At 48.3% G+C, this 132,264-nt stretch overlaps 2 protein-coding genes and 1 long non-coding RNA gene across 6 annotated transcripts; 1 reads left to right on the top strand and 2 right to left on the bottom strand.

Annotated features, from left to right (window-relative positions):
• Window positions 1-32,386: 32,386 nt before the first annotated feature.
• Window positions 32,387-75,113, bottom strand: FAM120B (family with sequence similarity 120 member B). 4 transcript variants are annotated; one of them, XM_084777083.1, is made up of 11 exons: window positions 74,543-75,109; window positions 68,512-69,821; window positions 65,139-65,319; window positions 63,339-63,440; window positions 56,846-57,018; window positions 52,855-52,947; window positions 45,709-45,915; window positions 44,029-44,137; window positions 41,915-42,007; window positions 34,487-34,537; window positions 32,387-33,735 (listed from the first exon to the last, which is right to left on the bottom strand). In XM_084777083.1, exons 2-10 carry the CDS (start codon window positions 69,802-69,804, stop codon window positions 34,497-34,499), a joined length of 2,292 nt encoding a protein of 763 aa, XP_084633209.1. In that variant the 5' UTR covers window positions 69,805-69,821; window positions 74,543-75,109; the 3' UTR covers window positions 32,387-33,735; window positions 34,487-34,496. The 4 variants fall into 4 exon arrangements, with proteins under 4 accessions (XP_084633209.1, XP_084633210.1, XP_084633211.1 ...); XM_084777084.1 differs by lacking the exon at window positions 74,543-75,109 and adding an exon at window positions 74,307-74,532; XM_084777085.1 differs by lacking the exon at window positions 41,915-42,007.
• Window positions 75,114-85,077: 9,964 nt separating this feature from the next.
• Window positions 85,078-92,079, bottom strand: LOC311593291. Its single transcript, XR_014777651.1, has 2 exons — window positions 91,772-92,079; window positions 85,078-85,404 (listed from the first exon to the last, which is right to left on the bottom strand). It is a non-coding gene; the product is annotated as an uncharacterized lncRNA (long non-coding RNA).
• Window positions 92,080-92,135: 56 nt separating this feature from the next.
• On the top strand, window positions 92,136-101,105 carry DLL1 (delta like canonical Notch ligand 1). The gene is made up of 11 exons (XM_084774521.1): window positions 92,136-93,070; window positions 93,297-93,590; window positions 94,303-94,363; window positions 94,592-94,849; window positions 96,675-96,735; window positions 97,508-97,638; window positions 97,760-97,929; window positions 98,047-98,263; window positions 99,299-100,097; window positions 100,213-100,330; window positions 100,429-101,105. Exons 1-11 carry the CDS (start codon window positions 93,017-93,019, stop codon window positions 100,432-100,434), a joined length of 2,169 nt encoding a protein of 722 aa, XP_084630647.1. The 5' UTR covers window positions 92,136-93,016; the 3' UTR covers window positions 100,435-101,105.
• Window positions 101,106-132,264: the final 31,159 nt, after the last annotated feature.

Below are 132,264 nucleotides of genomic sequence, written 5' to 3'. Positions count from 1 at the left end.
TTGAGTTTAATCCCCGAGCACTGCAGAAAAAGACCTAAATTTAAATAATTTTCTTGTTGACTAAAATTGTTATGCACCTGTGTGTGTTGGCATCCATGTGGAGGACAAGATAACTTACAGACCTCAGTTCTCTTCTACCTGGTGGGCCCTGGGGTGTCACAACTGCATTGCCAAGCTTGGCAGCAAGCATCCTCTGAGCCATCTTGCTGACTCAGGTGCGCGCCATCACTGCTTGACTAAGGTGGACTGTGGTGGTAGACCTCACCAGCTACACGTTACCTCGAGTGTGGTGCTGTTTACTATGTTGGCAGGTGATATTATTTGTTAAAGAGTTCAAGTCTTTTTAAAAAGGGGAGACCATGCTGTGTCGGTGTTTTTGACAGTTAAAATGATGTGTATGCATCATCTGGCTTTAATAAAAAGCCAGACAAATAAATGTCCTTGCAATTAAACCTTCCCAAAAAGTTCAAATTACCAAAAACTGGTAACCATCAAGATTCTGTGACCACGCCTGCCCTGTGTCTTACAGGCTTTGGAACACAACAGATTTTGGTGTTTGTGTGTGTTAGGGCTCTTGAATAGACAAAAGAGAAAGGCCTTGTCAGAGGAGTTGACATAGAACTGGGGCCACAACAGCACACTCCACACTTACATTCTATAGAGTAGTTCAGGCTCTGCTGAACAGGACCACCAGAGAGAATACTGTTAGTTTCTGAGATAGCTTCACCCTGTAAGCCAGGCTAACCTTGAACTTAACAGTGGTCCTCCTGCTTCCGGCTCACAAAGCACTATAACAAGTGTGACCTCAGAGACCTGGCTGAGAACCTGAGTTCTGGTGACCATGGGAGAATTTGTTCTGCCCCTGGAAAGATGACAAGTTGCCTCTATTCTCATTTCTCTTTATTTTATTTATGTCTGTCGTCTCTCTGCCCACTTACCTAGCTATCTACTTAATTATTTTGAGACAAGATCTCTTCTATTCCATGTTGGCATCAAACTTGCTATATAGTTGAGGATGACCTAGCTTCTGTTCCCACCTCTACCTTTTAAGTGCTGGAATTGAAGCTGTTTACCACCGCACTGTTTTTGCTGCGCTGTGACTATGCCCAAGGTTTGTGCATCCCAAGTGTCATGACTAATCTTGGTTGTCAACTTGACTGCATTTGCAAGTTGCTGGGTGTTACCTGACCCACCAAGCCACAAAGTGGACATGAGCAAACAGCAGCAGAAGGAAACCAAAACTAAAATTAGGATGTGGGATTAGAGATGACTCAACACTTAACATTATCAGCTCTTCTAGAAGACCCAAGTTCAGTTCTTATCACCCACATGGCGTCTCTTGACTGTCCCTAATTCCAGACCCAGGGCATCTACAACCTTCTGGGATCTGTGGGCGGCAGGCATGCATGTGGTATATGGGCGCACATATAGGCAAAACACCCATAAAAGTAAAAAATGGGTTATTTTTAAAATTAATTGGTGTACATGCACACATAGTCTCACATGGCGTAGTGCAAACGCGGAGGTCAGAAGCCAGCGTATCAGTTATCTCCTTCCACTGAATGACCCCTGGGCACGGAACCTGGGGAGTGTTCCGTAGCAATTTCCCCTCTTCTTCAAACATTCCATCCTGCAGATAGGTGCTTTAAGACAAAGGAAACAACTTCAAGCACCTTCAGAAGTCCCTGAAGCTGACTAGATTCACCAGGCTCCTCCCTCCCTGGTTGATCTATAAAGATTGTTGAGACTTCCTCGCAGACAAGCCAAACTGCAAGAAGACCTTGAGACTAGACCTGGAAGAAGCAGAAGCCAGCAGATCTTCCTTGAAGAGATTTAGACCAACTGAGGCTCCTAGAAAGGACACTCTTCCCACCTGTCCAGTGGTCTGAGTTTCCAGCTTCTGTGAGCTATCATCTGTGCTGGGGTGGACTTTGGTGACACAGCTGCCTATGAGTCATTTCTGCTGCTGTAAGTGATCCCTCACTCATACTCCTGTAAATATCCTCAAAACTAACTGGTTCCCAGGTTGGTGTTGTCCATACTTTGGTCAGTTGTGGGCTTCCTATCTAGTGTGAATAGACATGCATACTGCCTCTCCCCAGGAAAAGCATGTCACATGACAAGTGCTCAGCACCTTTACCCACTGTTTTCTTGTTTTGTTTTGTTTTTTCTGTTTTATGGACTATTCTTCACTTGGTTGACTGTTTTCCTTGTTGTACAGAAGCTTTTTTATTTTCTCAAGCTCCTGTTTGCTAATTGTTAGCCTTATTTCCTGTGCTACTGCAGCCCTATTCCTAACATTCTTACCTATGCCTATGTGATGACAGTGCTCTCAACTTTAAAAAATATGTTATTTTTATTTTATGTTTAAGACTGTCTGGCCTGCATGTGTGTCTGTGCATCAGGCCCTCTAGAACTTTAGTTACACATACTGTGAGACCCTCTGTGCTCTGGAGTGGCTCCCTGGAGCTTGTGAATGATCTGTAGAAAATATTTCTTCCGTAAAAGTGAAGTATTTAGAACTTATATGGAATGCAGGCTAAGGCATTTGGTATTTGGTAACACAGCTGATTTGAACCATGGGCTCCATTGTGACCTCAAACTGACTCCTGCCCTGACTCCTGCTTTGAGATGCGCTACAAAGACAGCTGAAGTCTGGCAAGGTGTGGGGACTAATGCTCACTCTTTCATGGATGCCAGGCTCCATGCCACTTTCCTAGAGGCCACCAGATGGCGCTGTGGATTTACCTCTGATGCCCCCCCAGTTTGCTGCTAGCATTCCCCCCCCTCCACCCAAATTGAGTTTAGTTTCTGTGGTAGGCAGAAAATAGAAGAACTTGAGCCCAGTGGTGAATATTGTTCTTTCTTAGAAAAAAAACATTTTGTGGGTGCTTTTAATCTCAGTTTATAGGACAGAGGACGATAAACTTAACAAAACCGGTGGTAACTGTGTGCTTGGTCTGGAAGGAGAGAGAAGACAGAGAAGGAAGAGGGAGAACGGGCTTGACTTAGCCACAGAATCAAACCCTGCACTTACTTGGAGCTACATGCTTTCTTTTAAAATGGGTGTTGCTGTGTATACAGCCCTTGCTGGCCGGGAACTCGCTATATATACAAATTTCAAACTCTCAGATATCTTCCTGCCTCTGCCTCCCAAGCTCTGGGATAGAAGGCATGCATCTTCATGCCCAGTGACTTATTTTTATTTTAATTATTTCAAAGCAATAGGTAAATCCAGTTTTCTTCTACATTCTCAACTTCTCATACTGGCATTGTAGCTGCTGTTTAGAATAGATTGTCGAGCATCAGCTGTCACTCCTGGCAAGCACACCTCTCATCTGTGCTGCTCTTTCTCGTTCTTCAGCTCATTCAGAATATTAGGGACACGGAGCTACACACGCCAAACACCGGCCAGGTCTGCCCGCCAACTGTACCAGCCTGTTCTCTCTGCCCTTAGGAGTACAACTTTCATGGTCCCGGGAATTTTTCTCAAACCATGGCAAAGCCTACACAGGACTCGCAGCATTTGCACCTGGATTCCAAGCAGGGCTCAAAAGTTTTAAACATTCCCTGGAAATCGTACTTTCTCTGTAAAACTCCTCAGTAAGAATGCTTCCTGTTCGCAGAGATTCTGCAGGGACCAGCGTGACGCAGAGGAAGGAGGGAACAGGTACAGGGGCTGAGCAGGGTTGTGACTTAGCCATGTGATCACAACAGCCCTTCGAGGCTCTGGAGAGCTTGTAAACAGCACGGCTGTTGACGCAGTTTCTACCCTATTTTGTTAAGAATGTGTTTGTGCGTATATACATATACATAAAGCACCTCTCTGTGGTCCCTCTCTCTTTGTCTGTAATGCAACTGAGAAAGTATCAATGGTAATTACCATATTTAACTTACGAGATGTGAAAAGACTGAGTGGTCCTCATGGGTTAGTGCCGCCTTTTCCAAAACACATAGTGTGTTTTCCATCTCACTTGACTAGGTAGAATTACACCCTGGCTATTGTTTTCATTTGGAAATTAAGCATATCAGAAGGGTGTGACGGTGTGTCAAGGTGACAAGAGGCGTACCTGTGATGGCTAACCTTGCTAGTCAACACAACTGCCATCAGAATCAACTAAAACCCAAGCAGCCAGGCACCCCTGTCAGGGGCTGTCCTGGCTGGATCATTTGAGGGGGGAAGACCCGCCCTAAACCTGGGCAGTACCTTCCGGTGGCAGTGCACTTTAAACGGATGTGCAAGAAGCAAGCTTTTGCTTTTCCCATGTTTGCCCTCACTCTCACTGGAAGCCCCATCTACCCCGAGGCACTGCTTAACACAGGTTAGAACCCACTTCTCTGTATATACACACGGGCTTGATATACTGACCTAATGTTGGGTGATTTTACAATTCTATGGTCCACGTATAACTTATTTTTAAATTTTAGAAGTCCATAAATAATTGTAAGCATACACACATGCACACGCACACATGCATGCACACATGCACACACACACGCATACACACACATATGTACATTCTTTCTATGAGTAACAGTGGGAAATGGCTGAGTACTTCATATTCAGGACAGAGAATACTGTGCAGCCATTTGAGGTAGGGGCTCTGAGTGCCTTAAACAACATGACAGAGTATTAAGGCACAAGAGGAATGAAAATATTCAAAACTGTAAAGAAGAAGCACAGATCTGTGAAAACAAATATGTTAATAGAGAAAACCACTCAAATTAACAGAGTGGCCTATAATATTGGATGATTTTTCCGTTTTATAGGCATTGTATGAGAGGCCTTCATTCATTTTTTAATTTTAGTGCAGAAGTTCATAAATTTAGAATTCCATACTTAATAGCTCAAACTTTGCATGATTCCAAAAGAATCAACCAGATTTTGTAAAATATTAATAATCATTGTAGCTACTGCCTATAAATCAGATTGAAAAATACAGCTGGCACTTGGCTTGAATTGATAGGAGATGTGGCTTAAAGAATATTCCAATTTAACCAGTATATAACCTCCATTAGATAGGCCATGTCTGGTCTAAACTGGGACGCTTAAGGGCTGAGCAACACTATCTCATCTTTATCACTAAAATGCCCAGTGTACTTGATTAAATCATCACTAAGCACAAGCCACTCTTCCTTTGAATTTCTCTAAATCTTTATTTGTTTACTGCTGTTTTTATCATGGAACATATAAGATACATGCAAAGGACATAGAGAGGCCAGCACAGTAGACCAGGCACCTCTGCCCATGTCGCTAAGGGTTCGAGGCCAGCACAGCAGACCGGGCACCTCTGCCCGTGTCGCTGAGGGTTCGCGGCCACTCTTGCCTCTACGGCACTCCCACCAGATCATTTTGAAACAAGGCCAGAATGCCAGTAATTTTATCTTGTAAAGATTTTAGTGCCTCCAAAAGGTCATGCCTATGTTTTATGATAACATCACAGTGTCATAATCACACCTTCAGTCTTAACTATGATCCCTAAGTACCAAATACCCCAAGTTCATTGATTGTTTCCTAAGTGTCTGTTAACAGTCTGTTCTGATTTGAGGCCCCCCACTTCCTCGGGCATTTACTCACTTGAAATTTACTTATCAGAGAAATAAGGTGGTTTTGTTGCAAAGCCTTCAGGCTCTGGCTATCACCAATTGCATTCTTGTAGTTTTTGTTCCTCTTTCCTATAAATGAGTAGATTTAGAGCCTTGATTACATTTATTCAGTTTTTTCCCACCAACTGAACAATTTAAATTTATGTAAATGTTATTGCTTAGAAGCAGTTTAGACCTGTTTGTACTATTTAAACAATAATGTACCGGGTGACGATCTTTAAAACAAAATTATTTTATGTGTATTTGCCTAATTGTATTTGTATGTGCATTTTATGTGCATTTTCCCTACACGCGTGCCTGGTGCCCACAGAAGTAAGAAGAGGCCATCAGATCCCCTGGACCTGGAGTTATAAGTGGTTGCGTTCCACCAAGCGGGCGCTAAGAACCTAACCTGGGACCCGAGTCCTCAGCAAGAGCAGCAGGAGATCTTAACCCCCAGCAATCTCTCCAGCCCCAAGAGGTCTTTTTTCTTAATTAAAAATCAAAATTCCATAAGTATTTTTTCATTATCTTTACCCCCTAATTTCTCCCAGATCCTCCTCACTGCCCTATTTACTAAACTTTTGTCTGTCTCTCTGTCTCTCCATTTCTCTTTCAAAAAACAAACAAAAAACCCCAACAAAATAGATATTATTATTATTATTATTATTATTATTATTATTATTATTATTATTATTTTCAAGACAGGGTTTTCCTTTGTATCCTTGGCTATCCTGAAACTCGTTCTGTAGACTAGGCTGGCCTTGAACTCAGAAATCTGCCTACCTCTGCCTCTGCTAGGATTAAAGGTGTGTGCCAACACTACCTGGCCAGAAATCTTGTTTTTAAAAAAGATTTATTTATTATTTATACAGCATTTGCCTGCATGTGTGCCTGCAGGCCAGAAGAGGGCACCAGATCTCATTATAGATGATTGTGAGCCACTATGTGGTTGCTGGGAATTGAACTCAGGACCACTGGAAGAGTAGCCAATGCTCTTAACTGCCCCCTCCCCTTTTTTAAATATCAGAGTATCATTTTGTTTTGTTTTGTTTGTTTGTCTTATGTCAATAAATTGATCCTCCTGCCTCTGTCTCCCCTAGTGCTGGGACTAAAGGCATGTACCACTACTCCCAGCTTGAACTGCAGTTTCTAAGCTCTGGTCACGTTCTCTCACAGGGTCTTCCCGTCTGTCTGGAGGGTGGTCACCAACCTCTAAGAGGAAGTTTTGGCTTTTACTTTTATTTTTTTTACCATGTCATCTTTCCTCACTCTGTGTTAATCTAAATGTCACTTATGTTCTCAATAACAAGTTTTCCATACTTGGTTATGATTGTTAGGGTTTTTCTTTTTTTAAGATAATTTTTTGTCATTTTAGGTTTTTTGCTTATATATTTATTTGGTGGAGGGTGAGTGTGCCGTGGCACATGAGGAGATCAGCAGACAACTGTGGGAGCTGGCCCTCTCTTTCCACCACATGTGCCCTAAGCATCAAACTTGGGCCATGAGGCTTGTCGGCCCCTGTCTTACCTACTAAGCCATCCACGCAGCCAGCTCTGTTTTTGTGATTTTTTAAGCTATGTGCTGATGTGCCAGAGGAGGATAGAAGAGCATTGGACCCCTTGGAGCTCAAGTCACAAGCAGTTGTCACCCATTGGACGTGGGTGCTGGGAACCAGCCTTGGGTGCTCTGCGTGCGGGAAGTCTCTGCTCTTAACCGCAAAGCCGGTTCTTGGCAGTGGCGGTTTGCTTTGTCAACTTGACACGACGTACAGTCACTGGAGACGCGGGTCTTAGGAGATGTAGCTCAGTGAGGTCTTTGGGTGTGCCTGTGGGAGTTACTTGATTGCCTTAGATGATATGTCAGGACCATGCTGAGTGTAGATAGTGCTGGGACTGCGTAAGAGCAGCAGACGCTGCCGTGCCTTCAGCACGCATGCAACCATCTCTCGCTGCTCCTTTGAAAAATTATTTTTTAGATTTATTTATTTGTTTTGTGGGCCAGGGGCCTTGTGTGGAAGTCAGAGAACTTAACAGGAACAGATCTTCTCCTTCTACCACGGGAGTCCCTGGGGGTGGGACTAAGATGGTTCATTTTGGCTTGTCAGCAAGTGCTATCCCCTCTCTCTGCTCGTGACTGTGGAGGCGATGTGACAGCTGCCTTTAACTTCCTGCCACTTGAACTTCTCCAAAATAATGGACTGTACCCAGGAGTCTAATAACCGTCTCCCTGCTCCTGTGATTCCTTCCACAGTTCAGTTCTGTTTAGCAGACTGTCTGCTAGTGAGTTCTTGCTTCATTCTGAGGGACCGCTGTTAAGTGCACCGCCCACAGTCTCATCACTACCTCTCCCCTTATCTTTATTACCCTGGGACTATTTCTGGAGCGAGACGGCAACAGCTGTAGGCTGCATTTAACTCACACAGCTGAGGCTCACAAAGTTCACCTCGTGCGCACGGTCTTCCCCGGTCCCAATAGCAGCCGCAGGGTCAAAGTGACATCAGCATCTCTGGTAGGCTCAGGTGGTCCAGATTCCTTTTTTAGAAACTTAAGATTTAAGCTCTGTGTAGTGGAGACTCTTGCCCACCTGTTACCAGGCTAGCTCCTTGCCAGAGGCTCAGATCCATGATGAAATGTCACATCGAGTCGGCACCCAGCACGAGCCAGTAGCTTGTCCCGGGACGTGAAGCCTAGATGAAGCCGAGAAAGCACAGCCACGTTGGGCTGAGGAACTTGTAAGGGACCCAGGTGTTGATCATGTATCAGACTGGAACACAGCAAGCAAAGGCAACGCCCAGGAAGGCTGACGTCCACTTCTGTGGCTGGCCATCTTGGCTAGGACTGTGATCACCATGGCTCTGGCGCAGACGGGGCTCTGATGTCCACCTCTGCTGGCCTGGTAGAGAGAGCATTGTGTTTCTCCAGGCCATGCATACTGTTAAGCGTAGATCACACGACCCAGGACTGGTCACATTCCCTTTCTTCCTGTTCTAACTCCACCACTGTGTATTGTTGTCCAAATAGACTCAGATTCTATGGCCATAGGATCTAGAATCTAACACACATAGGACTGGACACCAATCTTCTACCTGCAAGAGTTCATTTAGCTCCCTGCCTGTGAGGAACAGTGGACCCAAAGTGAAACACAGGAGAGGCTCTCTTGGGGCCTAATATGCAGCAGGATTTTTTTGTGAATCAGTTGTTCCTACAAGGCCTCACACACCATGTCAGCCTTCTGGAGACACCACAGCCCACTTGTGCCCCATCTGCCTGCAACTCAGAGTCACATCCAAATGCTGGTGTCACCATGGTTCTTTATGAAGCCTTGACATCTCCCTCTCCCTTCTGTTTCTGTCCTGACCACCCCTCCCCCAGGCCCCACGACTACTGTATAACACTGTCCTTAGAAGACTAGGCTGGCTCCACTCCACGGCTACTGCCTTTGCTCAATAATTATTTGTTTAAATAATTAAGTTTGATACAGTGGCTCACCCCACGATCCCAGTGCACAAGTCTCCTCATGAATCTGAGGCCACTCTAGGCTATAGAAAGATGATGTCTTAATAACAATAAAATAATACAAATTAACTAATTTACTTTTGTGTATGACTTAAACTAAGACTGATCATTACAGAATGTCTGATTCTTGAAGAACGCTTTTAAATATACTACAGGACTGGGTTGGGCAAACTGACTTTGGGCAGTGTGTTGGCTAGTTTTATACAAACTTGAAACAGGCTGAAGTTATCAGAAGGAACCTCAATTAAGAAAATACCTCCATAAGACTGGGCTGTAGGCAAGCATGTAAGGCATTTTCTTAATTAGTAATCAACAGGGGAAGGTTCAGTGTACAGGAATATTAATTCAGAACATGGCTGCTCTGGCAAGAGATCACATCCAAAGATCTTCTAGGTCTGTGTGATCCAGTTGGAATACAAACACACCTTCAATCCAGGAGACAGAGGCAAAAGCAGATCTGAGTTCAAGGCCAGCCTGGTATAGAGCAAGTATCAGGTAAAGAAAAGCTTAGGTCCAGGAGTGGTGGTGCATGCCTTTAATCCCAAACAATGAAGGTAAAGTTAATTTGTAGAAAGAAGCACCCATGTTGGAAAGTGATGTCTAATTGATTGGCAGAAAAGGTGACAAATCAGAGAAGATTTGACAGAATAGGATATGCCCAACTCTCAGGAGGAGAGAGAGGAAAGGGAAGCCACTTAAGAGGCAGTTTTCCAGAGAGAGGAGGCAGTTTTACCAGGACAGTAATAGAGAGATGGGTTGCAGAGAGAGAGAGAGAGAGAGAGAGAGAGAGAGAGAGAGAGAGAGAGAGAGAGAGACAGAGAGACTCAGGTGAAGATGGAACCAGCTAGAAAATGAGAAGAAGCCAGAAGATTAGAGCAGATTGCTGAGTTAGTTGAGACCAAGCAGAACAATTCTGGGAGAGAAGCCAGATTAATTAAATCAGCTGGGAGAAGAGTTTGAGGCAGAACAGCTGAGTTGAACCAGCCAGCCCAGAGCTCAGAAAGAACAAGCAAGGGTGAGCTTATTAAACAGTAAGTCTCAGAGGCTGAAAACATTCTAGGCCTAGGTGAGAGTGTAGGAAGGCCAGGAGCTTCCAAGACTAGGCCTAGGTTAGTGGAAGGAGACAGTGAGCCTCGGAGACAACAACTGAGTCAGGAGAATAAATGTTACTTTTATAGCTCAGCCCATGTAGGTGGTGCCATCTCTGGGCTGGCTGGTTCTATAGGAAAGCAGGCTGAGCAAGGCATGGAGAGCAAGCCAGTAACCAGCACCCTCCATGGCCTCTGCATCCAGGTTCCTGCCCTGTTTGAGTTCCTGTCCTGACTTCCTTTGATGATGGACAGCAATATGTAAGTGTAAGCCAAATAAATATTTTTCTCCCGAGTTGCTTTGGTCATAGTATTTTAGCACAGCAATAGAAACCCTAATTAAGACAGGCAGGGTGCTGTTCCTAATCACCCCATACTCTGTACAGGCCCCCATAAGGCGGACCCCAGAGAGGTGGATATACAATGCCCAAATAACGCATTATTAGGCACTTCTCCTGGACCAGCCCCATATCTGATTCTGTGAAACTTCAGCCATCAGCCCAGACAGCCTACTGCCAGATGGTAACCTAGCAGAGCCTCTCCAGGACAGAGCCAAGCCAGGGTCTTCGGACCACAGTGATCAGAGGTGGGCACAGCAGGGTATGAGTCCATGATGTTGCAGTGGGTGCAGGTGAGGTCCTCTGACACCGTCCTCCATGACAGGAGATGCAGTCCAGGTCCTAGCCTGGCCAGGCCTCTCCAGCTCCAGCCTGCAGGATCTTACAGCTCACTTGGTCCAGGCAGGAGCTGGCGATGTGGAAGCAGTTGTAATCACAGTGATGGCCCGAGCAGCGTCAGCTCCCGCCTCAGGCAGGGCTTTGACTCTGGCTGCTGCTGCTGCTTCTTCAGTTTCTATGGTTGCTGTGCCCTTCACTCCTGAGCCAGGAGCCTCTGGCCTCTGTGCCAGGGTCCTCTTAGAGAGGAGCTAGTCCAAAATTCCTGAATGGGACTGATTTGTTCTATTGTGTCAGACGGGAAGATGGACTGTACAGCAGCATTTTTTTTTTTTTTTGTTCCATATGAAATCGGCTATGCTGGGGCCTGGGTTGTCACCTCGCACAGGTTAGTGTGGGCCCAGTCCTACAGCTCAGGGACTTCAGCACAAGCGGCTGCACTTCTGGGTGAACTCAAGATACTTTTCTGGGGGAAGGGCAAAGCCGTCGCTGTGTACACGGAGGTATGCATTTACCACAGCACATGTCCATCAGGCTCCACTAGAGCCCTTATGGCTGCCAAGAGGGGAAGCCATTGTCTACTTCAAAGGGCATCAAAAAGGGACACTCTCAGAAGCCCAAGGGAACAGGCGAACAGACGTGGCCACCCAGAAGGTGGCCCGGGACCAGTGGAGCCTCTTCTGATCTTGCTTACCCTGCCTGAACCTGAATTGTTACACACACACACAAAAAGAGAAGGAGGGAGGGAAGGAGGGAGAGAGGGAGGGAGGGAGAGAGGGAGGGAGAGAGAGAGAGAGGGAGGGAGGAAGAGAGGGAGGGAGAGAGGGAGAGGGGGGAGAGAGAGAGAGAGAGAGAGAGAGAGAGAACACCAAGTAGACAAAAAAGAGAAGCTGTCAAGCAGCAGGCAAATGGGTGGTGGTTCTTGCAGGAAAAGAAGCCTGTTTCCCTCCGTTATTGGAAGACAGATGGTAACCAAACTCCACCACGCCACCCAGCTGGGGGCAATTAAAAATGCTGAGTTACTCAGGCTCAGACAATCCAGATTCTTTTTTTTAAATCCTAGATTGTGCTGCTCCTGTCCCTGAGGTCTGAGAATGGCCCCGTGCTTCACAGCCAAAGTCTCCCTAAATCTGGCAAAGATCTTAAATGTTGATTGGAAACTACATTGCACCTAAATGCCACAAAGCTCAGGACAGGTAAATAAATATGTCCTTGACACCAGCAAAATTGGATCAGCCTTCTACCTTTTGCCCTCCTAAGGGCCAGGGTACCCCATATCGACCAGTCCCTCCTCAGGCCCTGCACAGTTCTGGAGGACTACACATCAGATGGTTTGAGAGGCTTCCCCCTGGCCTGTGTCTGAGCCTGCACACAAGTTCCAGCCTGGCCACCTTGTAGGGGTCAAAAGGATCCCAACCCAGGGCTTAGAGCCATCATGGGAAGGCCTGTACCCTGTGGTCCTCACCACCCCTACAACAACGAAGGTTGCCAGTGTCACCCTGTGGTCCTCACCACCCCTACAACAACGAAGGTTGCCAGTGTCACCCTGTGGAGTGTCAACTGCACTGCCAAAGGACACTACGGAAGATAAAGGCAAATGGGTTGTCATCAAGTTCTCCAGCCCTCCAAAGATGAAACTGGCATGGACCCTATAATTTTGCTTGTCCCAATTAGTCTTATTTGTCTTGCCATGGGAAAGGCCCCAAGTCTCCATAAGCCAGGACCTCAGGTATAAAATTTAAGAAAGGCAGAAACTGAGGACCTCATGGCCAACCTAAGACCCAACCCACCATCCAGGTAGATGTCTGTAAAACATCCAGGGGCCAGAGGGAGATAGTTCACTACCTCCTGAGAAGGAGCATGCCCCTGGGGCTGTGAATCCAGCAGTGGAGAAGGGGCTCCCATCTATAGGAATGTATTCTGCCTGCCCAGATGACAGGCCCCGCAAGCTGCAAGAAGCCAGGTGAATACTGCTGTGCTCAGTGGGGTTGTGAAACTGATTCATCTAGGGGGCACAACGATCTCTTCATAATCCTAAAATTGTTTGCACTAGAGGGAGACCCAGTCCTTTGTGCATGTAATCCCACTGGTGTTCATCTATAATGGAGAAGAGGACAGGGCCCACCTAACTTGAGACTCTGAGCTTCCCGGAGAGCTGCAGGCTGCCCTACTGTCAGTCACCTGTTGGTGGGGGGCAGGTATGCGGGGGGTGGGGGCTCTGTTGCATTTGGAACTTAAGTCTGAAGCCTTAGTTGTGGGGGATAAAAACCTTTAGGGAACTCCGTGTTCAAGTAGACACAGACTGGGGCCATAGAGAAAGGCCTGCGTCTCACCTGGAAGCAGTTGCCTTGTTCTTCAGATTGAAGAGAGTTCTCCTCATTAGAGAAGGGGGCTCTGTATGGCACTAGGGAAAAAGTATTGCTTCTATGTCGACCAACTTGGGCTAATTTTTAAAAAAGTTTAGCCATGGCAAAACAAACAAACAAAAAACGTGAGGGAGGGAGGGAGGGAGAGAGAGAGAGAGAGAGAGAGAGAGAGAGAGAGAGAGAGAGAGAGAGAGAGAGAAGAATCAACAACTGCTACCAATCTTTGCTCTCCTGGTCCCCTGGGTAACTACTTTCCTCATGGTCATGGCTGGGCCACTAATCCTTTTGTTCCTGGCTCCCACTAAAGGACCCTGTTTGCTCAACTCCCTACTGAGCTATGAGACAGCACAGCCTCTCGCCCCTCAATGGATCCATGATGTCACTCGTGCTCATTAGGCCCAGTGGGAAATGTCATAAGCCTCCAGACATTAGCACAACTGACACTGTGGTGGAAGGTGTAATCCGGGCCTTGGGACTTAGCACACAAGGAGCAACACCTGCCGAAATACAAAGACTTAGGCATCATCCACCCAAGCCTATAGTTCTGGGAAAGTCCCTAAATGTAGTAACTTGCTTTTTGTCCCTATAGTTCTTTTCCTGGCTGACTGTTCTTGCTAACTGAGGCGTGCTGACCCAGGATGTGGTTTTTGTGCTTAAAGGCGCATCATGAGAAAGGCCCAGGAGTGCACTTGGGTCCTGAACACCCGGTGTAGTTGCTGACCAGCTGATAAAGACTTTCTGTTGGCTTGAAGCTACGTCGGTCTGAGTGGTCTTCTCAGGTACACACACCACAACATTCTTTCCCAGTGTGCCAGGGACTCTACATGTCTGGTTATTTATTTAATAAGTGAATAAAAATGAAGACATGAAAGTGGCTATAGTAGGTGCAGAATTGTGGATTTAATGAATGTGTCTGAGTGCACACCAAGGAAGAGATGAACAGCAGAGCGCTCCGCAGAGGACACTGCAGAGCAAGAGCTGGAATGGGGACATGGCACCTACCCTGTGCTGTTCCTGTCGTAGCACCTGTTCTACTGCTGTGAAGAGACACCATGACCAAGGCAGCTCTTATAGGAGAAAGCATTTAATTGGGTTTGCTTACAGTTTCAGAGCTTTAGTCCGTTATCACCATGGGGGCATATGGCCACATGCAGGCAGACATGGTCCTGGAGAAGAAGATGAGAGTTCTCTATCCAGGTCTGCAGGCAGCAGGAAGAGGGGACACCTCCCCAGTGACACACTTCCTCCACAAGGCCACACCTCCTAGTCCTATAAAACAGTGCCACTCCTTTGTAGACAAGACTTCAAGTATAGGAGCCTACGGGAGCCGTTCCTATTCAAACCACCACACCCTCCAACAGTGCCTGCTGTGTGTGGGCGGCTGAGGGCTACTTTCTATAGCTTGGTGGGAGGCAAGGAGTAGGGCCTCAGACTGTACCCCAAAAGTCAGGAAGCTGACAGATATTGCAAGTGCAAGGCAGAGGTCTGGGGTTTGTGGTTTTGACTGGTCATTCAATAGATGCTCCTAATCTACTGAAGAAGCCGGGCTCCGACAGAGAGCTTCGTGGTACATGTGGGTTGAGAGGTGCCTTGGGGCAGATTTGTGGGATGAAGTGATTCCAAATAAATGCAAGATACCCAACCTATCCTCTGGGTCCACACCCTTGACTGATGTCCTCACCTTCCTGTCTTTCCCACCGAGTGGAAGCAAAGCAGCTACAATGGTGTGGGGCCACACGGGGTTGGGGGGATATCACCCAGGTTTACAACTCTAGATCAGAGAGTTCCATGAGCATCTATAGCTAGCTCCGGTTTCTGTTTTCCTGGACACCACTGTGTCCCCTCTGAGGCTTCCATCACCCTCTTGTAGGGGACACACCCTTCCTCTCATAGACAGACTAGACATCAGAGCTGCAAGTGTAGTTGACAGGCAGAAAGGAGGCTGGGATAAAACCTGGGCCAAGTGAACCCAGCACCTAGCTGAAGGGCAACCCAAGGCTCCTTCAGGAAATGGGAAAGAGGCACAAGACTTCCTGCAGAACGTGAATCCCTTTGTTCCTGGAGGACAGTGGTGACTACGCCATGACTATGGTGTTCCTGGACACAATGTGGTAGAATTACATGTTGGGAAGTCTGCACTGTGCACACAGTCCCTGACACAGGCTTCACACAACTCTTTTGAGGTAAGCTTGTCATTTATTAACCTTTAAACTAAGTCGATGGAGCCTGAAACTCACCCTTTCACGCCTTGCTTTCAGATGGCGGCGGCACTCGTCTGCAGTGGTAAAGAGCTGCTCTGAAAAGGAGCCGCATGGCTTCCCACATCAGGGAAGGCTGTGTGTGCTCACCAGCCTTTTATCTGGAAAGGGCAAGATCAGGCTATTCAGATACACGGTAGGTCTTGCCTGGAGCTGATGAGTGACCTGCACTTGCCTCACCTTTGACCCAGCAAAAGTGTCCCTGAGGAGGAAGTTTTCCCACTCTGTGAGCAATGGCAGTTTAATGACATCAAAGACAGCAGTGAGCTACAGTGGCTCAGATCATAACTCTTGAGTAGGAGCCTCCAGGCAAGTGAGTCTTGCTGTTTTCTAAACACCAGAGAGAAAGGGAACCAACGGTGGATTATGTGGCACCATAGGCTCTGTTTTTCGTTTACTAAGGGTCAGCTAGCAGTGGCTTCAACACCTATTATGTGGGATTTCCACAGTCCTGCCAAGTTTCAGAGTCCAGTAGGTAGACAGGAAATGTGGAGATGACATAGCAAGATACCAGCCGGGCATCTTAAACCACAAGAATTTATTCTCTCCCAGATACAGAGGTTGGAAGTCTGTGAGGATGTCATCCCAGCCTGACTCTGGGGGAAGTTCCCTCTGCTTTCATGTTTCCTTGGCTCTTCTGGGAGGGTATTTATGCAAACAGGTCGCTTTCCCTCCTACAAGCTAGTAGTCTTGGACTGGTCCACAGTCAGGGGACCTACAGGCCTTTGTCTCAGGTCAGAAGGGTGAAGAAGAAACCAGCCATATTGAAAGCTCACCATCTTCATTGTCTAGTCGTGGATCCTTTCCCTATCTGTCAGCCTATCAGAGAACCTAACTCCACCCATCAGCACTGTCAGCCTATCAGGGAACCTGGCTCCGCCCATCAGCACTGTCAGCCTATCAGGGAACCTGACTCCGCCCATCAGCACTGTCAGCCTATCAGGGAACCTGGCTCCGCCCATCAGCACTGTCAGCCTATCAGAGAACCTAACTTACCCCATCAATACTGCTTATCAGATGTGGGGTTCAGGCCTTGATACCTGGAAGCTACCTGAAAGCTACTTCATCAAGAAAAGTCTATTTAAAAGTCAAAGAAGAGAAGGATAGCAGGCTACCAAGAAGAGACTTGATACCCTATCAGCATATACAGGGGGAGGAGGTCCCCCTCAGTCACAGACATAGGGGAGGGGAGTAGGGGGGAAGTGGGAGGGAGGGAGGAATGGGAGGATACAAGGGATGGGCTAACAATTGAGATGTAATATGAATAAATTAATTTTTAAAAAGTCAAAGAAGAAGTTTCCTTAACCAAGACAAAGAGTTGTAGGCTGAACTAAGACCAAGTTACTTGGAATCATTACCTTAAAACAGTATTCCAAATTAGTACAAATAGCTGGCAATACATCATTTTAAAAGGTTCAGGTAAATTATAGAAGGGCAATAAATAAACCACAGGATTTAGGTCATTACTCAGTAAGAGGATTTATGAGAAGGTGCAGTGGCAGACCCTGGGGGCCAGATATCTGCTGCTGGCCTCTGGCCCATCTCAGAGACAATCAGAGTTAACACTTGTACCTCACAGCTACTTGCTCAAATGGCTGTTCACGCAACTCTACGAGAGAACTTCTGGAGGACTGGCTGGCTGAGGAAGTCCATGCTGTCCACCCCAGCTCCTGAACTAGGTTTTCCACAGATGGACTTCCTCCCACAGTCTCCTCTCCACTACTTATTGTGCTGGCTTTCTCTGGTAAGAAAGCACGTCAACTGCAGACACAAGGTCTGCTAGGGCTGTGGCTGGGAAAACGTGCAGAGGGGAACACTGTGTGTGACCTCTAAGACTCCCACACCCCACCAGGGCCACTTTGTGGAAAACAAGATTCCGGGAAATTAGCTGCCCTGAACCATCTAAAAGCGGGAAGAAGCCCTTAGCTTTCATCTTGTCAGCCACCTGGTGGTGGCTAGCCAGCAGTTCTCCCTTCCTTGCCCCCTTCTGCCGCCTCAGCCACACAACCCTTCACAGCTGGGCAGCTGTGAGGTTCTTAGGGCTGTGTGAGAACAGGGCTAGCTTTGATCTCATCCACAGGACCATCTGTAAGAAGAGGGAAAGAAAGGGGCAGGGCAGCGCTACTTCTCGGGCAAGTGTGAATGGCTTAATTTGATCAAACCCTTGAGTTTACAAAGGCGCTTGAAGTGCTGGTGGGTCCCTGGGCCCTTCTTGGAAGTAAGAGTTGGGTAGGGCAGCCTAACAGCTCTGTGCAGGAGAGGGTGGACAGGAGCAAGAGTTCTTGCGGATGCTTCCTGCAGAAATGTCTCCCTCCCTGCAGGCTCGCCCTGGGTTCTGGATGCCTGCAGAATGTCTGAGGACCTTCAGCGTCCGTTGTGACTCCCTATTACTCTTTGGCAGGCCTGTACAGACATGTTTCTGGCTTTCTTTGCAGCACACAAACCAGACAGTGTTAGACATTTCGCTGTGCCTGAGCATCCAGGAAGACAGGGAGGGCTCTTGTGGAGGGCTCATCACCCGGGTGGTGGTTGCTCATCTGGGTCCTTCTGCAGGGGACATTTGAAGGATTTCGCAAGTGGTGGTGGGGGAAATGTATCCTGCCTCCCGTGTTGAGAAGCATGTTCTTCTATCGGAGCAAACACAGTGTCTGCACAGATCATCCCCGGGGGTGGGGGGGACACTTGCTCCACATTTTAATACCACTCCCCATGTGCTTAGCTTCCCCACAAAGCGTAGGGCTCTCTCCGGGCAACATGCTCTCTGGTCTGGCTGAAGAGCAGACAATACAGAGTATATGCAGCCTTCTGTCCCTGCCCATCACGCACTGCTGGGTTACGTCAGAGAAGACCTTCCCCGCTAACACAAGGGCCATGAGGTAATCTAGGCCACAGACCCTACACAGCCCTTCCCACCCACAGCAGCTACACAGCCCTTCCCACCCACAGCACCTACACAGCCCTTCACACCCACAGCTACACAGCCCTTCCCACCCACAGCTACACAGCCCTTCCCATCCACAGCTACACAGCCCTTCCCATCCACAGCTACACAGCCCTTCCCATCCACAGCACCTACACAGCCCTTCCCACCCACAGCTACACAGCCCTTCCCACCCACAGCACCTACACAGCCCTTTCCACCCACAGCAGCTACACAGCCCTTCCCACCCACAGCAGCTACACAGCCCTTCCCACCCACAGCTACACAGCCCTTCCCACCCACAGCACCTACACAGCCCTTTCCACCCACAGCAGCTACACAGCCCTTCCCACCCACAGCACCTACACAGCCCTTCCCACCCACAGCAGCTATTTCTTTTCTACTTCACTCACTCCTATCTCAAGGGCGACCTTGGCTCCAGGGGCCACCACAACAAACTCAGGCCCCAAGTCGCTGCTGCTTAAGGAAGTTCCAGCCTATCCAGAATTTACTTCAATATGAGATGATGGGAAAAAAGCCATTGCCCTCCGGACCTGAGTGGCCACGTGCCTGCCCACTTTCTCTGCCTTGCAGACACACAACCAACCAAGGATCACACTTGACCCACATCTTCATCAGTTTTTATTAGAGCCATAAAATCTTTCTTAAAAGAGTTCCAGGTACAGCCCACTCTCCAAATCCACATAACCACCTGGTCCAGGGTGACAAGGCCCTGGTAGAGCCATGTTCCTTCCCTCCAGTCTCATTAAGCCTCAGTGAAACCCTGGAGGTGACTGTCCCCAGAAATTACGGGAGAACTGGTCTGCTTCTTTTTTTTTTTTTTTAAGTTTTTAAAAGTTTTTTTTTGAGACAGAGTTTCTCTGTGTAACAGCCCTGGCTGTCCTAGACTCACTTTGTAAACCAGGCTGGCCTTAAATTCATAGAGATCCACCTGCCTCTGCCTCCCGAGTGCCGGTCACAGTGCCGATGGGAAACAGGCCTGAGACTTTGCTACATATTCCTTACCTCCCTCTGTGGAAAGGTTTTTACCACATAGGTAACATAATATTAACCTCTGCATGCTTTTACACATTTAGAAAAGCATCTAAAAGACCTACAATGTACCTAAAGGTGTGGGGATGGGAGATCCGTCTACACAAAGTCCAAGAGCCAAACACAGCTGTAAAATTTTTGGGTATATTATAGGCTGAAAAGGCATATGTGATACAAAGTTATTGCAAATATGCTACAGCAGCCCTATGCCTGCAAATGTAAAAGAACTTCAGATATTTATGAGGATCTTGGGGTATGGGTGGGTGCATTTTCATACTACAAGTTGCCCAAGCTGCCGGTCCTCTGTATAACTTGATAAGCGGGGTGTCACGTAAGATTGAAATAAAAGGTCAGAGGCTTTAGAGCAGGCTGAGACCCTGATAGAAGAGGCTGAACAGCCAAGTGCCCCGTTCCCCCAGTGTTCCCTAGTGTAAGAAGTCACTGTGGTGAAAACACCCTGAACAAACAGTTTCAATAGGATTTTTGTTTAAGTCATAGCAAAGGGAAGAAAGAGCCTCAGCATACAGTGCAATACCTCTATTTTATTATGATTAAATTAATTTTGGGTGGTAAGATGGCTGAGTACCTGTAAGACACGCGACACCAAGGCCAATGACTGACTCAGTTCCCAGAATCAGAAGGCGAGATATGACAAAATTGTCCTCTGACCTCCACATGGACACTGTAGTAGGCAAGGCACACACACACACACACACACACACTCATGTACACATGCACACAACTGCATCAAAATTTTAAAGTAAAAAATATTTTAAATAAAATAATTTTCAAATTTTGTAAGAAAAGTAAGACAAAATAGGCATCAAATGCAAAAAAGAAATACTAAATGTTATAAATGAGATGTTTAATAAAGAAGAGTAAAGGAAATGCTTTTAAAAAGAAAATGTTTAGATGACAATTTTGTCCTAACGATTGTTTCAAAATGGAAATAAAAAGAAGTGAGGCCAAAACCAGAAAGTATAACCCCATTACAGAAGATCTAAGTAAATTATAAAAAACTAATTATCAAAGATAAAACTTAAGAAAGGCAGTTTGCACATGATCATGCTTACTATACTTAAAGATCATTGCTTTGTGGAGCTTGTCTTGAAATGCCTTTCTGAAGTGAAGCCATCGGATTGGTTTTTTTGTTTTTGTTTTTGTTTTGTTTTTGTGTTTTTTTCAAGACAGGGTTTTTCTGTGTAGCCTTGGCTGTCCTGGACTTGCTTTGTAGACCAGGCTGGCCTCGAACTCACAGCAATCCACCTGCCTCTGCCTCCCAAGTGCTGGGATTAAAGGTGTGTGCCACCTTTCCCATGTTTTTTGTCCCACGGTTTCATAGAGACACTGGTCTACCAACTACACTGAGGCTCAGCAGGGAGAGTATTTACCATGGCGGATCCTTCTCCTACACTGCTGCTGGGGCACTTGGGTGGGTAGACCAGAAGTCTTTCTTGGGCTTTTCCCTTAACTTGGAATCACCAGGTTCCAACAGCTCTTCTCTACCTAGCCCTGGACCTGAACCCAGGAGAGCAGGATACGTTAGGAGTGGACTCCTTTATAGCCTGAATTTAACACCTGCCTTTCTTGCAACGCCCCCCTTCCCCATATTTTGCCTCTCTCCACCATTATTCTATTTTGGACCCCTTCTCTAGCACAGGAAGCCAAGAAACCCGTCAAAGAGCAGTCTCAGAACTTGAGCAAGTCTCCAAACTACCCCAGCCGAAACACCCCGCTGCCATCTGCTGGCCCCACTTGAGTCTTGACTCAGAAAATCTGTGTAGTCAGGATCTGAAGCCCCGGGCCAGAGAGGCAGGAAGACAATAGTGATGTTCTTTATGGACCATCGCAGCCGAGCCCATCCTGTTTCCTCCCTGAAAAGGTTTCTTCCTCTTTTGTTTGTTTGTTTTTGTTTCTTGAGACAGGGTTTCTCTGGGAATCCTGGAATTCACTGTGTTGACCAGGCTGGTCTCAAACTCAGACAGGCAGAGATCTGCCTGCCTCTGCCTCCCAAGCGCTAGGATTTAAGGTGTGCGCCACACTGTCTGGATGGTTTCTCTCTTTTGTAACGAGCCCAGCTTCACTGTCCTCTCTCCCTTGTCCTTCACAGTGTCTATGCTGTTTATACAGATGCTGCCACTTGGGCCCAGACAGCGACACCACCCAGCTTGTGAGAATTAAACAGCACTGAGGGTGTGGCCAAAGGACATGGGGTCAGGGAAGGGATGGCCCCTGCTCCTAAGCGTGAGGATAGCTAAGGGAGGTGGTGTGAAAGAGAAAACACTTCAAAGCCAGCAGCAGCACTCTGACACTGTAAGACATCTCCCCACCCCTTCATCACCAGGCCACTGCTACCCAGGCGTTAGAGCTGTTTCTGTTGCACCAAGGCAGGCTGAGATGCCTCCCAGGTAACACCTCTGTAAAAGTCTCTGGCTGACCTGGGACCCCTTCCTTTCTCAGGGTGTCTTAGTCTTTGGAACATTCATGGGAACAATATGTTTGCCAAGAGATAAGGGTCAGAAAGAGGTGGAACTAGGTAGAAATGGACCTATGGTCCTCTTCTCTTTGACCTATACCTAGCCTTGTCTTTTACCTATAAAAGCCATGTGCACAGCCGGGTGTCAGAGGCAGGCGAATCGCTGTGAATTTGAGGCCAGCCTGGTCTACAAAGCGAGGCCAGGACAGCCAAAGCTACACAGAGAAATTATGTCTCGAATATTCAAAAAATAAAAAAAATAAAAATAAAAGCCATGTGCACTTGTAGAAAATCCAAACAATAAGAGTGGAAGAAAGGTGGGCCGCTGCCTATCATCTGGGCAGACTCTGTTTATCAGCTCCCTCTCCTTGTTCACCTGCAGCTCACTTAGCGCTCTGCCCGCACTCGTTTATGAATCGTGAGATCCGCATCCTTTCATGTGCCATGCATAACCTGCTTTCTACTCTGTTTGCAACAAACGGCTTCAGCTGCACGTGTAGAGTGTACAGAAGGCGGAGTGTAGGCAGCCCGTCAGAATTACACGGAGGTAGCAGCTTTCCCTGCTGTGTTTGCATGAGGCACTGTGATGCGCGGCTAGGAGAGCCATCTAAATTAATACGTGTGGAACCCTGTGTCACTTTGCCACAGGAAGCAGACTCATAGCCATAGTGGATGTCCTGACACTAGATGTGAGGGACTCGGTGCAAAAGGTGTGGCCAACGGGACAGGAGCTATAGCAGAGAGCGCAGTTTGGGCCTGGAAAATTCCAGTGGTAAGAACGCACTGGCCTCTAATGGGTTCTTTCACTGACGCAGCTCCACCCCCAAGGCATGCAGGACGGCCTCAGCAGAGGCCCTGGCTGTCTGTGCTCACTCTAGGATCCTTCAGGTGGCTGTGCTTATGTCTCTTGCTAGGCCTAGGCTGTGAGGAAGTGACCAGCACCCCCACACACCCACACCCACACCCCACCCCGAGCTCCAGCTTAATTCTTTCAAGGGCGAAGCTTGTCTGCCAGAAGTTTCAAGACATGCAAGGATGTGTGGGTAGACACTTGGCTGGGCCTCCGCATTCACATGCCCACCAGGCTCCAGCCAGCTTGGAAGAGGCAGGCAGATCTGGCCTAGACCTCTACGCATCTTGTCCTCAGTGTCTTCATCAAGGCTTGAGTAAATTGCTCATAGTGACACGCACTGACTGGCTGCAGAGAACGCTGGCCTTCTGCCCTGACCCGGGGCCAGCTTCCGGATTCCATGGGTTCATACTTTTGCCACATCAGGCCACTTGAAGCATGAAAAACTTTCCCTAGGTACCCTAATACTATTCAAGAACCTTAACACGCATTCTTTTAAAATAAAATTTGTAGTCAGGCATGGCGGCGCACGCCTTTAATCCCAGCCCTCGGGAGGCAGAGGCAGGCGGATTGATGTGAGTTCGAGGTTAGCCTGGTCTACAAAGTGAGTCCAGAACAGCCAAGGCTACACAGGGAAACCCTGTCTCGAAAAACCAAAAATAAATAAATAAATACATAAATAAAATTTGTGTACATGTGCCTGCAAAGGTCAGAAGAGAACACCAGGTCCTCCAGAGTTGAAGTTACACGCAGTGGAGAGCCACCCAATGTTGGCACTGGGAACTGAACTTGGGTCCTCTAGGAGAAGGAAACTCTACTAACGGCCAGTACATCTTTCCAGCCTCTCAACATCTGGTCCTGTGACAGCGGCACTTGCTCAACACTCCCTTTTTGTTCCTCACTGTCTCAGGTCTCATGGAAGCAGCTGTATGACTCAGGAGGCAGCTTGTATTCTTGGCACCGCCCTCATCTTACGGGAACTCCCTTCTCTCCAGGCCCTCGCCTTCTGAGCTCAGGAAGGTACGAGAAGCACTGACAGTCAGGAGCACAATGCATCTCTGATGGAGAAGCACAGATGCTTGGAGGGATAAAGTACACAGAAATTGTTGCCATTAGGTCAATTGCTCATAAGCACACAGTGGGGCCTCAGGGGCCATTAGGTCAATTGCTCATAAGCACACAGTGGGCCTCAGGGAGAGCCTCCCGGCTCAGGGCCCCTGCCCAGTTACATCACTCTGCTCGTACCAGACTAAATATGGCCAGGGCCTTCCTTCTATGGCCCCCAACCAAGTACTACTCCTTCTTGGGCCACGCTGAAGAACAGGGGACGCACGCGTGTTCAAGGCTTTAGTGTGGTGTCCCCCTGTCAGCATGTCTTGGAAGTGGGGACTGCACTTTCTCCCAAACACCTTTCTCTGAGATCCATGAAAGGAGTGGAGTAAGATCACCAACACTCACGGCAGAGCTGCTTACAGAGCTCTCAGGGGTTGACTGTTCTGGAGGCGAGGTGTCCTTTACCCTTCTGCTTTCTCCTGACCAGCAGCTCCTTACAGCAACAAACATGGGAGCCAGCACTTGAGCTTTGGGGTCAGGGAGACGAACTGGAAGCTCAGAGGCTTCTCTGCTCAGCAGCCTGGAACATGTGCCTGGGAACTGGCAGCCAGTGCCATGTGTGGATGGGTGGACCAGGAGTGATGCCCAGCTACAAGACCACAGGTGCCTGGGCCTGGACTCTGGGGAGTTCCCGTTTTCAAGCGTTTATAGCAGCGCCTTCATGAATAACCACACACGTTCTTTCACATGTTCAAAGTTCTGTCAGAATCACTCCACTGAGGTAGAACTTGTGGGGAAATTCTCTGTGTGTCTCTGATTCTGATGGACACGGACAAATTTTGTTTCCTTGGGAAAGGGTGAAGTGCAGGCCAGAACCAGCTTGACTCTGTGCTCCACAAATCCAGCCTTCGTGGGGCACACAGTGGCTCTGTGTGGGGTTAGGCGCCATTTCACAGGTGTATCTTGCACTTCTTCCACAAACTGTTGGACTCCTTTCCTTTTTTGCATTATGTAGAAATATTTTTAAATTTGTTGAATAATGTTTATGATTGTAGCCTGTGGTTGTATTATATTTAGACCACTATGGTCGTGTGTAACAAAATGTCTCCCATGTACCTTTACCTGGCCCCACAGAATCCATGGTCCTTAAATCTATGATCTGCTTAGAAACTGCAAAGCTGGCTAAGCTGTCACATGTCCCATCTATCTCTGTGGGTCCCTTAGGAACACTTCGGAAGTCCGGTTTACGGATCTCCAGCGTGTCTTCCCAGTCACATGTCTTGTCTTTTTAAGATTAACAGGCCTTCCATTCTGGGGCCAGGAGATTACTGACTTTTCTATTCTAAATTTTACACCTGGCCAGTCTTCTCATGTTTTTGTACAGCTGCCTCCCTGGAATTACCAGATATACAGTGAAATAATCTTCAAATAATCCTCACCTTCCCCCCTTTCCAACCTTTGTGCTTTCGTCATGTGTGGCTTGGTTCTTCTCCCCAACAAGAGCATACACAGTGTCCCCTTCACTTGACAGCACTTCCTGTTCATCGTTAGTGGTTTAAAAGAGACAGGATGGACTGGGAATTTCACCTGTTTTCAGGGTCTAAGTGATGCAGTTTGCCAAAGCCTCATGAAGGGTTTTACATGGCGATCGAAACACTGGCTTTTAGAAGTTGCCTTTTTGCTCATCTCCTGGGTAGAAATGCCATGCTAGCTCTGTATGGAAACTTGAGGCATTTCGTCTGTGTCAGCAACAGCAGGAGCGCAGTCAGAGGAGAGGGCAACATGCCATTTCCCAGGCTTCATACTGCCAGTCTGGACACAGCTATCTGTCTGTCTGTCTGTCTATCTATCTATCTATCTATCTATTATCTATCTATCTATCTTTCAAAAAAAATACAGAGTCAAATGCAACCCAGGCTAGCCTCAAACTTGCTATATAGCCAAGTACGACCCTGAACTTCTTACCCTCCTGTCCCGGCCTTTTATGGGCACCCACAGAAATAAAAGTGTATATGAATTTGTCTCAAGCTGGGCATGGTGGCACATGCCTTTAATCCCAGTACTCAGGGAGGCAGGTGCAGGCGGATTGTTGAATCTGGGGTCAGCCTAGTCTACAAAGCAAGTCCAGGACAGCCAAGACTATAGAGAAACCCTGTCTTGAAAAAAATAAAAAACTAAAAATAAAAAAAAAAACCACATTTATCAAGATTCTGGAAGTTGCGATCATAACAAGCGTGTCGGGAGGGCGTCAAGAGTGTGGGGGTTTGGGCAGTGAGGGGATGATGCCATTCCAAGACATGGCTTCTCCTTGTTCCAAATGGAAGCAGACAGGGATGTTGGCTCCCCAGGAACATATGGAGACACTGTTCCTTTGCCAGTGACAAAGAGTCAACGGAGGCCCCAAGCAGAGCTTGGACAGCCTGTGGCCTCGGTTTTGTGGGAAGCTGGGCACTTAGGCCACAGCTGTCTAGCCTGTCCTTCTGATGAGGGTGCCAACACATTTTGCTCATTGTACTGAAACACAAAAGTGGTCCGTGTGGTCACAGCTCCTTTTTAAACTGGCCTCAGTGTACTTCAATGCACCCCAAGACTCTGCACGCTGGCCAGTTTGCCATCAGTCTGTGCAATGAAATACACTTGAAGTCAAAACAGACTTGAGACTTTGTGACTCTCGATCCCCAAATTTCTAGTAAGGAAAGAACAGAGCCTATTCTGACCCTGAGCTGATGCTAAGGTGGCTGTCATGCTGGCTGCAACGTGCAGGGGGCAGCTGGCTTCTTATAAGATGTGGTTCCAATTTCCTGACTCTTGCCCTCTGGGACCATGGCAGAGCACCCCCGCCGCCCCCCCCCCCCCCACCACCCAAACTAAGAAGAGATGCTTCCCAGGACTGACTGTTGTTAATAACAGCTTGTTTGTCCCCCTCATGCCGGCTCCAACAGGGTAAGGGAGGACAGATGTCCTATCAACAGGCAGAGCTTGGATGGAAGGCTGAGGCTCCACAGACACCAGCCTTTAAGCTTGGAACGGCAGTGCTGGAGCCAGGCCCAGTGAGGCCTGGGAAAGAGAGGCAGACCCCTGCTTTCAGCTCCATCGGCCTCATCCCAGCTGTGGCTGAGTGGGGGATGGGGGGTAGGGAGGGGGGCTTGCTGGAGGTGGTGGTGGGGAACAAATAGGAATGCTGAGGAAAGAAGCTCTTCCCAGCCCACCCTGGAACCCGCCCCTGCTCTGGTCTGTCCCCCCTTGCCTGGCCTCTCAGCTCACACTCCCCTCCAGCCTGCCCCCTTCCCCTCTGCCTCCCTCAGCCCCATTCCAGAGCACACATAAAAGTGGAACCTGAGCAGCAAATGTTTGTGGTGTTGTGCCAATCAAGGGTCCCATCTCCACGGTAACGGGCACACTTCACAGCTCTGCGAACAGATGGTCAGTGAGCAACAGGCAGCATATGTTCCCTTGAGCCCTGACACAGGCACAGATGGAGGGTGGGCAGGAGGTGGGCCTGGGACATAACCTGACATTTCCTTGTCTCCCCTCACTGGCGCGCATTGTCAGAGGGCACTGCTGTACGCCTACTAACAGCCCAGGGCAGCTTCAGTCTTGCTTAACCAGAGGCCACGTCAGTAGCCACAGGAGCCACCCAGGCTCATTTAGCAGCTGTTGCCTTGCCTGTCTGCATTTTCAGCTTCCAGTTTATGTGGCTGTTTGCAGCAGAAACCACACCTCCCTTTGTGAATGAGATCAAGGGGAAAATCAATGGTGCCATGAGTGGTGGAGAGAACTTAAAAGTTGGAAATGTGTTTTCACAATTGCTGAGTACTGGCGAGTGTGACACAGTGACCTCAGCTTCCTGTGGCTCAGGTATTTTCCGCTTCTGAGACTCACAATGGCCAACTGCTATGTCAGGTATGGGATGTGCTCAAGGGGTCTTGGTAAAGAACCAGTAACACAGGCATCGTGGTAGGGCTACCTGAACTGGCTGTGCTCCGCCCACAAGGATACGTCTCCAGGTTCCCACAAACACCAGCCAGCAGGCTCCAAGACGGCCTGGGCCATGTGGACAGGAGTCTCTTATGTGTCCACCAGGTTGGGTGAAGGACTGGGGATGGAGGTGGAGCACTTTCTCCCCAGCTCACCACTGCGTGTCCAGTGGTTCTTGGACCCATCAGTGCACAGTGGACGGTGTCTTTATGACTTCACCCTGTCCCTGGTCTCTACTCTCGAGCCTTTTTGTAGCATTTACTTGATGCATAAATTCTCTGCATGGCCTGTTCTCTAGTGACCCTTGTATATTACTTAGGTCACTGTTGCTGTGATGAAACACCATGAACAAAATCAACTTGGAGAGGAAAGGGTGTATTTAGCTCACGTATCTTCAATTACAGTTCACTGAGGGAAGCCATGGCCAAACTCAAACCAGGTGTGTACCTGGATGCAGGAGCTAGGAGGGGTGCAGCTTACTCGCTTGCTCAGCTTGCTGCTTCTCCTCCTCCTCCTCCCCCCCTCCTTCTTCCTTTTCAAGACAGGGTTTCTCTTGTGTATCCTTGGCTCTCTTGGAACTCCCTCTGTAGACCAGGCTGGCCTCAAACTCACATAGATCCACCTGCCTCTGTCTTCCGAGTGCTGGGATTAAAGGTGTGCACCACCATGCCCGGCTTAAATGGTTTTAAATTTTATTTATTTATTTGTTTATTTTTTTCCCTCTTTCTTATAGAACCCAGGACTACCAGCCCAGGAGTGGCACCACGTACATCAGTCGCTAATTACAGGGTTGCCCTCAGTCTGGTCTTATGGAAGTGTTTTCTTAATTGAGATTCCCTCCTTTCAGATGACTCCAGCTTGTGTCGAGTTGACATAAAACAAACAAACAAACAAACCTGGCAATATCACTGTCTCCTGCCCATTGCAGGAGTGTCGGCGGCAGTAGATAACCTGTTAATATGCCTTCAGATCCCTGCTTCTCAACAGACAGTACAAAAAGCATAAAGCATAAAGCATAAAGCATAAAGCTATTATCAGTAGATGGAGGCACAGCTCTTCCCATGCAGGTCACGGGAAAAGAGGTACCAGACGGACAAACTGAAGTTGGTCACTTGGCAGGGGTGTGTGCCGAGACAAGCACAGCAGGGACAACATTTCTGTGTCAGCTGAGACAGCCTCCCCTGCCCCCGTCAGTACTAGGGATTGAATTTAAGCATCCGGCAAGCTAGGGACTACTCTGCCTCTAAGCCCTCTCTCTACTTTTTGAGATATGGTTTCACTAAGTGCCCCAGGCTGGCCTTGAACTTGCAATCCTTCTGCCTCAGCCCTCTAATTACAATCACAGGTTTATGCCACCAGGCCCAGCATATATGTGTATGTATGTATACATGTGTGTAATTATGTATATACATACATACATATATTTTTAAATTAAGTTTTGGGGGCCTTGTGGTCCAGGCTGGCCTTGAATTCACAGTAATTCTCCTACCTCAGACTCCCAAGGTGGGGTTCTAGGCATGAGCCATTGCACTCAGCTTTCTTATTTTTTAATCTAATCTTTACAGGTATAAATTTCCTCACCACTGCTACTAGTGCATTTTCTTTTTCTTTTTTTTTAAACCAGGGGAGAGCACGCACGCAGTCCCCCGCTACCACAAATTACGCAGTTTCCCACATTTGGGGAAATTGCAGGGGTCAGCACACCTCACAATGCAATGGGTGAGCCTTGCTCTGGGAAAACCACCTTTTCTAAGTTTTGTTCAGTTGCAGTTTTATTTTCACCCATTTCTATGTCTCATTGCTTAGTAGTCCGGGCGCTGCCACGTTTTTGTGCTATTTCCAGTTTTCCTCATGTTCCTGATTTATAGCCACACTTCCTTGTGACTGGAGCACATAGTTGGCACACGTAGCTTTTGAATGTATTGGACTCCCTTTCGTGTTGGAGAGATGGCTCATCGGTTAGGAACTCTGCCTGCCCTCTGAGAGAGGACCTGGCTTTAGTTCCCAGCCCCCACAAGCTGTTTAAAACTGTAACTCCAGTCCCAGGGGATCTGATGCCCTCTTCTGGTGTCTATGGGCATCAGGCACACAAGCAGCACACAGACACACAGACAGGTAAAACACAGGGAAAAAAAACTTTACCAAAACCAAACCAAACCAAGCCAAAAAAAGGACCCACTTTAATGGACACAACTACTGCACACTATGATCCTTTTAGGAGGCTGAGGAAACACGCATGAGTCTGATGGGGCCTCTGGCCTCAAAAACAGGCAAAAACTCACATTCTGTGACCTCACAAAATGGTCTGTCATTAAGCTCACTTCCTCTGGTACTTTTAGGGAGGTTCTGATTCCCGTATCATTTCCTCTTATGTGTGTGTATTCTGCACCTAGTTTCTTTGGTCCTTGGAGGAACCACAGCATCCCAAAGTCATAATCACACGGTCTCAATGTGTCACAAATTATTTCTTCATACACCACACAACCAGTAACAGACTGCATTTGACTTTCAAAGCATATAGAAAAAACAGAGTTGCAAACCAAAATTACAACAAATTTAGCTTTTTAACTGCCTGTGTAATTCCCTTTATTGGAGGTCTGTATTTTTTCATTTGGTTTTGAGTCTGGCTTCTCTTCATTTCAGTCTGAGGAGCTGTCTTTTGCGTTTCTTCCCATAAAGATTTTAAGCTGTTTAACATTTTTCTTTTTCTTTCTTTCTTTTTTTCTTTCTTTTTCAAGGCAGGGATTCTCTGCATAATAGGACTTGCTCTGTAGACCTGGCTGGCCTTGAACTCACAGAGATCTGCCTTTCTCTGCCTCCTGAGTGCTGCCTGCCTGCCTAGCATTTATCCCATGTGTTTGTATGTGTGTATGTGGAGATCTGAAGACAACTCGTCCTTGCAGGAGTTGTCCTCTCCTTCCACCGTGTGGGTGTAGAGATGTGACTTAGGTTCCCAGGCTCGCGTCAGGAGCATTTACCTGCTGCCCCATCTCATGGCCCCTATTACTGGGTTTCCTGCAAGGCTAGTATAATGGTAAATGAATCTCGTTAGCTTGTGCTTATCAGGAGTGCCTTAAGCTCATCCTTATTTTAGGAATAAGTTTCTTCTTCACTGATTTAAAAAAAGTTATTTATGTGTCTGTGTACCACGTACATGAAGTGCTCATCGAGGCCAGAAGGCGGCACCGGACCCCTGAAGTTACAGGCAGTTATGGGATGTCCATGTGGGTGTTGACTTCTGGGCTCTCTTTTGCATGCATACACACACACACACACACACACACACACACACACACACACACACACACACACACTTTAGTTCATATATTTTTAAATAGATGTTATTTTCATGCCTTCCTTTAGAGCATCTTTAAGCATCTTTAAGATTTAAAGTCTTGTCCAATAACTCTGATGTCTTGATTTCTTCTGGGATAGTGTATTGATCTGTCTTTTGAACACACTACATTTTCCTGGTTTTTTGTATTTCTGACTTTGTTGCAGGAAACTAAAATGGTTGACTCTTGGGGCTGGAGAGATGGCTCAGGGGTTAAGAGCACCATCTGTTCTTCCAGAGGTCTTAAGTTCAGTTCCCAGCAACCTCATGGTGGCTCACAACCACTTACAATGGGATCTGGTGCCCTCTTCTGGCCTGAAAAGGTGCACATGCAGGCAAGCCTTGTATTCATAAAATAAATCTTTAAAGAAATGTTGGTTCTTACAGAGTTGTACCTCTGAGAATCAGCAGTTCTGGATTTGTTTTCGGAGTTTTTAAATGTAGTATCTTTGGGGACTAGTTCGTAGGTCTTACAAACTGTCCACATGTGTTCAAAAAGAATATAATCTAAAAGGCATTTCTTGCTGCTTCTGTTAGAACATGCTTATTTATTAACTTGTTCAAATGTATGTCATTATTTTTGTTGCACTTGACCCGTTCATTTCTAAAATAAACGTGTTATACTATTTAACTGTGTATTTTACTTATACTTTGGAACTGATTCTAGCATAGGATGTAAGTGGCTTTCCTTTTCACTCGTTTTTTCTAGTTCATATCACATTTTACATTTTAGCATATATTTCTAAAAATGTTGGCAGATAATAAAAATACTCTTTTCTAGGCAAGAAAAGGAAATAAATCTGCCTTCCCTTTCCATCATCGCCTTTTGTCTAACAGTCCAGAGCTGAAGACCCACTGGCTTCTTGGCTTACTCACTTTCACGGTTCAAAACTTCTTGGTGACACCTGCACGCCTCACTCGTTTCTTTGCCCAGCTCTGCTTCACACAGTCTCTGTGCTCTGTGGGTGACACTTTCATATTTACCAGAGATGTCTGTTTCCTCTTAGAAAGGATATATGGGTCAAATGTTTGATTCCTGGAAATGTGTGGTTTCCTACTCTAGGAACCGTGACTGCAGAGCTCTGGGCTCAGCATTGTTTTTCTATAAGGAAACAGAAAGGCAAGATAAGCCCGAAAAGATACAGAAGGACACGACTGAGGCCTTGGGACTCGCACGGCTGTCTGGGCAACAGGACAGTCTTTTAAAAAGTCATTTAAAAAGTAGTTAAGCATGAGTTTTAAAAAGGTATTTTTTATTTTAAATTGAAATATGGAAATTCTATGACAAGACTTGGCTGGAAAATGACATAAGCAACATGCCCACTGTATTGTAAATGTGATAAGTATCCCACCAGCAAATAACTTATCTGTATGGCCTCGGAAGCCAGTAACTGATACAATGAGTCTGTAGAGTATTTTAAAGCTGCAAGCTCTAAGCTGGGTAGAATCTAAACTACTACTAATCTACTAGTAAGCTAAAATAAACAACTCTGCTCCTATGGCCTCAGAACCTACATAGACCCCAATCACCTGCCAATCTGATCCTCCAATTGGAGGTGTCTCTCCCCAACTGTTAACTCTCCAGCAACCTGCTCCTCCAACCTCCTTTGGAAGCCCTGCCTTCCACGCCCTGTCCTTCTGCCCAGCTGATTGGCTAAATAGTACTTTATTGACAACTGTTACACCCACTCAAGGCATTCCTCCACACTACACAATGGATCATTTAAGCTTGTGACTGACACATATTTTATTGACAAGTCAGAATAAACATTCTGTGATGGATGACAACTTTCATAGAAATATACGTTCAATCTAAGAGACCAGAGTCTTAATTCAAAATTACGCAAAGAAACAGAACTAAAGGCCGCCATGTTTGCAAGTAGCAAAAATGAAAAGGACAGGAAGTGAGTATTAAGGGGGGGGGGGTCAGAAAAGCCTGTTCCAAATCTAGGCAGTGAAGTCACAGCAGCTACAAGCTCTGCAGACACATAATGCACATGACCTTCAGGAGCAGGAAGAAGCTGAACAAATACAAGTGTGTTCAGATGTGGCAGACATATATACACCTTTCTGGTAAATACAAGAATTTCAAGGAGAAATCCAGGAGCTCTGCACAGCACAGTTGAGCCAGGGTCTGGGTGACGTGTCAGTGCAGATTAAAGTTAGCATGCCAGAAGCTTACTAAAATCTGAAAGATGACAGCATTGACAAACATGTCTTCCAGTGACCAGATGCGCCTGGCTCTCCCGAATGAACTAAGTGTCCCCAGAGGTCCAGCATGGCCGTCAGGGCCTGGGCAGACACAGCTTCTCATATCCCCAGTAGACACAGATAACAACCTCAAAGTTTAAGGAACATCTTATTTCTGAGATTACCAGTGCGCTTCTGTTTTACTTATTTCATCTTTCTGGGTGTTTTGCCTGTGTGTGTATATGAATCACCTGTGTGTCTGGTGCCCACAGAAGCCCAGGAACGGCAGTTTCAGACAGTTATGACCATGATGTGGGTGCTGATGGGGAATCACACCTTGGGTCTCTCTTCTTAACTGGTGAGCCATCTTTTCTCCAAGCAGAACCAACTCCTACAAAAAAAAAAAAAAAAAAAAAGAATTTAATTGTTCCTTTTTTTCCTTATCCAAACACTTCTGTGGATCAAAAAAAAAAAAATAGTTGAACACTTATTTCTGTTAAAACTTCTAGTGAAAAAAATAATTTCTGACAGATTGTGTAACTGTTAGATACCATGTGTAGTAGTTCGATTGAGAATGACCCCATAGGCTAATATGTTTGAATGTTTGGTCTCCAATTGGTGGAAAAGACTAGGAGGCGTGGCCTTACTGGAGGAGGTGTGTCCCTGGGGGTGGGCTCTGTAGTGTCACAACTCTGAGCCACTCCCAGTTAGCTAACCTTACTCAGCCTCCCTGACATCACTGGTCATGAGCGCTCCTGCCTTCTGGAACCTTAAGCACCAGATTAAATACTTTCTCTTCTAAGTTGCTTTGGTCACTAAGATCTCAAAGAGAGCACACGTGATGCTAGTGAGGAGTCTTCTGAATCGTGGAGTCAGGGGCAACCTCTGAAACAAACGGATGGAAACCATTTACAGTACGTGTGGGAGAGACCTCTGAAAAGCAGTTTTTCCTTCCTTTAAAGTGTTCCCGGTTGATGAGACTGAGTGACATCACTCTGAACACTCTGCAGAAGGAGGGCAGAGTCTAGATGCTGCATCCTCTTTCCATCCTCTTTGGGAAGAAGCGAGCACATCTTGAATCAATGTGGCAGACCCCAGTCGGGACGGGGGCACATGTGACCAGCATGAAGCCAGGACTTTACCTGCATGCCGCTAGTATCTCCTCCACGGGTCATGTTCGTGCTGTCTGCTTCCTGTACCAAACACAAATAAACACCAACGTAAGAAGAAATGTCTCCAAACACCAACCAAAGAGGTGGCATAGTTCTAGGTACGCAAAAAGACAGACTGCTGAGTTGTACTGGAAGACAGAACTCTTTTCAGTTGTGACCACCTGTCATTAAAGTTTGCTCTATAATTATTCCATTAAAGTGGAAGCAATTAATTAGGAGGTAGTGTGATTAGTAGAAGGAAACTGTCAAAATTGTTTCCCCTGGTGCCAGTTCTGGCCATCTGCAGGACATCTCCATGTTTACCACCACTAATGACTAGAAATGGAAATTCATATGCAGATGGTTCTCAGAGGACTTCCTGCCAAGCACAGAGCAAGCTTTTCCAGGGCCAAGCACACAAGTGCCCCAACCCCACAGTGTAGCTGGCCACTTCCTGCCTCTAACAGACAGGGAGTGTCGGGAAGGGGCTTGGAGCAGATCTAGCCTTGAAGAAAACTGACAGTTTCCACATTTTAACAACCCTTGGTAGTTGGGCATGGCAGTGCTGAGGACTCAGTGGCAGGTGGGTCTCCATGAGCTCCAGGCAGGACAAGGCCACATAGGGAGATCCGGTCTCAACAACATTACACGTTTCTGTGAGTCTTGCTCTTGGCTTTCTTTGGCACCTGGGAACAATGGCTTTAACATGCCTGCTTAATAAACAGCCCCTAAAGTGTGAGGGTGATGGCCCAAACAGGGGTCTGGATTAATACAGCCTTCGCCACCACTGTCACCTCTGCGTCCACCCCTGTGGTTTCCTAGTGTGCAGGCCCCTCTTGTCACCTTGAGAAGGGGCAAAGTGAGGACTCTCATCTGAGTTGACAGCTCTTAATGGAATTTAACACATTTTTCCTCACCAGCTGGGCAGAGGTCAAAACAACTTCAACGCTATACCCATTTGCTCACAGGTTGACTGGGTTGATGTTCACTACCTGTGGGGTGCACCCCCACCCCATCTGCCAGGCCATAGTCCATGCAGTGACCCTGAGGTCTCAGCTCCCATGGGTCCACATGTATGTAGTTAGGTTATTACTGTAGGCTGGACATGTGTCAACTATGCCCAGATGTAACGCTGCCATTCTGAACATAAAGCATTTTGAGTCTTTTCTAAAATAAATAAGTTTGTCTATTTTCTAGTCTTGAAATAGTAACAACTTTCTACTTTATATGTGAAGAAATAAGAAAATATTAAAGGCAGGAAAAAAAAACCCACTAGCAAAAATGTGCTGGCTACAAACAGGATCTCAGTAATTTCACTGAAAAAGTAGGTTGCCTAATCTTTAAAACAACAACAACAACAACAACAACAACAAACTCCATTTAAGGACCAACTGTGCAAAAGATCACATGACCTAAAACTATATTAATGCAGCAGTAGCAGTAACAGCAGCAGCAGCAGCACTAGAAGCAGTAGCAGCAGCAGCAGCAGCACTAGCAGCAGTAGCAGCAGCAGCAGCAGCACTAGCAGCAGTAGCAGCAGCAGCAGCAGCAGCAGCAGCCACAGCAGCAGCACTAGCAGTGGCCGCAGCAGCTGGCCTGTGGACTTCCTTCCACCTGGGCAAGGTGCCAGAGAGGTGCTACGCTTGCTTACACACTCTCCCTAGCTGCTTCTAGGCTCACTCTAGGCATTACACCTGACATCAGCCCAGCACCAGCCACTAACTTAGCCTTTTTGTCTCGGGTCCTCAGAACTTTGCGGAGCTCCCCCTTCACAATCAGGCCTGTGGCTACGTTCTATTGTAACCACCTCGATGAAGCGAGCTGCTCTTCAAGGTCTCCAATCAGGCTCCACGTCTGTGTAGTTTTTAGGCTTTAACTGATGTGTCCAGTACCGTGTTTCTATTTCCAACTGACCAGCATTGGGGTAAAAATGGGCTTTTCTGGTCCTAAAGTTAGGTGGCACACATGCCACTTAAGGCTCTCCAAGCGTCAGGGTTAGTGTGGCCATTAGGTGGAGGACAGAAGCCAACTCCTGGAACTTTCCAGCCTGGACGGCAGCTGTCAGCTGAGTGAAGAGATCTGTGCTAGTGCACATCCAACCATCTGTCCAGGGCCCTGAACATCCGGGACATTGACGACAACCTCACTCTGTTCTGTGCTGGGTCAGAGGAACTGCTTCTTGCTTTTGATTACCTCGACTTTTTTTTTTTTTTAATGTATAAGTACAGTCTTTAAGACACTGCATGTGTCAACATGCACACCAGGGCATATGACAGGAGGCATGGCCTTACTCACCAAGTCCAACAAGAGGAAGACCTTCATTTTTATTGCCCTATGGAACTGAGGGGTCACCCAACACTTGACGAACACCCATGCAAACGGAACCACTGTAGAATACACAATCAGGACACATGCTGCCGCCCGGAGCTCACTCACCATGTCTGCTTCGTTAAGCTAGTGAGTGTACGGTTCTGAAAAGGGCTATAGGGCTGTGGCCCCAAATGCAAAGGCCAGGAAGTAGGAAGCTGGGGACCTAATGCTCAGCGAGAACACCCTCCTGCAGGTGCAAAAAAAAAAAAAAAATGGAGAAGGATCGTGTATCTTCCCAGGCCAGGCCAGGCTGAGACCACTGAAGTGTGTGAGAGAGCTGCACAGAGCCTGGGTGGAAGGGCCAGACAAGCAGAGATGCCGACAGACACACAAGAGCCAGCAGATCTGAGGCTGATGCCCTGGGCTCTTCACGACGCTTCCATCCCCAGTAGTAACTGCCTTGTTTTTTTGTTTGTTTGTTTGTTTTTCAAGACAAGGTCTCTGTGCATAGCCCTGCTGTCCTGGACTCTCCTGCTTTTACAAACATGAACGGAGGACACCTACAGCTTGGAGAGGGTTACCTGAGGAGCTGTCCCTGGGGACAACTGAAGTCCAGCCTTCCAGCTCCCCCACTGTAGTTCCGGTCCTGGGATTCTAACTTCTCCTGGCCTGTGGCTTCCTCCTCAGGGTCAGGCATAGCAGGAGGATACCGCCATTCTGTCCCTAGCCTTTAGGCTCACTGTCCACACTACATGTGGCTAAAGGCCTTTAGCCTCCCATCACTGTCTGCAAGGACACAGTCACATAGGTAGGATGCATCCTGGCGCCATGAGATAGCTGTCACACAGGTGGTACCTACAGATGCCATGAGGGCTGTCTGGGCTACTGGGAAGGCTGAGTGATGTGGGTTCTCTGGTCGACATCTCTCTGGCAGAGACCCAGATTCAGGATGTCGCCTGGGAGTCACCCCATTATTCTTATCTATATGAAGACATTCTCAGTTCTCTCTAAAAGAATGTGAAGAAATCAACACTTCCACGACCACCAGCAACCCCCTGTCATATCTGACACATGTCCCTGTGACTTCTACCATCTCACTCAGGCTGAGAACGATCCAGTCCTTGTGGCACTCCTCCTGGGCACTCACTCAGTGTGGCACTCCTCCTGGGCGCTCACTCAGTGTGGCACTCCTCCTGGGCGCTCACTCAGTGTGGCACTCCTCCTGGGCACTCACTCAGTGTGGCACTCCTCCTGGGCACTCACTCAGTGTGGCACTCCTCCTGGGCACTCACTCAGTGTGGCACTCCTCCTGGGCACTTACTCAGTAGGGCACTCCTCCTGGGCACTCACTCAGTGTGGCACTCCTCCTGGGCGCTCACTCAGTGTGGCACTCCTCCTGGGCACTCACTCAGTGTGGCACTCCTCCTGGGCACTCAGTGTGGCACTCCTCCTGGGCACTCACTCAGTGTGGCACTCCTCCTGGGCACTCACTCAGTGTGGCACTCCTCCTGGGCACTCACTCAGTGTCGCACTCCTCCTGGGCACTCACTCAGTTGTGGAACTCCTCCTGGGCACTCACTTAGTTGTGGCACTCCTCCTGGGCACTCACTCAGTTGTGGCACTCCTCCTGGGCACTCACTCAGTGTGGCACTCCTCCTGGACACTCACTCAGTGTGGCACTCCTCCTGGGCACTCAGTGTGGCACTCCTCCTGGGCGCTCACTCAGTGTGGCACTCCTCCTGGGCACTCAGTGTGGCACTCCTCCTGGGCGCTCACTCAGTTGTGGCACTCCTCCTGGACACTCAGTGTGGCACTCCTCCTGGGCACTCAGTGTGGCACTCCTCCTGGGCACTCACTCAGTGTGGCACTCCTCCTGGGCGCTCACTCAGTGTGGCACTCCTCCTGGGCACTCACTCAGTGTGGCACTCCTCCTGGAAACTCACTCAGTGTGGCACTCCTCCTGGGCACTCACTCAGTGTGGCACTCCTCCTGGGCACTCAGTGTGGCACTCCTCCTGGGCACTCACTCAGTGTGGCACTCCTCCTGGAAACTCACTCAGTGTGGCACTCCTCCTGGGCACTCACTCAGTGTGGCACTCCTCCTGGGCACTCACTCAGTGTGGCACTCCTCCTGGAAACTCACTCAGTGTGGCACTCCTCCTGGGCACTCAGTGTGGCACTCCTCCTGGGCACTCACTCAGTGTGGCACTCCTCCTGGGCACTCACTCAGTGTGGCACTCCTCCTGGGCACTCACTCAGTGTGGCACTCCTCCTGGGCACTCACTCAGTGTGGCACTCCTCCTGGGCACTCACTCAGTGTGGCACTCCTCCTGGAAACTCACTCAGTGTGGCACTCCTCCTGGGCACTCAGTGTGGCACTCCTCCTGGGCACTCACTCAGTGTGGCACTCCTCCTGGGCACTCACTCAGTGTGGCACTCCTCCTGGGCACTCACTCAGTGTGGCACTCCTCCTGGGCACTCACTCAGTGTGGCACTCCTCCTGGGCACTCACTCAGTGTGGCACTCCTCCTGGGCACTCACTCAGTGTGGCACTCCTCCTGGGCACTCAGTCTGGGACAGGGCCCTGTTCATACAGGCAGCTCTTTGCAGGGCTTTGGTTTCAGCAGATTTCCTTGTTTTATTTTTTAAGCTCAGCACTGGTGTGGCCTATGAGATGGTAGTCACTGTTCTGCTGCAGGTGTGGTGACTAGGGCCAAGGCTACCCAGAGCTGACTGGCAGGAGCCTGGCTCCCTGGCACCTCTGCAGATGGCACCTACCCGCTTCCTTCCTCACCTACCGTTACACTCACTCACCAACCGTGAGTCAGAGAATCACTGCACTGGAGTTCTGATGTACACAGGCTGATGACGCCAGCTGCCTCACAGAGAGCGAGGAGCCGGGACAGTCACCTGAGACAGTCCTCAGACACGGTCTGAGTGTGAAGACTTGACAACACTGGTGGTGCTTGCCTATAGCTAGTGAGGGTACAGCCTCTCACTGATCACAAGTGTACAGCTGTCATCTGGCCTCGCTGGGAGACTCTGGACATGGGGATAGGACGACGGAAAGCCGGAGAGGACAAACGGAAGGCACCTTCCTCAGCACACGAGGCAAGCTGGACTGTGGCTGCTGGCATGGAAGGCAGCATGGCAAAACAGTGGCTTCTGCAGGGGAGACCAACTGCCTCAAAGAGGGGCCACAGCATTCCCCTCAGCACAACAAGGGCATTAGCCTGACTCTTAGCCTGGTGCCTCGCATCAGGATTCAGGCTACACAAACATTTCTAGGGCGAGATCTGTGGATGGCCTAGGCCTAGATCCTACCTAACCCAAGTGGCAAGAGCCATGACCAGTGTCACAGTCAACTTTACGAGGAAGACCTACAGGTTTTCATTACTTTCAGTGGCCTTTGGCCCTGAGGGATATCTACCCCGTCAGAACTCTGCCTCCCTCCTTGCCAGTTATTTAGACAAACATCGGTCTGGGTCAGCTGAGAGTTACCTGGGCACAAGCTGTCTTTTATAGCTTCAGGAAGCTTCAGCTGGGCCACCACAGGGCCCAGCAGTCAGTGATGGCAGACGTGGTGGAATACACTCTGTAAGCTCAGCTCTTTCACAGAAAGTCCAAAGCTGTGGAGCTGCATTGACAGCGCCTCTCCTTCTGTCCACCTGTGCTGCCTAAAGCCCGGGCGCTGTGCACATGTCCTGTCTACTGCCCGGGTGCTGTCCACCTGTGCTGCCTACAGCCTAGGAACTGTTCACGTGTCCTGTCTACAGCCTGGGCGCTGTGCACCTGTGCTGTCTAAAGCCCGGGCGCTGTCCACCTGTGCTGCCTACAGCCTAGGAACTGTTCACGTGTCCTGTCTACTGCCCGGGCGCTGTGCACCTGTGCTGTCTAAAGCCCGGGCGCTGTCCACCTGTGCTGCCTAAAGCCCGGGCGCTGTGCACGTGTCCTGTCTACTGCCTGGGTGCTGTCCACGTGTGCTGTCTACAGCCTAGGAACTGTCCACGTGTCCTGTCTACAGCCCGGGCGCTGTGCACGTGTCCTGTCTACAGCCCAGGCGCTGTCCACGTGTCCTGTCTACAGCCCGGGCACTGTGCACGTGTCCTGTCTACAGCCCAGGCGCTGTCCACGTGTGCTGTCTACAGCCCGGGCACTGTGCACATGTGCTGTCTACAGCCCGGGCACTGTGCACGTGTCCTGTCTACAGCCCAGGCGCTGTCCACGTGTCCTGTCTACAGCCCGGGCACTGTGCACGTGTCCTGTCTACAGCCCAGGCGCTGTCCACGTGTCCTGTCTACAGCCCGGGCGCTGTGCACGTGTCCTGTCTACAGCCCGGGCACTGTGCACGTGTGCTGTCTACAGCCCGGGCACTGTGCACGTGTGCTGTCTACAGCCCGGGCGCTGTGCACGTATCCTGTCTACAGCCCGGATGCTGTCCCCGTGTGCTTCATACAGCTTGATGAAAGACCTCCCTCAACAGTACCACAGAAGCAGCCTGTGTCTTGTACCCAGGCACTACTAACTGAGGAGCTGCCTTGGACAGCAGTCTAAGCAACGTGTGATGTGACTATGTACATGGTTTACAAAGTCACATTGAGTTTCTATCAAAGGACAAAATTATAAATCGTAGGTAATTTCAGTCTATCAAGTTTATATCTGAAACCTATAAAGGATTTGAATTTAAATACCAATGAGAGATTCTCTGAATATTTAAATGTAAATAATTACATATCAAAATAAGTATAGTGTGATTATCAATACATTTGCATGACATATAAGAAGCTGCATTTCCAATACTGCAAATATAATCCATGACGTGAAAGACACCAGAGCACTCCTATCTGAGCTGTCTACTAGAAACTTTTAGAAAAGCCTGTGAATAAATTATTAAGGTTTTCAAGAGATGAATGAATTGGTAGAAAATAAATATGGAGCGGACATATCACTATCAAGCGAGGCCATTATTTGTTTTTATTCTACTAAACAAAGAATTAGGTTCTAACTGTAAATATACAACTTGTTTTGAAACAGAAGCGTTCTCAGCACAGACACGGTGTAAAAAGCACAACACCTACGAGCAGGAGGCGGCTGACCTGGAGCCTCTTACCTGGACCCTGATGTCTCCACGGCTGCCCTTGCCCAGAACGGCCGTGTGGGGAGCCTGTCCTGTGGGAGCTGGAGCCCTGTCTCCCCAGCCTCCCTGTGGGAACACGTCAACACATCAGCACACGGTGGCTCATGCTGTCTCACGCTCAGTACTGCACCAAGTGATACCAGGCCAGGAAACCTTCAGTGTGAGCACGTCGGCTGAGTGGAGCTAGAGAGCTACAGACAAAGCCTCAGACGAGACGCAGCCACTCTGCATGGTGACAAACCGTAGCTAGCCCATGACCAGTACTGAGAAATATCTCACGAGAGGCCTTTAAAATGGAAGAGTTTTGCTTGCCCAGAACTCTGCCCCAGAGGCAGCAATTGCAAAGGCGGTTTCCCCCAGCGAGGAGGCGGCCTCCAGGCTCCTCAGGTAACACAACCACATGGATGCTCTTCCCGTGAGGATACTCTGGCGTGGGGGGGCTTGCCCACACTGCCCACACACTCTGATGTGTCTCTTGTGTCACTTTTACTAGTTACATACTGTCTTGTACTTTTAAAGGTATCTTTATTTCATGTGCTTCACAGAAAGAGGATGAGCTCCGGCCACAAGGGCCAAGCACAGGCTCTGGGGTGTGTCTGGTGCGGCATTTGCCAGGAACCCCTAAGTAAATACATGTCTGCTGTAACCTTCAGAGACTCAAGTCCCCTGGCTGGAGGCACTGTGGACACACCAACACTCCTAGACTCACGCAGGAGTGAGAGAGAAGGTCAAAGTACAGTTATGTGATGCCTGACAGGGCCCAAGGGTGCAGGTACTTTCCCCAGGCCAGCTCTCCCCCGGGGTCCAGGACAGTCCCTGGGTCATCTCCAGATCCCGTTTTCCTCCACTGATCAAACAGCCACCATCCTGAGAGCACATTGCTCATAACCCAGACCTTCAACTTGTAATGGATATAAACATCAACTCTTAAATTTAGGATTAAGAAGCGTTCTATACCCAACTCCACTGACGTTCCTTGCTTTCCCCTGTTGCAATTCACTGACATCTACAGCCTCTCCCCAGACCTCGCTACCAAGCCTTCCTTATTGTGGCTACCAACAATCAACTTACAGGAAGGGTGTTACTGACATCCTCACTGCAGAGCCCCTCGGCTGTCTAGGACCAAATGGCCGTGTGGACTTCTGCCAGGAGCCACAAGCAAACACGTGTATGATGTGACTTTCAGAGACATGAGCATATATGCCATGTGAGGGGAGTGGCCACGGTTTAACATGACGACAGTCCTGTGGCAATCTTCAACTGTGAGACAAGAAGATACTTCAGAAACGTAGTATCTTCCCGTAGTTGTCACTTTAGGTGACAGAATGTAAGCCTTTTACAGTTCCTTTAAAAATATTTTCTTTGAGATTATAATTTAACTGCCTCACTTCCCCCTTTCCTTAACCCTTTCCTTCCTCCAACACTTGACCACTTCCCTTCCCTCTTCCCTTCAAATTCATGACCTTTTTTTTTACTCTTTGTTACTGCACACATTTATGTATATACATATTGAATTTTTAATGCCCCTTTGTTGTGAGAAAAACTAAACCTCAATTAAAAATATGCTTATTTATTCACTCTACATCCTGACTGCAGCCTCCCTCCTCTCCTCTCCGTCCCCTCCCATAACTCCTCCCATTCTCTGCTCTTTTCCTCAGAAAGGGGGGAGGTCTCTCACAGGTACCAACCTGCCCTGGCACATTAAGTCCATATAGAACTAGGTGCACCCTCTGCTACTGAGGCCAGAAAAGGCAGCCCAGTTAGGAGAACAGGACCCAAAGGGAGGTATCAGAGGCAGTAAACCTCAACTTTTGTCATGCAGACAAACACTATCCATGCAGTCTTAAACTAGGGGAACTGTGAGGAATCCCCTAGGTATGCATTAGAGAAAGAATTCATTCAATTAACAAATGGATCATTTTTGAAATATATTTCCTTATGGGACCAGAATTTAAGCTACTGAGTACAGCATAATCATATTCATTTGTCATAATTGCATCATCTTTTATCAGTGAGCCACAGGAGAGCAGATGAGTCTACCCTGGGCCCCAGCAACTCAGTGACAGTCAGGGGAGGACCTTGCCCACCTGTGTAGTGAGAATTCCAATGTGTTCTGCCGACGATGTGCCGGTTCTCCTTTGAGCAGGCCTTGCAGACCACTGCCTTCAGGTTGTGGAACTTGGTGAGCCACGATCTCTGCAAACATCAGATGAAAATGCAAGCTCTGTGAAACAGCTGGACTGTACAGAGAGGGTGTGAGGTGGTAGAACTGGGTGGGATACAACATCAGCCAGTGTGGGAGAGCACGCTGCAGCAGCGAGGACAGCCAGTGTGGGAGAGCACGCTGCAGCAGCGAGGACAGCCAGTGTTGGAGAGCACGCTGCAGCAGCAAGGACAGCCAGTGTGGGAGACCATGCTGCACCAGTGAGGACAGCCAGTGTTGGAGAGCACGCTGCAGCAGCAAGGACAGCCAGTGTGGGAGAGCACGCTGCAGCAGCGAGGACAGCCAGTGTGGGAGAGCACGCTGCACCAGTGAGGACAGCCAGTGTGGGAGAGCACACTGCACCAGTGAGGACAGCCAGTGTTGGAGAGCACGCTGCAGCAGCAAGGACAGCCAGTGTGGGAGACCATGCTGCACCAGTGAGGACAGCCAGTGTGGGAGAGCACGCTGCAGCAGCAAGGACAGCCAGTGTGGGAGAGCACGCTGCAGCAGTGAGGACAGCCAGTATGGGAGAGCACGCTGCAGCAGTGGGGACAGCATGGTCACCCACCAGGATATCTCAGGAGGGACTCAGATGACTGTCCCCCCTACCCTGATACCCCAGTAAGCAGCAGCAAATACAGATGACGCCTGCTCCTGTGTTACATAGATTAAACAGACATGGCTAAAAATCTACACTTGTGATAATGTACGAACACTAAGTGGAGATGCTGGAGGCATCAAACGGTGCAGTACCAGATGTGGCGGTGTGAACACTGGCACTGTTCTTGTAGCTTCTTGGATTACTAGTGAATATTTCATCCTGGATGACTCTTTTAAGTGGGCTTGGGGAGAGATGGGGCGCTCAAGGAGGGCTTGTGTATTTTGAGGTACACAAGCATCTGTGCTCAGTGCTAGCCTAACGTGCACATCTGAGACACAGCTTTCCTCTTGTTCTGCCCCTCTGAGTTCTAAACGCGCAGGAATCTGTAACACCTGGAACTGTGCTGAGAAACGGTGACAGCAACACATTACCAAATGTTTTCCCTTTGGTGTGAAAACTTGGGCGTGTTTTATCTAACAGATCAGCATGTTCTCTCACAATCACACCGCCTTCTCATCCCTGTGGGTAAGAAAACATTCCCAATGAGCCTGGCGGGGAGCCTCATTTGGACATCTTCCCACAGCCATGGAGTAACTGTACTTAGGGAGCCGGGGCAGCAGTCAGTGTGCCAGGCCATGGGCAGCCTTCTGGAGCAGCAGGGTCTCCCCAACTAGTGTGCTGTCTGGGGAACCCCTCTACAGACAGTGCACGTACTTCTCCCAGCTCATTCGCCTCACAGAAGCCATTAGCTGTGTGGACAGCAGCTGACGCAGCTAAAGCGAGCCAGCCTCAAGCAAGCCAGCCTCAAGCGTGGAGAGCACAGTCCTAACCCTGGGTGAGGGGACGGCAATGACAGCGCAGCACACGCCCGTCTTCCTAAAGAGTCCTGGCTAGTGAGCGGGCACACTGAGGGACTGACTTCAAACCTCCTTGTCATTCCAATAGACAGTAAGCAGAACTCACATTTTGTTCCAGGAGGACGTCTGCAGCGCAGCCCTTCTCGGACTGAAGGTACTTCTGATGGAAAAGCTTGCCGTCAAACACGTGCCAGGGCATGAACTCGCTTGTTGTCCAGGGGAAGCCACATGCGCTGTTGACAAGTACCAATGTAGTGAGGCCACGGACAAGGAGAGACCCCAGCTGCACGGCTCTGGAGTTGATGTAATCCAGCTGTGGAAACAGATGTGCACAGAAGGCTCAAAACAGAGAGCTCGAAGCAGAAGCTGAGTGTGTGCAGCAAAAAGACAACTCAGTGTCCAGACTAGATGCTTGCTTCCTGCGCTCTTCTGAATGAAAGAGCCCTGACAAGCAAGAAACACCAGAGAAGCGTGACAGGACCCCCACCCCCACCCCACACCCCCTGCTCACCCTCCACCCACTAGGGCAGCAGGTGCTCCCTTGTGCTCTCTCCTTATACAGATCTGTAACATAGCTATGCTGGTTGAGGTGGTTTGAGTGGGAACGGCTCCCGTGGGTGGACTCTTGGTCCTCAGCTGTGGAAGTGTTTGGGAAGGACTGGGAGGCGTGGCCTTGTGGGAGGAGCTGTGCCTTGAAGTTTCAATAGCCCACACCATGCCCAGTTCTCTTTCTTTGAAGCCATAGCAAACCCCCAAATGAAGTAGTTCTGGTCATGATGTCTTGTCACAGCAATAGAAAGGCAACTAAGACATGTTTTAGGAAAATCCAGGCCACCACAAGATGTGGCCACTAGGCAGAACTTACAAGATTCATTTCAGTTGAATACCACTAAGAATAAAATGGCACATGGTGAAATCTCAAAAGGTGCCCGAGTTTTTACAAATTAAGATTGTCCTGCCTTAGCTCTGGAGAGATGGCTCACTGGTTAAGTGACTGCTCTTCAGAGGACCTGGGCTTGATTCCCAGCACCCACATGGCAACTGTCTTTAACTTCAGCTACAGAGGATTCAATGCCCTCTTCTGGCCTCTGCAGGTAGAGTACAGAGGTGCACATGGTGCAGAGACACACATGAAGGCAAAACATTCATACACATAAAATTAAAATATATAAAATCTCTAAAAAATCTCTTGCTAACAATACTTTGTTTCTGTGTTGAATCTATCTTTACATCCAACCGTTTTTGTTTTTGATGCTAAAGCCACAACCCACAAGAAGCCATGTGCATTCCCTATGGATCTGCAGCGCTGGCCCCACAGGCATCGACACTACAAACGTCCAAGAGACCTCATTGAAGGGGCACACAGGTGAGCCAGTCACCTTCGATTAAGTGCAACCTTAAACACTATTATATATTTAACAGAGTGAATATAAATGAAAAAAGGGAAGAGAAAGTGATAGGGGTTTTAACCCTTTTGTATGAAAGGCCTCACTTAAATGAATTTGACAATTATTTTAAGAAATGAACCAAAAGTAAAGTGGCATAAGGCTGTAGTCCCAGAGCCGAGGAGACTGAGGCACGCTGACTGCCACAAGGTCACGTTCCCCGGTCTACACGGTGAGTTCCAGGCCGGGATACAGTGTGAGACTTTGTCTCACTAAATACAAGTTGTTTATGCTGAACCTGGATCATTGCAGATTCAACTTTTACTCTCGAGGGGAGAGTGTAAGCTGCACCAGCTGTTCCTAGAGGCGTGTCTCTAACGTGCTCATTCTTTAGAGAGTCCATAGGGAATCCTCTGTAGGCTCTGCTGGTGATGCTCACTAACGCACAACTTCTATGCCTGGTCTGCAGAGAGTGGGCCATGGGTAGAACTGAATTTAATGAAGTATTTTCAAAACCCACCAATACAACTCTTATTTCCTTTCATTTAGTGTATGAGTCAAGTGAACTGACTCCTGAAAGTTGCCCTCTGACCTCGACATGCCCTCTGACCTCCACATGCATGAGGTTTTCTTTCACTTGTTTTATCAAGACTTCATTGTTTTAGGGGCGTGGGGTAGGGCTCTCTATGCAGCCCTGGCACTTGCTATGTAGATCTTGCTGGGATTAAAGGGATGCACCACCGCACCCAGCAAGACTGCAAATTTGGACCTACAGATCATACGTATGTTTAATTTGTTCTGAGGCAACTCAGTTTAGTGTAACAATCATGAATGGCAATGCCTTCACAGATCAGTGTCTATGTGTCCACTGATAATACACAGACCTGTAACTGAATTCTGTACGGGAGCCCATCATCCTGTTTTGTTTTGGTTTTCAATTCCCTTGAGACTGTCTCTTTAGAGGACTTCTGGATAAGATGGCAGAATAGAAGCCACGTTGGACTCAGTTGCTGAGTATAGTTTGGGAATTAAGGGGAATATGAATATTTTATCACTCCATCTGCTACTTTTCCAAGTCCTCCAATAGATTTGATCAACACCTCAGTGAGCCTCCTCTGCTGTGGGGACCCACGGGAGAGCGGGAATGGCTTTGCTGCTGCCACTCAAACGGCCACCCCTTCCAAAGCAGCAAACTGTGCTACAAGATTCCTACCAGGAAATCTACAAAACAGCAGTGGTGGGAACTTCACATAAGGAGTGACCAGTGACTGCGACCAGGTACACCATCAACAGCCCAAATGAGGAAAGACAAACCTCTGAGGGAGCTAACAGACTCTCACGGGCCTTGTGTTCCGCACAGCCACCAGCAGCTCACAGTCCTGTGGGAGGGCAGCAACCTCCACTGGACTGAGCTTCCCTCAGCTCTCCACAGCCCACTAAACAGTTAAGACAACTCCATGAGGAAACACACAGCAGGGGGTGGGGCACAACCTAACCCAGGACCAAGCGAACAAAGTAGCAGGCTGACAAGGAGAAGAGCCAACACTTAGGCCCCTTGCTCAGTCCTCTATGCCCACCCAGCTGTCATTCCCCACTACAGCTATTTCTTATCTATACAGTACAGGGAGGCACTGTACCAGGCCAACACTGCCCCCTACTGTTCACATTACACACTCTTCCGCTCTTCTTGCTTTTAAATCTTGTTCCACTTGGTGTTACACCTCCCAAAGCCCAGAGTGGCTTACAACCGCTGAGTACCCATCTGACCTCTTTTTAGTCTACAATTAATTCAAACCCCCACATATGCGCCCTGTTTCGTTTCCCCTTTGCTGTAATTATTACCACTCCTGTGCATCCCCTTCCTCCGCTTCCCGGGTAACAACCATGATGCTTGGCCTTTTCTTTCCTCCTCTGCACGCACACTAGCATGGCTAGTGCTCACAGCACCACAGGGGTCCACTTACTCCCTGAGCTAATCCCTACTCACCAAGTGTCTGTTCTGGGCACCTCGCTCCGTTTTTGCAGTGCTTTAACTACCAGAGCTGCAGACAAGACCCAACACGTGAGGCCAGAGTACAGATGTAGCCCAGCCCCCGGGACAACGGTCTAACAGATGAAAACATCATAACTGTGTTATTACGTTGTCTCTTCCAAACACTGCAAACATGCCCACTTAAAGAGAGCTGAGCTGAATTAAAAGAACAAAACCAACAAATTGTTACCCTATCATTTAACTGCAGCGGGGCAAAACCCAGTGCAAAAACACAAGTAATATGAAAAACCAAGGCAACTCATCTCCCCCAGAAATACTAATGACTCATAACTAATATTTTGATGAGATTCTGGGTGTGTGATCGGAGAGAACAATTACAAATACGGTAAACATGGTAAGGACTCTAATATCTTCTGTGAACACAGCAGGCAGCAGATGAGATACAGCCGACCCAGAGTCACAGGGAAGCAGAAGACCTGGTCTCTGCTCCTTGGTGGAGGCCCAGGGTCCCCCAGATCTCTCCTGATGCCCCTTTGGTCTTCCTTCCAGCCCATCTCCACTCCTTTATGGCACTTACAGGCCCACGGAACCATGTTCTTACAGGGTCCCTGTGGCCACGCTCATCCTGGGGCCCAGCAGGCCACCGTTATTATCCTGTGGCCACGCTTGTCCTGGGGCCCAGCAGGCCACCGTTATTATCCTGTGGCCACGCTTGTCCTGGGGCCCAGCAGGCCACCGTTACTATCCTGTGGCCACGCTCGTCCTGGGGCCCAGCAGGCCACCGTTATTATCCTGCCGATCCTCCATTCCAGTCTCTCCAGCTACTTCCATCCTGCTGCGGTCTGCGGGCAGGGGCCCCTCCTCTCAGCCCAGCTCCACTCCCTGTTGTGGTGACCTGGGGTCCCCTGCTCTTTCCTGAGCCCTGCTCGGCCCATCTCCATCCTCTGACCTCCAGAAGCACTCACTCTCCACAAGGGGCCCTGCAGCCACCACCCTTGGCTGGGATCCAAAGTGAGCAACACAACCAAGAAAGGATCACCCACACAGCTAAGACTAGACAGATGTCTACAGCAAGAAACACTTCAAACGTTATACCTCTAAATGCCCAGGTCTCAACAAAACACAAACACGAACAGCAAAGCCAGCATGGCTCCTACTGTAACAGGCCCAGAGAGAAATCCATTCAGCTGGAGCTCAGGACAATAGCAATTATGAAGATATAGTCCTTAAAGAGAATCTAAATAAATGCTTGAGGGAAAACAGAAACAAACAGCTGAACAAGATGTATGAAAGTAGAATTTACCAAAGACATAGAATCACTGGAAAGAAATCAACTGAAATAAAATCAGAAATGAAAGAGTTAGGATGTCAAACAGAAGCCTCACCCACCGACATACGGTGAAATCAAAGAACACGAAGAGGAAACGGATAGCTCAGAAAGACTCAGACACAAAGATCCATGACATCCAGAACAGTGTAAAACAACCAAACCCACAACTGATAGCTATGAAAGAAGGAGAAGAAATCCAGGTCAAAGGCACAGAAAGTATTTTTAGCAAAAACCATAGCAGAAAATTTCCTCAATCTAAAGAAAAAGATGCCTATCAAGGTACAAGAAGCAAAGAGAACACCAAATAGATAGGACCAGAAAAGAAAGAGATGCCCCATGGCACAAGAGCTGAAAGACCAAATGTATGGAACAAGGAAAGGACATTAAAAACTACAAGGGAGAAAGACCAAGTTGTATGTATAGGCAGGGCCATTAGAGAAACAACTGACTTTTCAATGGAGGTCCTCGCAGCCCAAAGAGCCTGGATGGATGCTCTACAATCTCTGAGACAACAGATGCCAGCCCAGGCTACTATACCCAGCAAAACTATCAATCACAATCGACAGAGAAAGAAAAACATTCTATGATAAAACCAAATTTAAGCAGTTTCTATCTACCTATCTAGGTCTATAGAAGGCACTAGAAGAAAAACTAGAGTCTCAAGAAGCTAACTACACGAAAGACACAAGAAATGAATAATCCCAGAACAGTAAATCAGAAGAGGGGCAAAACCACCTATACCACAACAAAATGACAGGACTCCATAAACGTCGCTTGTTGGTAATGCTCAATGTTAACGATCTTAATTTCCCAATAAAAAGACATAGACTGATAGACTAGATCAGGAAACAAGATCCACCTTTCTGCTGCACCCCACCATCAGGGATAGACACCACCTTAGGGTAAATTCCGAATGTATCTGTGTCATGAAGCAGTGCCCTGCTTAAAGTACCAGAAGCGGGTTTGTCCTGTAGGAGTTAAGCTGGACGTTACCCTGACTCACACCTATGAAGAAAAGACCAGTGAACACGCTATGGCTGCAGAGGTGGTGCAGCTACGCTCAGGCCTCACAGGGAAGGCTCAGTTCTCTGCGTATCCTCAGGGTCAGACAGCAGCAGATGCATGTCACAGGCACAGGACCGTCCTCTACACACCTCCAACAAGCGGTGACATCTTTTCTAAACTATAAGAAATTACCTTTATTTATAAGATTATTCTGTTATGTGTAGTCCTTGATTTCACGTGTAGTTGATTTATATACATAAAAATCAATGTTCTCCAGTATGTACAAAGGATTTGTTCCAAAACACCAGGAAATCCACAGAAGCAACAAGCCCCTCATACAAGATGATGCAGGAATATGAGGCAACCGAGCCACAACGTGTGTCGCCCCACTGAAGACCAGGGTTCATTCCGCTGGGATGGATGGCTAGGTGGGTGTCCCCTTCCTTCCTCACCGGGCCATGTGCATCCTTTCTGGAGCTGCACCCAAATTTAGAGAACAACTTACCTACATGTGTCCCCTGCTGTAGCCTCCAAACAAGATGATGCAGTATCTGCACATGCCCTGCGTACACAGGCCCGCATCCTTCACGTCACCTCTAGATTAGTTATGCACAGTGCAATATAAATATTATCTAAATGGTTGTTATGCTGTGTTATTTGGGGAATAGTAACAAGGAAAAAAGTCTGTTCATGTCTAGTACAGATACAGTTTTTAAAAAATTATTTTTGGGCTGGAGAGATGGCTCAGCAGTTAAGAGTACTGACTGCTCTTCCAGAGGTCCTGAGTTCAATTCCCAGCAACCACATGGTGGCTCATAACCATTTATTATGTGATCTGACACCCTCTTCTGGCCTGCAGGTGTACAAACAGGCAGAACACTGTATATATAACAAAAATAAATAAATCTTAAAAACATTATTTTCAATCTATGATTACTTGGGGAACTTCTGGCTACAGAGAGAAGTATAAAAATATGTCCATAGATCTTTATACATAAAAATGTATACACACATACAAGTTTTAAAGCAGTTGTGAGCTACGTATGCATACATGGCAGCTTTAAATGGCAGGCCTAAAGTCACTCCGCTGTACGCACCCTCCAGGGCTCCACGTCCTCATGGACAACAAGACAAAGTGAACGCAAAGCAGTGTGTGCTGGGTGAGCATACAGGAAGGACAGCCTGGCTTCACCCTAATGCGCACATAGTGGACCTGACAGGTGAGCGTGGGCCAGTGAGTGTTTTCCTGACACCAAGAGGCTGACAGAGGCTTCTCTTCAAACTGTGTGATGATTAGCTCAGGACCTGGAACAACCTGAGCTCCCAGGAAGGAGGTTATAACAGTTGTGAGCATGCATACGGCAGCCATCTTGGACTTGCTCATGGAAGTTGACAATACTTTTACTTGTGGAGATGCCCTCACCATGCCTGCCTTGTGTGTCCTATGACGTACCAACTACAGCCTGGAAAAGGCTGAAAGAAATGTTGACCCTGTGCTCACAGCATGTGCCTCCATGGCTGTGATGACTTTATCTATACCTGTAAATTCGTAAGCTGTGATGTTGATTTTCCTTGGAGGCACAAGGCCTGAGCGATAAACGCGTGCAGATCTTCCAGGGAAAGAGTGTCCACCTGAAACGCACAGAAAAGGGCTAGTGTGAGCCTACCGAAAATGAACAACATTTTTATAATATATCTCAGTTACGAAATATGGGTATGTTTACAACACACACACGTGCATGCACACACAGGAAAACATACATGTGCACATGTGCACACACAGTGATGAACAAGTGGCACGGGTAGAAGGAGAGAGCACAGCCTCTGCTCTCATCACCACAACCGCGGGCCACAGCACTCTCGGCAGTGTGACAGGGCAACCGCTTCTGCAGAGAGATGGCTCAGTGGTTAAGAGCACTGGCTGCTCTTTGTAAAGGATCCGGGTTCAATTCCTAGCACCCACATGGCAGTTCACAATTGTCTGTAACTCCAAGATCTGACACCCTTACACCAACACACATAAATTAAAATTAAATAAAAATATTTTTTAAAAAAAGTACAAGACAGATGACTCAGAGGCTGAGGTGGCATGCCCAGGGCTAAAGGAACACCCAACGCCATCACTCCTGGACGTAAGCCTTGTCTGTGGATCCCAGCAACCTGAACCGGGACTTCCCAATCAGTGGAGCCAGAGTGAAAGCGAGGGAGAAAGCGAAATGGAGACAGAGGGGCGAACTCGGCCTTTAAAACACGTCACTAGATGAGGGGACCCAGAGACATGGCGCCATGCCCGCTCGACCTCACACACTCCTGAGGCCACTATGATAGTAAATCTTCTGTGCCAATTCTACTGGACTTTGGATCGCCGTGGAAACACACTTCTGGGTGTGTCTACAAGGGGCGCCTCTAGAAAAGCTTCGCATGGAGACCCATGTTGACGGTGAACAGCACCAAGCCGCGGGCGGAGGTCCCGGGCTGATGAGAGAATGAGCTGAAGCCTGGGCGACTGTGAAGGCGTTGTGACCTGCTGTGTCACATGACCCTGCAGGCCAGCCTTCCCTCCGCAAACTACCCCAGATAGAGCCCTCCTCGCTTAGCTGCTTCTGTCAGTACTTGCACAGGGCAATGAGAAGGCAACTATCTAGTTAGCTGTGATAAAACAGCATGACCAGAAGCAGCCTGGGGTGGGGTTGGGAGCATCTTGCTTAAATTTCCAAATCATAGTGCAACATCAAAGGAAGTTAAAGTACCTGGCAGCAGGAAGTGAGACAGAGGCCACGGAGGGTGCTGTGCTTGCTTCCTGTGGTTTGCTCTGCCTGCCACGACCACCCACCCAGGGGCAGCATCACAACAGTGAGCTAGACCCTCCCATACTAAGTGTTAATCAAGAAAATGCACCACAGGCTTGCCCACAGGCCAGTTTGGGTCAAACTGACACAGACGTGGTCAGACACAATGACCACACTGGTAGCCGAGTAGGGGCGATGTGTTAACCACTAAGTAACCCGCCTACACAAGAGCTCTTTTGAGAGGAAGGTGTACACTGTAGCAGGAAAACCCAGAGGGAAAGGAACGGGACAATGACCAATCCACTGGTAAAACTTAACCAAGACCACCTGGGAAATAAAATGCTTGCATGTCTCCTTCAGATAAAATGGCCCCCACAAACCAGCACGCACACTGGCTTCATGCCACCCTAACCTTGAAACTGCCCTGGAAAGATACTGTACAGTCCTTGACCCAGGTCAAGTACTCAAGTGAAGACACAGGTCACTGAGATTGGGTACGCTGATCTGCCACATGCTTATTCCAAAGGAGGCACCATCTTTATATAAATGAAAACAAAATTCTGCAAATGAAGGATTTGTGACAGGCCAAGCACACATATGCACGTTTAAAATCCATAAGCCACCATCTCTATCTACTTAGACTGAGGCTAGTAGTACGTATCTTTACCCACAATTAGTCACATTTCGGGCTGATCTTAGGGGATGATTGTTAATTTCATGGCATTTAGAATTCATTCTGGAAACAAACTTCCGGGTATCTGTTGAGGGGGGCTGATTCTCTGGCTGGGATGGGAAGAACCACCCCAAATGTGGGTGGAACCATCGTGTGGGCAAAAGTCCCAGGCAGAACAAAGGAGAGAACAAGAGCCGAGCACCAGCGGTTAGGACCAGCTGCCTGGAGCTCCTGCCACCGCGCTCTCCCTGTTGTGACAGACTGGCCCTCAAACTGCGAGCGGGAACCCTGCTCTCCTTCAGTCACTTTGGCCAGAAACTTTATTGTAGCAATAATTAAAGTAATTGGTACAAACGCATTTCCAAGGTTTCCTCAAATCAGACATAGGTCTTGTTAAGTCAGTTGGACCAAATAAGACTAGCTTCAAAATTCAGCTTTCACGTACTGAATGATACACAACTTACTCCATGCTGCACATCAAAAGGGCTAGTTCAGGAGAGCTGGCTCAGAGCTTAAGAGCACCTGTTGCTCTTGCAGAGGACCGGGATTCAGTTCCCAGCACCCAGCCACGGGAGTAGTACCACCTACATCCCTGGTTCCAGAGGATACTACGTCCTCTTCTGACCTCCAGGCGCACCAGGCACACAGTGGTACACTTGCACACATGGAATACACTTGCACACATGGAATACACGTGCACACATGGAATACACGTGTACACATGGAATACACTTGCACACATGGGATACACGTGTACACATGGAATACACTTGCACACGTGGAATACACATGCACACATGGAATACACAAGCACACATGGAATACACTTGCACATATGGAATACACGTGTACACATGGAATACACTTGCACACATGGAATACACATGCACACATGGAATACACAAGCACACATGGAATACACTTGCACACATGGAATACATGTGTACACATGGAATACACTTGCACACATGGAATACACTTGCACACATGGGATACACGTGTACACATGGAATACACTTGCACACGTGGAATACACATGCACACATGGAATACACAAGCACACATGGAATACACTTGCACATATGGAATACACGTGTACACATGGAATACACTTGCACACATGGAATACACATGCACACATGGAATACACAAGCACACATGGAATACACTTGCACACATGGAATACACGTGTACACATGGAATACACTTGCACACATGGAATACACTTGCATACATGGGATACACGTGTACACATGGAATACACTTGCACACGTGGAATACACATGCACACATGGAATATACAAGCACACATGGAATACACTTGCACACATGGAATACACGTGTACACATGGAATACACTCGCACACATGGAATACACGTGTACACATGGAATACACTTGCACACATGGAATACACTTGCACACATGGAATACATGTGTACACATGGAATACACTTGCACACATGGAATACACATGCACACATGGAATACACAAGCACACATGGAATACACTGGCACACATGGAATACACGTGCACACATGGAATACACGTGTACACATGGAATACACAAGCACACATGGAATACACGTGTATACATGGAATACACTTGCACACATGGAATACACTCGCACACATGGAATACAGTGCACACATGGAATACACTCGCACACATGGAATACACTAGCACACATGGAATGGGGAGAACAAAACACTCAGACACATAAAATCATAAAATGAAACAAATATTTTAAAAAGCTAATTTAAGTTCAACTATATAAAACTATGACATTTTATAATTTATCCTTCTAAGTTTACCACAGTATCGGGAAAAAAAGTCAACCCTGTGAACAAATATACACCACCACTGACTGACTTGCCAACATACTAATTTTGTGTTGTGGAAAGTCCTGATTTAATGTCTCCATGATCACTGGGAAGGGTTAATTGTGTTTTGTGGAAAGAGGCCGTGGCAACTGGCCCACAGAAACACAGCAGTGCAGGGAGGAAAGGCCACAGGTGCATGGCTCTCTATTTACTATGCTTGACAGAACTGTAGCTCAGCATTTACCTGGACAAAGAGGTAGATGAGGAGGCAGCACAGCGCTCTCAGGGGGCTCTCAACAGCCTGCAGCTCTTCTCGGGAGGAGGAGAGGTTGAAGCAGGCTAGCAACGTGTCCAGACGCCGGGCCTGTGCTGCTGGCTCCTGGCTCAGCCACAAGACTTCCAGACTAGGCATTCCCCCTTAAAAGAAGAAACTCACACAGCATGATCACCGCACACTTGGAAGTGCACCTCTTCCCTAGCTGATTTACCTACGACTCAAGGCTTAGCAGCACCAGAGCACACACGTGAGCACAGCTCCTTGGTTTCCAGGGAAACACACCTCAACCCCACTGCAGACCTGTCCTGGTACCCAGGTCTGTGGGGGAACCGGCTTCACTTATGTTCCTGTTGTGCACCTACAGTTAGGGCGTTTTCAGAACAGACAATCTTCCACTCAAGGATCTAGGAACAGCGTGGTGTGCTGAGGAAACGCCTTCCACCCACCCTCCAGGTGGCTCTAACTCCTCCAAATTGGTGGTTTTCCATATTAGGCAGGCACATAGGAACAATTGCTAAAAATTAAAAAAAAAAAAAAAAAAAAAAAAAAGATATCCTTACTTGTTAACTTGACAAGGACAAACTGCCGTGAATACGGGTGACAAAAACTGGCACCTCTACACAAATATGAAGGTGCTGGTCTAAGAGCCACAGTGGCCACACCTCTCCCGGCAGCTGTGGCTCTCTGCTGGGCACTGATTGAAAGCCTGCGCCAAAAGTCCAGAGCAGCTAAGGTGGAGTGTCTCACACGTTCACCATGAAAACAGAGCAGCTAACCAAATGGTCCGAAGCAGTGTCTGCAATGACTCTCCTCCTCCTCCGTTTCAATCACTGTCCCTCACTATACCCCTAGTGAATTTCCCACCACCAGCAAAACAACGCAGTGGTCACTTGCAGTCCTGAAAAGGCTAAAGTGTTTCATTTACCAAACACCATTTTTGTTCTTAACTTTGGGAAGAAGACCGTTTCCTCTGAGAGGGAGATGCTGCGTGTAATTGTTATCCAAGACACAGGTACTTAAGAGATCGCACTCCAGGGTCTCCGTGGGTGTCTGAGAATCTGCTAGAAACTGCCCCCAGTGTGTACGATGGGCTGCTGCCTGTGAGCTGTGAACCGAGAACTGTTTCGTATTTTAAATGGTTGAAGGGAAGTAGAAAGGAAATTGCTATTTCCTAATGTAAGCAGATACAGAATCCAACATCAATTCAGTGTTCATCAAGCTGACTGCAAAGCTGCTAGGTGTGCGTGCGCACATACTATCTGAGATTTATTCCAGTTTGATGACATAGGTTACAAGCAATGGAAAGCCATAGGGCCCACAAAGCCTAACAGGTTTACAATGAGACATTAAAAACAAAAGGCCTGCCGGGCGGCGGTGGTGCACGCCTTTAATCCCAGCACTCAGGAGGCAGAGGCAGGCGGATCGCTGTGAGTTCGAGGCCAGCCTGGTCTACAAAGTGAGTCTAGGACAGCCAAGGCTACACAGAGAGACCCTGACTCGAAAAACAAACAAACAAACAAAAACAAAAACAAACAAACAAAAAAAGGCCTGCTAACCTCTGACATAAGGGAAATAATGAATTTCTACCAACATAGTTATTTCAAATATTAAGGTACCTAACAAGACATTTTTAAAAAAACTATAAAAGTCAGAGGTTGCAATTAAAAAAGAAAGAAAGAAAGAAAGAAAGAAAGAAAGAAAGAAAGCAAGCAAGCAAAAATCCTACATGTTTCCACCCAGACATTATGTATTTAAAACACAGGTGTGAGCCGGGCGTGGTGGCGCACGCCTTTAATCCCAGCACTCGGGAGGCAGAGGCAGGCGGATCGCTGTGAGTTCGAGGCCAGCCTGGTCTACAAAGCAAGTCCAGGACAGCCAAGGCTACACAGAGAAACCCCTTTCTCAAAAAAACAAAAACAAAAAAAAACCAAAAAAAACCACAGGTGTGGAGGAATGTGAGGACGGCGAGCTGTCCCTCCAGGGTGACGACTGAAGAGCTCATCTTGCTGCTCGACACAGTAAAGACCATTTCTTCATGAAAATGATGCTTCTGGAAACTTCAACATTGAATATTAAAAAGCTGAGATTTCTGAGCTATATCCAGAACCGTGGACCTGGAGGTGACTGAGGGACTCCCAGCTGAGTGGCCGTCCTCACTCCTGGCCTGGGGCACTCCGGGGCAGCGTGCTCACACAGCATCTAGAGGACCTAGGTCTGATCCTCGGTGCTACCAAAGATCAGAACAAGCCAATCACTATTGTTTTCTTTTCTTGTCACAGAAGTTTCTGGTCATCCTCTGTACCGATGTCTATAGTCACTGTCAGTTTACATGGAGCCTATCCCTAAGAGTGACAGCCAATTGCTGCTGCCTTGGAAGAGCTTACAGTGCAAAGGTCATGCATCAGGTGTAGTGATGCATGCCTTTAGTTTCACCATGGGCTCCTGAGGCTGGGGCATTGTTGGAAGAATGCTCTGGAGCTTCTGGCAGGCAGCAATGAGCACGCACTAAGATCCACTCCCTTTCTTCCCTTCTGACCAAACTAGAGTCCCCTGACTCGGACAGTGAAATCTGGTGGTTTCTTTGTCTAATATTAGCTACTTGACAGAGCGACTTAAAGAACAAAAGAGTCACTCTCTCTCGAGCTCTCAGGATTTCAGCACATCCCCACGGTGATGGCAGCGGCGCACGGGGCGGCAACCACTCACACTGCACCCACAAGCTGTAGACATGGGCCAGAGCCCGAAGCAGGCAAGGCTCACCTTAGTGACGTACCATCCCAGCCAGCCCTAGCTCCTAAAGTAGCCACAGCCTTTACCACAGCACCGCCATCAAGGACCAACTGTGAAAATATGAGCCCGGGGGACTTTTGGATTTAAGTCAGAACAAATACAAATTTGTGGCGATCGATCAGAATCGATTATCGAAGATAATCATTCACGTGACATATGCTCTGAGTCACATGTGCTACAATGGTGGGTGCCAAAGGCCCAGCTGGGAGCTCTCACATGGCGAAGGGGAGCAGCAGGAAGGAAGCAGATGACACTAACATAGATGTCACAAGAGCCCATGAAGAAAACAGATGTGAGCCGAGACTGAAGGAAGAGGATTTAGCTGAGGTGAAGAGACACTAGGGTGGGAAATGTCTCAGGCCCTCGGGATGAAGCCATGGAGATAAAATGGTGGTGAGTGCAAAGGAGGCTGTGGTCACGGCTGTGAACGAGGGCCCTGGCTATAATGGGAGCTGGCCGAAAACATCAAAGGGGAAACAGAGGGGGGACGGGGGACAGACAGGACAACAGAGCAGGGACGGGGGACAGACAGGACAACCCTAAGAGAAGCTACAGTGCTACTCCCTGCACTAGAAAACAGGCATCCATTCCCAAGTGTGGCTCTGCAGCGGGGCCTCACGTGGAACTGTAGCGAGCAGTGAACATGAATCGACAAACTGCGTCTTTGGCTCCCGGTCCTCAAAGGCTGTGGACACACTGGTGGCATATCAGCCATGAAGAAAAACAAGGATAAAACTGGCAGGCTCCATCCTCTCCTCCCGGGCCAGTAGCAACCACGATAGGACCTGGTAACTCAGAAGTCCAGCGGTTCTCAATGAATGAGAAGGACACGCTGGAAAGACACTCGAGGATGCGAAGCCAGCTCCTCCCCGTGCTCTGTATGGAGATAAGCGAATTAAATGCCGGGGAGTTTCAGTTACCTGGCACATACTTCTCCTTGTCTATTTCTAAGGTGAAAAAAATCTAACAAACAAACAGACAAAACCTTCCAACTGTCTGGCTTGTGTCCACTGAGGATAGGAAATGTGAGGCTATCAGTTAAGAAAAAATAAATAAATAAATAAAACCCCTGAATACTCACATGCAAGTGAATCTTATCTGAATATATTTCATTGGCTATTTCTCATAATAAGAAAATTCTTCATATATAAATGAACTAGACTGCATTAGAACACTATGTTCCAGCCGTACATGGCCAAGAGGTCTGTTTCCCTTTGCCTGCTTCCCTGTTTCTATCTAGTGCATTCACAACGGTCGCAATGGTTACTAAAGTGTAGAATGCACCCTTATCTTAGACAGTTACTGAGCGTCACCTTGTTGTTACAGGTGGCCCACTATGGCCTGTGGAGGAAGTTGCAGAGACAGACAGACAGCCTTCCACATGGGTGCCCATGTTTGGGACACAGAGCTCTTCCCTGACAGATGCAGGAGAAACTACAACAAGGAGGCAGGGACAGAATGGGTAAAATCGGTTCCTTTTTCATGAAACGTAAGGTTTCGCCTTCCTCACTCTGCGAGACTCTTCTAAGATGTTCTTTAAGCTCATGGTAGGGTCACACGCCCTTATGTAGCCAAACCCACTGCTTACTTACTAGTGCCGAACCACACTTAACAGTCGTTCAGGAGAGACAGCCAGCTGTGTCAGTGCATTCCCTCAGCTGCTCTGGACTTGGGAAGTAAAGACTTACTTATGATGACTCAAAACCAACAGTGAGGAAAACCACCTATCTGTCATCTACAGAATGTCTAGTTCTAGAGACAGGCACAGCTATTCCAGACTCAGCCCTCAGGGTACAAGACCATAACTGAGGTGGAGAAAAGGCTCGAGAGAGAGCTCACAGTGGACTACACACACTCCCTGAGCTGGGGAACAAAACTAAATCCCTTCCTGTGTCACCAAAAAACCATCTTTCACAGAGGGAGGGGTGTGGCTCTCAGGGAGCTCTCGGAATACAGCAGACCCACAGCTCTGCCCACCTGGGCTGCTCTCATGAACAGCCACACACTGGGCAGGTGAGAACAGGAGAGCAGTTTCTCAAGACTCTGGAGGCCTTAGACCAAGGTACTTGTGTCTAGTGAGAGACACCGTGACCTCAAGGGGAAATAGGAGAATTCCTGGGGTGTCCTTTCATAAGGGCACAATCCCCACCTGATCACCCACTTGCTTCCCAAAGGTCCCCTGTCTGTCTAGAACTATCACATGCATGGCTCTGTTCTCAATACATGTTTGGAGAACATATTTAGAATACAGTAAACAGGTGTGCGCTCCCTTGTTGGCCAACGTTTAATCGCTTCTCCCTCCTTCCTCTGTCCCCTCCCTCCTGCCTCTGTCCCCTCCCTCCTTCCTCTGTCCACTCCCTCCTTCCTCTGTCCACTCCCTCCTTCCTCTGTCCCCTCCCTCCTTCCTCTGTCCCCCCCTCCTTCCTCTGTCCCCTCCCTCCTTCCTCTGTCCCCTCCCTCCTTCCTCTGTCCCCTCCCTCCTGCCTCTGTCCCCTCCCTCCTTCCTCTGTCCCCTCCCTCCTTCCTCTGTCCCCTCCCTCCTTCCTCTGTCCCCTCCCTCCTTCCTCTGTCCCCTCTCTCCTTCCTCTGTCCCCTCCCTCCTTCCTCTGTCCCCTCCCTCCTTCCTCTGTCCCCTCCCTCCTTCCTTTGACCCCTCCCTCCTGCCTCTGTCCCCTCCCTCCTTCCTTTTGTCCCCTCCCTCCTTTCTGAACTTCCTCCTGCTTTTTTCCCCCCTTTTCCTTTTTGAGATAGTGCCCCATTATGCAGCCAAGCTGGCCTTGAACCTGGACTCTTCCTCCTCCTGACTACTCAGGCCACAGGCGTGCGCCATCACATCCAACTATCCTTCCTAATTTTTATTACTTTTAGTCAGGCAAACAAACACCATAGCACATGCCTTGCTAGAGGGACCGGCCAATAGCGGACTACAGAAAGATCCAAGGCCGACCTGGGAGAGGAGACAGAGCAGGGAAGACCTGTTGAGAAGAGAAGCATTGCGAGGCAGCCAGTGAACGCTAGCTACCTTCGCAGGGAAGAAAATATCTGACATGGAACAAGACAAGGGTGCAACAAAACAGCTCTAAGTGTCTCCTGCTGACAGGACCTCACTGTCTGTGTCACATGCTCTGTGAGGAGAATGCCTTCCAGGGCATATCCCAGAGACCCAGCTCCCCAATTTGAGGCCCCACCTCCTAAATTCAGAATGATACCATCAGATCATGGCTCCATCAATGGACTGACCCACTGAACCGCCCAGTGCCTTTATGATCCAGGTACAGAATCTCAGGGAGTTGGAGAGATGGCTTAGTAGGTAAAATGCCTACATAAGGAGGAGGAGGAAGAAGAGGAGGAGGAAGACCTGAGTTTGATCCTCCAGAGTCCACACACAAAAAGCCAGAGGCAATGCCATGTGCTTGCAATCCCAGGGCCCAGGAGGTGGAGACTGGGATCACCACTCAGCAAGTCCAGCCAAATCAGAGAGTTCCAAGTTCAGTGACAGATTGTCTTTAAGAAACAGAATCAAGTGGACTTAAGAAGACGCTCAATGTTGGCCTCCCCATGAAATCTGTAAGTCACTAACCCTTTATCACTGGAGTCTCAGGTCAGTCAACGTGAAATTCTGCACACAGACATTCACACTCTATGATGAATCGCTTAAGGCTGTACATACCTTGAACGGTCATCTGCAGAGGCCTAACAAGGTCTGGGTGCTTCAGGGAGTTTCCAGGGTACACAAACCACTCCCTGACCACTGGGCCGATGCTGGCTCCATCTGAGTAAAGACAAAGTCAGAAGGGACAGGAGGACTGCAAAGTCCTTGCACAGCCATTTGCCTCACGACTTTTCCTTCCACCCCAGGGATGAGAGAGATCCTGGCAGCAGCAGGCACTGCATTTCTCTAAGTGACCTGCTCTTTCCTTCCACACTGCTTTGATAAAAAGGGGAAAACAATAAAACAAAAATCTGAGCCAACTGAAATCTTACAATAATTAGTCGCCAAACATACAGAAAAAATTTTGTTCTTAAAAGTCTAGTGTAAGTTTTGTAAGTGGCTTCAAATACTGAGTTTAAGGCCAGAAGGGGTGGGCTGGAGAGATGGCTTGGGGGTGAACAGCAGTCACATGGCTACTCTCTCAAGTGACCTGACACCCCTTCTAACCTCCACAGGCACCAGGCATGTACATGGTGCAAAGATGCACATGCAAGCAACACTCTTTTGTTGTTTTTGTTTGTTTGTTTGTTTGTTTGTTTAGTATGTGAGTGCTCTATCTGCATGTACATCTGCAGGCCAGGAGAGGGAATCAGATCCCAATATAGATGGTTGTGAGCCACCATGTGGTTGCTGGGAATTAAACTCAGGACCTCTAGAAGTGCAGCCAGTGCTCTTAACCGCTGAGCCATCTCTCCAGCCCCCTTGTTTTGTTTTTCAAGACAGGGTTTCTCTGTGTAGCTTTGGCTGTCCTGGAACAGGCTCTCTAGACCAGGCTGGCCTTGAACTCACAGAGATCTGCCTGCCTCTGCCTCTGCCTCTGCCTCTGCCTCCTGAGTGTGTGCCACCACACCTGGCTGCAAAACACTCTTATACATAAAATAAATTAAACATCAGAAGGGACTCTCACAAGGCAGCAGCAGTTCCTACTAAGTGCGTTCATATAGTGGTGAAGTAGAGAGGGAAGAAAAGTGGTCAGACAGGGTAAGGTGTGCTCAGACACTAGCCCAGGACCAGACACACACCACGGCTCCACTCCGAAACTGACTTCCTGCACGGAACAGATCAAGGCTGACTGTACCTACAAGGCTGATGACTGTACGCAATCAAGTCATGTCAGTTCAAGGACTGACCCCCGTTTGTGAGACCTTCCGCCTCTCTCCGAGAAATGCTTTATACTTTGAAAAATCTTTCCTATTTAACCAGCACTTGTGTTTCCCAGGACTATTTAACTAGTCTGTTTGTATTTCTGGTTTCTTGCCTCAAACCCATGTGTGGACGACTTTTGCACATTTCCAAGTGGTACTGGCCTCTTTTCTCAGGCAGGGAGGAAAGATGCTCATTTCAACCACCTGGGAAAGAGTGGGCACTGGGCAGGGGCAGAGAGAAAAAGGAACAGCAAGGCTGACTCTAAGTCTTTATCACTGGGATGCTCCAAGCTGAAAACAATCCTTAGGGATCATTTGTTTGGAGGACAAGGGCTCCTCATTGTTTTTTGTGGTTGTTGTTGCTTGTTTTTTGAGACAGTGTCTCTCTATGTAGTCCTGGCTGTCCTGGAGCTCCCTTTGTAGACCGAGTTGGCCTCGAACTCACAGAGATAATAATGTCTTATATCATTAATCTTTAATGGTGCTCTCAAGTACAGATTTTACAGACAAACAAAACCTGTTGTTTGCTTGTCCTTTGAGAATGCACTGCCCTACACTTCTCAGAATCCATCTCTAAAAGAAGCATTGCTGAAAGAGACCAACTGGCTCTCACCTTCCCAGTCCCCGAGTAAGAGTGCGTACACCCGCTGGCGGACCGGGCGGTAGATGAAGGCTTGGCTGGGCAGGGCCTGGTCCAGCTCATCCTCCAGGGTGTTGCTGCACTCGATCTCTGCACTGCTCATAATGTTGTACACGAGGTAGCTTTCTGAGTGGATGTGCTGCATCCTCGCAACCTGTTCAAGGATTCAAACACAAACAGTCAATACCACTTACCAATTTATTTAAGAGACTCAAACGAGGAACCGTCATTCAAACACATGATGTTAAGCGGCATTTAGGTTTTCTTTCTTTTGGTCTAACAAGGTCAAGCTCTCCTTGTGTCCCCCAGTCTGCCGATCTTATACTTACCTGTGCAATGTTTTATTATTATGTCAGCTTGAGGCCTCCCAAGAAACACATGCTCACCGTTCTCCATCACGGCTGTTGGAAGGGCTCCTAACTGATGCACCAGCCCCAGCCTCTCACCGGAACCACTCATTCACACTACCCCCACGCTGTCTTCTTGGAACCAGATTAATTTGCTCCCCTGTGTAAGACATCTGAACGGCTACCACAAACTTCACCATGACATTCTTGGTCCCACTAGGTCTGGAATCTTCTTTATCTCTGTGTCCACCATTTTGCTCTCCTAGAAACTGCTACACTCACTCCACGGGACGACACTGTCTTCCAATCGCTGCACAGATCCGTCTTTCTTACCACAGCTTCCTACCCTCTTGAGCTCACCTCAGGCGTGGCCTGTGTTCTCCACAGACCTGCCCCTCCTTCCCAGCTGTTTGCCTGGTGTTAAAAGCTTGTCGGGGGAGATCTAATCCCATCGTCAACCATGAGACAGTGAACTGCTTCTTGTTTGGTGTCATTCAGCCCTAACACAGCTTTTGTCCGTCCTTCCTTCCTTCCTTTCTTTCTTTTCTTAAATGAAGGTTTTGTTTATTTAGCTCATAGGTCTGGAGGTTCCAGGGCACGGACCTGCATAGATCCAGATCTGCGCAGGGCCCTTCTGGTTGTCACACTGTCCTGTATGGTAATGGCAGAAATAGTACATGAACAGGACATCAGTCAGCCAGGTGACTGTGGTTACACTTCAGAGGTAGTACTAACCAGCCGAGGACAAAGGCAAGAAAGACGGCAATCCAGCCATCACACTCTCAGTCCAAGAGGTGAGAGTGTCCTTCCCAGGGCACAGTTCCCCTTAGGCCCAACCCCCTAAATGTCCCATACCCTCTCCATTGCCACAATGGGGATGAACACATGAATCTATGGGGAGCACCCAGCTGTGCACACACTGATGCAGAAAGTGGCAGCGAGGATGGGAGACTGGCTTAGCACACACCCTTAATTCCAGGGCGTTCTGTGCACAGGATTTAATAAAGCTAACGCTAGGTCAAGAGGCGGAACAGGAAACCAGCTGACAGGGAGTAAGCAGAGAGGAGGGATGCTGAGCTGAAGGAGTTAACACAGAGTGGTGGCCCACGCCTTTAACCCCAGCACTCTGGAGGCACAGCCTGGTCTACAAAAGCGAGTCTAGGACAGCCAAGGCTACACACAGAAATCCTGTCTCAAAAAACCCAAGACAGAGTGGAGAAGTAGAAGGCTTTTGGCCTTTTGCTCTGGGACATGGCCGTAGGAAGGTCAGCTGGGCGCTTCCTCTGCCCTGAGCTAGGACGTTTTCAGCCCAGCATCTGGTTCCTGAGTCTTCATTGATAAAATCAAATGATTTGGGATTTTCATTCATTATAACAACAGATGCTGTGCTGTATTCATTTGTCTGTTCAATTTTTCTTACTTTCTCCCTTTTTTCTTATGTTGCACCTGGTTTCAATAACTAGCAAATCACGTTCCAACATATGTATTTGTCCTCTGCACAACACAGGCCAAGCCATAGGATGTGATTTAAACCCAACTTCCTCATTAAATAAGAAGTTTAGGTTAAAAGGTCTACAATGACTTTCATGCGTTGTTTTTACTTGTAAAGAACAAATTTCATTATCATGGGAATAAAGGTCATGCTATATCTACAGTATTATTCAGAATTTTAAATCTAAACCGTCTATCAAAAGGCATTTAAATGTTATGCTGGGATGACCTGGGCTGTCAAATATTTAGATCTAATTTATATGCATCAAAGTAGACCTAGTTATACGGACTCGCTGTTGAGATCTGAGTCTTAACAACCCTTTTCATTGTTTTCCTTATGTTGAGATCTGAGTCTTAATGGCCCTTTCCATTGTTTTCCTTATAACACAGGTGTTACTTAAAAAGTCCCCAGATCACTGGGAGGTTAACTTACAGGAAAATACAAGATAATAAAGGTCTTTATTTCTCCACCCAGCATGACAAATGACCTAGAAAGGACAACAGTCACTCAGGAGGAGTTCTTGACAATCACCACGGCAATGTCTACAGCTGCAGGAAGTGGGTACTGCATGAACTAAATCTTCACTTGATGGATATAACAAGACTCAGAAAGACTGGCTATGAAAAGTGAGAGGGTCAGGTATGGTGGCACATGACTTTAATCCTAGCGTTTAATCCAGGGAGGCAGAGGCAGGCAAATTACTGTGAGTTCAAAGCCAGCCTATCCTACATAGTGAGTGCCAGGGCAGCCAGGGCTACACAGCAAGACCCTGACTCAAAAGTGAGACAGAATGCCTAGGTCTGCAGCTTGAATGACAGTGACACAATGTCATGCTCAAAAGTTTGTGGGTAAAACCATGGCTGGTTCTGAGCTTGTACCCTTTGGTCATTTCTGTGGATGTCCACTTTATCCACACAACCAAGAAAACAGGACTGGGGGTGGAGCTGGGGCTAGCATATGCCGGAACGGCAGAGCTGGGGATGACTAGAAAAGCAACCACTTCACAGGGCTGTTGTGTCTAGAGTGAAACCTCATATAAACTGAAAACCTGAACTGTGAGTCTCCAGCAAACTGAACTCTCAAGCTTACAGGACGTTAACAGAGTCAGCCCAAACTCCTCACATTTAACAACTTGTGATTGTGGTTACACTCTGCCTTTCCAAGTTTCCCTCGCCTCAAGCCTCAGCCTCTGGCCACACAGTGACAGGGATTTAGTCAGTACATCTGTGGGGTTCCCACAGCCCCCACAAGGCCTGACTCCGTGGGGGAGCGCTCTCCTCACACCTTAACCCACAGCATCCTCTCCTTAGGACTCCTACATCCTACTTACGAGACAGTATCAAATGTACTTACAGTGTCATTTCATATACATGGGGACCCTTCCTAACTAGAATCAAGAGGTTTCTAGTCTGTACCTTCCCACTAAACCGTCATGATCAAATCCATTGGTAGATGTACTTTCAATCATGACACTGTGGCTGGAGGTGGGGGAGGCACATCCACTCACCTTTAAGATTTCGGAGTCTGACACCGTGGTCGCTTGTTTTATCTCAGGTTCCATGTCCATGGCATCTTCTTGTTTAATTTCAGGGTGTGGGCGCATGAGTGCTTCTAGATTACATTCTGAGTCTGTTTCTGAAGGTAGGTTTTGCTTGAACTCTGGGCATGTATATACGGAACCTTCTTGCTTGGATTCAGGATCTGTGCACATGGGAACTTCCTGGTTGGATTCAGGATCCGTGCACATGGGAACTTCCTGCTTGGAGTCAGAATCTATACACATGGGAACTTCTTGCTTGGATTCGGGGTTTAAACTCACCACTTGCTTGTCTGCTATTACGCCTTTGGGTGTTTGAATTAACCACGGAGACTTCTGCCCGGGCAAAAGATATGACGTCACTCCTTTATAAAAAAGAGCTTTGTTTGGCCCCAAGGGCAGCAGCTCCTCGATTCTTTTCTCACCTTGATGCAAGCGAAGAACTTTGGAGATGTAGTCTGAGACGGCTAAGATGGTATTTCCCCTTTTCCCAGCATTCTCCTTCACAGCCGTGTAGGATGACAGGCACCTGTACCGGAAGCTCTCAAACATGCCTTCCGGGGTGGTGTCATTGCCAAGCAGGCAGGCCAGCAGGGGAAGGTCGGCCACACGGAGGCCGAGGCTCTCACAGAGCTTCTCTCGACAGAGCATGATGGTTTCCAGACTTTCCAGGCAGAGGTCACCAATTGAAAAGTAGGGACACGTATCATAAATCAAGTAATCAGTGTCTTCCCCAAGGATCCCAAGACAGTTGTGCTGGAGGCCGTAGGCGGCCACCTCGTAGTCGGCCTCCTGTAACGAGCAGAAAGTCTCCTGGCCCAGCGCCTTGAGAGCGAACCGCGTGAATATGGCCAGGCCAGACGGGATGAAGAACATGTTTCTGCCCGGCTGGTCTCTTTTCGACTTGATGTGGTGGAAAATCTTGGATATCTCCCTGTTGTTTTTGAGTCTCCGCTTTACCCACTCATCTCTCTTGCCCGGCTCCACCATGCCGTCAAAGAAGAAGATCAGCTTGACGCCGGCCGACGTGAAGGCCGCAACGAACTCTCTCAAAGCCGAGAAGTACTCCCGCCACTGGCCGCCGCAAATCCAAGATTCTGGTGTGTACCAGTACCGGAGACAGCACATGGCGTCCACCACAATGGTTGGCGTACTTCCGGGGTACCTGCTGCGGTGCTGCTCCGCCAGTTTGGGGATATTTACTACTGTGCATATATGTGGGCAAGTGCTTCCCACAAAGCCCTGCAAACCCCTCACACCCATGACTGGATTTTATGAGTCTGCAATAAAACAAAGTAAACCTGCAATTAGGAACTACGGTATCACTTCTCGACTGTCATCATTTAATGCTTGGGAAAAGTGTGCACCACGCTACATGACCCACCGACTGACTGGGATGTTTTCAATGGGAACGCAGGAGGCATTTTTATTATTAAGCACATGTTACTTTCTAGAGCGGGACTTTCACAAAGACAATACACAGACAGCGCGATGAGGTCCTGAAGGAAGAAGACAGAAATTTTTTCTGTTTACAAGAAACAAAGGGAATATCTGATTGTAATTGTCTGTGTGTATACGCGTGCGTGCGTGCGTGCGTGCGTGTGTGCATGCGTGCGTTAATTCCATACCATATGACCTAGCCTACTTGCCAGGAGTCACAAGGCATGAAGGCATCAAAATGAAAGCAAAATTATTATTTAAAGCTTTCTGGAGGATTAGCATGAGGGGCTGGGCTCCTTCCTATGTGACAGGGTGGGTCTGTGGTCTAACAGTGTTGTCTCTGATGCCCAAGAATGCGGACACTGCAATGACTCTGCTGATACATATACTTATTGCAAGTGTTAAAACTTGTCACATTATGCAGGTAAATGTGCCAAGTACACTCAATAAAGGTGCTTAATTTAAAAACTATATAAAAAACCCACTATGCTAAATAGTTGCAACATTTGAGATGGTGACTCACAAAAAGAGTGAAATAGAGATACAAAATACTTCAAGAGTCAGAATTCAAAATGTGGGAAAGTATCACCAAAATTCTTTATGTAGTGAGATGTACTTACATATGTCCTTATATGTGAATGAATGACATTCTTCAGGCAGACAAAGTCCATAAATAGTAAAAAAAAATAAAAAATAAAAAATCCACAAGAAAACTTGCATCTTAATGGTTTATTTTTCATCCTATTTTTTAAAATATGGCATCAAGCCACTAAGTCCTTTGATAAAATATTAACAACAACAACAAATCCTTAATATACAAAAAGCAACACAAAATAATGGGTCTTGAAGACCTAGGGCAGAGAGACTGTATCATCGTCAGTGTACTCACCAGCTAGGCAGAGTTGGGCTCACAAGAAACACAGACGCCAACACACAAACACACACATCTACGCTCACACAAACAGACACGCCCACACAAACACATGCTCATACACACACAAACACTAAACCTGTAAAACAAACTGACTGATGTGTGGAAAAAGCTATAAGCTCCACTATAACAATGAAGAAACTGTAAAAACTCTAAAGGCACCTTCACAGGACTATCACTGTAAGAACTTACTGGTTACTAACAGGCACCAGCTCCTACTGGTAGTCTGAAGTCTGAAGTTGTCATTAGCAATTTAGACATCAATGGGGGGACACAAATATTACACATTTTACATTAAAATTTAAAGAAGCCCTGTTATTAATATTACGGACGTGTGTACCCCACGTATATGTAATGTATGTATATATTATGGTGTAAGAACTTATCACAGAACTGCGATGACAGTATTTGCGTTACTGCAGGAGGTAGTGAGCCTGGTGACATGATTGTCTCAACTAGCAGGGTGTCCGCTAGATCCCTGGGTATGAGTCCCACATTAGGACGTTTACACTTTCTGCTGCTGCTGTTTTTAGTGTGTACAGGACTCACACATGCAGGAAAACATTTTTGCCACCAAGTTATATTTCTACTCCTAACACTTTTCTGGGAGAGAATGCTTTTTTTTCCCCCTGTAATATTATCCAACACAGTATGGAGGAGACAGGCTTTGTAAAAGGAATATATGAAGACAAAGGCTAGTGAGAACAGACAAGTAAGAGCACACAGATTAGCTGGGTAACGTGGCACCCATCTGTAATGCCAGTACTCTGGGAGGCAGAGGCAGACGGATCTCTGTGAGTTCGAGAACAGCCTGGTCTACAAAGTGAATCCAGGACAGCTTGGACTACACAGAGAAACCCTGTTTGGAAAAACTAAAACTAAAAGAAAAAAAAAGGCAAACAGGAGAGACAAATATAAATCTTGCCCATTCACAGAGTACATGTCTATGCAGTGAGAAAATGCCACTTTTCTCCCAGGTAATCCCTGCATGCTAGGATCCAAGAGACTCGTCCTAATAGGACACAAGTAACAGCCACAAGGGCCATGACCAACCATGACAGACGCCTCCAGCATCAGTCACAACACATGTGAAGACAGTGAGATGAGCAACAGGGATCTCCTTCCTCTCCTGGACTGACGATGCTGCCATGAGCCTCACAGCCTCCGTGTTGGAGCTGCTGCTGTCTACCGTTGTTGTTTGTTTAAGTATTTCCCACCAAAGCCGCAAGGACAGAAATGAGTTTCTTGTTATCTTTTCCTTATTTTCCAGGAAGCCAGGCTCAGTATACCGCCTTGGTTTTACTCAAATGTTTTCGATCCTCCCTTACCCTGTAATGGAAAGCCTGCTACTTAAATGGAGCAGGGGCCAGTCCCTTAGTGTTTACCTGTTAATTTCTCCCACTGTGAATCCTAAACTATCTCAGAAAAGCTCTCTTGTGCGCTCGCGCTCGCTCTCTCTCTCTCCCCCCCCCTCTCTCTCTCCCCTCCCCCCCCCCCCCCCCCCCCCCGCGCGCACGCGCGCCGAGACATTTAGAGAAGGCACGGGACATTAGAACACATCTGATAATTAAAGGATCGTCAACTGCCCAGTATTCACAAGACCCATTTCCTTCTTGGACGGGGAACCAGGTAAGACTCAGAAGGTGCACCAAACTTCTAACACTCATAAGGACCCACCCCAAAGTTACAAAAGCCATAACTGCGCAAGAGACAAAGCTCTCCAAAGGGCCCGGGTGCCTGCAGGAGTGCTTCCTGGATGCAGTTTCCTTGAGCTGTTCCCCACACTGGAGTGGGCTTTTTGGTTACAGAGCTGCCTTTGAGTCACCCATGTCCTTGTAAATAACTTCAGTAAACATACTGGTTCCTTGGAACCTGGTTTTCGGTCTGTTGTCAGTGGCCTGGCATTTGTTTATACTTCCCAAGGAAGCCTCTAGCACACAGCACACAGCTAGTACACTGTAAAATAAAGTTTCCCCAAAGAGAGAAAGCTGTGGACATTGTTTAGATTATTATTACTTTTATTTATTGCTAAACGCTTATAAGGAAGTTGTTTGCTTCCTAAAGCAGATATTGCAAGATGATTGGAAAAAAAAACCCAACAATATACAAATAAGTTAGGGCATGTTTACATGTAGGTTAATAGGGTCTTACTAGGTACAATGCCTAGATGAGGATGCTCTCCCAATAGTCCACTCCTACTAGATGAAGTTCTATTGCTCAATATAACCTGAGATGCTCTGAGAATCCCTTCCAGTAGGCTGAGCCTTTCAAGACAACGGCATCCATGTCTGTCACATCACAACACAGCCCGCCAGTCTCCCATCTGCTAGGACCAATGCCTACTCAGAAAGTAAACGGATAAAGCCAAGAGCGAGTGTACAAAGTTAAGACTGAGAACCCGCCCACAGTTCACAGCTTGCCATTAAAGTCAGAGAGGGCAAAATAGAGAAATAATGTCTAACAATAAAGTTAAAACTGTGTGTAGTTGGTATTCTAAGAACAATAATTGATGGCGTTGTATGGAATGTATTTTTATTACCAAGGTGGAGTCAACTCAGAAGTTAAATTAAATTAAATTAAATTAATACCTGGAACACAGAAGTTGCAATGCTCTCCCCAAAGACAAGACCTTGCCTTCAAATGCCAAGCACACCTTGAAGGTGGAGGGGACAGGGAGGGGAAAGACTGGGAACAACGAGGCTTGCAAAGGAGCAAGATAAAGCCAAACAGCAAGTTGTAAAGGGCCTACAACATACAGTCAGGAAGACTTTCTTTTTAAAAGAATTCCAATTATGAACTGAGGGCTGGTTCGTTTCCCAATGCCTTAAAAATGTGATTTGCTTACAAAGCAAAGAGAGTCCCAAAACTTGAATTCGTGAACTTTCCATTATCAGCTCTATAAATATAATATGTTCCAGTCTGGAGGTAGAACAGAATCTCCCAATGCTGAAAACAAAATGACCTCAAATGCTATTTATTCACATATATCAACACGTGGAAGACTGGCTGGGCAGAATTTCTTTCTTTCTTTCTTTTTAAAGTAGGAGGTGCTACAGTCAAGGTGGGTGGCAAGAGAAGAAACGCACCTGTTTTTTGGTGCCTTTCAAAAAAACGGGGAAGCCCAGCCAGATTCCTACACTACACTAATGTCAGTCAGTCAGTCAAGGTCAGGAAATATGGGAGAAATGATGAGCGACTGCCTGAAGAACGTGACCGTGTGTAACAGCAAGTCCCTAAGAAAGATCTGAAAGCGTATGTAGAAAAGCCTGACCAAAAGGAGGGTACCCATCCCTAGAAGAACTCAACACCGCAGAGGCCCAGCCCCTTGGACTCTCCATCACTTCGAGTCCGTCCCACATCTCCCTACCGCGGGGTTTCCAGGTCCCTTCCCTACCTCTCTGGTCCCCAGCGTCCTGGAGCTGGGCTCAGGAGGAGCCTCCACCCCGTTGCACCTGCAAGAGGGTGGCTGCCTCTCCCTACACCAAGGACCGCAACAGCCGGGCGGGCGCAAGCGCAGCCAAGACGCAGGGGTGTGGCCACGGCGAGGGCGAGCCGACGGGACGCTGGGAGGAGCCGGGGATACGGAGGCGCGACAGCAGAGCCCGAGGGCCCGTCCCCAGCCCGGCCTACCTAGAGGAGCTCAGCAGTAGCGGCCGACCCGTCAGCTAGACTTCAGACCCGCAGTCTCACGCGTGTCCACTTCCGCTTCCGTCATTGCACTTCCGCCCGAAGATGTGCCTAGTGAGACAACGTAAAGCTTGAGCTTACGTAACTGGAAGTGAAGGGACCCCGGGAGACGAAAGGGATGTAGTGCGCAGGCGCTAGAGCTGGTTGGGGGCGAGCGGTGGTTGGTGCTCAGGCAGAGGGAAGCCTCAACCCGTTGCCCAGCCTCAACCCGTTGCCCAGCAACCGGGGGATAGCCAAGGATGAGGATGCCCGCCCACCCCTGGGAGGCCGGACGGCGCACTGGGCTTGTCCCGCAGAGCTTCTGCTTCCGTAGCGCTTGCAGACAACCCGCAGAGGATACTGACTGGAAACTCCTTTTTCACCCACCAGACCACGGCTTGCATCCACGCGGCACTCCCTGGGAGCACCGGGGCGGCGCAGCTCGGACACGGCAATGATGCGGGTCACTTTATTGGGTGGAGTTTAGGGTGGCCATCCTTGTAGGCCGCCACATTCGGGCTGTGTTAAGCCGGAGGTGGGGTGGGGTGGGGTGTGGGGGGGGGGCTGTATTTTGGATGGAAATCCCCACTAGGTGAAGTGTAGCTCCCTTGTTGGAAGCACTTGGATCTCAAGGTTACAGCTTTGCCTTTAATAGTTGTTGACTCCCACAGCCCAGGCCTCATGTGGGTCGCCTAATAAGGGGAGCAGGAGCTGTCCCTGCCATGGACCCTGTGCCTGCTTTATGATCACTTCCCCCCGTGGGGCTGCCTTGCCAGGCCATGGGGGCAGGGGATGCTCTCAGTCCTGATGTGACTTGATGGGTTCGTGTGGGGGAGGGGCTCCCCTTTTCTGAGGAATAAGGAAGTGGGAGGGAGGGTGGGAACGAGAGGAGAGGAGGGAGGGGGCCATGATCAGAGTGTAAAGTGAATAGACATAGAAATCAGTTAAAAGAATATAGCTGTTGAATCAACACACCTAGCTGCCTGTGTTAGCCTTATGGTGTCCTGGCTCCTAGTCAGGAGCCTTACAGCTCCAGGGTGCTTCCTCAGCAGCCAGAGGTAGCAGCAACTTGGTGGCTTTCCACAGCAGCTGGGGCTTGCAGTAAAAACATCTCCTGTTTACTGTCATGAGGTCTGGAGTAACTGAGCAAGGTTATCTAAGAGCCGTCTCAAGGCGTCATGGCCAAAGCAGTTTCCTAAGGCACTGCCACAGCAGGGCCAGTGCTTGACAGTCTCTTTGAGGCAACCACAGCTGACCTGAAGTCTTCCCTGGACATTACTGCCTGGAACAGGACAGTGGTGCTTGCGGTTGCCCTGATGACAGCTTGAGGAACCTCCAGGGGCAGCCACTTGCTTATACTTCCTGCTTCATTGACAACTCCCAGGTCTCTAGCAATGATGAGGCGGAAGTTGCAATTGCCATCACCCTAACAACATGCTTCAGTCCTGCAGGAGTGGCAGCCATACTATCCTGTCTTAGCAGGTTTGGGGGGGGGTGGAGCCAGAACAACCCCCCCCTCCCGCCCACCTCAGCCTTCATCTCTGCCTGTCTCGGCATATCGTCTCACTATCTTAGTTGCTCTTGTATGGCTTTGGTAAACTATCACAACCACAGAGTGAGTCACCATCCCCGTTGGGAAGTGTGGCAGAAGGCAGGTGTGGCAGGCGACTGGAGCAGCTGAGCGCTCTCGTCTCCAACACTGTGCAGGAAGCAGAGAGAATGAAATGAAATGGGAGAGGCCTTAAAGCCTCAGGGCCACCACACTTCCACCAACAAGGCCACACATCCCAAGTCTACTCAAACTGTCACCAACTGAGGACCAGGTGTTCAGACATCTGAGCCTATGGGGGACACTCTCATTCAAACCCCTAAACTCATTCTCTCTCTCTCTCTCTCTCTCTCTCTCTCTCTCTCTCTCTCTCTCTCTCTCTCTCTCAGAAACCTCAGTGGAGAAAACATTTCCATCAGATTGCCTGTACATAACTCTGGAGGATATTTTCTTGATCAATGAGTCCACGTGGGAGGGCCCAGCCCACTGGTGGCAGTACCACTCCCCGCCACTCCTGGGCAGAGGGTCCTGAGTTGTATAAGAAAGCAGGCTGAACAAGGAAAACAAGGCAGTAAACAAGCTACTTACGGCTTCAACTCAGTCTCTGCCTCCAGATTCCTGCCTTGGCTTCCTTCGATGGGCTGTAACCCAGGATATGTAAGCCAAATAAAACCTTTCTTCCCCAAGTTGCTTTTGGTTACGGCATTTTTAATCATAGTAATGGAAGCCCCGAGGAAGATAAAAGTTGGTACCAAGGTTTATGGGATATTGCTGTGACAGACCTGACCATGTTTGGGGAATGACCATGGACGGACTTTGAAACTTTGGACTAGTAAAGCTATTGAGTGTTCAGAGCTGAGCCGTTGTGGGAGATAATGCTGAGATCGGAGCAGGTGATGAAGGCCTGGCTTGTGAATTATCAGAGGGAAGTTTGGCAGTCCCTTCAAGACTCTGTCGCCGGCCGGGAAGGGTGGAGTACGAAACAGATCCTGGCCAGAAGACCTCCAGTTCAGTTGGAGGTGCAGGAGAAAAGATTTCTCCAAGTGTTACTGCTCTTTTAGCTGGGCCACCAGCACCAGACCAGATGACAGCGGAGAGCTCAGGGCTCTGAAACGCGAGCCAGGCGGCAACAAGTGTCTGGCCTGGTTTGGCCAAGTCAGTGGCTGCCTCAAGAACAGCCGATAATGGAGGCTCTGAGCTCCCAAACCGATTGGCAGTGGCAGAAGCCCAGTTTGGTTCGGGAAAACAGAACAGCTGGCCCCTCGGCTCAGCAGATGGGCACGGCGGTGGGCGGGGCGGCATGAGAAGACGCCAGCATGGATCCGAGCTGAGACACCCATGAATGGCAGAAACTCGCCGTGGCCAACACCACGAGGCTGCGTGACCAGCAGTCAAACTCAGGGGTCCAATGGTGAATTCTTCGGGGAGGGGAGCCCTTCTTTCCCCCAGAATAAATGACAAGTCTCAGACAGTCATGGTGGAGGAGTGGAGTGAGACAGCGAGTTTATTTCATGAATCAGGAACATTATACGCCTTGAGGGGCAAGGATGTGTTTCAGGGGTGAATGTGTTTGCTTCTCTAGGGCTAGGAGTGCCATGGACATTTCATTTATATGCAGCAGCACAGACCTATCCTAGGAAGGGGACTGCACTACTTAATTACCCCAGAGGAGGGGGTAGAGGGGGTGGGGGTGGGGGTGGGGGAAGAATTCTAGGTACGACTAGAGGTATGGGAAAAGGTCATTAGTTGGAAGCTAAGGTACCAAGACATCTCATTAACACAGGGGAGGACAGTTCCAGGAATCCCCAGGTGCACATTGAACAAGCTTCTTATGTGGGCGGGGCAGGGGGAGGTTGGGCCTGTAATCTCCCTGAGGGCCATGTGACACTCCTTAGGAGATCTGGGGTTTCAGGGAACTCAGCTGAGGAAGGGAGTCCATTTCAGCACCGAGCTCAGGGCTTTCCGGTAATGCCAGACTTGGACCTTATCAGCACGGCCCAACAGGGCTGTTCTATACATTAAGACTCTAGGCGCCACTGAATTGGCTCAGTGCTTAAGCGCACGTGTTGCTATTGATGGGGAGCTAAGTTTGACCCCCAATTCCCACAGGGCAGTGTACAACCATCTAAAATTCCAACCACAGGGGATCGGATACCTTCTTCTGACTTTTTAGGGCACCAGGCAGGCACAAGTGCACATACATACAAAACCACTCCTTCTAAAATAAAACAAAGTGAGGATAAATGATAAAATAATCTGTGGTTCTGGTCAGCGGAAACTGAAGAACAGGCCATGTCTCACAAGAGATCAAACCATTAACATGAAACTTGCTTTTCTGGGACAATCAATACTGGCCAGAGGGGTGGGGCGCTGAAGAATCCTCTATGATTACAAACAGACCCACATTGAGCTGGGCATGGTGGTGCATGCCTTTAATCCCAGCACTTGGGAGGCAGAGGCAGGAGGATCGCTGTGAGTTCAAGGCCAGCCTGGTCTGCAAAGCAAGTCCAAGACAGCCAAGACTACACAAAGAAACCCTGTCTCGAAAAAACAAAACAAAACAAAACAAAAAACAAGACACAAACAAACAAACAGTCCTACATCTTGGAGTAACAAAAATATTTAACTTGCTTGATTTTCCAGGATTTGCCACGGTTGAGAGACTTTGGGCTTTTTAAAGAGACACTGTGTTTCTAAAAAGATCTCGGACATCTAAAGTGTTGAAAAATGTAAAGCTGTGGCAGTTTCAAAGTTATGTATGTTTTGTGTTGTGATACTGGTATTAACAAGAGGCCTTGGGGATAAGCAGAAGTGGCTTAATAGTAGTGTGCTTGTGTGACAGGTTTGCAAGAGATCAGTTGTCCTGAACCCCCTCCCAACTCGATGTAAGGTAGAGTTATCAGGGAAGTGAAATCTCAATTGAGAAAAAAAATATATATTTTCACCAGATTGCCTGTAGACAAGTCTGTAGGGCATAGTGATTCATGCAGAGGGGCCCTGCTCTCTGCAGCTGTGCCACCTGGGTATAATACAAAAGCCGGAGCATGGCAGGAACAAGAAGCCAGTCCCTCAATGGCTTCTGGTTGAGTTCCTGCCTCCAGGCTCCTGCATTTAGTTCCTGCCCTGACTCTCCTCAGTGACAGAGGAAAGGCTGAGACTCATAAGATGAAACGAACCCTTTCCTCCCCAAGTTGCTTTCAATGACGGTGTTTTATCACAGCAATAGAAACCCTGACTAAAACACAGCACCTGACAGAGGAAAATACTAAAGTGTACTTTTAACAAAGATTTAACATGCAGTTAACACTTTCTTTTTTCCCTGAGACAGGGTTTCTCTGTGTAGCCTTGGCTGTTGTGGACTCACTTTGTAGACCAGGCTAACCTCAAACTCACAGAGACCCACCTGCCTCTGTCTCCAAGTGCTGGGATTACAGGCGTGCACCACCATGCCCAGTTTAGTTAACATGTTTCTTCAGTGAACATTTCCATTATTATTTTTTATTATTATTATTATTATTATTATTATTATTATTATTATTATTATTATTATTATCTTAATTATTAGCCTCCGTCCTGCAATAAGTTTAACAAGGATTGAGTCCTGATATGTCTAGCTGGGGTTATGTACACTCACGACATTCTCAGGCTAATCCTGGTAGCAAAAGGCCACGTCACATGCTGCCTGCACAATCTCACTCATTTCTGTAGTTTCCATTACACCTTTCTCTCTACAGTCAGGAGAATGTTTGTTCAGCCACTTGTAAGATACAGTGGGCTTGAGATTCATATGATTGTTAAATGTAAGCTTCTGACAAAATCCAATTATTAATTTACCACCTTGGTTTGGGTGCGCCCCCAAACTTATCTGTTCTTCTCTGTGGGAATTTTATGGCTCCTAGTGAATTAATGATGTTTCACTCAAGGAGTGAAGTAGGGGAAACAGTTTGTTATTTCCTTCAGAACCTCTGGAGGACACTTGACGGAGCACTCAAAGTCACTAAGCTGAAATTATACCAAAGGCACATTAAAGGGCTTGGAAAGACATCTTTATGATAATCAAAGCTGCCATTTCCTGCTGAACTTTTTCTCCCAAGTAAAATCAAACAGTGTCCAGAACCTGCTGGTTGAGCATGGTTGGGTTCTACCATATGTGAAATTTCCTCTAGTCTGAAGGGGTTCATGACGGGTGAGGACACAAATGAACACACCAGATGCTAGCACACCAACGAAACGGTAAGGAGTAAGCTATCTGTGCCCCAGACAGTTCAGGCTTGGAAATCTATGGTGCTGTTTGAAGTGGGGGGTGCTTTGGAAGGTGGGCCCTGATGGCAGAGCCCTCATTGGATCGCATGAGCCCCTCTTGCTCTATTTCTACCATGCAGGAAACAGGGAGAAGGCAAACAACCGAAACGAAAGATCTTACCAGAACCCGACCACGCTGGCGCTCTGACTTCAGCACCAGGCAGGTCTGTGAGAAAAGCCTGTGCTCTGTCTGGAGTACTTAGAGCAGCCTGAGAGCTGGGCAGTGATGACACAGAGCAAAGAGACGCAGTGGAAAGACGGGTGGGTGGGAGATGAGCAGGAAAGAAAGGACAGCTTAGCAAAAGGCATAGCTCAGGGTGCAACCATGGGTGCCATGATACCCAAACCAAGGAGATAAAATGCTCAAAGAAGGGGTGTTCACGAGAGGCCGGGGGGGATCAGGGTGGGCCTGCGCAGGAAGAGGGGTGTTCACGAGAGGCGGGGGGATCAGGGTGGGCCTGCGCAGGAAGAGGGGTGTTCACGAGAGGCGGGGGGAGGGGGGGAATCAGGGTGGAGCTGCGCAGACCAAAGTCCCATGCAGCTGCCAATCTGACAGTCCGCATGTGCCACACAGAGCTTCCCAAACCATTCATCTCCCAAAATCACACAGCCAAGGCAACAAAAATAAAGTTATTAGGAAAAAAAAAATAAAAAGCAAGGAAGAGAAAACATGTTATTATGCAAAACTGTACCTGCCATCGCAGAGGTTACATTTATGAAAAAGAGACATAAAGGGGATACTCAGAATATGGGGAATCTTTTTATTTGATTGGTTCTTTGTTTTGTTTTGGTTTTGAGACAAGGTTTCTCTGTGTAGCTCTGGCTATCCTGGAACTCACTCTGTAGACCAGGTTGGACTCTAACTCATAGATCCACCTGCCTCTGACCCCCAAGTATTGGGATTAAAAGTGTGAAGCACCTCTGCCCAGCAAAGGGAATCTTGAAAATTAAAATGATAAATTAATTTAAGAATAATAAGCAAATTGATATATAGACAAATTAACAAATGATAATTAAGGTGACATATCTAAGATGATGGCACATAAAGAGACTGAGAAAACAATATAAGACAATTAGATTAGAATATGTGGCCTGGCTTCCAAAAATATGAATTATTGGAAAGAGAATTTTTTCCAACAAAGAGAATAAAACACCAATGGAATAATTAAAAAAAAGAAAAAGCTCATCTCTAGAAGACATGTTTTCATGTGGAAATGGCAGCCAGTGCTCAAAAAAGCAAACCTCCAAAGATCTACATTCATCAAGCTCCCCTCACAAAACTTCAAACACCAGAAACAAATGATTTTGAGTTGCTGGGTACAGTGGCACAGCCTTTAATCCTAGACCATGGAGGCAGAGATAGCGGAATCTTTTTGAGTTCAAGCCAGCCTGAGTTACATAGTGAGAACTCAGTCTAAAACAACAACAACAAAACAAAAACAACATCAACGACAACAACATCAATGACAACAATAAACCCAAAAACAAAATTTCTGGAAGAAGAAACAAAAAGCTCCGATTTAAGAGACTGGAGGCTACACTGACATGGGAACTCTCCATGAGATTCTAGGACGTTGGATACAGCGTTTAAGGAACATTAGCCTTAAAAGTCTAAAGAAAATAATGCCTATATATTGAATCAGCCGGAAACAAAACGAATCAGGCAGAGGAATAGCTAATGAAGTCCTCAGGACACGCAGTACATTAGAACACTGAAGGGGTCTTCAGAATTTGGTAGTAATAGCGATAGGCATTAGGCAATAGGCAAATAAACCTATAGCGATAAAACCAATAGGCAAATAAACCAGGCATGAATTGAATGCAATAAAGACAAAACAACAAAACCCCCTCCATAGCCACATTCAATGTGAATTCTAATTACATGGTTGTAAAGTAAACACTAACTAGGAATGTAACAGGAAAGAATGTATAACCACTGTTGTATGTATAATATGGGAGTAAATCCTAAAGGTGCCTAAGAGACGAAACTAAGAGCAGGTGTTGGGGGCGGAGCTGTATGGTGGGGGCGGGGTTGTATGTGTGGGCGGGGCTGTACGGTGTGGGCGGGGTTATATGGTGTGACCAAAGGCTACTTTTGTTACAAATCTAGAAATGCTTGAATTTTTAATCTGTTATCTGATAAAAGAAAACTCTAAACCTTATAAAAAAAAACATTCCAACTGGGCACTATGGTGAATGCCATCTATCCCAGCACTCAGGAAGTGGAGACAGGCAAATTTCTGAGTTCAAGACCAGCCTGGTCTGCAGAGCAAGTTCCAGAATAGCTGGGGGTATACAGAGAAACCCTGTCTTGAAAAACAAACAAAAACCCCACAAAATATACCATATACTACAGTGGAGGAAGAGCCAGTGGCAGAGGACTTCAAAGGCTCTTTCCTGGGAGACCAGAAGAAAACTGTACATAGAAATTGGTAGCCACCAAAACTACATGACAAGAAACTTTTGGTAAAAACACTAAGCTTTGACTGCAGGACATAGAGGTATTAGGGTTAGGTGTACCTGAAAGCTTCTCTCCAGGCTGGCTGACTTTCACAGAGTCAGAGGTTGCTGTGGGGGAAAGGACTTTAATGTTTCTACCCAGCAGCAGACACTGTGTGCTGCAGTAGCAGGCTGCCAAGACAAGGTGTGCTTACTGGTACAGTAGCGGCACCAATGTTACGTGCTAACCAACCACTTTCTGGTTGGGTTTGAAGCCTGCTCCACGGGAGGAACATTTCTGTTTGTTTGTCTCGTGTTATAACCTCAGCCACAAGCCAATGCCTGGGGAGGACGTAAGCCTTGGATACTACATGCCATTGTTACTGTGCTGAATGACCCTGCTGTCAAATTGTGGTCTAAATACTTATGCGCAGTCCCTTAGGTGTGGCTGCTCTCAGCTTCTCTTTGCAATGGGCAACAGTCAATGCAGAGATGTGTAAGTGCTCAAAGTGCTGAGAACAAGGGACTAAATGGGACATCAGTATTAGCCCTACAATCACTAAGATTCGGGAGGAAGAAGAGGCAGAAAGAATATAAGAGCCAGGAGAGGGGGGGGGAGGGGGAAGGGGAGGGTAGGGTGAGAAGGGGGGATGGGAAGGAAGGGGGAGGGATATGAAGTGCTGTCACCTGCACATGACATGGCTGTCACAACCATGCACTCAAAATAGTGGTGTTTACCTACACAAGACCTATACAAGATCAAGCAAGCCACAATTCTGGCGCATGGCGTAGACAACACTGACGATCTGTTGGCCTTGCATAGTTGCTGGGGAATGGAAAAGCATTCTCTTGTGAGGATGTGGGGTCGTCCACTTAAGCATGGAGAACCTACCAGTGGTCACAGCCTCAAAAAAGGTAACCACGGGCTGGAGAGATGGCTCAGAGGTTAAGAGCATCGTCTGTTCCACCAAAGGTCCTGAGTTCAATTCCCAGCAACCACATGGTGGCTGGTAACTCTCTATAATGAGATCTGGTTCCCTCTTCTGGCCTGTACGTGTACATGCAGGCAAAATAGTGTATATATAATGAATACATCTTTAAAAAAAAAAAAAGATAACCATTACAATGAATGAAGAAAATCTTCTACAAAGACAGAGAAAAAAAATGTTGAACTAATGTCTTTGAATGTGTCAACCATATGGGCCCAACATTTTATTTGGTAAAGTTCATCTGAAAACAGGAAAGAAGAAAATCACAGCCATGCAAACATGATGCCCATTGTTACTTGAGTGTCTCACAGTAGGTAAAAGGTATCATCTAGGAAGAAAATGTCCCTCATTCTCTGGTAGTCTCCGCTGTATGAGAAATTTCTCAGGACACAGGAGCTCACCAAGCACAGTGCAGATGGAAGACTCCTCCTCCCTCCTAATGGAATAAAACAAAATCTTCATGTATTAAATATGAAACTAGGAATTTCTGTTACCTGTATCCAAAGTATCTGTTTCGGCTTCCACCTTTGAAGACATAATTCCAACAGGACCTTTTCTCCCACTTTAAACAGCCACAAAGCCTGACAAATAGGAATTTACCGTAGTCAGACATCAAGAAATGAATGAGGTAAGGCCCACGGCTACCCCAATAGCTGCCTACAGAAGATTAATGAACCAAAGTTTGGCTTTCTGCAATGAGGAGAGGAGACACAGATGACCTCTGCTAACAATGACAGATTATATTGCCATAGACCTCACCTACAGTGAAGAGATTAAAGAACATTTAACAACAAAAACATTATTTTTTGTGTGTATAAATGTTTTGCTTGCATGCATGTGCACTGTGTCTGTGACCGTTATCAGCAGAGGCCAGAAGAGGGAGTCAGATTCCTCCAAACAGGAGTTAAGGGCAGTTGTGAGCTGCCCTGTGAGTACTAGGAATCTAATCCTAATCCTCTGAAATTGCAGCAAATGCTTTTAACGGTTGAATTATCTCTCTGGCCTCAACTTTTAAAAACAGTTTTAGACAAATTTCTTGAGCCATGTAACTGACCAAAGGAAACAGAAAAGCTCAGTGACGGTAAGTGTATTAAAGAAACTGAGCAGAAACAACAACAACAACCAAACACTGATGGCTTCCCTGGCAAATTCTGCCATACTTTTAAAGATGTGTGCTAACTGTGCACAAGCTCTTTCAGGAAGTGGAAAAGCAAGAAAGCTGTTTGGAACTTGTTTTATAGTTGTTATAGAAGCAGACAGTATGGAGTCTCAGATGGACTCCAAGCAGAGAGTGAACAGCTTTGCACTTCCTGCTGGGCATGGGGCTCCATCTTTCCCTGAGGAATGAGGGGTCGCCAGTGAACAAGTGATGAGTCCTTAGGGCCTTCATAACTGGAAAGCAGTGATATTTCCTGTCTCGACTTGTTAGTGGGAGCAGGAGCATCGGGAACAGCTCCAGTCATGGCGGACACAGGTTGACGTTGTGTGATCATAACCATCTCTGGGTTCCGACTGGCCAGCAGCTCCCACACCTAGTTCTCATCTTCCTAAAAGAAGGAAAAAAGAAAAAAGAAAAAGAAAATATCATACTTTGAAAACAAATACTGATGGTGACCCAGTGTTGTCATTCTATGTCTTGATGGAAGTGATGGGATGGAGAAATGAAAAAGAAGACAGAAAACTTAAACACCACATTAGAAAAATGTGTTTTACATGTTGAGATCAAGAAATGTGCTGACTGAGGTGAAAAAGTATGGCTTGTGCCCTTTCTCTCCTCTCTAGTACTTAGACTGCTTTTTGGGTCCCTTTCTCCCCAGCAGATTTACTGGAGTAGAGCTTTGCAAATCTGGTTTCCTAGCAGCAGTACACAGCCAGCCAAAGGCCCATTCACAAGACAATGGGCAGAAAGGAAAGAAAGGGTTTGGCTTGTTTAAACTGCTTCTGTCTTCATCCACAGCCTCACGTCCCTTGTGCATTGTGACAGCCACAATGGCACTAAAGGACTCATTGTGGCCCAAAACAAATCAAAATGGAAGAAGGGGTGCAAACATAAAAGAGTTCTGCAACAAAAATTGCTTTGAAAAAAAAAAAAAAGGACATCTGAGATTTATGCTACCTTTGGGGTGTAAAGCCTGTTGACCAGCGCTTAGAATAACCACTAGAGTTTAATAAACACACAGAGAGACATGGGGACTCAGTGTATATTTTTTAAGGTGCTCACACAGAGGCAGGGTGAGTGTGCTAAGTTACTTTGGAAGCCGCTTAATAATTATTGTTCTGTGTTTGCACAACATTTGGGGAGCCACACTCCACACTTAGTATTCATTTTTTCCTTCTGATAAAACATACCATAGCCACACTCATGCGGCAAGCAAGTTCTCAGCACCGTGCCCTGCGCTCACCCGCTGCCCGGAACCAACATTAGAAGTTGCGGTGGCCGGCCCGGTACAGAGGGCAACAGGTGGAAAGTTGAATTACTTCACACGTTTTTTTTCAGGAGAGGGGGTGGGCAGGAGGGAAGGCTTTTGGGAGCCGATTTAAGGATTAGATCAGATGTTATTGCTAGTGAAAAATTAAACAGCCCGGTGCTCTGGGGAGCACAGATTAATATATTTAGTGACTCTCTGCACACAAAAGCCGCTCATTGTGCCACGTCTGAATGCCTGTGAATAGGACAGAGCATATGCGGCCTGTCACTGCAGGTGCCCACATCTGTTCTCCAGGGCAGATGCTCACAGAAAAGGGAGGTGGGGGGAGGCCAGGGAAGGCTCGAGCACTGAAAGCGTCCATGATCCCTAGGTTTGTCTAGGGCTCCTTGGGAGTGGCCTTTGGGTGCTGCTGAGTCCAACAGGGAATCCGGGGGGGGGGGGGAGGGGGCTAGGCCGTGAACCACACGTGCGCACACAGCAAGCCTAGCCCATCACCAGTTAAGCCTGAGAGCGCCACGCTTTTGAGGTTATTGTTTCAGAGACTCTCCATAAACCTAATCTTTAAACTCTCCCGCCCAAGGCCAGAGCCTGGGAAATTAGACAAGCGAGGGGCGGGGGTGGGGGTGGGGGGAGGAGCAGGGGGGGGAGAGGGATAACGGGGTGGGGACGACGGGAAGACGGCTCGTCACTCTGACGTCGGTCGCACAGCCAGCTAGCTGGTCCCCGTCGATTCCAGGTGAGGCGAGCGGTGGCCGGGACCCAGCTACGTGGAACGGCCACGACTGCCTCGAGGCCCCGTGACTCAAGTCACTAGGTCCTCAAGTTGCACATCCACAGGCCCAAGGATGACCTCCTCTCCTGGGGCACAAGCCTCACCCGCCACCGGCGGTCTCCAGCCCCGCCACCGTCTGGAAGCCCCCAGGGGCGCCAACTCTAGTGGAGAGTCACACACCTACACGCAAGCTAGAAGCAGCCTCTCCCCTGTTACAGCCTTCTTCCCACAAACCCCTGACCCCATCCATCGCCACCCATTCCGGACCAAGGGCCGTGGAAAGTTCCGAGCGAGGTGCGTGCGTGACTCTCTTCGGCTGGCCGCGAGCAGCTGCTAGGGTAATCTTATCCTGGGACAAAGGCCCGCCCGCCCGGGCTGCAGCCGCAGGTAAACACTCGCTTTGTCATGGAAATCAGCGCAGGACAGCCCGGAGCAGACAACCCACGATTCCGGGGGAAAGGAGAGGAATAGGGGGAGGGGCCGCGGGTGGGGCGATCTGTCATCTGCGCGGCAGCCGCCAGCTGAGCCACGCGCCTCCCCTTTTCTCATGTAAATCAGCACATGCCTTTGCAACTTTCTGCAGCCGGCTTCCCAAGACCCACGCACCCTAGGGTGAGGTGTCCTCGGAACGCATACAATGGCTTTAAGTTTCCTGTCTTTACCCAAACGGAAAAAACAAAACAAAAAACAAACAAAAACCCCACCAAGGTGAGTAAGAGGACGCGACAGCCGGTTCCGTAAAAAAAAAAAAAAAAAAAAAGGGGCCTGTGATCTTAGGCATGGTGGAGTTAGGACCCTGGTCCACTCTGGGTTCCCGAGGAGCCATCCCGAGGCTTTTGGGTCCACTGCCCTTTTTGAGTGTGCTGGCAAGAGAGCGTAGAAGAAGCTAGGGTTACCGGGCCCACATGGTGCCGGTCAATCTGAAGCTGGAAGTCTCTAGTCTAAGTGGAAGCCAAATGCTAACTGTAATCAAGTGTGCACATGTCTGTACAAACATTAAAGTGTGTATCCCTGGCACCACAGAGAGACTTTTAAAAAGGTGCCCTGCCTCAGACTAAAGGCTGTCATAATCATAGCCGCCAGGTGGGCCACAGGTACCTGCCGGCTTTCCATCCCACTGCAAGGAGTCCTGCCCCCCACCCTAACATTTTAACTGCTTTTGATTCTAAAACTGGCGGAGGAAAATGGACAGAAGGGCTGTTGGACAAGATGTGGCACTAGTACTAATTAATACGCAGGCTCCTCCTCCTCCTCTTCCCTCCTCCTCCTCCTCCTGTCCTCCTCCTCCCTCCTCCTCCTCTCAAGCAGGCTGGCATGTTTGATCAACACCAGATTTGCTGCTTGGAAGTTTCAGTTTTGTGGTTCTGAACAAGGATCCTAATTCTTAGGAATGAGAGAACCCTCTGTTGTGTATACAGTGTTCTGTTGGTCTGAGAAAACACAAACCCCACTCAAGTCTCCAGATTTGTTTACATAGAAAACTGAACCTGTGCTGGCCTAGTCTGAACACTGGGAGTTGTCCGTGGATAAGGCCCTCTCTGGCAGCAGGCTCTACCCATATGTTGAAAACTGACCCTTTCAGGCATGTGCATGTGATGGGTCCGCATTACTGGCATGTGACCTGTGCTGAGGATGGGCACATTTAATTCAATAAGATTGTGCCTGGGAGGTTTTTTTGTTTTGTTTTGTTTTGTTTTGTTTTAATTACCACACAGATCGGTAAAATACAGCAAAGAATCAGGAGCAGACAGAACTCCAGATGCGTTTGCTGTGGCCTTAGTTCTGACTGTTACACAACCTGAGTCTGCCCTTCCCACCCACTGCAATTGTTCAGACTGGGGGTTGGGGTAGAAAAAAACCACACACACAACACTACCACCAGACAACAAATGCTTCCTTCGAGCCCTGTATCTGATGTATCCGGTGTCTTGCAGTCCTAATGAGCCACACTTTGTACAGTAAATTTGCTGAAACATCAAAAAGCATTTAAAAGAAAGTTTCCTTTTTTCTTCGAATGGTCAAGGTGAGGATTTATGGTGTGTGGGGAGGGGAAATCTGTTGGCTAGGCCAACACTCAGGCAAATCTATTTAACATACTCTGGCTTAAGCTCCCTCTTGCATTTGGGGGGTTCTGAGCGCTTAGCTGTGGGAGTATAGAGACATGCAGTTAGGGGAGTGAAAAAACGCCATTTGGTTCAGAGCAGATGGCTGGCTAGGGGGCTGATGGCGTCTAAAGGCGAGTCATGGCCCTCCAGCTCGAATCCCTGAGGGCTCCCCTTGTCTTCCCAATCAATGAAAATTAAAGTGCAAAGAAAGGATGAATAGCCGGACCCCGAGTCTCTCCTTTGTTCCTCTCAGCTACTGGTACGCAGGAGTTAAACTACAACAGGCTCCTATAGAAACACTGAAGTTAAACAGTCTCCCCGTTAGCTCTGTGTTTGAAAGAGACTGGCATAGGAACCAACTTAGGGGTGGACCACTGAGGATGGGAAAAGGGTGGAGGAGGAGGAGGAGGAGGAGGAAGAGCAGAAGGAGGAGGGGGGAGCTTTCTGCTTGATTTCCCCAGTACAGAATGGTGTGGCATAAATGGAGTTGGAAAAGAATGACTGCTTTGGGCAGGATTCTGACGGATTTTTACGATGCCTTTCAGTACTGCTTTGCCACTGTAATCGAGAAATCTGTGCCATGTCAATTTAACAAATACTTGATACTAAGAGGGGTCTGCTAAAGATTTGGGACAAGTCGTCCCCCTCAGGGTCTAAGCCCTTGCGCGTGGGACTTTTCATTTCCAGTTTTCTAAACAGGCATTCAAAGGACCCTGGGTCTCCACTTCCATTTTCTAATTAAAAGGTTCCCAATATTTCATTTCTTCTTGGACTCTTGACGGCGCAGAAGAGTCTGCATTCGGCTTTGTTTTCTTTCGTCTTTGAATCTGCTGGGCTGCAGGAACCCTCTCACCTGAGTCCCACCCCTGCCTCCACAGGGAGCAGCTTCTGAGCTCTGAGAAGCAGGGAGCAACTTTCAGAGGAAATATTAGCTTAATAGAAGAGGGACCCTAACACTAGGTGGCAAGATTAAGTTAAGATTCAGCTAGGCTGGCCTTGTGGTGATGTAACAAGTCCCTACACAGCTCCCAAAGGGTAGGGACTCTGTTTTTGCCTCTACCATGGTTGGGTGTGTGTGTGCCATAGGGGTGTCAGTATCTTTTGAAGCCTCCATTTGTTCTATAATAAACAGTTGGTGTTTTTTTTTTAAAGTGGGGTTCTACCCTTTCTCACCTCAGCCTTGAGCATTGTACACAAGGGTTTTGGTTAACTCTTTGATCATCTGTGGGTTGACAATGACAACTTGAGGGAGAGATTCCTGTTGATTCTGAAACTTTGAAAGTGTTTTTGGGAGACAGGATAGCAGGAGACAGGCTGGGTCATGAGAAAAGGAGCTGTAATTCCAGTTGCCAGATGGCCCAACACAGATGATTCTGCCAAGAAACTGCTTAGATTCCTGTTCCCCGTGCTTTCCCGGGCATGAGAAGATTTCTCTCCCTTTTTGTGCCTGATATACATCTTGATTCAGATACTGGACTAAATGATAAAGATACTTTGCTGGGACAGGGCTCATCCTCACCAGCCGGACGGCAACACCTACAGCGTTCCTGTCAGGCATACTATAGCTCCGTCAACACTAGCTCCTGCAGCCACACCTTGGGATTCTAAGGATGCTGCCTAGGTGTTGGGAGTGGAGGAAGGAGGACCCTCCAGAGACAGGAATGTGCAACTCACTGGTGCCCAACACAAAGCTAGGTGCTAAGTCAGAGCCTTATACTTCCATTTACTTTTCTCTGCAGCTTGTATGCAGGGGAGCAGTTTAGATAATTCATTGTGATACGTGTGTCCTGGGCCCTCCCAATAAACTCATTTCCCTTTAAAAAATGAAAACAAAAGTTCTAGTGTCTGATGGATGTGTAAAAACCTAATAAGGTGACGGTTGTGCAAAGGTTGTGTGTTGGGGGTGGGGGTGGGGGGAGTCTTTAGAACATGTGCCGGACATTGTCGCAGAGGCCGCGGCGTGCGCGGAGGGGAGCTCTTTCTCTCCGCATTGTGCAGAGAGCAGGTGCTGTCTGCATTACCATACAGCTGAGCGCACAAAGAGCCACGGATTCAGCCTCGCACAATAACAGACTGCCTTAATGACAGCCACGCGAACGACACACACCAAACTCACTTTTTACCAAGCAGAGGGAGGCCTGAGGGGAAATAGCCGGGAGAGTGGGACCGGACACCAGTGAAGGTGGTGGTGGTCGAAAATCTCCCGGGAGAGGGTGTGTACACCGTGGAGGGTGGTAAGCTTAAGCTTTGGCTGTCCTGGCTCAGAGAATACACTGCCCGGACCCGATTTCCCCATTTTCAGTGATCGTGGACAACACGGAGACACCAGGGCTCCTGAACACCGCGGTCTCTGGGGGCGCCCGGCCGGGATCGCGAGCACACCAAGCGCCCTCCGAGGCTCAACCGCCACCCTCCGCAGGAGGTATAAGCGTGCCTAACCTCCCCAAACTTCCCAAAAACTGCCGCGGTGCTCTTGCCACCCTCTGCCCACCTCTTCAAGGGTCCCTTTCCTACCGGGTCCCCGCCTCCCCACCCCCCGCCGGGAGACTCCTCCTTTGAAAGAGCCTGCCAGGGAGGAGGGGCAGCAGCAGGGACGCGGGCCTCTAACCTCTCTCCTCCGTTCCTCAGTCCCCAGGACCGAACAAGCGAGGAGAGCCTAGGCGGCCAGTGTTGGAGACCCGAGAGTCCCGAGGCCGCGTCCTGCGCGCCAGTCTAGCGGTGGCCGCCGGGGAGAGGCGCAGGCCGCCTAGCGTGCCTGGGGTCTTCGGGCCTGTGGTGGTGGGCGACGCGGCCTCGGCTCTAGTTCCAGGAGCAGAGCGGTTGTCTCTGCGAACATTTTGCAGGAATGTAAATGAGCGGGTTTTGCGCTGGGGGAGGGAGGCGAAGGGGCGAGGGCGGAGGCAGAGAGGACTAGGGGGCGGGGAGGTGGGGGGCGGGGAGGAGGGTTGCACATTTTACAGCTCACTGACCATTTGGCGATCCATTGAGAGGAGGGTTTGGAAAAGTGGCTCCTTTGTGACAGCTCTCGCCAGATTGGGGGGGCTGCTCATTTGCATCTCATTAGTTATGCGAGCGGCCGGCGAGATTTAAGGGTGGCAGGCGCCAGCCCCGGCCAGATCCTCCGGCGTGCACCCGCGGTTACCCTGTCTGACCGAGGCAGGTCACGGGAGAGCACCGGTGCGGCACGGAGCCTCCCACGCTTCGGCCTCCGGTCCTGGGTGTGTGTTCTCGCATGGCATTGGCTGAGTTCTTGAGGAAGACGCAAGGCTTTGCGGTAGCGCAAAAGATACCGGTCTAGAACACTCTGGGAGCGGCAGCGGCCGCCGAGTGACGCCCGGTCGGGAAACCAGGGCGTGCGCCTCAGTCTTCGCCACCACCGCCGTCCGTTCCCACCGCGCCCCTCGGGGCCCCGGATTATCGCCTCACCGGTGGGATTTCCAGACCGCCGCTCTCTAATAGGCCTCCGAAGGAAGCCACTGCAAGCTCTCTTGGGAATTAAGCTGAACATCTGGACTCTCTCCCCTCTGTGTCTTCTCTCCTTTCTCCTCTCTCCCTCCGAGGAGAAGCTTAAAACAAAACCAGAAAGCAGGCGACCCTCACCTACTCGTGGACTGAAAGCCAGAAGAGGAAATCGAAAGTTGCCCTTTTCTCAGTGCCTCGCAGAGCTCTGTCAGGAACATATCAGAAGCACCAAACCCTCCTCAAGCAACTGGCCCTGGTTATCACACCTGGAGCTGATAGGCGCCTTTCTGCTGGTGCTCCTCGGGTCACATAGACTTTCCTGGCATTCCTGGGTCTTTGAAGAAGAAAAGAAAGAGGATACTCCAGGAGAGCAAGGGCGTCCAGCGGTACCATGGGCCGTCGGAGCGCGCTAGCCCTAGCCGTGGTCTCGGCCCTGCTGTGCCAGGTAGGGGGCCGGGCGGGGCTGCTGCGCGGTGGAGGGAGGGGAGTCGGACGAGCGGATCGGCTGTCCATCCCCAAGTGACTCCCGCAGCTACGACCCCGAGAGTTGCCCGGCAGCGGGAGGCTCCGGACGGGCGCTGCGGTGCGCTCGGCCTCTGCGTCCTAGCGAGGGCCCGCGCACCCCGGGCCCCTCCGCCTCTGGTGCGTCCTCACGCCCCTTCCCTGCGCAGGTCTGGAGCTCTGGCGTATTTGAGCTGAAGCTGCAGGAGTTCGTCAACAAGAAGGGGCTGCTGGGGAACCGCAACTGCTGCCGCGGGGGCTCGGGTCCGCCGTGCGCCTGCAGGACCTTCTTCCGTGTGTGTCTCAAGCACTACCAGACCAGCGTGTCCCCGGAGCCACCCTGCACCTACGGCAGCGCGGTCACCCCAGTGTTGGGTGTCGACTCCTTCAGTCTGCCTGATGGCGCAGGAATCGACCCCGCCTTCAGCAACCCCATCCGTTTCCCCCTCGGCTTCACCTGGCCAGTGAGTGGGCACCTGCGCGTAACCGGCTGGGCCTGGAGTGGGGGGAGGGTGGCAGGAGAGTGGCTGGCAGTAGGACGGGCTACTGATAAATTGGGGAGTCCCTCAAAGACAGGCCCGTAGTCTTGACTTCTTACCGGGAATTGACCAACAGTCTCTGGAGGTTGAGGAGGGGGTGTGGAACATGACAGGCTTTTGCAAGCCGGGGCATTTCTCACACACCTCGTACTTATCTCGAGGGTCGACTACTCCTCCCCACCCCCAAAGTTGGGAGAGCTCCTGTTCCCTAGCTCCTAGGCCTCTGATTATGTCACTACCAGAGCAGCGACTGCTCTCCACCCTCGAGGTCCCATACGCAGAAAACTAAAGGCAGCTGTCCTCTCTCCCACCACCCCACTTTGTTGGCCCCAGCACTGGCTCCCGTTTAGAAAACACGATTTCCTGTATTAACATATTTTTAAAAACCACACACTTGGGGGGAAAAACGTTCCTTAAAATTCTTCTGTTTTCTTAAGGAAAGCGATAGGAGTTGGTTTTCACTGGCACAGCAACACAGAGTGAGCCTCTGTACTTGTTTGCTTTTAATACCTCAACACCTCCACCTCCACCTCCTCCTCCTCCTCCTCCGTGAGCTCCTCCCCACTTCTCCTCCCCCTTCTCCCCCTCCCCCTCCCCCACATTTCTGGCTTATAAGCACCCTTTCCCTCTTTCCTAGGGTACCTTCTCTCTTATCATCGAAGCCCTCCACACAGATTCTCCTGACGACCTTGCAACAGGTAAGACTCCGAACCCACGGACTCTGCACACTCCTTGTTGACAGGCATTTTACTCTATCCATCACGTCCAGCCCCCTGATCCCTTCATCCTGAACCTGGAGTTGTTCAGAGAAGACTGGGTTCTTGGCTTCAAGTCCGTGTGGACGGCATCCACACCACACCACACCACTCCCTTGCTTTCAAGCTGCTTGGCATGATCAAAACCAACACGAGCATCTTCTCTCTCAGAAAACCCAGAAAGGCTCATCAGCCGCCTGACCACGCAGAGGCACCTGACTGTGGGAGAGGAGTGGTCCCAGGACCTTCACAGTAGTGGCCGCACAGACCTCCGCTACTCTTACCGTTTTGTGTGTGACGAACACTACTATGGAGAAGGTTGCTCTGTGTTCTGCCGACCTCGAGATGATGCGTTTGGCCACTTCACCTGTGGGGAGAGAGGGGAGAAAGTGTGCGACCCTGGCTGGAAAGGCCAGTACTGCACTGACCGTAAGTCCTCCGGAGGGTGACTCTTAAGGGTCCATTTGTGGGGAAAGACACAGGATTTAGCAACAGGGGATGGTAGAGAAGGCCCAGTGGGGAAACTGAGGCCTAAAGAGTAGTGTTTTACTAAGGTCTTATAGTAGTGGCAGAATTAGGCTCAGTTCAGGAGTTTTTTGTTTTGTTTTGTTTTAACAAGGAAGACCTTGTACCCACTGTAGGAAGCTGCTTTTCTTTGCAGGGAGGAGTTCAGAGACAGGGCCAGGGGTCAGGAAGTGAGGCTGTGCTCTCCCTAGGGCCTTTGTATTAGAAAGGGAAGGGAGGAAGGAAGGGAGGGACAGACAGGGGATGTGGAGGGCTCATTTTCCAAGTTCTCCTTGCTGCAACAATGTCTCATTGGGAAGCCCTCCGTTTCCTCCACAGAGTTAGGGTGCCTGAACTGCCTACAGAGTACCTGGGTCCCACAGAGTCCCCATGATGTGTGCCCTGGCCTATAGGGAAGTCTTTAATCCTTGGGGGCTGTGGAAGGCCAGCAGCAGGTGTGCTAAGGCAGATGCCAGGGGTGCATGGCTGAAGGGCACCTCATCTGTGCCTTGCAGTACCCTGTCTGTGAAGAAATACAGTAACCAATGTCCTGTAACCCTGCTACAAACCAGGGTGTGGGGGATGGATCAGGACCACAGGGAGGACTCTTGGTCTGGGCCTGCTTCATAGGCACCTCAGAGGACCTCTGTCTGGCTTGCTGAGGCCTCATCTGTCCAACCTGTAGGAATGGCATTTCCTTCCAAAGTCTGGACTTGGTGAACTTTTGTTCTCCTGCTCTGGAACAGTTGACCATTGGCCTCTGTGAGGCCCAGGAGCTCTGTCGGTGGCTGGGGAAGTGTGCGGAGGAGCTTTTTGCTTTAGTTTTCAACTGAGGATGAAGGGGGTCCACACTTCAGTGGGAGCCTGAATGTCATTGTTGCCTGGTTTCCTACATCCTTAAGGACCCTGCAGCTCCTTTGATGCCCCGCCTCGGCCAAGAGCTGCCTGTTTTCTTAAGGACTGGAGTTGCTGAGCATTAATGAGTTTCATAACCGGGGAAGTGAGCCAGCTCAAAGCCTCAGCCTGTGGCCAACCTCCCCCACCCCCATCCCCAAATCCCTCCAGGCACCTCTGGCCTCCCACTGTAGCTTTCCTCTCTCAGGCCCATAGTTTCTAGGGTAGCCAGAAGTCTAAAGTTTTCTTCTTATTCTCCCTTCCACCCCTGCTTACACGTGCCACAGATTAGATCGCTCTGAGGATTGCCTGCTCCCATTGGTAGAAGGGTATGTGCACACACGCGCTTGTGAGTGAGTGCACACACACACACACACACACACCACACACACACACACACACACACACATGCTAGGGCTGGGGGTGGGGTGGGGGCAGCATTGTTGTGCCGGGGCAGCTGCGGGAGGGAAGGCACAATGGAGCAGCTGTCCTGCCCTCCGCGCTGCACACCAGCTGTCCACTCTTATCTGCACACACACTTTCTGGGATATTAAGAGGTGGGGCTTTGTGCATAGAATTGGGAAGTGGGGGAGGAGAAGGCAGAAGAAGACTTCTGACCCTCTTTTAGAAGAAAAGGGGACAAGGGGTAGGAGTGGGGGCTTCTCAGAACCCTTTTGTCCTGGGAGCACTCTGTTAAGAATGCTCATCCCAGGCCTGAATTGAAGTCCAAAGCCACCAGCCAGGGTGGGCCAGGCTCTGCAACCTGGGACTCACGGCTAATGTTGCCTCAGTCCACCTGGTGATGCCGGGGAGTCTCTGGGGTGGGGCTCCAACCTCTGCTTTTGTTTGCTTGCAGCGATCTGTCTGCCGGGGTGTGATGATCAACATGGGTACTGTGACAAGCCAGGGGGATGCAAGTAAGTTTGCAAAGTTGTTTTTGCCCCCCTTTCCCCCTCCTCCCCACTATGAGACTGTCTATGTAGCCCAGAGGTCTTTCTATGTAACCTGGGATGGCCTTGAATTCATAATCCTTCTCCCCAGGCTCCTCAGAGCCACCATGCCTGCCTCACCTTTTCTTCTTGCTCTTTTTTTTTTCATATATAGTATGGAAACCACTGGGGGGGGGGGAGGTCAGTTGAGTGGGAGCTGTTACTCTAATAAAAGCCTGAAAATGTATAAGCATAGGTTCCCGTTCACTTTAGCTCATAACTAACGAGAAAATACTCAGGCCCCACTTAAAAATGTTTGAATGAAAAATGAGATTTCACATTCATAATCCATGTGTATGTTAGAAGCAACCGGGGTAGGCCTGTGCCCTTTATCAAAGACTCTGAGAGGAGATGGCTCAAAGGTTTTGCCCTTTTTAAAAAATAAAAAGATTTATTTATTTATTATACATATACACCTGCAGGCCAGAAGGCGGCACCAGATCTCATTATAGATGGTTCTAAGCCACCATGTGGTTGCTGGGAATTGAACTCAGGACCTCTGGAGGAGCAGGCAATGCTCTTAACCGATGAGCCTGGTTTTATCCTTTTAACTGGCCCAATGTCTTGCCTAGTTTGAGGACGGGTAGCTTTACTGATGCTGCTGGATCTTATTTATTTATTATTTATTTATTTATTTTGGTGTGAGAGGACACCGTTGTGAATCTAGAAGGTGGCGTGATTGTGTTTTGCTTTTTCCAAGGTGTAGAGTTGGCTGGCAGGGCCGCTACTGTGATGAATGCATCCGATACCCAGGCTGTCTTCACGGTACCTGCCAGCAACCTTGGCAGTGTAACTGCCAGGAAGGCTGGGGAGGCCTTTTCTGCAACCAGGGTAAGCCCCTCCCTCTGTGAGTACCAGATCCCCTCAAAGCAGACCAGTGTCTATTGGAAAAATATTCGTCTTGTATTTGACCTTGGGCTTCCTGCCCCCTCTCCTGTCTCCACCCCGACAGACCTGAACTACTGCACCCACCATAAGCCGTGCAGGAATGGAGCCACCTGCACCAACACGGGCCAGGGGAGCTACACTTGCTCCTGTAGACCTGGGTACACAGGAGCCAACTGTGAGCTGGAGATGGATGAGTGTGCTCCCAGCCCCTGCAGGAACGGAGGGAGCTGCACGGTGAGACTGGGGCTCTGTGCTGTGCTGTTCTATCTGAAGTTAGGATCCTTGGTTTTAAGTAAAGGGTGCAGGTTCCTGGAATAGCTCAAGAGAGCCTTGCATGGTCTCCTTCTGCAGGACCTTGAGGATGGCTACTCTTGTACCTGTCCTCCGGGCTTCTACGGCAAGATCTGTGAGCTGAGCGCCATGACGTGCGCTGACGGCCCCTGCTTCAATGGAGGACGCTGTTCAGACAACCCCGAGGGAGGCTACACCTGCCATTGCCCTGTGGGCTTCTCTGGCTTCAACTGTGAGAAGAAGATGGATCTCTGCAGCTCTTCGCCCTGTTTTAATGGTGAGGGACGGTTGGGACGTCTGGGGCCTGGCTCCAAAAGCAAGTGCATTCTCATTAGAGGAGCCTATTGCTTTGTGAGTCATCTTGAGTTTGTGGACTTCCCAAGTCACCTCCATGAGGATTCAGGAGGGTTAGCCTCACAGTCATAAAGCCAGGAATGTCTTGGGCAGCAGGCCACAGCTTGCTCAGGGTCCACGGCTCTGCAGGCTCCACTCTGACAGAGGAAGCACAGCCACCATGTTTTTGGAAGGACGTCTAGCTCCAGATAGCAGTTAGGGTACCGAGGGTGAAGGGTGAGGAGGCATTTGTGCACCATGAACCTCTTGCTAGGGAAAGAGAGGTCAGGATACCCAAAATAGTCTTAGGGGGGGAGCCGGGCCTAATCGTTGCCTTTCCCTCCTCCTCCTCTCTCTCTCCTCCCCCCTTTCTCACTCCCTTCGTTCCTGCCTGACGTCTTTCCTTTCTGATTGTTTCCAGTCCTGTTTTCCCTCACTACAGTATGCCGTCATGGAACACTGATACCCTCTCTAGCTTTAACTTCTCCACCAGTTGCCTGGATCTAATATTGTGTCATCCCTTGTCTGGTGGGTGTGAGGTAAACGCAGCGATCAGGCAAAGATGCTTTTACACAAGGCTGTCAGAACAGTGAGCTGTGGCATCTGGATGTGGTGTCCAGAGGCAGGGGTACGGCAAATCAAGTTCATGGCCGTCCTGGAAAACCTAGCAAGACCCTGTCTGAGGCAGAAATGTGGGGATATAGAAGTTGCCTGACATACGCAAAAAAGTAAAAGCTCTTATTGTTTCAGTTGTGTGGGTCTCCATGGAGCCTGCTCCATAGCCTGGTATTTGAGATTCTAGGCTACGTGGTACAAAACTAAGCTGTCATTGTACCTGTGGTATGGTGTGTGTGTGTGTGTGTGTGTGTGTGTGTGTGTGTGTGTGTGTGTATTATGGACTTATAGATGCTATGTCAGGGCGACTGGTGAGCAAACCTCTGTGTGCCCATATATGACTATGCCTGTCCTGTTGTTCCAGGTGCCAAGTGTGTAGACTTGGGCAACTCCTACCTGTGCCAATGCCAGGCTGGCTTCTCTGGGAGGTACTGCGAGGACAACGTGGATGACTGTGCCTCCTCCCCATGTGCAAACGGGGGCACCTGCAGGGATAGTGTGAACGACTTCTCCTGTACCTGCCCACCTGGTTACACAGGCAGGAACTGCAGTGCCCCTGTCAGTAGGTGTGAGCACGCACCCTGCCACAATGGGGCTACCTGCCACCAGAGGGGCCAGCGGTACGTGTGTGAGTGCGCCCAGGGCTATGGTGGCCCCAACTGCCAGTTCCTGCTCCCCGAGTCTCCGCAGGGCCCCATGGTGGTGGACCTCAGCGAGAGGCATATGGAGACCCAGGGCGGGCCCTTCCCCTGGGTGGCCGTGTGTGCCGGGGTGGTGCTTGTCCTCATGTCACTGCTGGGCTGTGCCGCTGTGGTGGTCTGCGTCCGGCTGAAGCTACAGAAACACCAGCTTCCACCCGACCCTTGTGGTGGGGAGACAGAGACCATGAACAACCTAGCGAATTGCCAGCGTGAGAAGGATGTTTCTGTTAGCATCATCGGGGCTACCCAGATCAAAAACACCAACAAGAAGGCGGACTTTCATGGGGACCATGGTGCTGACAAGGGCAGCTTTAAGGCCCGATACCCTGCTGTGGACTATAACCTTGTTCGAGACCTCAAGGGAGATGAAGCTACCATCAGGGATGCGCACAGCAAGCACGATACCAAGTGCCAGTCACCGGGCTCCGCAGCAGAAGAGAAGAGCGCCTCAACACTCAGGGGGTGTGTGCTGTGAGCTGGGCAAGGAGGGCAGGAAGGCCAGTTGATGACCTGGAGGTGTCCTTGTTCAGTCACCTTCCTGTGCGTTTACTCTGGCTCTCTCTACTTTTCCTTTCAGTGGGGAGGTCCCTGACAGAAAAAGGCCTGAGTCTGTCTACTCTACTTCAAAGGACACCAAGTACCAGTCGGTGTACGTTCTGTCTGCAGAAAAGGATGAGTGCGTCATAGCAACCGAGGTCAGTGTGCAGTGTTCTTGTCACAGACATGGGTAATGTGGAGAGGGTCTGTTTCCATCTGAAGTTAACTCCTTGTCCTGTCTCCTGGACCCTTCTAGGTGTAAAGTGGATGTGATGTGGCAAAAAAGAAAAATTCCCATTTCTCTTAAATAAAATTCCAAGGATATAGCCCCAACGAATGCTGCTGAGAGAGGAAAGGGAGCCCCCAGGGACTGCTGCTGAGAAACAGGTTCAGGCGGAGCTGGTTCTCTCGGAGTTAGCAGAGGCACGGGACACTGCCAGGCGGGCTTTGGCTGCCGCTGCACTGCCTGCTGGATGCCCCCATTGCACTATGGACAGTTGCTTTGAAGAGTATATATTTAAGTGGACGAGTGACTTGATAGATTTAGGGGACACTGGCGACATGCCTCTCTTGGATTACTATGAGCCAGTCTTTCCTTGAACTAGAAACACAACTGCCTTTATTGTCCTTTTTGATACTGAAATGTGTTTTTTTTTCTAGATGGAAAAAAAACCGTGTGTTATTTTTTGGATTTGTAAAAATATTTTTCATGATATCTGTAAAGCTTGAGTATTTTGTGATGTTCTTTTTTTTTATAATTTAAATTTTGGTAAATATGTACAAAGGCACTTCGGGTCTATGTGACTATATTTTTTGTATATAAATGTATTTATGAAATATTGTGCAAATGTTATTTGAGTTTTTTTTACTGTTTTGTTAATGAAGAAATTCATTTAAAAAATATTTTTCCAAAATAAATATAATGAACTACAACCTCAGGTGTAGTGTTTAGTCACTGCCTTCTCACATGTCCGTTTCATGAGACTATGAGGAGAGAGGCAAGGTCAGCGTCTTTCTCAAGGAAGGCCTCGTCCTGGTTTCAGTGGAGGATGGAGGGCATTTCTTCCGCTTTCTCTGGAATTCCTGACTGATTGGCCATCACTAGTTGTCTCCAGTGCAGTGGCACTTGAACTCCTGATGACTTCTCCTAGGCTTTATACCCTTAAAGACTTGGAACAAAATCACTTTTATATTACCACAGCCAAAGTGTTCTGTCTCAGAACAACGCTTATTCCCTTATTAGTGAGTTTACTTCTAGTTTATTGGAAAAGCTAGTTGCTGGCTAAGTCAAGCACAGTCCACGGTGGGAAAGAAAACAGCGGTGAACATGCCCTTTTTTGAGCACCTACTGTGTGCCAGGCCCTCATTACGTCACCCAGGAGGCAGGCATTACGCTTTCCTCAGCTGAGGGAAATGGAGCTTGTGGGTGAAGTTACTGGCTCTGGGTTCATAAGCAGCCTTGTTGACATTAAGATCCAGGCAAATACGATCTGGGAATTTAAGACCTACCTTCGCGTGAACCGCCGCTTCCTAAGAAGCTGCAGAGACCTCAGACCGTAAGTCCACACTAGGGAAAAGGGGGCCTTACTCCTGTGTACCATGAGGGCAGGTGACCGGAGGAGGTCTCCTCCTATCTGACAGGAGCAGAGAAGTTCGCATCTCCGTCTTTGTATCAAGGCCCGGTGGGGTTGATGCTGAGGGACTGTCCCTGCTAAGAAGGCTCAGTCTGCAGAACCCTGCATCATGAGCATGACAGGCACTGTCCTCACTGAGGACCACCTTGGCTGTTAGTTTACAACGATGCCTAACGGGACGGTCTCTAGCCAAGTACCACTGTGGTCCAGTCGCCTACCCTACCACATCCTCAGCCTCTCTCTTGCTTACTTAGGGGCTCTTTGCATCTGGGGATCTGGGGAGGAGTACCAAGACCATGGCAGCCTTACTTTTCCTTCTGTAAGTGGCCAGCAAGTGTGGTGATGGGTATGTTTATTGTACCACTTTCAGGAATATGTCACATGTTAGGGTTCCTGTGAAGCTCAGTCTATTGAAGTGTTTAAACGGAACATCTCTTTCATCTTCCCAACCTTCTTGTAAACTGAAGGATAATTCATCTTTCATCTAGGGAAAGCAAGTGACCTGCTTAAGAAGGAAGAAGGTGGCTTAAAATGGTCTGGCCGTAAGTCCAGCACCCTACTAGAAGCTAAAATGTCTGCATTCAGGTGGTTTCGCCCAGGATGAATTAATGCCACTCGCAGTGGGAAATTCAAGCACATCAGTTGAAAACAGCCATATAAAAGCATAGACATGAGTGGGCCAGTGGTGACTCACTGCACCAAACAGCGCCCAGCCATGTTTAGCCTCTGGTCATGCCTGCCAAGGCCTGCTCTGTGTTTCTCTCCAAGTATGCCATAAGGAACGAGGAAGGAAGGAACAATGAATGCACTTAAAATGATGGTGTAAAAATAGAAGATCCTTTTTAATGGGAATAATACTTGAGCTGGGTATCAGTATTTTTCAAGTTCTGAGGAGCGCCGGAGTATGGCTGCCTGCCAGCATAGTAGGAAAGAGATGTGCCAATGCGGATCTAGTGGTCAGAGCAGGAGGCTCCATCTCCCACCCCTGAATTCCTCCTGTCAAAAACCATGGCCAGGTATCTCTGGATTTCAGTAAGATCTCAGGTTGGGAGGGAGGGGAGACACATATATTTGTTTACAGATTTTTCTTTCTTCTTTTGTTTGGACTTAACTTTGTGCTTCTGGAAATGTATGAATGCCAGGAAAACTTTATCACTGAAACCAACCCCTGAGTGGTTTGAATTTTAGCCTTCTCCATGTGGACTGGGTACTTGACAGTGAAGGCGCAAGTGCCTGCACCTTGGCTCATTGGGAGCTTCATAGACTCCTGGGTGGTTGTAACTGTGGAGACAGTTGTGGCCCATCTATCTTGATATCCCAGAGGAGGCAAGGGGGGCCAAGTGGGGATAGCCTCTTGGCCTGGAGCTGTTTTACACTGTCTTGTGGTTTGAGGACTTTCTTCTTTGAAGATTTACTGTAGGTTTCCCATAATTTACCTTTCTTCCGCATCCCTGCTTCTGCTTAGTGGGGGAAAAGCAGCCACTTCTTTGTTAATTTTGTGTGTTTTATGAAGTTCAAAGTAATGGCAGCCACCAAAATACAGGTGTGCTGACATTGCAAATACTTCTTTAAGGGCTCACTCAGAGCAGGAGCTTACTCATGTGATAGGCAGGACTCCACAGGTGTACTTCCTGCTGTGAACTGATGAGTAAACATTCAACACTGGTCAACAATGCCAGACACAAAGTAATTTTTTTCCCTTCGGATTGAACCTGCATTTGATAACAGTTCTAATCTCATGGTCAAGCAGAGGCTCCCAGGTGACTAAGAGCACCATCAAGGGCAGCAGGGTCTACAGTGAGTACCCTGGGAACTATGTAGGTCAGAAAAGCTGCTGGGACAACAAAGAAGTTGATAGAGAACTGACAAATTAAAAGGGGCTGATATGTATCAACTGACTGCAACGTCTGTATCTGGTTCCTGTTTCAAACCGCTTAAAAATTTATGAACAAACCTCAATGAATGAAAAAGTGTATTTATTCAGTATTTAGGTGTGATACATTCTTACTGTTGGATTAAATAAACAGGAGACTCCTTATCATTTAGAGAAAAACTCTAAAAAGCATTTATGAATGAGATAACAAGAGGGATTTTGTTTTAACCACCTGCCTCCCATGGGATGTTCTGGTAAGTGGGAGTGCGGATGAAAGAGGGGCTACCCAAGTGACTGAAGCTGGCTAAAGGCAAGCAGAGTCAACCTCACTTCCTTCTGCATGCTAGGAACTTCCCATGAGCAGGAGCTCTAAGATGAGCTTTCCGATGAATGTGACAGCAGCGGCCTTTCTGTGGTCTGGTCTGGTCTAACGGGTGGTGTATGTGTGATGCGCTTAACTGAAGTTTTCCATCTTGGCGTACACATCCTTCGGATGGAAAAGCTCTTACAAAACTCAAAGGAAGCAATCTATGTTGGGTGGAATGGAGCAGTTTGGTCAAGGATTTTGGTACCAGGATCTTGAAGGGTCTGAACTCTGCTTCATGCAGGCTCTGCGCAGGGACAGTGATCTGCTCCAGTGAGCCTATGATGAACTGGTGATGGTGATGCTGTGTGTGTGTGTGTGCGCGCGCATGGGGGGTTGTTGCTGAAGATCCTATTCCTGTTGCTAACCACTGTACTTTCCAAGTCACTAATCTGAGCATGTGCTAACATGAATAATAGTTTCTGACTGCTCTCAGCATAGGGCTCCAAATTCTTCACTTGGCCTCTTAGGCCTTTGTGTAATCTGGCTCCTGACTCTCCCTTTGACCCTTTAGCCCTTGGCTCCAGCGGAATAGGCTGTGGGAAACTGTGCACACGCTGTGTTCTGCTGTCATTCCGCCGATGAGCTCCCCCACAGAATGTCCTGATGTCACGCAGCACTGCCTGAACATTTGATCACGACCAGGGCCCCAATAATTTGTAACCATAGCATGAATTCAATCATAGAAATTACCTGTATATCCTGTGTTTATTCTTAGAGTTGGTTATAGAGATACAAGCCAAGTGCGTAGTGAGCGAGTGCATTTCTTATCTGGTGTCAGGCGAGAAGAGTTAGCTATTTCTCAGTCTACGGACTTTACAGAAAGCATCAGAGGAGATAATGGTTTTTTTTAAAACTAGCACCTGAATACCTAGAAATCTGCAGAAAATCATGCCTTACACAAGAGAGGTGTGAGATAGTATCGACCGTAGTGTTTCCACAGCAACTGCAAGACACTTGAAGGTTCTCTGGTTTTTGTCATTTGCAAACAAGCCAGAGATGACATTTAAAGAGTATTCGTGGCCCTGCAGAATATTAGCATCTTTAAAAAACACACACAACAGCTTGTATTTATGCCCATTTGCACAGATAAACATTTTCATCTTATATCACTGCCGATGGGGAAGCGGGTGGCATCGTTAGGTCTCCCAGCTGAGGACCTTTAAAAAGCAGCACACTCTCAATGTTCTTGCTTCTTAGGAAACATCCAAGCCCCATCAGCCAGCCTTTTCCGAATACTTCTCCTAAAAATTTCAACTGTAATAAAAAGTGAGATTCAGTGCTGGAGGCAAGAAGAATGAAGCCGTGTCGCAGGCTGTACCACATCTTGCCAAAGCACAGACAGGAAAAATGACAAGACTAGAGCCACTCGTTAAATTCTTAACAGAAACTGAAGCTGCAGTAGAGGGAACTGCTCAGGATTGCAGGCTGGGCTTCCTGCGACAAAGAAGGGAAGACGGCTTCCTCTTCACGACTGGCCAGGAGGTGGGTGACTTTTAAGCACAACATTCAAACCAAACCAATGTTCACATAGAAAAGTGGCAGCCACCACCCTTCTTAGGTCCTGAAACTTCTCTCTCTTTGTACCCCATGCCCCACAAAAAAATCCAACATCGAAGGAAAGTTTGGTAAATTTTTCTTTTAAATGTAAACTTGAGCTTCAGATTTATTAAAAGAGAAGGGTGGGTGTCTGTTTTGCGGTCCTGGCTATATCATTGAAACTTAGACAGTTCAGTGAGTCTTGGCTCACAGTTGGATGCTGGACATTTGGTGGGTAAAGTCTCTTCATAGACAGACCCAGTTGCTGGGACTTTCTACTCTCTGGTCTGATGTCTGAACCTCAGCTTACCTCCATGTGGACATCACAGGTATCAGCGGTGGCCCAGACTCTGGGTCCCTCCATGTGGACATCACAGGTATCAGCGGTGGCCCAGACTCTGGGTCCCTCCATGTGGACATCACAGGTATCAGCGGTGGCTCAGACTGTGGGTCCTGCTTCAGGCTGGATGTTCAGGGTCATTGTGCTTTTAAAAAAGTAACCTGGGATGTGTCTTTAATAGGATTAGCATCGTTTCCTCTCTTGTTGTACACTATACTAAGGAGTAGGGGAAGGGATAGATGGAAAGAGGGAGGGAGGGAGGGAGGGAGGGAGAGAAGATGGGCTGCTAAACTCTCGAGGAATCTTCTCCCTTTCAGAATAATAAGCATCACTTTGTTATGAAATAGAATTGTGCTGGGTGTGGTGACCCACAGCTTTAGCCCAAAAACTTGGGAGGAAGAAGCAGGCAGATCTCTGTTAGTTAGAGGCCAGGCTGCTCTATCTAACAAGTTCCAGGACAGCCACATAAAGACCTTGTCTCAAATAAATAAATAAAAAAAGAACGGTACCAAACCAGCACAATTTCTATGTGCCTGATAGACACTTATAACCAAAGATAAATGTAGCCCCCACCCTTCACAAGACAAGGCCTCCTTGCTAAAGGTGGACATTGTGACAGAGAAGCTGGTCATGGGAGACCCAGCCCCAGTGGGTACGTCTACAGCACAAATCCTGCATCTCAGGGAACATCCCAGAGGAGGGGGTTAAAATGACTGTAAGCACCAGAGCTGGGACTCGGCTGTGAGATTGTTTCTCCTAAAAATGATGGGAAATTTATCCATGAAACCTCAACCATTTGGGTGATTAAACAAGACTGAATAACATTACAAGGCACACTAACGTAAAAAAGGGAAACCTTATGGGGCCTCAACCCCTAGACAAAAAACAAAAAACAAAACAACAAACAAACAAACAAACAAAAACCCAAACCCAAAGCCAACCAAACAACCAAACAAAAATTATATCCAAGTAAGGAGTGCTGGGAAGGAGGATTGGTTTGCTACTTAGCTGGTTGTCTAATACCACGTGGTCAAGCCAGAAACCACACACAGACAAGCAACACTAAACAGACCCTGCAGGTTCTGGGTTCAGACCCAGACTAGACAACCAAAGCTAACAAACAAATATGTGAAAGACTTAAAAAAACCAAAAAACCACAGACTGAGCAGGTAGTATTTATGTATTTCCATGTTTATTTGTGTATACAATGAGACTTAAAGAAAAAGAGGCCATATATTTGACATGACTGGGATGGGTTGACCTTAAAAGTGAGAAATATTTACCACACAAATGCCCTCTGTTGTTGCTAGGACTATTTGTTCATGCTATCAACCAAGCGCATATCCTTAAAGTAGTGTGTAGACACCTGTATTTACTGAACCCAGCATCTGTACCGGTTTCTGCAACAGGTGAATAACAAAGGACACCCACGTTTGCTTTGAAGGCACAGATTTCTTTGGGCTGACTGGACTGAGGACTGATGCCTCAGGTCTGGTTCTGACCTGAGGGAGCAAAGAAGCTATGTTGCCTATGACCATGTGATCATCCAGGCCAAGGGTCCCTATCACAAGGTTCACCTGGACTCTAGCAGCTCATACCAAGCTCTTGCTCAGGGCTCTATGAACTCATCCCTAAAACCCTGGCATCTTCTGTGGGCACTACACCCAGTCCCACAAAAGTAATCTAACATTAATGCTTATCAACAATCAACCTGCCAACAAACAGGTAAACAGGCCTGCCCAACATTTATATTGTAACTGGCAAACATCCCCAGTGGAAAGATTACCTCAGGCTGCTCTCTGTGAGCTAATATATTTTTACCATCTCCTATATTTAGATTCATTCAAAATATTGATAGTCTAATATTTTACTGAGTAGTTTCACACTTAACACACTGATTGTCTCATTTTTAATTATGCTTAGTTTCTAGCAGTGAAATTGTTCTGTCAATAGGGATAAACATTATAAAGAGTGTTGTTATGTATTTCTGAACTCCTACCAGAAATTTATATCAATTCAATATGTCACCAGCTGTTCTTTCATCAAAGACATACCATGATTTTAAAAGTTCCTTTGTAATTGTGAGAAATTAAAAGGAAGACAGTTCTTTCAATTCTGTTTAACACAGCCTGATGTGGGCAACCTCTTCTGACTGAAGCAATGGACATTCCTCTGCAGACCACTGAACACCCTGACTGAAATCACCAGATATTTAGAAAATTCTTCATGTGCTTTGGGATCTATCTATCTATCTATCATCTATCTATCTATCTATCTATCTATCTATCATCTATCTATCTATCATCTATCTATCTATCTATCTATCTATCATCTATCTATCTATCTATCTATCTATCTATCATCTATCTATCTTTTTGTTAGTTCTGTTCTGTCTTATCTTCTCCTGTTCTTTTTTTTTTTTTTTGAGAAAGCGTCTTGCTCTACAGCCCAGGCTAACCTTGAACTCATATCAATCCTTGTGCCCCAGCTTCCTGACTGTTGGGATTCCAGACACTTGGCTAGTCCTTCTTTTTAAACCAAGCATTATTTTAGGATTAATTCACATATAGCAATATGCATATGTATTACTAATTTATGTACACACGGAACATAAATGTCTATGATTTTAACACATCAAGGTGGGCATGCGCCTGTAAGTTACATACGGTGAAGTGGACGCATGCCAACAGTTTACGTACAACGAGGGGAGTGTATGTGAGCAGCCTACATACAGCAATGTGTTTATCAATGACTTACATACTGCGAGGTAGATATGTGTCTATGGTTTGCCTACAGTGAAGGGAGATATTGTATGACTTACATATAGTCAAATGTGCACATGCTGTGATGACCCAATCTGTTATCCAGGCAAAACGAATCCATTGAGACCTCTGGGTGGGCCTTGCTGTTCAAGACCACACATCTGATCTCTAGAACTAGCTAAAAATGATATGACATGTGGGATTTTCTCTTGTGTATCTATCTGACTGACACATCAGCATTTGTAGGAATTGGTGCTGTTTTAATGCATCCTTTAGCAATTCTATAGAATTCTAGAATGTGTAGGACAGGTTGTTGGGACCTTAACCTATCCCTCACTCACATGAGAAGATGGGATCTGGCTTCTTGGCTCTGTCTGGCTAATATCTGTCATGTGGTGGCTTCCAAATGACAACTGTCAACAGCTCCGGTTAGCTCCCTGTCCCTCTTCTTGAACCCCTGAATCTGCTGATTGTGCATAACAGGCCATTCTGCTTCTTTGAGGTTGCCGCTGCCTGGCTGGAGGCCTTGGCCATTTGTTTACAGGCCAGCTCTTCTAGGAAGTTTGGAGAGAGATAGCACATCAAGGAACGGCTCTCCCAGTGGCTTCAGGAAGGAGCATGAGCTGCCACCATCTCTCTCCCCATTTACTATCTGTTTGCCAGGTCAAACCATCACTTCTGGCTGACGCCTGGACAGGGACTTGGGGACCAGGCAGGGAGGGCGTTGGGCACCTAAGGGCTGAGTCAGTGTTTCCACCGGAAACTTGTAAGTGTGAGGATGGGAACCCTCAAGACCTGTCTCCCCACCTCCCCAGTTCCCCACCTCCCCACCTCTATCTCCACCAGGATTGTGGCCTCCCAGGGCGTTTCTAGAGCCTGAGCCAAGACTTCACTAAACACATCCCAATACCTATTCTCCTGCTAAGCAAGAGAGAGAGAGTTCATGTCAATTACCCACCCAACTTGAAAAGAACCAAGAGTAATTCAGAACCTGAAATCAGTATCATTGTGTCAAATGACCCTGTAATTACAAACCATCTTCTGGTACCACACAGTAGAAAACTACCTGAATTAAAAAAACAAAAATAAAAACCAAAAACCAAAAATCCCCAAAAATCAAACCAGTGAATTGTTCAGCTGGTCATCCCTGGCAGCAGCTGACAGACATGAGTCTCCTGGTCCCTCGTCAGATCCTTCTGAGTGGCTTTGGAGAAACCAGCCTTGCAGCCATCAAAGTTACATCAGCCAGTTCCGATGATATTGCCTGGGCGGGGCCTCTAGCAGAGCCTGCCAAAGACACACTTGCACAATGAGGAGCCAGGGTCTGAGGTGTAGACGGATGGGACTGTTCAAGTGTTTGTGGTCTCTCCCTCCTTACAAATCCCAAAGGATTCAATCTCAGGGATCCATCTTCCGTAGGATCTTGCTCACCTGCCCTCCTCTACGAGATCTCCCTTTGAATAGCACAGTCAGATCTGTCTTAACTCTCACAATGAGGACTGGCTGAAGAAAACCTTATAAATGTTCAAACCATATCCAAGCCAGAGTACCTGCCTGCTGCCCTTTCACATTTTACATATCCCCAAATCAAGGTGTCAAGATATTCAGCCACACACTTTGGGCCACAAGTGGCAAGCAGGAAGCAAATCATAAACCACACTGCCCAGCCTGTTGGAGCGTGGGTTCATATGGTATGTATTAAGGTTTTTCCCCCCCACTAGAAGACAGGACCTACTGGGCAAGAGAGCGTTCCTTCCTTCTGCGGTGACTCCTTGGTTCTGTCTTTATGCCTACAGCAGAAATGTCAGCTATGTCCATAGGGCCCTATTCTTTGTGGCTATGCTCTATTCAATGGCAGCTGCCCTAAATGTGACCTGGAATGCCCCTGCAACCTGCCATCTTCTTGTGTCTCTAGAATGGTGTCTTGTGTGAGAAATACTCATTAATATTTGCTGGGTAGATTACCGGTGCAAGAGAAAGAGAAAAGGAACTTCCTTCCTATCCTGGGCTAACTCCCATCCTATAAGAGTTCTAAAGATTACAGCCCAAGGTCCAGTGTGGCGGCTCACACCTTTAATCCTAGCACTTGAGAGGAAGAGAAAGGAGGATCGCTCTGAGTTAGTTTGAGGCCAGCCATGGATACATAGAGAAACACTGTCTCAAATCAACATACAATCTGCAAAGATTGCAAGCCAAGTCAAAGACTGGGTAGAGAGGTCTGTGGCACTGGATGACAGGAACCGCTCACTGAGCATTTATGAGGTTTAATGATATAGGCAGAACAATAGTTCCCCCTTATGCCTCTGTCCTAATCCTGGAACTGCGTATGGGCATGGCTTGCTGCAGAGCGACTTATTTTATTTTATATTTTTTAGATTTCTCTGTATGAGTGTTTTGCCTTTATGTATGTAGGTCCAGCATGTACCTGTCTGTCACTGTGCCTGTCACCCTCAGAGGTCAAAAGAGGGCATCAGATCCCCTCTGTGGGCATGGGTGTGACCTACCACGTGGGTGCCAGAAACTAAATTAGGAGCAACAAGTGTGACTGACCACTGAGCCATCTCTCTAGCACTGCAGATGCGATTAAATCAGGGATTTTCCACGCAAGGACCTGAGTTAGAACAGGGCACACCAAGTTTTCAGTCAGCACAAAGGAGATTTGTTTGCCTTAGAGGGACAAAGGACAGGGAATAAGAGACAGAGTCAGAAGACAAAGGACAAGAGAGGAAGGAAAAGGGACAGTGGGGCGTGGGTGGGTGGGGTGGCTGAGGGGGCCACGGTGCGTGGTTTGTCCAGTGATACAAAGGTCTGTTTCTGCATAGAGAGCAGAGAGCCCTTTCCTCTCTGTGGATAGTGTGGCCCATGGGCAAATGGTAGTTCATAAAGGGAAAAGGGAAACCCTGTGTTCGAATGGGTTGGTTTGTTTGGATTGCGCATGTTTATTAGAGTAACCAAAGGGGGGTTTTTGGTTGCTACACCTGGGTACTGTGATGGCTGGACCTTGGTGATCAGTCTCAGGAGGAAGACATGGTGGCCAAGTAAGGAGCGGACCGTGGTGGCTAGCTTCAGGGATGCCATCTGTGGTTTAGCTAAGGAGAGGGATGGGGAAAGGCCTGCTAATGCCATGTCTGCTATGCTAGGGCCTGCTAAAGTTCGTTTATTCCGATACTGGGGGCGCTGAGACAAGGCAGGTGTGAGCGCTAGAGTCGGGGGAGGGGGAAGCCACAGGGGCCAGTGACTCAGAGTGTCTGGAAGATGAAGTTTAGTGTTCTGGAGTTTGCAGAGAAGCCACGAGCCACCGGGGGTGCTTCCCGGGAGCCGAGATGAAGCAGAGATAGGTTCTGTCTAAAGTCTTCAAGAGCAAAGATCTCTAAGGACCCACAGACTTTAGTCCAGCAACGCCCCAGTCCTGACCTTCAGACTCTAGTGATAGCCGGTCTGGTCTCTGGCAATCTAAAGTTAGGCTATGATAAGCTGCTATAGCGGCCGGGAAACAAATACACACACAGGGCAGCTCCTTGGGGGACACTACAGGTGGGCAGATGGAAGTTTCCAGAGCAAGCTCTTCACTCCGCAGCTTGTGCAGTCTGTTTAGATATTGGATTTTTTTCTTGTGCCTTGCAGGCTTCTATTACTCTAGACACTCGTGACAGTAGAGGCCAGCCTGGCACTGGACACCTGTGCCCTTGCCGCACGGGTGCAAAGAGGGAGGGAGAATCCAAGGGAGGCTGGGGGCTGGTTCTGCTGTGGATCCGCCTCTCAGCCCCTTTGTCCCTACCACCATCTAGATGCAGTCAACTGAAAGCCCAGTTCCCAGGGTACTTCTCCAGCAAAAATGCACAGTTCTTTCCAAAACGACATTAGAACTTCAACAGTGGGGATAAGTGACAGGTGCCAGGGACAGCTGCTCAGTGGCTCTTCTTTCAAATATATTCTGTGTGGGGAAACCAAGAGCTTTCAGAGGTGCTTTGGTCTGGAGTGTTCAGGCCTAGTTTTCCTCTTTCCTGTTGCAGCAGCTTTGGTATCTGTGAGCTGAGTCAGTGGGCAAGGCACGGGGAAGCCACAGGTCGGAGGGAAAAATCTCAGCCACTAACCCCTTGCAGTTGCTTTGAAACATCATTTGCTTCTTCACCTGGTATCTTTCTGAGACAAATTGTTGGCTCCATTGCAAGCCTAGGTAGGCCACTCCAGGCTCTCAGAGAGAATGTAAGTTGTGCAAATGTCTCAAAGGCACAAGGGGAGGGGGAAGGAGGGATACGTTCAAGCTAGAGCTGGTCTGGTCTGTAGCAGACACCTACACTACAGTCACAGCATTTCTAGCACTGTTGTCTGTCCTGTGAGGAAGCCAGGGCACAGGGACTATCCCAGCCCGTAATCGCACTCGCTCACTCACTCCACAAATATTTATTGAGTTACCTGGCACTGGGCCTGTGCTTGCTTGCAGCAGAACATTTATGGCCCACAGGACAGATGTGCAATGCGTCTACCATACATGGGAGATAAGATGAAGCCCCATGCCTGTAAGCTGGACTCTGGTCCCATGGCCACAGGCAAGTCAACCACTTCTACTCTTGATTTTCACCCAATGACGCTGCTTCTCTGTGTTGATGATACAGCTGTCCTTGCTCCTTGCTGCAGCCTTGAGGCTGGAGGACTGTGAGGAAACCGGGCTTTTGCTCTGGAGCCTTAAAACCAGCTGCTGCACGTTCACCTCTCAGGGCCTCGAGAATAAAGAGTTCTGCAGACATTTTCAGAATTGACATCATCTATGCTACCTCAGTGTGTAGACACATCCTAGCTCTTTGTCTTTCTTCAGCCCCGAATACCTCAATCTATATTTAGGGCCCAGGGCCCGGTCTAGTCCAACCTGACTTCCCTTCTACTCATAACCATAGCCAAGATACTTCTCTAGTGAGGGTCATACGGTGACGTCTGAGTGGACTGAGGGTCAGGAGGCCCCGTCCTGTCTTCTACAGATGAGTCATAACCATCATTGCCCACAGTCCCGCAAGCCCCTCTGTCCCAGGCTTTTCCTTAGCCAGTGACTTCTGAGACCTCTGTGTTAACGTCCCATGGAAGTGAAGGAAGGCATAGCAATGTTCCTCAGGTAGCCAGGTGCTGGTTGATCGCACTCCTATGACCAACCAACCCTTCCAGGCCAGCCTGAATGAGTCCATGTGAAAGAACGCTCCAGACCAGACACCAAGCGTGATAGACACGCAGGCTCTTCGGGAAAGTCCTGATATGCAGTGGATTGGTCCCAGCTGTGTAGACAGGTGGCATGGCTCCTGAGCCTGCTTTGTCCAGGAAACTGTCCTGGAATCACAGGAGTCATAGCCATGCTGGAGACGGCACAGGGCAGTGGAGGACCGATCACATATCTGTCTGTCTGGAAAAGTCCACCCCATAGCTTTCTCCACCCATGACTAACAAACAATGCTTAAATCTCTCTATCTAGAGGCAAATATGAAGGGTATTCTCACAGTGAATAATTTTAAGCTGATACTCTTGCCAGCTGTTGAGAGGACACGTGAAGAAGAAGAAGAAGAAGAAGAGGAGGAGGAGGAGGAGGAGGAGGAGGAGGAGGAGGAGGAGGAGGAGGAGGAGAAGCCGGTGACATCTGGTTGGTGTCGGTGTTTTTTTGACAGAAGCATTTCTCTTGGTAGGGGGGCTGTTTTCTAGGAAGCCACACTGACTCCCTGGCCTTTTCATGCTAGGCCTCCAGTCTTTGAAAATCAAAAAGGAAAGCCAATGCTTGTCTCAAGCAAGTAAGTCCCAAATCAGAGTCATAACAGGCGGGCAGAGGGCAACGCAGACTAGATGCTGAGCGCCCTGCTGCACCCACTCCCTTCTGCTTTGCTCGGCCACAGGAAAGGGCTCAGCCCAACACTGCCTGCTTTTTTCCGCCTGTGCCCTAGAGCAGCGGTTCTCAGCCTTCCTAACACTGTGACCTTTAACATAGTTCCTCATGCTGCGGTGACTCCAACTATTAAATTATTTCCATTGCTACTTCATAACTGTAATTTTGCTGCCAGTATGAATCATAATGCAAATATTTGTGTTTTGTGATGGTCCGTTAGGGGTCATGACCCACAGGTTGAGAACCGATGTTAGAGTCTTTTTGTTTTTTGTTTTTTCGAGGCAAGATTTCTCTGTGTAGCCTTGGCTGTCCTAGACTCGCTTTGTAGACCAGACTGGCCTTGAACTCACAGCAATCTGCCTGCCTCTGCCTCCGGAGTGCTGGGATTAAAGGCGTGCACCACCACGGCCAGCCCCAGAGTCTTTTTTTTTTAAGAGTAAAAAGAGTGGTGGTGCACACTTTGGAGTCAGAGGGAGGTGGGTCTCTGAGTTCGAGGCCAGCCTGGTTTACAGAACAAGTCCAGAACAGCCAGGGCTACACAGAGAAACCCTGTCTCAAAAACAAAACAAAAAGCCAATACCATAAGTTGAATGAACACTGAGTATTTTCTCTGACCTTGCTCAATTTTTGTTTTTTAGTCCCCCTCCTCCATCCAATGCTAATGGCATGAGCCAGCCAGAGAAACCGCACTGTTTCTAGACTGGGTCCGCCCTTTGCAGGTGGGTATCCTTTGTGGGGACCTTCGCTCACGAATATTGCCTAAGGGACTCCCCTCATGCCTGCCTCTGTGAACATCCACCATCCACCGGTGTGCTCGAGTCATCTGCTTATGACCAGTCTCCTGATCAAAGCACAAACATCCATAATACATGTCAGAAGGACTTTGCTTAGACTTCACTGGTACAGGGAACTGAGCTCCTATGCATATTCCATCAAATGCCCGGACTTCCCTGCATCCTGGGTTTGAGGTCCGGAATGTTTCTCTTACATGTGACTACAGTGGAGAGATTGCCCTTGTTTGCTTGGCCATGGCATCAGGCTCTAACCTGGTCAAGAGAAATAACCCACCTTTTAGGAAAGACAGCTATGAGCGACAGGCTGCTGTGTACAGACTCACTCCTCCAGTGATGATAGGTGTGTGTAGGTACTACACCGTGGACGCCATCTAAAGTCTGTCCATGTTATCCTTCAGCTTGGTGCCTGGGTGGAACCAGGGACAAGGTGCAGCTTGCCAGCATGAGGGGCCCGAGGAGATCTGGAAAGCATGCCTAAGTGTGCTATACCTAAGTAGGTGTGCTGTGTCGAAGGTGGTGGTGGTGGTGGTGGTGTGTGTGTGTTGCCATGGTATGGGATGCCTAAGTGTGCTATACCTAAGTAGGTGTGCTATGTCCAAGGTGATGGTGGTGGTGGTGGTGTGTGTGTATGTGTTGCCATGGTATGGGATGCCTGAGTGCTGTCCCCAGTGTGCTATTACCACAAGTGTGTTGCTCCCAGTATTCTGTTCCGAAGTGTGCTGCAGGCAACGAGCTGCTCCCAGCATGCTAACCTCAGGGTTCTGACCCTGTGTGTGATGGCCCTGAAGGGCTGTTCCTAAGCATGCTGTAGGATTTATGACTTTTCTTTCCCCACTATCTACTAGCATAGCAATAGTTTCTCTATGAACTTATTACATAGGAAAGACTCTTTTTTTTTTCTAGTGTTGCTGTAACTCTCATCAGAATGTGTCAGTCAGGAATCTTAAGAATTTAAAATTCATTTTCTTCCCAAAAACCTTGCTTGTTTCTATTTTGATATGTGTTACTGTTTCATGGGACAAAGCTACATTTAGCTGCCAAAGTGGGTGGCTGGTCCACTCACCAACCTCACAGATTGTTTCAGCCATAGCAGAAGGGACTGGACGGCTCTTCTCTGTAGTAGAAGCTGAAAGGCAGGTCAACACCAGTTTCTAGTCCTCCACTCATGATCTTCATGATCTTCCTGCCCAGAGCTAGTGGTGTCCAGGATGCTGGCTCAGCTTCCTGGGGCAGCTGCTGATCAAGGAAGACTGTTGTCTCTGTCCTTTAGCCTGTACACACAAACACCCCCCAAACAATCTGTATCCAATGCATGGAGAAAACTAGGCCAATGTCAGTTACAGCCAAGTGCCTAGCAGTCCCTAAAGGCTGGTGCTGCTCACTGTGGATGCATGGACTCGAAGCTCACAGAGGTGACAATATTTTCCTGGTGACAAAGTTGGTGAGGAACGGTGACCAGGTCCTCTCTGCTTCCATCTTGTTGGTCACTTGGGAGATGTCCCCACGCACATCTTGCCGAGACTTCAGTATCGACACTCATTGGCAGCTCTGCCTCGAGCTCGGACAGATACACTGTCTAGGGACTCACTTTATTCTTTGTGCCTTTTAGATAATTATAAGATTTTTCAGCAACAAGTATGTGCCAGAGAAATCAGCCAGTACTTTGAACATTTGTGTGTGTGTGTCTGTGTATGTGTGTGTGTGTGTATAAGAAGCTGATGGTTGTGTGTCAAGGCCGTCGTGGGCAATTGGCTCTGGGTGGTAGACACGGCTTTGCCCTAGAATTTCCTTTGAGAACCTGACCAAGCCAACTGCAATGAGAACGTGGAGCTCCCCTTCCCTATTGCTGTGACAACTTTTCAATAGCCTAGTGAGGTACCCCGAGAGTTCGAGGTGCCTTTGGTTCTTCTGAGGGCTCAGGCCTTGGCCAACGGCGTCCTAACAGGGTCCCATCATTAGGTCCATATGAGCCCTTGTCTGACTTTGTAATACTCCCCCCCTTTTTGTAGAGTAGGGTCAAGTAGCTGCTACTTTATTTATTTATGATGCCATAAGTAGGTGTGAGAGCTTAGAGACATGGTCCATATGGATTTTCAGCCAGAATTCTGCTCAGAAAAAATAGTGCCATCTCCCAGGTAACACTTTATTCTTACACCTCAGGGCTTTCTTGGATGTAAATAAATTTGTAAGAAAGCTTACTCGTGTCTTAGGCCAGCAGTTCTCAACCTCCCTGATGCTGCGACCCTTTAATACGGCTCCTCCTGTTGTGGTGACCCCCAGCCATAAGTCTATTTCATTGCTGCTTCATAGCTGTAATTTCCTCCTGTTATGAATCATAATCTAAGTGGCTGATACGCAGGAGATCTGTGAAAGGGGCTGAGACCCGCATGTTGAGAACTGCTGTCCCAGACCCGTGCTTCACTTTCAACTCTTTCTTTCCTGCTTCACTTCAACTCTTTGAGTGGTTACATCTGTGCCCAGTGAGTAGGCATGCTTGTGCTAGACAGGGCCGTGAGCTGTTTGAAGGGAGGAGCCATGTACCAATGACCAGAAGTAGCCACAGTGCTTTGCTCCGATGAGAGAGAGAGAGAGAGAGAGAGAGAGAGAGAGAGAGAGAGAGAGAGAGAGAGAGAGAGAGAGAAAGCGCTATGGTATTGCAGGCGGCGGCATCATTGCACGCTGGCAATGGAGCACGGAATGTGCCGGTGTTTGTCAACCTTCTCAGCGTCCCAAGAGTCATTTAGTGTTCGGATGCCTCGGCTCGTCCCCAAGATAAGTCTATGTGTGGCAGCAGTAAACCAAAAAAAGAACTTCTATTTTCATTTGCTCGTTTATTGGCGTGAAGGTTTATTTTTGCCCCATGTCTTTTGCGCTGATGACAGCCTTGGGGAGGCCCCAGAGTGCCATGTGCCCTGGGCCGACAGGAACAGCTGGCTGCCTGGAGACAGAAACCCAGTTTCCAGGCGGTGAAATCACCCCAGAAGCCCACAGCTGCTATCTGAGCTAGCACTGGTCGCACTTTGAGGCTAACCCAAAGAAAACTCGCTGTCACCAGTAAGCTCCTGGCTAGAAACTGGTCATACCCCATGTGTGGCTTTACAGGAAGTGAAACGAAGAAGAAGAAGAAGAAGAAGAAGAAGAAGAAGAAGAAGAAGAAGAAGAAGAAGAAGAAGAAGAAGAAAAAGAAGAAGAAGAAGAAGAAGAAGAAGAAGAAGAAGAAGAAGAAGAAGAAGAAGAAGAAGAGATAAAAGGAGAAGTGGAGCAAGCACCTGTAATCCCAGCGCTTTAGAGGAAGATGAGCAATTTGATCACTTTCCGCTACATACTGAGTTTGAAGACAACTTGGGCTATGTGAGATTCTGCTCCAAAATGAGACAAGAGTTAAGAATGAGTGGTGGGGGCTGGAGAGACGGTCCAGCAGTTAAGAGCACTTGCTACTATTGTGGAGGTCCCAGGTTCAATTCCTAGTAACTACGTGGTTGATAACCAACCAAAACTCCAGTTCCAAGGGATCTGATCCCATCTCAGGAACTTCCCTGGGCATCAATCATGCGCTTGGTATGCATACATACAGGCAAGTGAAACACTCATACACGTAAAATAGAATAAAGTGATTTTAAAAATGGCTGAGAAGTGTGCCTGATTTTTCTTCCACATGTTGTGTCCTTGAGCATAGAACTTTGGTGAATGAACCCAGCCGTTTGAAAAATGTCTATATGTTAGAATTACTGCTTCCCAGTATGACCATGGCACACAAGACGCTCCACAGCCCAGGATGTGTGTGTGACGGCCTCAGCCGTTGTCATCACTAGATTCACTTGAGAATGGCTGTTTCCCTGAAACCAGTTTGTCATGTGGGGAGTGGGCCTCATGGCTGGTAAGCTGGAGCCTGCGTTTTCCCTGCCCCTGGAGTCTGGTGTGAACTGTCTGAGAAGCTCATCTGGGCTGTCTGAGGCCTTGCTCCCTCCATGGAGTCTGAGCAGTCATGGGTTAGCTGTTATTTCCAACCTCTGCAGGGAGGGAGAGTATACTGCCTCTCTGATGGCTTGACCAGTCACAGACTGTCTACCCTCATTACTGCCATCACTGCCTCCCTAACACTCATGGTGTGTGGTTGTGAGATCAGTGTGACAAATGAAAGTGCACATTGGTGTGGAGTGGCACAGAAAGAGTCCTAGTCAAATAACACTGTAGGTCAGGTGCAGGATGGGAGTCAGGACTGGGATGCAGGAAATAGTGGTTGTTCTCTTTCCAAACTGTCTTCTAGTCGTTTCACAGAAAAACTCTTGAGGACAGTCGCAGTCATGAGTCTTTAAGATGAAGCGATAGTACACATTTTTATCCATGGTAGGATTTGGAGAGGACCGTGCTCCCGTGGGCCAAGGAGATCATTCAGCCTCACGAAGCACCTTTTGATCTCTACTGTATGGATGGGTAAGCTTATTGTCTTCCGCAGGTGAGTAGGGTAGATCCACGAGGGATGCCAGCCTCCACAGCATGGGTCATTACAGGACAGTGGGACCTCAAGGAGGCGTCATCAGACCAGGACCTGTCACTCAACATGGAGCACGTCACCGGTTACCACCGGCTGGGACAGTTGGATATGGAGAGGCAGACGTAGATGATGAAGAGGCACTGAGGGAAAAGCCACGGCAGACGAGCACGGGTAAAAATAGACAGAGACAGAGAAAGAGGGTGGGAAGGAGGAAGGTGGGGACTGGAAATAAGAGATAAGACAACAGACCAGACACTAAAGGTGCTAAGGACTGAGTGCATGTGTGTGCGTGCCTGTGCATGTATGCATGTGTGGGCACATGTGCATGCGTGTGCATGCGTGTGATTCTGGGTTCTAGGCCTAGGGCCCTCCACAGTTGGGTCTCCTCTTGAGATCTTAGCCTTCTCTGTGAGCGCTGAACTTCTCCTGGAGGCATGGTGCCCAGGCTGGTTCTTGAGCCTGCTACAGGGCATTCCCATCCCGGAGTGGTTTGGTTTCCGAGGGAGATGCACACAGAAATGTCCACGGGCCTTAGCATTTCCATAGGCCCGAGTTCAAAACCCGCCAGAACACTGGCCTTGCTAGTCTGTGGGGTTCTTGGCAAGAGTCTAAGTCAGTGAGTGGGAAGAGTTCCTGGTGCACATATGTCCTCAGGAGATGGACAGTGAGCCCTGCATGGTTACTGTGAGTTGGCCACCCTGGCATGCCTGCTTCTTTCTCTGACCTTTGCACACTGGCTGGGCAGGACCTGCTGGTTCCAAATAACTCCAACAATTCAGTTCCACAAACCACATCTCACATTTCACGACCCTAAGAAAGTGCCATTTATCCCCCATGGCTGCTCCTCTAGGATGCCTCCACCGGATCGCAGCGTGGGGTTAAGCTTCCCCCAGCAAGGCTGCAGTATGTACATCTGCTTTTCCCCCAGAGAAAGTCCCCCAGGGACTTTCAGTCCCTTTTCTGAGTCTAGAACACTTCTTATCCACATTTGAAACTGTGGCCAGCTAACCTAAAAGAGTAAAAAAAATTACTAAATTACTGTATGTGTTAGGAATTTTCATTGTCATCAGATCTGTGACCTCCAGTCTATGCGGAACCAGCTTCTAAGACGGTCGAGGCCCTTTCCCATGCTGGCCTAGCATCCACAGACTGAGCAGCCACACTCTGTGACTCTGCCTTTGCCAGCTGCTCAGCTGACAGTGGTTCCACCTGTCTCTCAGTGGTATCAGCACTGCCACAGACAAATGAGTGGCTTGTTACCGTGACTTTTCAAGGACAATCCCAGGGCTCTTGGCTTGCCATGACTAGCTGGAAAAACTGCTAGCTGGAGACCAGGGGTAGTAGGCGTTGAAACCTCGTAGGTAACACATAGCCCACGCAGTTCCTTACACGATAGTCTGGACGCAGCAGGCAAATAGATGACATTATATTCTGATTCCTTTGTAAATTTCAATGAAGAACAAGCAGAAGAATACAGGGTTAAAACTGTGAACTCTTGCTTTGGATTACGATAGTGATCAAGCCTGACCTTGCCTGCATAGTACCTGGCCTCTGTGCACTGAGGCTGTACTCTCTTCCCTGTGGGGATCAAGGTGTCTAGAGCATTCGTATGCTTTGTGAGTAATGAAGGCTGTGATGTTCAGCATATGCCTCTCAGTGAAGATGCCCCAGTTCTGACTTTGAAATAACTCCTGCTTTTCCAGGGTCCTCATGGGCTTCCAGAGAGCAAGGGTTGTGTTGAGAGAGTTCCATCTCATCGTGTGTGTGTGTATGTGTGAGAGTGTGTATGTATGTGTGTCTGTCTCTGTCTCTCTGTCTCTGTCTGTCTGTCTGTCTGTCTCTGTCTGTCTCTCTCTGTGCGCGCACACATGCACATGCTGGAGTCAGCTCTGTTGGAGGGAGGAGGGAGCTCCCTGGATCTGGACTGTGCCTGCAGGGCTCCTGGTTTTCTGAGGACTATGAGTCATGTTGGGACATTGCTCAGGGCTACCCCTGGAGGCATATGCCTAATTATTCAGGAAAAGGTCTCACCAAGCCCAAGGCAGTAAGATTTGTCAAGAGTCAAGCTGTGGGTTTGAGAGAGGTAACATCTCACGGGCCACTTTCATCTGTTCAAAAGTCAACACTGTAACTTGGCTTCGCAAATACACGGTTTTGTAGGAATCCCTGTCAAAGATAGGTGGAGTGAGGGCGGCCCTTGCGGCTCCTGCCCTAGGCTCAGGATGGTCTATGGGAGTCTCTCGGAGTCCTAGGGACCATGACTTGCCTTTTGCTGAAAGTCTACACGGGGAGCTGTGAACCTGTCAGTGAGCACCCAGTGTCTTTTGCTTACTCCTCTTTTTACTTTAGACATTTCAAATCAATCGTGCGTGCGGAGCGCTGGGCATGCTACCCAGAAACCCAGATCCAACCCTAACCCTGCAGGGAGGAGGCCTCAAGCATCAGTAGATTCCTAATCTGTAACCCCTTCCTTGCTTGCGTTTCTTCTTTGACCCACAGACCTGTAAGGATCTGTCATTCACATGGAAGCGGGGACAGGGGTACCCACTGGGTGACCCAGGCTACCGTGAGGTATTGGCTGGCATTTGTTTTGGATGTGTGGTCAAAGACGTCTCAGAAGTGACTCAAAGGACTTGAAAACGGAAGTGAGATTCCCCGGACAGGATGACAACGTGGGAAAGGCCACAGGAAAAGGCCAGTGAGCTGGCACATTTGGACTTTCCTAGGGTCTTCATGGTAGCTTCAGACTTAAGACTTCCAGCCTGCTGCTCAGGCTGACCCACCATGTTCTTCATCACCCTGGGAGCGCAGTGGAGTTGTGGCTTTTGTGTTGTGTATTTATCTTTCCTCCATGGTGTACGGTCACAGAGCTCTGCTAGCTCAGGCCAGGCAGGAGTTCTATCTGTTGAGTTCTATCTATCGGTTGTTAGTGCAGGGTTCCTGTCGGCCAGGACCTTGCCAAGGCGTGTTCATATGTGCATGGGGGGCAGTCACTGCAGAGCAAGTGAATACTCTGTATCAACAAGTTGCTACTTATGTACAAATTTAGACTATCCAAGAATTTCTGAGTACTTGTTATATTATTACTGTGATTAAGTTCTCCCTGGTCTGAAACTTCCTCTTCATCATTACTTTGTGGTCCTCTATTGAAAACAGTTGTGTAGTTTTAGAGCCTTGAAGTCTCTCTCTGTCCTCTCTCTCTCTCTCTCCCTCCCTCCCTCCCTCTCTCTCTCTCTCTCTCTCTCTCTCTCTCTTTCACACACACACACACACACACACACACACACACACACACACACACACAGAGAGAGAGAGAGGGAGAGAGGGAGATCACAGAATAGCTGGGCAACAGCATCTTCTTTTACGTTGCTCTGTAACTTTCAGGGCTTCAAAACCTCCCCCAACCCACAGAGAGGGTGGCGTTGAGGTGTGAGGCCTCTCCTGGACCCTTAGACTGTCCAGAATGGGAGAACCCGACCCCCTGATTTTTCTCTATTCACTATGTGACCAAAGATAGCATTAGAGTTAGAAATAGCTTTGGGCGGAAGGACAGATGCCAGCCCTGAAAGTCCCCAGAAGCAGTGGCTGTGCCTGGAGTAGACAGGAAGGTGACAGCCTGGGATGCTGTCTGCGTCGCCAGTCAAGCTGCATCCTGTCAACAGAAGGTGTTTGAGGAGCAGATACATGAGTAACAGTATTCATACGTACTTGCTACTGCGCTCAGTACCTGGATCAGAATCCTGAGAAAACCAGCGCATCCTGTGTAGCATTTTAAGAGGAAAAACCAAGGACGTGAAGGCAGGCTTGCCAAAGCCACTTCTTTCTCGACATGTTTTGTTTGTGTCAGCACCCTGTGGACCGTCCCAAGCCCTTGAGCTTCTGGGGACAGAAACCTTCCCAATCAGAGCTCCCTGCCTGTGAGCCTAACTGACTGTCTCCGTGTATGGGGATGGGCTAATGGCATGAATCAATCACACAATATCTTGGATTACAGACAGACAGACAGACAGACAGACAGACAGACAGACAGACAGACAAGCTCAGCAGCATGGCAGCGGGGACAGCACCGTGGGAACAGGCGGGGCAGACAATGCCGGGATTGACAATGTGTAGGGAGAGGCCACCTTTGGGAGAAACCGTATCTCACAGCATGGTGGGGAAAGTGAGAAATAGTAGCAGATGCTGCCAGACCCTGAGCAACAGATGCCTTCTGCTGGGGCCAGCCAGCCAACCAGCGAGCTGGTGCTGAGCAGGGAGCATTTCCTCCCCACCCCCACCCTTTGTCAGAGGAGGCAGCACATACAGGCATTGCGGAGGAATTAAGCCAGCAGATGGTGGCAGCGGGGTTTGATGAGGTCAGGGTTAGGTGTAGGCATTAATCACCCTCCCTCTGGGGGTTGGGTGTCCTGTGCTGCGTTAAGCTCACCACCTCCTCTGCCTTTTACTGTGACCCCTTCCAGAGGATGCCTGCACTCTCTTTCAACAGTTGACCCTTAAATCAGCTTTCGGAAGCCTCATCCGATTTAGCAGAATCTAAAAAGAACATATGTTGAATATTTTGTTAATTCAGTTTGCACTTAAATAATTGATGCTGCTCAATGCCAAACGTGGAGTTTTAAAAGCCCTGCATGCTGGTTTTGGTATGTTATCTATCAACTTATTGTACGGAGTCGGCTGTTTCAGCATAGGATGAGTGTTCGGAAGGAAGCCTCTGCAATCGTTATCTTCAGGTCTTTAAGAAAGGACATCAGCTGAGAGTGTCCCTGTCTATGTCGCCATGTGCGGCTGAAGGAAGCTCTTGTAAACTGCAGATTCCTGCCTGAAGGGCTAGTGAACGAATGACAGGGTCTGATTCTCTGTGACCTTCTCTACTGGTGACTGGGCTTGGGTTATTAGCTTGGCAGCAAGCACCCTTATTTGTCGAGCCATTCCATTGGGTTTTACATGGTCCCAACATGAGCTCACGAAGCTTGTGTCACTTCTAGGACTTGAATAATGAAACACAAATGATGCATGTTTTGTGTTTCAAGGCTCCTCCCCAGAAAGCACCGCTGGCTCTGAGACAGCCTAGGTGGAGGGGTGGCTGCAGCATGCCGGCTCTGCGCATGACACCTGAGGCTGGATGCAGAAGGCACAAGCAAAGGGTCTCAGGTCTAGAAAGCAAATGTGAAGGGCCGTGGAGTCTTTGATTTCTTCTTGAGGTGTAAAGAAACCTGACACTAAGTTGATACTTATGGAAGAAACTTTATTGCTGCTACTCATGACAATTTAGAAGCAGAGACAAGCACAAAAGGGCAGGTTTTCATCTGCAGGTCCTTCGCTGTTTTGTCTGTCTTGTATGTGTGGCTATTGTTTTATTTTTGGGAAGTTATGAATTATGTATCACATATCACTTTGTATGTTTACATTATTTACATAGCAGTGGGTACCTTTCTCTGGCTTATAAACATTGGCTTATAATATTCTATCAATTTGATAGATTTTGTTACTTATTTTTTTCTTTTTAATATTAGTTATTATTTTAAAAAGCTTTTTCACTTTACCTTCCAATCGTAGCCCTGTTCCTTATTTCCTCCCACTCCGCCCTCTCTCTCTCCCCCTCCCTCCCCTAGTCCTCAGAGAGGAGGAGCCCTTCTACCCTACCAACTGACCCCAGCCTATCAAGTCTCATCAGGACCACCTGCATCCTCTTCCTCTGTGGCCTGGCAAAGCACCCAGTCAGGGGTAGTGATCAATGAGTGGGCAGCAGAGCCCATGGCAGGGACAGCCCCTGCTCCCCTGACTGGGGGACCCACATGGAGACTGAGCTGCCTATCACATCTGAGCAGGGGGTCTAGGTCCTCTCCATGCATGGTCCTTGTTTGGTGCATCACTCTCTGCTGCCCCATCCTGGACCCAAATTTGTTGGCTCTGTTGGTCTTCTTGTGGAGCTCCTGTCCCCTCTGGATCCTTCTATCCCCCGATTCTTCCATAAGACTCCTTGTGCTCTGCCCAAAATTTGGCTGTGAGTCTCAGCCTCTGCTTCGATCCCCTGCTGGGTGGAGACATCTCTGCTCGGCTCCATCCTATGCCTTCTCTCCAAGAGCTTCCAGTGTCTATTCTATTCGCCCTTCTGAGTGAGAATTAAGCATTCAGGATGGTCTTGCTCAACATCCTTAGTCATCAGAGAAAATGCAACCAAAATGACTCTGAGATTCCATCTTACACCCATCAGAACGGCTAAGATAAAAAACTCAAGTGACAGCACATGCTGGCGAGGATGTGGAGAAAGGGGAACACTCCTCCATTGCTGGTGGGAGTGCAAACTTGTACAGCCACTTTAGAAATCAATCTGGCACTTTCTCAGAAAATTTGGAATAGTTCTACCTCAAGACCCAGCTATGCCGCTCCTGGGCATGCACCCAAAAGATGCCCCACCACACAACAAGGATATTTGCTCAGCTATGTTCATAGCAGCCTTATTCATAATAGCCAGAATCTGGAAACAACCTAGATGTCTCTCAACCAAAGAATGGATAAAGAAACTGTGGTGCATCTACACAATGGATGGAGCTGGAATACCCAGTACTATTAACCTAAGTCTGACAAGGGATGTTTCCTCTCTCTGGTCAGAGTGCAACCTGATCTGGGTGCCTGAAGGAGAGAGATCTTTAGGGAAAATTTAAATTTTCTTTCTACCTGGACAGACAGATGTTTGGGTTTTTTGTTTTTTGTTTTTTTCTTCAAAGCACTTGCAGCCTGTGTCTTCTGCAATGCTGGGAGTGGGAAAGGCCAACTACTGTTTAAAACTGAAATTAGATGATAGTTTAAATTTCCACTTTCCACTCCCCATCACTCTTAAAGCTATCTGGGAGACCTCAAACCGATTTCAGTTACTCTGGCTGAGACTGAGCCTCCTTTCTCTGGTTTTGCGAACTGGGGTCTACCATAGAAACGGCCTCCTCCTTTGCCTCTGCTGATTGGCTAAAGAAGCTGTTTAAAGATGAGAACACGGCCCACATTTCTTCTGTGGACTAGGTGAATCCCACAGGGACTCACGCCTGAGGCAGCTGGAACTGCAACCACGAGGCTTGCTGCTGACTTCACTGGTGACGTCACCAAGATGGAGGTGACCATGTTACTTGGCCACCATCTCTGTTAATGTGTAGCCACAGGATAAAACCCAGCACTGATAAAACCTTAGTCCTACTGGCCTCTCTGGTTATGTTGTATCTTCTTCTTCTTCTTTTTTAATTAGACCTGCAAGATATATTTTTTAAAAGTTTCCTCAATGCTCTGTTTTGTTTATTTGAGCCTTTCAGTCACAGTAGCAGGGACCAACAACAACAGAAAGCCTAACATGATGACCTTCTGAGTTCTCTGAAATGTCCTTTCGTTCTGCTTTGTTTTCTATGTTTACTATCCTAGATTACAAGGACTAAAACCCAACTAACATATGATAATTTACATAATATTATGTAATTTATGTAATTACATAATATTACTTATATAGTATTACTTAAAGTTTTAAGAAGTCAAGAGTGGTTAAAATGCTTGCTTCCTATGTGAAAAAAAATACATATTTATGCTTTAGGAAAATGTACAATATGAACGTGAGATCAGGGGGACCCTAGGACAGAGCGAGTGATACTCTTTGTTTAGGCTCCTATTTGAGATACTCTGAGGTCCTACTGCCCCCTGCAGAATCCAGGGACTGCTTATGTTTGCATCACAAGAAAACTGGGCTCCATCTGTGGTCCATGCCATCCTGACCTTGATCTGTCTGTCCTAGAGAGGAGATGGGGAATCAGCTAGCTGCCTCTCCACCTCAGTCTGGCCTGAGGAGGAGGCTTAGAGGGAACCGATGTCTGTCTCACAGTAGTGACACCTGGGATAAAAGTGAAAACCGGTGAGGACTAGAACTGCAGGCATGAGGAAGAGCAGACCTGCCCTGCCCCCGCCAGGGGTCTGGAGGCACTTCCTCAGGACGCTGGGATGCCTTAGGGGACCTTCCTCAGTCTCTTCCTCAGGACGCTGGGATGCCTTAGGGGACCTTCCTCAGTCTCTCCCTCAGGATGCTGGGATGCCTTAGGGGACCTTCCTCAGTCTCTCCCTCAGGACGCTGGGATACATTAGGGGGACCTTCCTCAGTCTCTCCCTCAGGACGCTGGGATGCCTTAGGAGGACCTTCCTCAGTCTCTCCCTCAGGACGCTGGGATGCCTTAGGGGGACCTTCCTCAGTCTCTCCCTCAGGATGCTGGGATGCCTTAGGAGGACCTTCCTCAGTCTCTCCCTCAGGATGCTGGGATGCCTTAGGGGGACCTTCCTCAGTCTCTCCCTCAGGATGCTGGGATGCCTTAGGGGGACCTTCCTCAATTTCTCCCAATCTCATTTCTACTTTACTGATGAAGATAGAATTCTCTAAGATCCCTTCAGGCCCCTCCCTGGCTTGCCTCCTGGACAATTCAAGCATGTTAGACCCTTGAGTACTTAGAAAGAGCGACTTAGCCTTTTCTCAACCCCTGCATGGTCTATATATCCTCTAGAAAAAAATGAAAAGGGGCCCCAAGGAGAAACTATTAATTATAATTCCACCTTCAATTAAAGTTATTCTGTAAACGAGACAAAAAAGTTCCCTAAAGTCCCCTAGGCCTAGCTCTTCTTTTAACAGTGGGATCCTGCAGATCTTGCTAACTGCATGCAGGATGGGCCCACAGACTCCAGCTGTAGTAGCTTTGGCGTGACTAGTCGAATTTGTTTTAAAAGTGCTTAATTTCTGCTCAAGTGTCACCTACCCATTATAGATTAATTAAAAGCAATAAAATGGTGCAACTGGCCCTCTGGTGTTCAATAACCATATTTGGAGGCTTACACTGATGTGGTGAGAGGAATTAAAAGGGAGAATATTTTCCCCTTGGCCAAGAGAACTGTGGGTATCTGTGGGGCACGGGGACATCACTGGGTGTATCTCCAGCCTGTGAAGGGGAGGGTGAGAAGGAGACATTTTCTTCACACTTTCAATAAAGTGGTGGTCAAGCAAGGCCTTTGACTTGTCCGCACACAGATAGGTTAGCTGAAAACAGTGACAGGAGGAGTCAGAGAAGGTCCTCCCAAGTCTGAGAAACCCCCGAGGACCAGATCTCCTACTGCTCTCCTTGAGAGCAAAAAGAGAGTTATTATATTAATTTTGGCCACCTACATGGTCTTAAATGCCCCAAAGGAAAGCATGACCTTGATTAATATGGCCAACATCTATGTTTCTTTACCAGTCCCCAGGTGTCACACTTAACCCCGTGAGATGCTGCTTGGACAACTATTTCCCACTAGTGATTCTTCTCCTGATAACACCATCTGTTTCTGGAAGAGCACTTCTCACAGCTACAACATGCTATAACATGGTGTCCCGTGTCCTAACTGATCCCATTCCCCGGCTGAAGGAGGCTGCCAGATACCTTGTTGTCAGGCTTATAGATGCTGGTGTCTTGTTGTGACTTCAACAAATGAAACCTGGATGTCATTCAGGTTTGGTTCACATTGTCCATCTATATTACACCTGGTACAAGGGCAGAGGCATCCATTACTGGAAAGACATTGCCAACAGGCCTCCTACAGGATTCAGATAAAATGTTTCTGGTACACAGTTCAGCCAGCTACAAAATCGTGCCCCACCTCACTAAACAAAACGTCACGATGTCAAAGTTTTTCCCTCATTAGTCTTGTCTCTTAATGTTCCCCACGAGGTTACAAAGATGCTCGAATCTCTACAAGCATCACCTGTCAATAAGAAGCCGACAGCCTATCAGCTGAGGCAGGAAGTCGGAGGTGGGAGTTCCGCCAGAGAGAGATGACCTCTGGGAGAGGGTCGGAGGGGAGATTTGCTCAGACGCCGAGGAAGACGGACAGGACACAAGAAACTGAGGACAGGTAGGTGGCCCTGTGGCATAGATAGAGTAGGATAACCCAGTAAAATAAGTTATGAGTAGTCAGGGTTCGAACCAAAGCCTATGGCCTAGGCATTTACTCGTAACAACAAAGTCTCAGAGTCGATATTTTGGGAACTGGGGTGCAAGTGGGAAAGCCCACAGTTACACTAGCTTCTAAACTTAAACTGGCCGATAAAAGGCTCTTTGAACCCTTTTTAAAAATTTTATTTTCTTAATTTATTCATATTACATCTTAATGGTTATCCCCTCCTTTGTATCCTCCCATTCCTCCCTCCATCCCATTCTCCCCTTACTCCCCTCCCCTATGACTGTGACCGAGGGAAACTTCCTCCCCCTGTATATGCTCATAGGGTATCAAGTCTCTTCTTGGTAGCCTGCTCTGAGTGCCACCAGGTCTCCCCATTCAGGGGACGTGGTCAAATATGAACTCTTTTTTTGTTTTGTTTTGCTTTGTTTTTCAGGACAGGGTTTCTCTGTGTATCTTTGGCTGTCCTGGACTCGCTTTGTAGATCAGACTAACCTCAAACTCACAGCGATCCACCTGCCTCTGTCTCCTGAGTGCTGAGATTAAAGGCATGCTCCACCACGCCTAGCTGGCTCTTTGAACTCATAAATCAGAAGAATGTCCTTCTCTGTGGTATACACCGTATGGTGGACCAGGGCAGCAGAGAAATCATCAGGCTTGTCGATACGCATGACAAAGCCTGTCGAGGATTCTTGGGACTGTTTTCTTGCCTGTTCCCTTCCTCTACTGAAGGCAATACTGACCCAGCTGTTTTTGTAACTAGACTGTCAGTAGGAGTGATAGGACTCCTTATAGCCTCTTATGTGAGAGATATGACAGTCCACTTGTATGACTAGCACCAGAGACACTCAAACATCACCTAACAGACGTGTAATGCTCTGGCTCATCACCATCTATTAAGTTTTTTTGTTGTTTTTGTTTGTTTTTTTTTTTGTTTTTTGTTTTTTTTTTTGTGGTGTCTTAGACTTTCCTCTGAGGCACTCTGCGGCCCACCTCCCCACCCCCCATTGCCGACCCATAGTTAAGTAAGAAAACTGGCAAGTTTCCAAGAAAGCTAACTTCTTCTTCACCCTCCAGACTGGAGACAAACACCTGGCATCTTAAAACAAAGGCCTTGTATGCTCTTGTCTCCCACCGGCAGGCCCCCTCATGATGGACTGGCTCAGCAAGTTGAAGGCCTTCTCAGGACATGCCACACAACAGTTTTGAGCTAATTGTTCATCCTAGATATTTTTCTAACTGATCAACCCTAAATTAGGGGAGGAAAACCTCTTTAGAGGCTTTAAAAGCTCCCAGCCCCCAAGAGGAGACTGGGATTTTTATTTTTCCAAGGTGCTGTTCTGCATCACAGAGGATTTTTTTCTCTCTGTGCCTGCTGCATATGTGTGTTTCTACATCTCCAATAAATACCTTTCTTCAGTTGTTAATAGACAAACAAGAAAACAAACAGCTGGCCTTTCTGAGACCATCTCTCCCTGTCTGTCAATGATATCTGTAAATTCTAGTGCAGACTCTGTAGAGACTAATGTGCCAGTTCATTCATGTGCTTGCCCTTGGTCCCTCTCTAGGATGCACAGCCAGTACATTTCCACTGACACCCTGTGTGAGAGGACAGGGCCACTTTCTTGTCATTTGCATCCTGCTACCTCTTAATAGCTGGTAAGTCCAGCCCATGTTGATTCTGGGGACATGAGGCATTTAGGGGGGGCCAAGAACAGCCTTACCTAAGGGGTAGATCTTCCTGTGTGCTGGGGTGAGGGCAGGTGGAGGATCATGCAAAGCTATGTGGGTAAGCCCTGGCCTGGCTGAGTGGTGGTCACAGCTCACTACCCTGAAGGAAGGGCATCCAAGTTAAGCACCGAAGACCCCCGAAGCCAAGAACAAAGGCACAAGTCCCGGGGCAGCAGCTCTTGTGGTAGCTTTCTTCACAGGTCGGCTTCCTTTTGATTAGAGATGGCTTTTTCCTCTACTGCCTTTCTCAGGGTCTGGCTGGGAAGCCCAGTCCCCACTGCGTCTCTTTAGGCAATGTCTACATAGCGTTTACTAGAAGATCAGCACGGCTGTGTGTCTTTTCCACGTTACCTTGCTCGAAGGAATGTCACAGTCACAAGGGTCTTTGCCTTGTTTGATTTCAAGAGCATGGAGCAACAAAGTGTCACCAGAGGCCCTCCATCCTACTGACAAGGTAAGCTCATTTGAGTGAGCATAGCATTCAGTGTCCACTTATATTCTGGGCTTAACTTCCACGTAAGGTACTGGCTGTTCTGTCCCATTGGTCTGATTTGTTCCACTAACCAATCTAGTCTAGGTAGCTGGGTAGCTGCTTGGCTCCTTGCCTGGAGGTTGGGAGAAGAGAGCAGAAATGAGGCTGCCTAGTGACTAGACTCCCAAATGGTCTTCCTTCAGCAGGACAGAGGGGCCACCAAGGAAATGTGACTCGGGCTCTGTAGGTGTGGCAGATGCCCTGGCAGGATCTTGGCTAA

This window comes from Acomys minous (genome assembly GCF_964271855.1).
Source record: "Acomys minous genome assembly, chromosome: 3".
NCBI lineage: Eukaryota > Metazoa > Chordata > Mammalia > Rodentia > Muridae > Acomys > Acomys minous.
Note: the sequence above shows the minus strand (reverse complement) of the source record. Positions and strands in the feature narration are given on the sequence as shown.

Excerpts from the sequence above, each read along its gene's own strand:
- FAM120B (XM_084777083.1), bottom strand. The coding sequence starts at position 69,804 with ATGGGTGTGAGGGGTTTGCAGGGCTTTGTGGGAAGCACTTGCCCACAT. Across the intron at positions 45,916-52,854 it reads CACAGCTTACGAATTTACAG|CTGGATTACATCAACTCCAG; the intron begins GTATAGATAAAG and ends CTGTTTCCACAG. Across the intron at positions 44,138-45,708 it reads ACGTCCTCCTGGAACAAAAT|AGATCGTGGCTCACCAAGTT; the intron begins GTGAGTTCTGCT and ends TGATGTTTGCAG.
- DLL1 (XM_084774521.1), top strand. The coding sequence starts at position 93,017 with ATGGGCCGTCGGAGCGCGCTAGCCCTAGCCGTGGTCTCGGCCCTGCTG. Across the intron at positions 94,364-94,591 it reads TCCTGACGACCTTGCAACAG|AAAACCCAGAAAGGCTCATC; the intron begins GTAAGACTCCGA and ends CTTCTCTCTCAG. Across the intron at positions 94,850-96,674 it reads AGGCCAGTACTGCACTGACC|CGATCTGTCTGCCGGGGTGT; the intron begins GTAAGTCCTCCG and ends GTTTGCTTGCAG.